The 144,179-nt window shown below is 41.4% G+C and overlaps 3 protein-coding genes and 1 long non-coding RNA gene across 4 annotated transcripts; 3 read left to right on the top strand and 1 right to left on the bottom strand.

Moving 5' to 3' along the window:
• The first annotated feature begins 29,538 nt into the window (after positions 1-29,538).
• serpine1 (serpin peptidase inhibitor, clade E (nexin, plasminogen activator inhibitor type 1), member 1) lies at positions 29,539-35,977 on the top strand. The gene is made up of 9 exons (XM_084344237.1): positions 29,539-29,622; positions 30,551-30,788; positions 32,540-32,764; positions 32,907-33,101; positions 33,214-33,412; positions 33,922-34,022; positions 34,256-34,342; positions 35,246-35,329; positions 35,434-35,977. Exons 2-9 carry the CDS (start codon positions 30,551-30,553, stop codon positions 35,478-35,480), a joined length of 1,176 nt encoding a protein of 391 aa, XP_084200363.1. The 5' UTR covers positions 29,539-29,622; the 3' UTR covers positions 35,481-35,977.
• A 1,027-nt stretch (positions 35,978-37,004) lies between these two features.
• Positions 37,005-74,957, top strand: ap1s1 (adaptor related protein complex 1 subunit sigma 1). The gene is made up of 5 exons (XM_084344679.1): positions 37,005-37,172; positions 50,349-50,527; positions 68,659-68,767; positions 69,771-69,908; positions 72,064-74,957. The coding sequence occupies exons 1-5, from the start codon at positions 37,170-37,172 to the stop codon at positions 72,109-72,111; spliced, it is 477 nt and encodes a 158-aa protein (XP_084200805.1). The 5' UTR covers positions 37,005-37,169; the 3' UTR covers positions 72,112-74,957.
• A 36,704-nt stretch (positions 74,958-111,661) lies between these two features.
• LOC311252058 lies at positions 111,662-112,515 on the bottom strand. The gene is made up of 4 exons (XR_014621482.1): positions 112,423-112,515; positions 112,272-112,342; positions 112,129-112,201; positions 111,662-112,046 (listed from the first exon to the last, which is right to left on the bottom strand). It is a non-coding gene; the product is annotated as an uncharacterized lncRNA (long non-coding RNA).
• Positions 112,516-116,568: 4,053 nt separating this feature from the next.
• Positions 116,569-125,769, top strand: vgf (VGF nerve growth factor inducible). The gene is made up of 2 exons (XM_084344291.1): positions 116,569-116,812; positions 119,998-125,769. Exon 2 carries the CDS (start codon positions 120,048-120,050, stop codon positions 122,250-122,252), a length of 2,205 nt encoding a protein of 734 aa, XP_084200417.1. The 5' UTR covers positions 116,569-116,812; positions 119,998-120,047; the 3' UTR covers positions 122,253-125,769.
• The last annotated feature ends 18,410 nt before the right edge of the window (positions 125,770-144,179 follow it).

Genomic DNA, 144,179 nt, shown 5'->3' with positions numbered 1-144,179 from the left:
ACAGTGTTTTAACATAGTTTTTGAAAAGCTTTGAAAATCTGACTAATTATGATTATTATGATTATTATTATTATTATTATTGGTCCGTGCATGAAGTATAATTCATTTGCACTTGTTCATGTTGTATTATGGAAAATGCAAGTTTAGGGTGTATTTCCTAATTTCACTGTCACTGTATTCACTGTATTTGTTCTCATGCAAATGTATGTTGCCACGCGTGAGCTCATTCTTTGATAGCGGATGCTGCGCAAACACTGTTAATGCTTTTTCCGTTTTCCAACTTGTACAATGAATATTGAACAAAGACATATATATATATACAAGACATATTTTTGTTGGACCTATTTTAGACTTAATGTAGTGACATTTTTCAGCCACTAGAGAGGGCAATGCCCGTCCTACCTCCACATATGGTAGTGGTGGCGGTGGTACTTAGAGAGTCTAATGCTTTCTGAAGTGGTACAGGGTGGAGAACACTTTTTCTGGACACACCTCTTTGGAATTCATGTATTGCATCCATCAAGGGCAAACATTTCTTGCTAAATTTAGTCACATCAACACTTCATCCAAACATTGAAATATTACCAACCTATAGCATAATAACAGTGTAAACGTGAAAAAAAAAAAGTTATCCAAATCTGTCTTGGCTGTCATAATGCCAAAACATTAATCCGTATTTAACTTTCTCTTATAGTTGTAGGTGATTGTGGTGATTGTTATATAAGTGGAGTAAGTTAAAAGCCTTAAGATGAACAGCATTCACCCTAAAACTATTCCCTTGTTTGGGGCAATCTGAGCCTTTTTATTTGTCATCACTGACTCCTTTTCTCCCCAGACTGTCTGATCTCCATCTAGGAGCACAGCAGCAGCTGTAGCTCCAGATGACTGTTCATTACAGTGTTACATAAATGGACATGATTAGACAACAGACTCAGCAATTGCAGAAGCCAGCCAGACTGACATAATGCAAGCCAGGCTTTGACAGGCCCAAGCTGTCGGACAGGGCTATAGCTGCAATTGAGGCTATAGGAGTGATGTTGTCTTTATTTTTCTGGGAATTCAGGTGCAGTTTGCATTTCATAATTTAAAGAAACCATTTTTTTTAACGTTTCTAACCTAACTAAGCCTAACTTTAATTTGAATTTTACCTGAACTTGATCTAGGTGTCTTTGTGTGTCTTTTAAATCTTAAAATTATAAGAGCAAAGACTCACACACTCCTCCCTTAAGTGATTCACTACTCATAGCACCATGACAAACATCCCCCTTCAACCTCAGTCAACTTTTGTCTGCTGTATTTCCCATCTTCCTCTGTGTACTGATGGAGCTTCAATCCCTCACCGCTGTCAGTACAAGTCAAGGCTTGACCCTGAGCACATTCTTCCATTTGCTCAATTCACAGTTTGTCTCAGTCAACACAACACACTTCCCGTAAGTGTAAAAACGTAAAAGAGAGCTTTATGACGGTAACAGAGAGCAAACAGAGTTCTTTTAATAAATGGAGCAAATATTCTGTTTACATATCCTGCTGGTTGTAGGGTATGTGTTAACCCTACTCAGTCCAGACCAACATCACTCAACTTGTGCATGCTTGTGGCATGACATGGAAATACTGTGTATATTAAACATCAGAGAGTTCCGTTCATTTATAGAATTTAAGTAATTTTCCCTATGCAGTGCTATTCCTGAGGACACACCACTGGCTTTCTCACCATTTCCTGCTCCCTTCTCAGTTCATATGAGCGACACACAGCAGAAAAGGAAAATGAGAAGATGTGAAAAAATATGTAAGGTACTAAAAACCAGTCCCAGATGTGTTGCAGTTACGGCCAACGCCTCTTACAGGCAACAAAAGTAAGAAGCAGCAGGGAAGGGAGGGAGGCCCTGAGGCCACCAGAAAGTTTCTACAGATGTTTTTTTTTTTTCTTTCTTAAATGAGTCATCACATTTGGTAAGAAAACATGCATCATTATAAAACTTATGATATTTATATAACTGAGTATTATTCATGTTGTAAGCTGTCTGTATATCTGTAATATTTGTAGGCTACTGACTATATATATACAGTATATATCCTCTAGCTGATAGAAGTTGTCATCAACACTCATTTATTCTGTTAACAGAATGAAACTTCATAATACAAAACTAGACAATAAAATAAAAAGTGTTACAAAAAATTATGTTGATGATCCAATATCTGAAACAATCAGCACTAAGATTGGGAGAGACAGGCATTTCAGACCATTCTTAATCCCAGGGAGTCACACAGAGAATCTCCCAAGTCATCAGCATCAGGCGGCGCTGCAGTCTAAATAATGGGTCAGCCCTGCTGGTGTTTTTAGCTTCCAGTTAACAATACTTCTCCATGAATATCACCACAAGAACCGGTTCTAAAGAAAAACCTTAACCACCGCTCATTAGAGACGGAATATACTAGCCTCAGTCTTACTGCGTTGCAACGTTGCAACTTTTTGACGGTCTTTTAATTTTGATAGTGAAACAAGTCATTGCAAAGGTTGCAAACAGTTTCCCAGAAGTTTCTTGGGAGAGTGTTAAAGCATCTATCTTTTCACCCATCTATTTTCTTCCTCCACCATTTCCCCTAAGGAGCTCAGCAGTATTCATGCTAAAGGAAAAGACAAAGTCCAGGTCCAAATGACAATTCAAAATACAACTGGATATAATGCTGTAAGATTCTAAGGCATCCTGTATTGTTTTCAGCATCTACGAATTATTGGATAAACCCTGGCAAAATGGCTATACAGGCCCTAAAATGTCCTTATTGACTTTGAGTCTTTGCTCTGGTTTCAGCCCAGTGCGTTGAAAGGCACCAAATTTCAGACTGCCCTCTTGTATCTATTTGTTTTGTCTTCTTGCTCAGACACAAATTTGTGTCTTTTCCAAGAAAGTGTTATCAAGGTTGTGGGAGACACATTCACAAACAATGACTCATGGGCCCATGCAGGTGGTGAAAATGGTCAAAAGAAACAGTGAGTCACTCTACTTTTTCAAGTAGGGAGGAAGGGGTAAGGTGGAGGTTAGTCAGAACTTGATATGCAAATAAAAGCTACAACAACTAAGGCCCAACATTCCCCCCACAACATTTAAATTTGATGTCATACATGTTGGTAAAACTCGCTGCTAGGGCTGCTCCTTAGGGGGTGCTGGCAGGTCGTTTTGCCCCACCCATGGGCAAACCCATAATACCCATACTATTTCACCAAAAATGATGCGCAAACTTGTGTCCGAGTTTTCGAGCACCTTTAGCCCCTCAAAAAAGTGTTTCAGTTCAGGGAAAGAGAGAAAGAAGAATTCCTTGCATTTCAAGACAGTCCTCACACTGTTTATGCTCTGACCCTAATTAAAAGTGCATGCAGTGATTAGTGGGCCCTTGTATCATATCAGTAGGTGGAGCAAAGACTATACCTCCTAATTGGCATGTAGAAGTGATTTGGGTAGGACTAACTTAAATTTTTGGAAAGATTTGACCATTGACACAGAAGTTCTAACAACTTCCTGTTTAATGGCGAATAATTCCTTGCTGCTGCATCAGCGAATTAAAACCGTATACCATCATCAAGGCTTTGTGGATTTTCTGACCAAATTTGAGGTGGAATTGGTCAACCTGTTTGCAGAAGTAGTTAAAAAACATGTTATCTCCTGTTGTCCCTAGGTGCCGCTACAATTATGTTTTCAGGCCGGGACTCTTATCAAACATGTGAACTTTGGGGCAGATACGACCATGTATAGTGGAGTTACATGAACTTCCTGTTTCAAGATGAATCACTGATATTTTTCTGCACTGCCACAGCGTTCAACAGAAAGTCAAGCTTTTAATAACTTTTCATCACAAAAGTGTTAAGATTGGCTAGTGAAGTTCATCAAAATACAACACTTGCAAATTACCAAAAATGCGCTGGAGAATTCTAAATGGCTGACTTCCTGTTGGGTTGAGGTAGTTGGACCAAATCTCAAACTGAATTTCATGCATGTATGTCAAACTAGTCGCAGGGGGTGCTGTAAAAATGGAATTTCCTGTTGCCTCTAGATGGTGTTATGATTGTAACAGAATATTGGCATGTCAATGTCCTCAGGCTGGGACTTATGTCCAGAGGTGTCAAAAGTATTCACATTCAAGTATAGATACTAGGGTTTAAAAATACTTCTGTAGAAGTATCAACTCAAGCTTTTTACTCAAGTAAAAGTGTAAAAGTACTGGTTTCAAAACTACTTAAAGTATAAAAGTAAAAGTAATGTAAGGGAAAAAAATGCCATTAAGGACAAAAGCTTAGGCCGTGCCACAGGGGCCTATAGTGCACTACCCCACCTCCCCAAAAAAACATTTTTCTAAAGGCCATAATGACTATAATGTTATATTAAAATGTTAATGTTGAAAAATTTGGGATGCACTAGGCTACCTGTTTCAGCCTCATATTTGCCCATTGTAAATGAACGCATTTTAGTACAATGCAAATACATTAAAGAACCATATATGTGTACTACTGAGCATTAACATCTGTGACATTTTGCTCGACTTTCTTGAGTCTCTGCCACGGACATCTTCATACTAGGCTACATATATAAAGTCTGCTATGTCCTTGCTGGAGTTTGACGTGATTTGTGTCATGTGCAGGGGTGATGGATCGCGTACAAACCAATAGGGTGTCGGACAGGGTTGGAATATCGTCATTTTAGGGGCAAGGCCATTTGGCCCTCACTTTTTTTTTTTTAGGGGCACCAAGGCCACATGACAGGGCACAAAGGCCATTGAGTGGAATTTGATGGTTTTACCTTTCAGATTGATACCATAACATCCTAATTTATAATAAGACATGGATTATGTACCTATTAAAACATTTTTTAATACCAATATCAAGTTAATGTTACATTAGAAAACAGTTTTTTTTAAAGTACATCCAAAAAAGAGTGTAAAAGAGTGTAATTCACACAAAGAGCCGGCACTGCAGCTCCAAAAGAGGCGTGACGGTACACATCATGATGATGACGTGTGTGTTTTTTTCAAAGTGTTTCCCCCTGGTGTCCTCCTGTTCATGTAAACATGTACCTGCTGACTGTTTATAATCATATGGATGCTGTTATAATGTGTTGTGATTGGAATCCTGACCCACCAAAAAAATGACAAAGTTGCATTTTTCTCTTAATTACATAATCACCATCAGTAAACAGGACACTGTCTGACTCTATCACTTGCAGGGAGGGAGGCTGTTTATGGTGGAAAGTTCACTGAAGTCTTCACCGTGACAAACAGTTGGTGAGTTAAAGTTTTTTGCCGGGGACAAACGCTGTTTTTCGGGCAGAAATGTGACGAAGAGTCGGTCGGACAGACACTTCTCCACGAATAACTGCGGTATTTTATATAAGTTGCCAAAGACACGACCAGTTACTACGTTACTGTTGTATGGTCATGTAACGTTGCTTTGTGGGACATTTAGCTATATTTTGTTGAGTGAAGGATCTGTACAGTTATCAGACAGTGAACACCAGACCGACATGCCCCCGCTCCGCGCTGTTCACACTGGTTCGGTTCGCCTCTCTGGAGGCACATCAGAGGCGCAGCGAAATTTCACGAGTAACGAGGCTATTTTTAAAATGCAAGGAGTAGAAAGTACAGATAATTGCGTGAAAATGTAAGGAGAAGAAGTAAAAAGTCGGCTGAAAAATAATTACTCCAGTACAGTATAGATACCCAAAATTTCTGCTTATGTCAAACATTTGAAGTTTGGGTCAGGTTCGACTCAAACCCCCAGGAAGAGCGCCGGGCTTTGAAGCCAACTTTCGCACTTCCAACTTAACGTGATGCACTCAGCCTCAAAAACACTTTTTCCCATGAGCTTATACTGTACTGTGAAAGAAGTGGCTGTAAAACCATGGAAACATTTTTTTGAGCGTCACAACCCCCACAAAATGACTCGTTTGACTATCTTAAGTTAAGCTATTCGGTCCAATAAAATTAAATAATAATAAAAACTAACAGCATCATCACGGTCTTAAGTGTTATCACGAGTACTGCCAGAGTGCTGCCAGTAAGGGGCACTATGACTGTAACAGAGTATAGGTATGAAAATGTGTTCAGGCCCAGACTCTTACCAAATATGTGCAATTTGGGGCAGATTTGACCGTGCACACTGAATTTACAGCAACTTCCTGCAAATTACTGGCGTTTCCTGGCTAAACATAGATATTTCCCGCCCCTCAACAGCCAATGCCTTTAATGAAAACTCAAACTTTTAATAACTTTTAATCACAAACTTGTTAAGATTCCCCTGGCAAATTTGAAGTTGATGAGGTTAAAGCTGTAGGGCGAGTTTGTTAAGTGTTGGGTGCAAATCGGCAAAAATGAGCACTGAATTAAAAAAAGGGCCAACTTCTTGTTGGGTTTAGGTCATGGCCACAAGAGACTATTTTTGTAGATCTAAAACTTCCATGAGCAGTGCTTGGGCCCTAATGATGATGATGATGATGGTAATAATAAAAGGAGTCAAGCAGGAACAGAGCAGCAGGGCCAACCACAACCCATGGGAACCTGCGAGATGAGAAGGCAAAGAGACTCCGAGGAAGAAACCAAGTTAGTAACATGCATTAGCGAGACATGAATCTGTACAGATAGAGAGGAAGAAAGAGAAGCTCAGTGCATCACAGGGAGTCCCCAGGCAGTAAAAGCCTATGCCAGCATAGCTGAGGGCCCGTGCCAGCCCTACGATAAGATTTAACAGAAGCGTGTAATTTGTAAAAGATCTGGAAGACACTGAAAAATGACTGTCCTGGTGACAAGGGCACCAGATAAGAAAATCCTAAATTGGACCTTGTGGGGATTTTTCCAGTTTCTTTGTCAAGCTACAGAATAGTTCAGAGGCTGAGAAACTATGATACCCCAAGAACTATAACTACCTAACCCAAAAAAATAAAACTTCCTTTAACGTATTTATGTTTGCATAACATCATCTAAAGAACCCTGAAGACACAGTCCAGAGTTCAGGAAAGGTTCCTGAAAGTGTTTGTGTGGTCTGAAATAGATCAAGTTTACAGAAATGTTGTCAATTAAACTTTTAAAAGCATGGTGTTCTTTTAAATGTGCTTTCTTCAATGCGCATAGCTAATTCTAATTTCCAGTTATTCTACTTTCCTGTGATGTTGTCCTGTGAATACATCACTCCTTGGCCATCCAAGGAAACACTAGTGGAGCAGGCAAGATACAGGGCAAGTCTAGTCTGGTGCCAAGAGGCCAAGTATCCAGTGTGTGTGTTATCTGTGAAATAGTTGCGGTGCTTATCTGGATTCATGCTTGTTTCAGTGTTGGAAAACAGTTATGTGAAGTTTTCCTGAGACTTTATGTGTGTTGTCTTTTTATGGTGGGTCAGCAGAAACTTGTCAAGTTATGTAACTGTGCATGTCTAGGTGTTTTGCCCATGCAAGTGTATACATGAATGCAGCGTACCGATCTTCTGTCTGTACATTTGGTCTGGTTTCCATAGCCCCACCCACTTAGTCATTAAAAGCACATGCAGGTAAACACAGGCCAAACAGTGGAGTTTTCCGCTCACTCCCTTCGTACTCCTCCTTTATAGGTTTATCATCACAGAGACACTGTACACATGGCCATAGCCAGGATTTTAGAAATACCGGAAATGTGTTGAGGTATATGGTGTAAATGTATGCATTTGAGTTTAGAGTTAAAATCACTTAAGAAATAATGAGTGCCAACACATAAAGGAAAATTGAACTAGAATTCAACATTAGATAAATGACAAACATGGACTTTTTCAATTCAGTTTACTGTCAAACAAGTTGAGTACAGGAGCACAACTGCAGTGGCTGTTCTTTTTGTAGCCAGGCAGGGGGGAACCAGCCTAATTAATTTTAAATGTAGTAGTTGTGCAGTGAAGAAAGAGGATGGTTTGATTTAAACGTATTTCTTTTTTAAAAAAGTACTTCATGTGCCATAGATTTCATGTTGTTGTTAACAACAATTGTTAAAAAAATACAAACGCTTTATGTGTATTTGAATTAAGTCTTTACCAATAAAATGGCCCTTTAAATAAGAAGATGCTACTTAATATTATTCTTATTTGCAATAAAATATAAAGAAGAAGTATTTCTCATTAGTGATCAATGAAGTCGCTGTAACATTTCGGTAATAATCACTGGATGCACAGCTCTCTATCTGTGCCTCATTTCCTGTCTGCAGAGATTCTTAGGCATGAAGGCACAGAATTAAAAAGAAATTTGAAAATCTTTAGCAGCACAATGACTGACTTGTGTCTCATATATATATATATATATATATATATATATATATATATATATATATATATATATATACAGTATATATATATATATATACTGTATATGCAAACATATTTACTGCCTTGATGTGATCTGCAGAAACTCCTAACAGACTGTCCTCAGTTATACTCCCAACTGACTCCAAAAGTTTGGACATGTCACGTTTTGAATTAATATAGATTGATATTTGTGAGCTCAGAACTTGAGCGCAGTTGGTGGTTTTAGCATTGGCCATTTTATTAGAACATTTTGGGAAATGTTCAAATAAAGACATGACCTCAGTGTCCTCAATGGTAGCTATAGGCCTGACTATGCATCCTGTTTCTTACACACAGTACTCTCTCGGCATGATTTTGCTCAGAGCATAGAAAGATTATACAACTAACAAAAGCAGTTTAGGTTGTTATTGGAGGCCTGTAATTTAATATATTTAATATTTAATCTGCCACGTTCAGTGAATAAACATGTACTCTCTTTAGCTACGCTTTTGCCAGTGTTTTTCCTAAGCCTGGACATCGTTTCGTGCTTTGTGTTTTTCCTACTCCTTGTGTGCAGATCCTCCAATGTCTCTCTGCTCAGCCCGCATTCTCATCTGTGCTTTTGGAGCCTCTCCTCGCTGCCACCAAACCACTCTATCCAGCCTGCCTGCCTTCTTCGCTCGCTGCCTCTTAGTACTGTTGTAAATAAACACTTTTTGGACTGACCACTGTCCCAATCTCACATTTGGGTCTGACAAAAGTACTCATAACCAAACGTAACAGAAAAATCTGGCCACATGGACCCAGCAGAGACCGAGCACTTGCACCCTCTCTTCTCAAGGATTCATGGTAGGACAACATGAAGAAACCCTCTGTTAAGCAATGGATGTTCTCCGACAACTCACTTCAAGCGTTTCTCAGCTCGGAGGGCGCATGGACCAAGTGGTAACTCAGCTGTCTTCCATCTCACCTGATTCCAGCACTACTTCCAATATCTCACGTAAGCCATACATCCACCTACCTGCCAGATTCTCAGGAGAACTACGTAACTGGGGGTGGTTTTTCAGTTTTTGATCTGCAATGTAGTACTTACGCTTCTGATAAAGCTAAAATTACCTTCATCATGAGTTTGTTAGGTGATAAGGCCAATCAGTGGGCAGTTGCCATCTCTAAATTGAATTCACCATCTATTGTTCTCAGCAGAAATGCTAAAAATATTTGATCATCCTCTGCAGGGTAAGGAGGTAGTTGTCTTTTCTCTCTCAGTCAAGGGTCTAGTTCAGTTGCTAATTTGATTTTAGGATATTGACTGCTGAGAGTGGGTTTGATGATTCAAGGTAATTCCGGGGTTAACTGATAATATTAAGGATGAGCTAGCTGCCAAGGATGAGACTGATTCTCATGAGAGTCTCATAAGTTTAGCATTCCACCTCGGCAACAGGTTACAAGAGAGATGTAGGGAAAAGGCTAGTCGGAGTGCCCCTTCATATTTTCCACTTCAACCCAAACAGTCCCCTCTAACTCCGCCTGTTGATGCCTTTGTCAAAATGACCACTCTCCCCTTCATGGATTCATCAGCTGCTCCCTCTTTTGGGAGCCCAGCACATCTGCAAGTGGTTCTCAGTCGTTGGTCCAAACGACTAAAGCTCCTGTTCCTCAGTTGGTGTTCTGGCCAACATCCCCCAGTAATTCTCCGGCCGATATCCCCCAGAGGATTTCCGCCTTTGCTTCCAGCCTCCTGCTCGGCCTCCAGAGGGCTTCCGCCCTAACCCTAACCCTAACCCTAGCCCATCTTTTCAAGCATAAAGAAGGGTCCGGTTGTTACGCTTTAGATACCGGAGATAGTGATAGCCTTTTCCCTGACACTATTGAAGATTGGAATAGTGACAGCAGTAGCGATGTCCCTGACACAACTGAAGGTGCATATGGTAAATGTGCTTGATATGTGCAAAAGCACAATTTGCCGTTTGGATCTGACACAGATTGCAGTCACGACAACATGGAATGGTTGCATGAAATACAATAGAAAAGACTCCTTTCACTGAAAAGGCGTGTATTAAATACAGTATGTCTGTTGGTGCAGCTCCTGCTGCTGCTGATGCTACTGTTGCTGATGATAGGACAGTTGAATGTGTCAATCAGATTGGGGATAGTGCGGGGTCTGCTGCCACTCACAATGGAGATGCAGGAAGTATCATTCAGATTTGGCTCCACATCAGTAGATCAGGGAATAGAACAGCACCACCATGAAGGGAAGGTGGCTATAAACCAGCTATTGGGTGGTGGTTGTGATGTAGATAGGGGACTAGAACAGTATAGAGAGGTGGGATCTATGGGTGGGTCCAATTCATCCTCTACTGATAAACGTGGGAGTAGGGCAGATAAAAGTCAGGGATATACCTGCTTTTAATGCCTCTAAACTGTGCAAGAGTCTTGATTTTAGATATAGATATAGATATAGATATAGACATAAGTCTCAATAATCCGGAGCTGGTGCCCTATGAGGGTCAGAGGGGGAACAAAACCCAGTAGTGTTTTAAATGTGGTATTGAGAGGTCCCTCCCTGACCAACGACATACAGACTGTTTTGAATGAATGAATGAATGAATGAATTTTATTTCGAACATGTATATATAGAAATAAATGTATGTAACTATTTGTACATACAAAAGAAAGAAAGAAAAAAGAAATTAAAAAAGTAAAATAAAATAAAGAGCTAAGACATAACAAAACACCGCACATTGTTCGAAAAAGGAGTGGGAAGAAGTACAATACTTTTTTTTAATTTCCCACCCCTTTTTAACTACTCTTCAGTTTGTAACTACACAGATAACCTAACTACATAATACACCTATATAAATATATACCATATATACCCTTCATGAATATCCATATAAATATATAATCACAAAAATAAATATATACTACATACCTATCCTTGTAAATATAAATATATATATATATATATATATATATATACACATACATATATACACACACATACATACATACATATACTAAGTTAGTTATAATATAACAATCAACCCTATTCTATTTATATATTTAACCCTCATCATCCTCCATTAACATACTTCCTCTTCCATGTACTTGTTTAAAAGTATTTTTTTGTATCTTTTTTTAAACAGATTTATATTTGCACTTTGTTTTATTTCTGTCTCCAAACTGTTCCACAAAGTCACCCCACAGCTCGATACGCACATGTTTTTCATATTTGTTCGAACCTTTGGTTTTTTAAAATTTAGGTCTCCCCTTAGATTATATCCCCCCTCCCTTTCACTAAACATTACTTGTATATTTTTTGGCAATAGATTATGTCTCACTTTGTACATTATTTGCGCCGTTCTGAATTTGACCAGATCCATAAATTTTAACATGTGTGATTTTATGAATAGTGGGTTTGTGTGATCTCTGTATCCTGTTTTGTTTATTGTCCTTATTGCTCTTTTCTGCATTGTGCATATCGGCTGCAGAGTGGTTTTGTAGGTGTTTCCCCAGACTTCGACACAGTAAGTCAGATATGGCAGAAATAATGCGTAATATAGAGTGTGCAATGATTTATAATCCAGGATATGTTTTGTTTTCCACAGAATTGCCGAGCACTTTGCCAGTTTTGCTCGTATGTATGTTATATGAGGTTTCCAGCAGACTTTATTATCCAAAATCACACCAAGAAATTTAATTTCCTGTACCCTTTCTATTTTAGTATTGTCTATTATCAATTCTACATTACAGTCTATTTTGTGTCTCCCAAACAACATGATCTTTGTTTTGCTTAGATTTAATGATAATTTATTTTTGTCAAACCATAGTTTTAGTTTATTTATTTCAGTTGTGATTGTCTCCAAAGTCTGCTGCAAATTCTCACCGGAACAAAAAATATTGGTGTCGTCTGCAAACAAAACAAATTTCAGTACTTGCGAAACTCTACATATGTCATTAATATATAATATGAATAATTTCGGCCCTAATATTGACCCCTGTGGTACCCCGCATGTAATGTTCCTGAGAACAGATTTATGGTCACCTATCTGCACAAACTGTTGCCTGTTTCTTAGATAGCTCGACAGCCAGCTCCACCCAACTCCCCTAACACCACACTTTTCTAGTTTACTTAATAATATGCTGTGATCAATGGTATCGAATGCTTTTTTTAGGTCCACAAATACTCCAATTGCTATTTTTTTATTGTCTATACAGTTTGTGATTTCTTCTATTAGTTCCATTAGTGCCAGCGATGTTGATCTGTCCGTTCTAAATCCATACTGACTGTCTGTCAGGAGGTTGTGTTTTTCAATGAATTTGTCCAGTCTATCTGAAAAAAGTTTTTCAAGTATTTTGGAGAATTGGGGCAGTGAAGAAACAGGCCTGTAGTTTGTGAAATGGTGTCTATCTCCGGTTTTAAACAATGGTATCACTTTTGCAATTTTCATTTTGTCTGGAAATGTACCTGATTGAAAAGATAAATTGCAGATGTGGGTGAGTGGTTTCACAATTCCTTCAATAACTTTCTTTACTGTTGACATGTCTATATCATTCCAGTCCGCAGAGGTTTTGTTTTTACATTTTCTTACAATTTGCATAATTTCTTCATCATCAACTGCACTTAGAAAAATTGTACTTGGATTTCTGTCCCCCATATCTTCTATGTCCCCACATTGTGTTGTCTCAGGTTCCTTTATTTTTGCTGCTAAATCTGGTCCCACATTTACAAAGAACTGGTTAAAACCATTCACCACATCCTCCACTAATTTATTATAATATTCTTTCTTACATATCCTCATAACATTAGTTAATTTATTTTTATATTTTTTATATTTTTCCTCTGCCTCTATAGTCCGATGCTTTAAAAATTGTCTGTATAATGTATTTTTCTTTTTGCAGGCATTTTGTAGCCCCTTGGTGACCCACGGACTATTTGTATGTTTATGTATATTACTGTATTTCTTTATAGGACAATTTTTATTATATAATTAATTGAATATTATTAGAAATTCCTCATATGCTTTATCAACATCTTTTTCTTTATAAACTGTATTCCAGTCCTTTATCATTAAGTAATTTTTTAGTGCAATCATGGTTTCTTCTGTTTTCACTCTTATATATTTATAGTTTTTGGTATCCTTTTTCTTGCTATAATTACAGTAATATACATTAAAAATAGGCAGGTGGTCACTGATGTCTGTAAATAGTAGTCCACTCTCTGTGTTATTTTCCAGGATATTAGTGAATATATTATCTATTAAAGTGGCGCTGTGAGAAGTGATCCTGCTTGGTCTGGCAATAGTTGGATACAATCCCATACTGAACATTGAATTAATAAACTCTTCTGTCATTTTATGTTTCTTATGATTTAAGAGGTCGATGTTAAAATCCCCACAGATGTACATGACCTTCTGTGTTGATTTTAAGAACATACTTTCCATCCAATCTCTAAAAACTTCTATACTTGATCCAGGAGATCTGTATATACAGCTCACCGTTATATTTTTCATTTTTGCACAACATATTTCTACTGTAATACACTCAATCAAATCATCAACAGCTACCGTCATTTTTTTGTTAATTTTATATTCTAAACTATTATCAACATATATTGCCACTCCCCCTCCGCTTTTGTTCTTTCTGTTGATATAATTAAATTCATACCCGTTTAGCTCAAAATCTACTCCTTTCTCATCATTGATCCAAGTTTCTGATATGGCTATTATATTGAATGGAGTATTGAACTGACTGAGATATTCCTTCATTTTATGGAAATTGGCATACAGACTTCTGGTGTTAAAGTGAATAATTGATATCTTATTTTCTTCTCTGATCGTTGCATTGTATTGATTTTCAGTGTAATACCGGCAGCTGATATTGATGTTGCTGAAAAAATTATTCTCCGGATCAATATTATTTTCCATATCTTGTGTTTTATGCTCATTATAAAGGAAAGTGTCCAGTTCTTGTGTCCAGTGTCCAGTGTCCAGTCCTTGTGTCATGATTTTAATTTTTTTTTGTTTTTTTGCCCCTGAGTTTGATCATTTCCTTGCTTTGATTGGCTCCCTCAGAATTTGTCCAGTTCCCCAATATCTCGGATGACTAAGACCTTGGCCTCTTCTGGAGATCCCTTCAGCTTTATGAATATTTTGTGCAATTTTGTGTCCAAGTGTTTTGGATTTTCCCCTGTTTCCTCAGGAGTCTCGCCTTTCTTGCAATGTCTGCATTTTTTTTGGTTAAGTGCTCATTTAGATAGACGTCCGAGCCTTTCAGTTTCCTCCCTTGCTTTAACAGTTGCATTTTATACTTTCTGTTGGCAAATCTTATTATTACAGCCGGTTTGTCTGTGTTGCTTCTCCGGGGGAGAGGGTGACATGCTTCGATGTTTATGTTTTTTACCTCAATCCCTTTGGAGTGCAGGAATGCTGTCACCTGTTGCTCTACGGAGTTAGCATCCTACTCGTTCTGCTCCTCTCGGTCTCCTCTCGTCACTGCTCCAGCATATGACCGGGGTTTAATCTGTAGTCCGGTCACAATTATGTTATTGATCCGGGTGTATTGCTCCAGATCCTCCACTCGGTTCTCGAGAAAGGCGATCCTCTTTGCCTTCTCCGTGTTCTGCAGCCGCAGTACTTTGACCTCCTCCACCAGGTCCAGGATGTTCTTCTGCTGCATCCTGACAGCAGAGATTTCCTCACCCAAAAACTCAAGGGATTTTTTGATGTCATCAATCTCCTCGAGCGTAGGAGCTTTCTTCGGGGCATTGCGTTAGTTGTTGTTGTTGTTACGCAGCCCACAGGTAGCCTAGCCGGCTAGTTAGCACGCTAGCTCAACTTGCAAAACAATATAGCAGCCGGTAGCCAGCAGCAATCCCAAGCAGATTGTGAGCCGTGGTTTCCCCGTTTTCCCCGTTTTAAATGCTGACAACCAATACAATGTAGATTTGTTTATGTAAGAAATGTCACAAGTTTTGCAGAGTAATAACACATATACTACTGATGACGAATGTTAATGTATTGTTATGGTAGTACAGAATAGACACAGCAGAGCTTGTCTTAGTACCTTTCCTCAAATACCTTATGATGAGATTTTATCAAAGACCCTGTACAACCCTAAAAAAGTGGAAACAATAATTTGGGTTTCTGTCTCTGTCTTGCACAGTTTAAACATGCCGAAATGCCTGAGTCTGAAAAATTGGAGTATGCAGAAAATCTGCACAGCGCAGTAGGATTTGATCACATGCACAGGGTATCATTCTCTGATGTCACCAAATGCATAGAAGCAAAAGTTATAGTCTTCCACCACACATCTGACCGTAGACTCCTGCAGTGTTACCAAACACATAATGCGGGGGGCATCATGTGTTTGGTAACACTGCAGGAGTCTACTACAGGAGTCATCGTGTAGGTATGGGACCCACAGACTGTCTGGTTATACCTACACAATGAACACTTTTAGTTGACTGAAAGTTTGGGGGTGTTTCATATGTATGTCATTATTGTTATAATAGGTATGAAATACGCCATCCAAACAAAAGCATAAAATGCAGTGAGGTAAACACATTTGCAAATCTCAATATTATTGTGAGCAACACAAACTAAATGAGACACAACATGATTTGATACCCTGTGACACACTTTAGTACAGTTATGTGGAGGACTCTACAAAAAAAGGAAAAAGCCTTATAAGTGTCCACCTGTTGTGTGTGAGAAAATACATATTGTTTGATTTTGAGACACGGTATCATTACGATAAGCATGAGGCAAATTTTGTGTGTGCAATGGACATTGATGGAAACAAGTTTTGTTTCAACACCTCAAAATGTGCAAGTGCATTGTGCAACCCTACTGACTCGTGACGTGTGATTTATCGAGAAACATTTCTCAAGTGCACACAGCTTGAGCCATTTGCTTTCACTTCTCTGGCATTCAGTTGTATGGGAGTATTCAAAACACTGTCCCTGCCCAAAGACACACTCGTTCTCATTCTGACTCTGGCAGTGATATGGGAGTGTGACTGGCGTGAGGTAACAATGTCTGACCCTAATGTCCCATTTCACAGGGTTACAAAAAAACAGATACAACACACAACACACTCTATGAATGCGACACCCGGGCATTGGAGGTTTAATAGCACTGTTTGTTTGAGGGTTTTCCATTTCAGTGGGTAAAACCAGTGTTTCACCAGGCTGTAGGTATGCCACTGGCAAACTATCATCAAACACAACATGTTCTACATCACTGGACTGTGAATAGTTGATCACACAAGCTGCAGAAGGGATATTCTTATCACAGTTTGTTGCATTCAGCCTCACAAGCACTGCCTCATACGTTTCTTTTTGGAGCTTCAAGAACTTGCATCATTTCATTCTCCTTCTCCTCTCTAGGGAGTGCAGATGATGGCTTCTGGGGAGGGTCTGCTCGATGTAACACACCGTTCACAGTCCTAAGGGAATGAAGTCAGGAAAAACACCCTATTAATACATGGACAGCAGTAAATTCAACCAGACTACAAAACAATCAGTACATACTCTCAGGCCTTTTCTGCTTTAACAAACGCTCAGCCCTAAGGAATTGGAGAGAAAGTGAGATGATTGTTAAACAGGGATAGAATACCCACCATTTGAGAGGCAATTTAGTTGTTGCATAACCTCTCTATTCTGATGATGTGTTTCTACACCAGTGGTAGACAGAACTGATAGTTCCAGAGACCAACCGATACTTTTACAGTGGTCAAACAAGAACACAGAGGAGTCAAAATGGTTAAACACAACTTTGTTATATCTTATATATACTCTCACAGTTAAACACACCCAAAAGGCAGGGCATGAGTGACGTCACAAAAATCCGTGTCTCCTCCTTTAGATTGAGAAAAAGAAACGTGAAATAAAGAGTCTGAAAAACACCAACTAATAATAACCCTTCACTCTATAAGCCTCCAGTCACATATTCTATGCAGGACAATTAAGAGAAAATAGAAAAAAGTTCCTAAAAACCACCAAAAGTATTGGATTAATCTTTGTAAAGGTAACAATCACCCATAATGCAACATGTACTAACATATATCATGCATTGGATATGGCTGGGGGTGTGGGAGTTCTGGATTTGGATGGGCCAGAGGAAGGAAACTCAGAGATCGTTCTAACACAATACCGACACTATATAACCAACAGTAACATGTCCTATGCAGGATAAATCAGAGAAAATAATATTTAAAGGTGACATATTATGCTCATTTCTGCTTGTTGACATGGGTCCTTGATGTCTAAATGGAATGATAGTAACATGCTTTGGTCGAAAAAAACCGAAGGATTGAGCACAGCAGGGTTGTTCACACACCAGTTTCACAGCCCTGCTCTCAGCGGCCGGATTCAGTGACTTTTTTTCATTATGCTAATGAGCTACTGCGTGCGCCGCCCACTTCTTCCTGCCGACCGGAAGACGTGTGGACGGCATCGCGTGACCATGGCAACGAGCGATACACAGCAACTTTCAATAAAGTTGAGAAAAAAAACAAAACAACGAGCAATACACAGCGCGGCGCAGCTTTTCAGTGTCCGTGCCTGCAAATAACTGATAGTAGCACAGCAGACATGTAGCAGGTAGCCCCTGTCTCCGGCTCCAAAACAAAGTAGTGATTGCTTTACTGCAGATAACGTTTTGGTACTCTCAGGTCTCATGCCAGCAGCTAACGCTACAGGCTGTAGCATCAGCTGTACCGTTAGCTGTAGCCTACAGCTAACGCTACGGCTAACGCTACACACGTATTACATGTATACCAACACACAGAAAAACGGTCAGAGGACAGTCTCCCAGAGCCATGACATCTGCCAAACTACAGCAGCTCCTCGGGCTGTCGCACAGTCAGCAGTGCATTCAGACAAGACACGCTTCTAGAAGTTTGCTTACACACTGTCCTTTAGCACAACATGCTAATGAATTAACGTAGCTCACTGGCTGTGAATAACAGACCAGTTCATACCGTTTCCTCTGCGTGTTCACAGCGGAACAGCAGCTAAACGTCCACGAACAACTGACACACACAACTGAGACAATGTCACACCGTCTCCTCTGTTTGTTCACCGCCGAGCAGCAGCTCACTGTCCGCGAACAACTGAGACATTTCACCCCGTCTCCTCCCCATGTTCACGGCCGAGCAGTGGTTCACCGGCCGGTTAGAAGCGATAAAATCTCAACATCCTAATTCATTTTCTCAATTCACCTTCATGTTTTAAAAGAGTGCTGATATGACACATTAACTTTTTGTATCATTAACATTATCGTGAATCCTACGGCCAGTAAGCCCAACGTTGACAACTTCACATGTAATGTTAGTTCAGCCTATTTACACCCATGGTTAGCGTTAGCTCATGTGCTAAACGGCCAAAGTAACACAAACTATACTGTTTTTTAAATACTTACAGTTCCATCATTGACAGTGGGTATGGATCCATCTTTTAAGGGACAATCTCGTTGCCAGTCCAGCGTTATACTGACCCTGGTTGCTGAAACAGTCCGGCGTGAAGTGACCATAACGCTTCTGCTCACTGAAGCTGGGACCCTGATAAATAAAAAGTAGCCACTTCGCTCTGATATCCTCTTTGGTAGGGAGGCGATGTAGCGAAACATGAGGATCCGTGCATCCGACGACAGAGCAGCAGTGCTTGGCTTTCGGGTTGTACATGGTAGCGGTCAGGCTGTCACGTACAAGTTAGCTAGGGAAAAAAAATGGCGGATCCTCGTTCAGGTAGCTGGCGTAATGTGGGAGGAGATACGCAAAGAGTATGCAAATCACCCGGACTGTTACGTAACAATCCGGGTGAAATCCAAACGGCTCGTTTAGAGACTCAATTCCTGACTCTGCCAGGTACAAAATATTGACTTAGTTATCAAAACTCATGCTTAGGGGGTGGGGAGGCACTCCGGATACGCAAATATACATACTAAAGCAAGGAAAAAGTCAGTTTTGCATAATATGTCCCCTTTAATTAAAACAAGTCTGTAACCCATCAGTAACATATCATATGCAGGACAATTTAAAAAAATAGTAAAAAAAAAGTCCCTCAAAACCACCAAAAGTATCACATTAATCTTTTTCACAGGTAACAGTCTCTCACCAGACATACTGAAACATGTAACTGCAGTGGAGCAGTGGGAGGGACAAAGCCTTGGATGCGCATCGTCAAGATTGTGAATAAATTGCTCAGTTTGCAGAGTGCGGCCACTGCTTGAACATATCTGCTTGCAAAATGTTCAAACATTAAAAGCTAAGAGAGCATGTTGAATGTAGAAATGTAGTCACAGTTAGCCAGCTAGAGCTACAGGGCAGTCTGTGTAGTCAGGCAGTGCACGTTTATGTGTTTAGGAGGACTGGCTCCAAAGGAACGCTTGAAGAGAGGAGGTGGGACTTTTTTGGTTAGATTCTTTCAAAATGTAGTTCACTTTTGCTGATTTCTACAGTCTTACCAACCCCAGCTTTAATTGACTCTACTGTTGACCCATTTCGTGATCTGGCTCTATGAAAGGCAATATAATAAAGCGGAAATAGACAACTTTTCAAATTTCCCTCTCTAGTGTTTCCTTGTGGTATTACTGTTAGAGCCACTATCGCAAACACAGTGTCAGCAATATGGCTACCACTAGGAGCCTGGCTACTGTCCAAAGCAAAACCACAACCATAAGAAAACCAATTTGACCTAAGAATATGATCTCATATATGATCTCAATGAAAAGGGTAAAAGAGTAAAACACCCAGTTGTATTAATAAGTAGGCAGGTTTTATTACTTAAGGATTTTGTAGAAAGAATGCTTGCTGGTTTTGAATGTCTTGAGTCCTGCTTGTAAAGGGAAACACATATCAGTAGGGTAACAAACTTTGACACAACACCAGAGCACTCTACATTGAGTGAATGCCCATCCTTTCACTCTTGTTTTACCTCAGTTTCTAGCACTCTCCCTCTTCACCTTCTTAGCCACCTCCATCAGAGGGGTTCTTTTTTTTTTTTGCAGTGTAGAGTTTCAACAGTTATTCCTGTGTTACCTGGTCCAGTCTAGTGTTACTGTAACCTGGGGATAGTGACCTGGGAAGATGATGCCTCTTCCTTTTTTGGTTAGGTGATGGCAGACACACTTCCTATTGTGCTCTCATGCTGCATTCAGTTTTGCAGGAAAACCCCATCGCAGTGGGCAGACTGAATAGCAGTTAAAGCAAGGTTTATATGCAGGGGTGTAGGGCTATTTAAATACCGAAGAGCACATGAGTGTCCTAGTGTGTTTCATAGCCTTTAAATTCATTTTGGATGCTGTAAGTTGAGTTGGGGTTAAAATTAGTTTTGTTACATTTTTGAGAAAAGAAGATTTTATTTTGATTTAATTTCAGCTGCTTTTATTGGAAAATCTTGCCACATCAAGGGCTGTTGAGGTTTACTCAGTAGCATGAATAATGCTACAGTGGGCTCAGGTCATGGTCTTGGTCATGGAAATCTTCTGTTGCTTATCAGGAATGAGTGTGTCATTTTGATGAATTCTTTTAGTGTAAGATGACACATTTACCAGTTGCAGGCATTTCCCTTCATGTCTGAGTTGTCATCAACAACACAGCCCCCACTTTTACTTCCCTTCCTCCCTTAGGAACACTTTCCATGATGACTGTGTTCTTTTGGAGATACATGTATATATAAGGTAAATTTGGTGTTAGCTGAACCACAGTTACAAACTTCTGCTGTGTTGAGATCAGTCTTATCCTTACCTAGTGTGGTATGACAGGTGAGTAGATGCTTCCAGATGTAAATCTTGAATTAAATGTAATGTAATGTAGGACATCATGAATATGATGTGCTTTTACTCCCTGAAGTAACACACAGATTTCTAAACAAATATATAAAGTTTTAAAAAGAAATAGATTTTAAAAATGAACACATTTTCTTAAAGGAATAGTTCACTCTAAACCGAAATTCAGTCATTATCGACTCACCCTCATGCTGATGAGAAATCTGTTGTAGTTTTTTATTCCTCAAAGTGCAGATGGAGACCCGCGGGGGTACCCTCCAGCAGTAAAAATCCATATAACAGGCATCAATGGTGCCCGAGACGAAAAGGTCTCTAAGACTACACAAAAACTTTGTAATATTCCTCCATACTGCTCGTCCGCTGCAATCCAAGTGTCCTGAAGTGGCGACATCCAGAGTTGAACGTGAATACAATAGAAGGGAGAGATGGAATGCCACATTTAGTGGCTGAATGTTATCAATAACACTTTTAAATCTAATTTATTTATTTTTTTTCTTCTCATTAACAAGTCATTAAACAATGTGAATAGGCTATGGCTCTGCCTTTCTTGAAGATCCTGTGAGCTACTAAGCAATTATGTTAAAATAAAGGCAAGTGAATGGTAGTATGAAACAAGGAAAGCAGCCAAATACATCTGTCAGAACATGCACATGATGATATAATGATGGACTGGAGCTCCCTTAACATTTACAATAAATACCACATTGCTACAATTCTATAAAATCTCTTTTAAAATGTCTTTCCCAACATACCATAGTTCAAAAAATGCTCAAGACAAATAAGATCACCTTTATCTATGTCTCTGTTGGAGAGTCAGGAAGTATGACTATCTCTGCCCCTTGATTCACTTCCTCTTTTCATTCCCATAAGCCATCTGCTGTCGTAGGATGTGACACGACAAAACCTGCTGGTGAAGCCTTGAGGGTTTGGCCAATTGTCCAGTACTCAAGTCTAACAGCAGGGTTGAAAATTAACTTTTTTGTCCACCTGCCGCTGTGGCTGTTGGATTACTAAATCTACTAATTTTTACAACAATATCTACAGTAGTCAAGCATTAAGCTATTTTATTGAATTAGGTAAATATTTTAACACTTGAGCAAACTACTGACATGCTCTTTTCCTGTCTCTCTCATACAAACACACACACACGCACGCATGCACACACAAACAAACACAACCACACGTGTGCTCACACACATATACAAACACACAAAGTAATGGGGCTTCTTGAGGCTGCAGGTCCTATTTCGCAGCTGTATCCTCCAGGGATACCAAACATACATTCTTTTTTCTTTTTAAAAAAAAATGTATCTATTCATTGAGAGTTCACTGAGAGCAGTGCTCTCTTTTTCAGGAATGCAAAACAATGAACAAAATTTAATTAATTAAATTTTCCCTGCCAGAGTTTATATTGGTCTACTGTAAATGGTTAAGCTGTATTTTCAGATATACACTTTGAATTTAGATTTCTGGCATTAATAATGAGTTGCCTGTCCAACATATGCTTTGTATTATTTGTTTGGTCACACACACAAAAAAGAAGATGTACATTTTTAGCATAAGGTGGTACTCCAACTTTCTTAAAGGTTGGCAGCTCTGATATATTTTAACATGTATGTAATATTTGTATACATGTATGTAATATTTGTATATGTATATGTGTATATTTGTTTTCTGATTGAGCATGTGTGTATATGTATGTATGTATGTGTGTATATGTGTGTGTGTATATGTATGTATGTGTATGTATATATATGTATATATATATATATATATATATAAAATTTTGACAGCATTATCATTACAGTTTGTCAATGCACAAAAACCACTTGGTGAGGAAAAGATCATATTTGGGTATAAAACACACCTCCATGGTCATGGTTAAGAGAAACAGCACCATAAACAAGAATTTCTCTTGGTAAGGAATCCCATAAACAATGGCAAATAAGTCAAAGTCACAGGAATTCAGACGGCCTCCACTCCGACCATACCAAGTTCTGCAGCAATTAAACACTACTTTCACTTTTGCTTCTGACCTTACACAAGCCATTGTCAGTTGCATGGTATAATAGTAGCTTTTTTGTGTTCCTGCCAAAATCATATATCTGCTATTAGAAAAAGGCTGCGGTCTATGTCAAAACAACCTACATCAGAGTTCATTGAAACACGATTGTGATTGTCCAGTTGTTTAATCAGCATTTGAATTCGATGAGGAGCGTCCACACTAACCTAAACTACATGAGCTCAATGGGCATACAAATTCAGAGGAAAGGATCACGTTTGAGGTTTAGTGGATATTCTGGACAGACTTTAATACAAGACATTTTATGGTTAGGGCCAAAAAATGGGCTGACAATTCAGATATTCTTTCAAGACCACTATTGAAGGTGTTGTGAAGACCTTTTATAAGCATCTTAGGCTATTGAGCTACAGTATTAAGCTATATTGAGTGGGTGCCATGATGTTAGTGGCCTTACCATTTCATCAAATTTTAATTTTTTATTTAACCTTTATTTAACCAGGAAAAGGTTAGATCATTGAGATTAAAAATCTCTTTTACAAGAGTGTCCTGGCCAATACAGGCAGCAGCATAGTCATGCATACACACCAACACAAGGTGGACACAAACATTAAAAACACTTAGCATCCAAAACAGCATACATTTCAAGGTCAGCTAAAATAATAAAAGCCTCAGGCAAAACATCTACAACTAGAGTGTTCAGCCTCCATGTCATCCAATTTCCCCTTAAAAGTGTTCAATGAGACCAACTCATTTTGTTTCAAACTTTTCTGTAACATGTTCCAGGCAGAGGGAGCAGCATACCTAAACGCTGTCTTTCCCAGCTCAGTTCTGACTTTTGGGACAGACAGCAAGAACAAATCCTGAGACCGAAGATTGTAAGTCCCAGCATTACTTCAGTTAATGTAGGACAAAAGGTAAGAAGGAAGTAAACCTAAGATTGCCTTGTAAGTGAGAATATACATATGTCTCAGTTTACACATTGATAAGGAGGACCATCCAACCCATTCATACAGTGTACAGTGATGAGTAAGCGCTTTAAAACCAGTGATGAACCTCAGAGCTCCATGATACACAGTGTCAAGAGCATGTAAGCTTTGAGACGAGGCTAGCATATATAGAACATCACCGTAGTCCAGAACAGACATAAAAGTGGCAGCAACCAGTCTCTTTTTTGATTTAAAAGAAAGGCAGGATATAATCCTAAAATAAAAACCCAGTTTCAGTTTCAATCTTTTTACCAGGTGCTGGATATGATTTGCGAAAGAGAGGGATTCATCAATTAATATCCCAAGATATCTGTAATTGGAAACACACTCAATTTGCAAGCCCTGAGAAGAGAGGATTGAGGGCAGATTTTATGGTTTTGACTTTGTATTAGAGAACAGCATGACTTTAGTTTTGTCAGCATTTAAAACAAGTTTTAAATCATACAAATGTTCTTGAACCGTGTTAAAGCAAGTTATAACTGGGAGAGGACTCCTTCTGGGGTGGGTGCTGAACTGTAGAGTACAGTATCATCAGCATAAAAATGAGATTTCACATTTGACACATTTTGATCAATGTCATTGATGTACAAAATGAATAGGAGTGGCCCCAGGACTGACCCCTGGGGTACACCTTTACTTACAATGAGAGAGCTAGAGGTGCAGCCCTCTGCCTGCGCACACTGTGTCCTGTCTGTAAGATAATTAACAAACCAACTAACAGTTTTTTGAGACAGTGCAGCTTTAGATAGTCTATGCTTAAGCACAAAGTGATCCACTGTGTCAAATGCCTTAGAAAGATCAATAAAGAGGGCTGCGCAATGCTGCTTGTTATCCATAGATTCATTAAAATCATTTAAACCTTTAAGAGCTGCTGTTGTTGTGCTATGCATTTTTCTAAAGCTAGATTGAAAGTCAGATAAAACATTATTACTTTTTAAAAAATCCTTTAGTTGATCACTAAAAAAGGATTCCAAAACCTTTGCCAGGACAGACAGTTTTAAGATGGGCCTTTTGTTATTTAAAATAGTGGGGTCACCCCCTTTAAGCAGGGGAACAACAAAGGCTGACTTCCAGATACAAGGAATTACATTTGTGATCAAGCACAGATTAAAAATGTGTGTTAAAGGAGTGGCAATAAAATTTGCTGCTAACTTTAAAAAGTATGGGTCCAGTTTATCAGGGCCTGCAGCTTCAGTTGTGACCAAAAGCTTGAGGGCTTTATGTTTCTCAGAAACTGTAACAGGACTGAAGGTAAAAGTCTGATTTGATAGATCCTGGCCAACAGACTCTTCTGTAGTCATGCTGAGGACAGGAGGACTCAAATAAAAACCCAGAGGCTATAAAATGTTCATTATTCAAATGCAAATATTCTAGATCATTTTTCATACATTACTAAATTAAGCCCCACAAAGTGAAGTTCTACATTTGACCCAAATACTCATTAACAACCATAGTGTTGTGTTGGTTTAATTCCCAAACAATAACTCACCAAACCTCCTTATTCTATTTTAATTTTACTTCACTAGACCTTATACCCACTTTATCGATTTAACTTATTTTACTTAGCGTTTTTCTTAGCAAATTCTTCACGTTACTATGTAATTAAAAGCCTGAAAATTAAGGTTATACCAAATATCTGTACATGGCAACAATTCTTAACAATATTAAGTTGACCTTATTTGCCTATTTCGTTGCTTCTTTTTTAAAAATGTTTTAATTTTTTTTTTTTTTATTTATTTATTCATATATTTCAAAAAATAAAGCTGGACTGAGAAACCATGTCAACCACTCAACTCACTGAGTTTATGCAGCAGAAAATACCTGCTGTCTGGGGAGTGGGTGGCTGTAAATAGCATAATATGCTTAGGTTTACAGGAAGCCTCATTTATATCATTAGTGTCTGTCCTACCTGAGACAAATACAGTCAGATATCAAGACAAACACCATTTGTATTCCTCTGCCTTTTTATCATATGTTCTCTGAAACTAGAAAAACTGCAAAAGACAAGACTGTGTCATGTGGTCTATTAGAGTAACCTGGAGTTTCCATGTTTTAACTAACATCTAATAGCTAACAAGAAGATGTTTTCAGTGTTTTTTTCAACTGTATGCTTATGGTTGGTTGTTGTGTGTGTGCGTGTATGTGTATGCGTGTGTGTGCGTGTGTGTGTGTGTGTGTGTGTGTGTGTGTGTGTGTGTGTGCGTGTGTGTGTGTGTGTGTGTGTGTGTGTGTGTGTGTGCGTGTGCATGTGCGTGTGTGTGTGTGTGATGTTGTTTGTTGTCTTGGCAACAGTTGATTCCCATGTTCCCGAAGCCCCCGCAGAGAACTGGGTGGGCGGTACAAGCCAGATTTCCATTGACAGTCTCATGTGGAATGTACCAAATCCTCAGGGGTTGTGGGGGATACACCAAGATACAGCAGAAAGATGTCTTGATGCATCTGTTTATTTAAGGCAACATTGTGGAAAAAAGCAGGATGACGTGGTGAAAGAAAAGCCTCTGTAAATAACTCATGAGGTCACTGACCCATCAGTCACGGCTGTTATTCTGTGGTTTTGTTTGTTCACGCACTCACATCTCCAAGTTATTAGTGGTAAATGCAGCTTCTTAAGCTTGATAATAAAATTGTTGTAATATGTCATTTAACAATGCAATTAAAGTGCAACTAGACTCAAACATAGCCACCAAGGCACAGAGCTAAACCATTAGTTTAAGGAACAAGGCAAGTACAAAGTACAAGACAGTGTAAACCGGCCTATAAATATGCCCCAGAGACACAGTTGTCTTGACATGAAGAAACATAAAAGGCAGAGGACAATGAGATCAGGACAGTCTAGTTCCTATATCTTGTCATCTCTGTTTATTGCCTTGGTTTGTCCTTTTCATTGATTTTTGGTCTTTATAAGACAGCAGGTGTGTTACTGAACATAGGACCCAGGAAAAAACAAACCTCTTTTTCTTCACTGCAGCTTTTAACACAGTAGAATATGTCATTTAAATTGACTATCTCAAAACCTAGATTGGCATCAATTATATGTTCTTTTCATTGCTACACAGACATCACACAGATCTCTTGAAACAACATGTTCTCACTTAGACGTTTAGACATGTCACATTGACAAAAAGCTTGCTAACCAACAGTTCACATATTATGAAATTTTATGACTTGTGGACTGTTATTAACGTTGTCACGTTTTGGTAAAGTTTAGGCACCAAAAACTTGCAAGGTTTGGAAAAAGATCACACTTAAATACTAAAATAATCATGTTACGTAAGTGACAAAGTTACGTCTTTTGCATATGTTAACTCACTTTCATAACATAACTTTATAACAAATCTTTCCTGATTCCTGGTCACAAACTGGACATTTATCCTGGTCTCTTGAGGGAAAGTCAACTGTATGATCCATCCAACTACCCCAACCACCCTCCAACTCAGATAGTTGGACTGTTGTATGAAGGCTGTAAGAAGCAGAACTTATACAGTAGTGGCAATAGACAAGGAGGCACTGACAGGTCCCGGTCAGATGCTCCACATGACAGTGATGTAGCTCAAGGGGCACAAGCTGTTTCTGAAGACCCCTGACATACTATAACCTCCTTACATCTAAATGCTTTTATGCTGTTACATGTATATATATATATTTTTTTTTTTTCTTAGAACAATCAACCGAGGAAAAGAAGAGCAAAAATAAGAAACCAATGGTGAATCTTAGAAATCAAAATAAGAACAATTTGTGGATAAAAACAAAAACATGAGGAAATTTCTATGTATATCGCGGCCTGCATGAGGCACATTACCTTCTGAGTATGTAGCTTTTGCTTTGTCTGTCAAAGCACTTTGTAAACCCAGTTTTATCTATCGTTCCAGACAGACTTGGAAAAAAGTGTGTTAATTTCCCCTCTCTGTCCATACCACATGCTTGGTGAGTAGTGGAATAAGGAATGCTGGAAGGCATGACCAAATTTGGCATTTTGATGTGTAAGCCCTCCAAGTGAGCGTCATTAGAATGACTGTACAGTGTGTAAACTTACATTTTTAGTTTGAGGGTGGCACTGGCAGAGTGTAAATATGGAGTTGAGTAGATCTCCTGGGAAAAAGGCCATTAGATTCAGTAGTTTCTAGTGACACTGAACTCAGGAGTCATTCACTGAAGATTGTGGATATCCTCAGAAACATTTATATCTTGGCATGACTCAAAGTGCTTGTCAAGGTATTTTGGCCAATTTGTGGCATCTGGTGATTTTGAATGTCCACAGCAAATATAATGGCAGGTGCCAATACTATAGCAGCCCAAAATGTTCAGCTATAAAATATGATTTAACGCTCTGGGAAAAAGGGACCTTTAGGTGGGTTTGCTTTATTAAGTAGTATTTCCAAGGTCAAGATTGACCTTAAAAAAATCACTTTATAGTTTATTTACAGTAGGACACATGTTCTGTGACATATTGTTTATATACTGTTATGTTATGCATGTTATGATGGAGAATAATGTGTAAGTAGAGCAACACACAATTTTCTAAGGGTAATAGATATTCCCTAAATATAACAATTTAAGACACGTCCTAAGTATGTACATATAATCTTTATTATTGTTATGCAAAATAAGATTTTTCTACATTTGTATTGGTAAATGAGAGAGCGTACTTTAAAGTGCACGAAATGTGCAAAATCTGTATTTCTTAAAATATTATATGATGGTCTTCTTTTCGTTGCTAATGATTTGGAAACAGTATATCCCTTATTCTAAGACAGGTTTGTTGTCCTAATATGGTTGCTTATACAGTGGCAGGAGTATGGTACATTTTCACTTCAAGTATAAGCTATTTTCTTTTTTTATTTCACTGTCACTACTCATACATTGTTGTATTGTATCTGGCCTGTAGTTAAAAAATCTTTCTCTGACTCGAAAGAAAACACTGTAGTACATTTTTAACCAATTATCACAAGGGTTTGGCTCATGTCAAGATCACAAAATACTTATGACAGAACTTTCCTTCCTGCACATGCCAGAGTGATGAGTGTGTGTGTGTGTGTGTGTGTGTGTGTGTGTGTGTGTGTGTGTGTGTGTCTGATTGAATGAGACAGGGAAAACACAACAGTTAACTGACTTTCCATATGCTCTGTCATGCTTTTGGGCAAAGAGACAGAGAAGAGGGTGAGTGATTGTGGATGTGTGTTCAAAAAAAGGAAGCCTGTCCAGACAGTGTCAGATGACATCATCGTCTCAAATGACTTCTGTATGTGTGTGTGTGTGTGTGTGTGTGTGTGTGAGAGAGAGAGAGAGAGAGAGAGAGAGAGAGAGAGAGAGTATGTGTGTGTGTGTGTGTGTGTGTGTGTGTGTGTGTGTGTGTGTGTGTGTGTGTGTGTGTGTGTGGGTGGGGGGCGGGCTTTAGACCATGCAGCTCTACACTATAAAAAGAAAGAAACTCATTTAGTCCTTCAGACTCAAGCAGCAGCAACCGCGGCAGTAGCAGCAAAGGAGACTGAGGCTGAAACGAGACCTACTGTACGCCTAGATCTGACACATTTCTACCAAAAGGTAAGAAACATCAATTGGACAAAAAAGCTTTAGAAATTAGAATTGTAAATATAATTATGTAAAAATAGAGGCAGATTTTATAACATGATCATGTAAAACCACAGGGAGTGGAATCGTTGCCAGTTTTTAATTTAGAGCAACAAAGTCAAGACAAAAATGTCACAATGTCATTAATGTGATTAATCTGTTATAGTAAAGTACTGTTATAGTAATGTGATTTGTCAGAAACATAATACTAAGATTACCAGGGTTAACTAAACATGCAAATAACAGTTGTAAGACATTAGTACATACGATTTTTTAATTATGGATTACAACATTAAGAGTGTTTATGTGTGTCAAATAGGAACAGAGGTAGCCTTAGTCAATGGCTGTAGCCAGGATTTAAGATACATTCTAGTTATATTTCCCTGGTTTGCTCAAAAAGCTCAGATGCCCCTAAAAGGTACTCAAGACATGACCTCAGTGCAGTTCACATTCACAATACTGGCGTGTAATCATTTCCTGTATCACTGAGTCCTTGAGCATTTTCGATTGTTTACTTTTTACTAGTTTTCTGAAAGCTAAAAAAAGAAAAGAAAAAAAACCCTTGCCTTCTTTCCTTTCACAAAGTTTGATTGAAAACATCTGAGAGCTGTCTAGAGTTCCTCCCAATATCTTAATAAGAGACAGAACATTGCACAACATCAAGAACATATTTGGCAACCTTTTTTTCCTGATAGGATCCATCCAACATATTTTGCTCTGCTTTGGGATAAGGTGCCATGAATGCTAGTGTGCATTCAGTAAATAGGTTTTTTTTCCCTCAATAAAATATTTAGAGCAGGTTTTACATTTAGGTGTTACATTTCAAGTTTACCTGTTGCACACTGAATCAAGCCACCATGAGACTTACACCCTGTTACCCCTATTTTCTCTCTTTCCCAAGATGCTTTGCGTGTATGTTTTCTTGTTCCTTATCCTGAATGGCGTGGGACTGGGCTCTCTGCAGGATAAACTAAATGACTTTGGCCTGAAGGTCTTCACGCAGCTGGCCCAGAGCTCTGGGGACAAGAACGTGGCCTTGTCCCCATACGGCGTGTCCACCATCCTGGCCATGGCTCAGCTTGGTGCTGCTGGAAACACCCGCAGGGCCTTATCAACTGCTATGGGCTTTTCTCTGCAAGGTGAGTGATACATTGATCAAAAGAAGATGATTTGAGGATTCTGTTAGTTAATGTGTCTAATGCAGAGCCAAACAATAACAGTATACAGGGCAAAAGAAAAAAGAAAAGAAAATGTAATAATAAACTGGAGTCCCTCCCCTTCCACTGGACCAACACTGGACCTTATTTCAGAAAAAAATATGAATGGTAGCGATGGCAAGAGACAAATAACTTTTTGATCTTGTTTGCATTGTGCCATAAATCACACATTATAGACACGATGTTTGTCAGTTTAAGAGATGATTCTTTGTTTGCCATAAAATCAAATCAAATCAAATCAAATTTTATTTGTATAGCCCAAATTCACAAATCACAGTTTGCCTCAGAGGGCTTTACAATCTGTACAGAGACGACACCCTCTGTCCTTCGACCCTCGATTCGAGTGAGGAAAAACTTGCCCCAAAAAAAAGCCCTTTTAACAGGGAAAAAAAATGTGGAAGAAACCTCAGGAAGAGCCACAGAGGAGGGATCCCTCTCCCAGGACGGACAGACATGCAATAGATGTCGCATGTACAGAGCAGATCAACTGCGGACTCACCAAAACTTTGAAGAGCCGGTCATGTAAATGAGCTTACTGAAGAACTGGCTCTCTCTTACCACTTTTCCATCAAAATTAGGGTACACCTGCTAAAAATGGCGTATTGACCCAATTCCCACTTCCCGCAGGCAAAGCAGCCTGTCTCTGATTTTTATCTGAAGTGTTACATTGTACGTCACTGACTGTTCACGTCACGAATGCAGCAGAAACAATTGTAACAGAAAACAACAATAGACTCATTGTGAAAGAAGCATCTGTAAAACAGTGGATCAATTCTTTCAAGTGTCACAACTCCCGCAAAATGACTCGCTTCAGTATCATAATTTGAGCCATTCAGTCCAATAACATTTGCAAAATCAAGAAGAGCCGCACAATTAAATTATTTTATCCCCATTCAAGTTAGCCGGGCGCTAAACAGGAAGTTAGCCGGCTTGGTCTGTGATCCAGGTATTTCATAGCCAGGACGTTGAGCTTTTTGGCTTCAAAACTCCACTGAGCAGCTTTCATAGGACTGAACGGGTCTCTGTCTCCAACACTGAGTCCAGTAATAAACCGGATGTTGATAACGGGTCATTACTTCTCATTACTTCTTACTTCTCAATTTTGCGCGTTCACCTGGGTCTTACATTTCAAAGCCAAGCCGAGCAGAGGTGATAAAAACCTGTGTCTACTGCAGAGTCAATTGACCCGGGTGGTTTACACATTCCCGTTGCACACAAAAGCCCGATCTTAGTGGGTTAAAGTGGGATTTCTGACCAATGGAAAAGGGGTATCTGTCTCTTGCCAAGAGACAAATAATTTTTTTCTGAAGTAAGGTCCCATGGGGCATACCAGAAGGGGCGGGGCATTGCCTCACTATAAGCTTGGAAATAAGCACATTAGTACATTATATTAATGAGGTTATACACATACTGCCACTTTAATCTATTTCCTAATATTATAATAATAACTTTCTTCTAAGCATAATAGCGAATTAAAAGTCATTTGTAAAAATAATTTACTGGACATCTAAGATTTCCTGCCTGCAAGGAAGGTTGCAAGTGAGCTGACAGTACAGAGGTGTGACGTGATTTATGGACAAATATATTTGTGGATTCAGTAGACTGGAGCATGGGGGGAAAGCATATTGATGTATTATTGGTGTAACCACACAATCTTCTCACCTCTACTGCAGAGCGAGGGATGTCTCGGCAACAGCGTCTCCTGCATCGGGACATGTCCAGTGAGGAGGGGGTGGAGACAGCCTGTGGGGTTATGGTGGAGAGGAAGATGAGTCTGGAGAAGGGTTTCCGCCGGGCCCTGGCCAAGGCCTTCCAGACCCACCCTCACCAGGTGGACTTCACCAATCCAGACCAGGCAGTTAGCATCATCAACTCGTGGGTCTCAGACCACACTGCAGGTACCCACACCGACCCTCTTACAGCATGTCATCTGTTGGATTCTCCAAAGAGCTTCTCTTCCACCACCATCAACTTTTGCACTGCTTTCTTTGCTTCTATCTCTTAAATCCTTTGTGACCTCTGTTGTATCTTCTTCAATAGCTGCCATCCCTGAGTTCTTGGTACCTGGATCTCTGACTGATGAGACCCGCCTGGTCCTTCTCAACGCTCTCCATTTTCAGGGCCTCTGGAAGGTTCCCTTTGACCCCAAAATGACACAGGAGAGGATGTTCCACTGTGCCAATGGAAGCTCTGTGCCCGTGCACATGATGAGACTCACCAACCGCTTCAACTATGGTAGCTTCAGCACACTGACCCAATGCATATATTTTGTTATATACCAGATTTCAAAGATGACAGATAATCTGTGTGTTACTGAGAAAAATACATACATCTCCTTAATCCTCAGGTGAGTTTGTGACGGCTGATGGTATTGACTATGATGTCATTGAGGTCCCATACGAGGGTAACTCACTGAGCATGCTCCTTGTATCACCTATTGAGCCTGAAGTTCCACTGAGCATGCTCAGCGCAGATTTAAGCAACCAGAGAATTCAACAGTGGAGAGCTGAGTTGAGGAACGTCAAGAGACAGCTGGCCATGCCCAGGTGAGAAAGAAAGGCTCAGACACTAGCTATTATTGGCTGATATTGGCCTATGACAGCTATATCAGTATCAATATGTTTTCCTATATGCGCCGTTATTACTTTTTCTTCTTTTTTAGAGAGATTATAATGCAGAAAAAGGGTGCATGGGGTAATTTATAATTATCAAATTCCCAGTGAAGATTAATGTTTTAGTGCACTGATGTCATTTCAAACAGTACATTTTATTGTTAAACTGTAAAAGATCCTGCTTGTGAAAAATCTTTGTCATAAGTGTTTGATAACCATGTTTGAGGGATCATTGAAAAAAAAATGTGTGCATATCGGTGGATATATCTATATCCAGATTTTTACTTCCTACGATTGGTAATGGCATTGGCCCAAAAGTCAGGCTCTAAATTTCTCATAGACCAAGTGTAGTTTTAAGGTTGTTTGTGTCATATTGATTTAAACGTGGCTACTTACCTTAAGCAACTAGTATGGAAATTGAGGACTTATGTATGTTTTTGCAGGTTTACTCTGAACTCTGAGGTGAATTTAAAAGCTACTCTGCTTAACATGGGTCTGGGAGACATGTTCAACCTGGCTACTGCTGACTTCACACGCATCACCAGTAAGTTACCCTCTGTAGGATAAGAGTTAGTTAGAGCCTCTCTGGGGGTAAAAGTTCAAAGTACAAATACAAAGGTTGGGGAGAATCACCTTAAATCTGAACAGATTAGTTTTTATATGTAATTAAAATTACATTAATATTTTCCACAATAACTTCAATAATCTAAAACTACAATAACTTTGGTGCACTGAGATGACCTATGTAACTAATTTGTGCATGTTTCTGCCCTCCAGCTGATGAGAGGCTGTGTGTGTCGAAAGTCCTGCAGAGAGTGAAGATTGAGGTGAATGAGCAAGGAACCAAGGGAGCAGCAGCAACAGGTAGGCTCAGTACTGAGTCACACACACAGAAAGTCATCAGTCATGGCTGTCAGTGGAAAGTTTAGAATTCCCTGAGGGATTGGAAATTCTCTCTTTAAACAATTAACTAATTCTCTTATTGATGGATTATCCCATTTTTAAATTTTTATTTTTTTGGTCTTGAGTATCATTTCTGTTAGAAATAATGACATTGCACTTACCAGGTGATTTGCTGACTCACAACAAGCACACAAAATGATGGCCAGAACCACACAAAAAAGAAAGAACAAAATTGTAATAAACTGGAATTATCCTTTAAGCAAAGCTGTAGTCAAAGCCAGAAACTCCTGATAATTAGTACTCCTTAACGAAGGAACCATATTTGTTTTAACTCATCCTCGACACTCAAATGTAAAATTGTGTTTAAGAGTTTATTATCAATCCATCCATATAATTTTTTATTTTTTTTTTGGTAGATGGATAAAGGGACTTCAAGCTACAATTCATCATATAACCTTGTGTTGTAAAGCCATAATAATTAAATCTATATCATGTACTAACATTTTAGGTTCATGGTTAATATTAGTCATTTTACAAGCCAGGTTGCAAAATGAAATTTAGTTTAAGTGCATTTATGCTACATAGGACAATCAATATGAAACAAAACAAAACAATAATTCGGAGGAGTGTGGAAGGATGAATTATGGAGTCTCACGACCTGGGGACAGAAGTTGCTCCATAGGCAGTGATAATTACTACATTGGTAACCCTTTGTTGTAAAGCAAATATAGACTTTTATTATTTTAGATAATATTATGCATATATGGCACATAATGTAGTTTGTGTTAAATCAAATTACAGCTAAGCCCACAGCTACATTTTGCACTGACACTGACCTGCTTTTTCATTTCTCCCCTCTTTTAGCTGCTGTGATGTTTTCTCGTATGGCAGTGGAAGAGATTACTCTGGACCGACCCTTCCTCTTCCTCATCCAGCAAAAACGCACAGGTAACACTCTTGTTACATTTAATTTGAAATCCCATTTTCACATTCAACGGAGAACTCCAGGTAAAGTGGTTTGGTGTGTCTAATGTTTACCTTCCTGTGTTCAGGTGCTGTTCTGTTCATGGGTCAGTTCAACCAGCCTCAACAACATTAAGCCACACTGAAGACATGCCTTCATTCCACTGTGTCTGACTACTGCTGCTCATATGGCACATGATGACCATACACCAGACATACAAAGTTCATATGACTTCTTCTGATTCTACAGACTTGACTCACTAAAAAGTTTATTTATATGTTTGATAAAACAAGACAGAAGAAGTGACGCAGGTTTAACAGTATAGAATCATGATTGACTGAGATATTTTGCATGGTTATGTTTATGCTGTTGATTTATTTCTCTGAATATTTGTGGTTGACAAGACATGATTATGAAATATGAAGGAAAGTACTTAAGTTGTGTACTGTTGTCTGACACAACAAGCACCAATGCACTTCACAAAGAGAGATGTTTCTACAGACACACTGGTGGCTGCATATGTTTAAAAAATGTATTTTTTATCTATTTTTACAATGGTAATGTTTATTTTTGTTATCGTCATACATTTGTATTTTGCAGTATTTATATTTATTAAAATACTATGTTTTTAAGCTATTGTCTCTGTGATGTTGAGATTTGTGGTATACACTGACCTCTTGTGTCCAAACAGCCAAAAGTCATGCCTTCCCTAATTTAAAATAATATGATGTATTGAAGAGCTGGCAATCATATACACACACACTGAAAAAAGGCCTGATTAAATATCATGTTATAAACTTGCAGCACTATCTATATTTTCATCAGATTATTTATAGGTAATGAAGGTAAAATCTGTAATTTTCCCCAGGAAATAATAGGATTATAAACAAACAATGACAAACTGACACTATCAAGTCCCACTCAACACAAAAATGTGTTTTGCATATTATTACCCTTAGATATTTGACTTTCACAGTGCAGAATGATGTATTTGCGGAGTAAGACACTTGAAGGCTGTTTCAAATTAATTTGCTGAAGGAGGAAAATGTCCCATCTTTTGCTCATCTTCCATCATCCAGAAGTTGATCTTACAAGAATTAGATGGATATCAGTCAATTGTGGTGGGCTACGCAAATTGCGCTGTATCAGACACAAAAATATTACTCGAAGCTGATTTTGTGTCTTAAAACATGTCTGGGGGGATATTTAAATTCAGTTTAAAATAGACTGCGGTCCGCACCACAGAGTGCTTTCAGGCCTATAGAGTAACTCTTTTACAAGTGTTGGTATTTTAACAATATAATAATAATATATAATAATATAATAAGTACAATTCTGATATTCAAATTCCATTCTTGTTCATGTTCAAGTTTAGTAACATGGCTTTTTTACATAAAGACAAAACAAAAGCCCTTTGAATAATCATTGACGTCATGACCCTGTGGAACTTCACCTTCCTCCAAAACTCGACTTCATATGCATTGTAAAAATGAGCCAATGTCATTAAGGTTGAGTGATCGCATTGCGTTCTCCTTTTTTTAACAGTTAATGCATAGGAAAAGGCGCAAGCCTGTGCATGGTTTTTGTGCACATCGTACCTGATAGGCAAAATTCAGGGCAAAAAATTTAAAGTTTGCGCATGCTCACCAGAGGCGGAACTGCTCACTGTGACAGAGGCTTGGCTCAGTTTAGGTTCAGGGGTACAGTATCTGATACAGACATGGACTGTAAACGTTAGCTCCGGTGTATTCGTTTACGGTGGACTGGACAGCTTAGACAGAGAGTTCGTTTTTCACGTCGCAGTAGCTTATACTATCCGACGAAATGGTAAGTTACTGCTTCTCTTTCGCTTTAGAAGAGGCAGGAGCTAGGTGCTAAGCTAACGCTAGCAAGGTGTATGATTTCAGGAAGTGTCCACCTGCGCTACCTTCACCTGGCTTCTGTCAGCATAGCTTGCAAGCTAACAGGCCAAATAACTGCATAAGGCGTGAAACAGTGCTGTGTATCTGTCACAATCTAGGTATTTCAAACGGGTTGTACCAAGTAAGCTGTATCGAAATGACATTTAGTAATGTTAAAATTGAACATGTCAGAGACAAAACTTTAAATTTGAATAATTGCTTCATCGTCGTAGGAAATGAGTTTAGCCGCAGGTTGTATTCTGTTTAAACAATGGAGGTGACAGTTAGCAAGATGACTGTTATTCAGCTGCCTTTTTCTAATTACTTCCCCATCCTACAGCTTTAATATGAAGTAAGGACTTAATTATAATTCATCTTATTTTATCTTTAACCACTGTTTGAATTTATGGGTACACTACACAAAAGCATGTGTCCATATAGTATATGTAAATAACAATAATGCTCTTTATTTTAACCGACTATAATGACATCTGTGGCTGGCAAATAACCTTAGATGTGGCTAATTAACGGTAATTTTCTAAGTTGGTGAAACTACACCTCTTGGCTGTTTTCAATTTAAAGAAGCTACGAGAAACTGTCATTATTCTGTGATCCTGGCAGCCCCTGTGGATCGATGTTGGCACCACCACCTTCTGTTATAAAGATCTTGATCTAGCAATTGCGTGGATTTGTGCAGAAGTGTATTGCATTCACCTTGGCATGTAACAAATAATACTACCCGTTTCAGGTAGATGCTTCTCGTAAGGAATCAGTCTCCTTGATTACTAATAATCGGTATTAGTATCAGCCCTGAAATTTTTTTCTTCGGTCGACCCCTAATGTAATGTATCTCATAGAGCTTTTTGCAGTCCACATTCAAAACAGTAGGACAAACTGTTGAACAGTTACTTTAGTCAGTCAGTTACAACACACTGAACTTCTTTGCTCTTAACAAATAGACTGAAAAAGCTCCTCAGATTAATGTTCCTTCCAAGTATCCTGCTGCTGTAAAACAAACAGGAACCACACCTCCCTCATTTTCTCTTTGTCATAGAGAACATAGACAGTGCAAGACTGGTTTTAGGCAGATGTAAGTAAAGAAAACTAGTTGATACAGTTGTGTTACAATTGAGTGAGTTTAGAGTTTTATTAAAGCTGTAATCATCCCAGAGTCAATGCAGTATGTGTAGATTTTCATGGTTGCCTCAAGTTTTTACCTATGAATAAATTGCTCCTGTACAGTAAGCTATAAACAATTTATGTAGGTTTACTGTGTTTGTTGTTTCCTGCAGTACAAGTTTGTGCATGTGTGGAGAGAACATCACAACAAACCGTATGTAGTGACTAGAATTGACAAAAACCAAAAAACCTACCGGGACTTGCCTAATTGATGCGTCGTCTTTGTACAGTAGAGCAGGTCGGTTGAATTCAAAATCGCCATACTCAAGCATGTTTATTTGTGCATCATCAGGTCCATTCGCCATGTAGCCTGCATCGATCTACATGCACTTAAATCTGTAATAACTTACATGCTAACAAACAAAGGCTGAATGGTCGGCCAGACTACCCCTGACGATGACGGTCAAAATACTTTGTGCTTCCACTGGTAAGCAACACACCTGTTCAGTGATTACCACTTCCCCATACTCCAACAGGGTTCCCACGTGTCTTTGAAAACCTTGAAAACAGTTGACAAATATTTCAGTCATGGAAAACACATGGAAAATGAGAGAAAAGCAAAATATCCTGGAAAATCTTGTGTTGTCCTGGAAAATTTTAACATTTTCCTAGGGCTGGGTGATAAAACAGTAATGATAATTATCGCAAAATAACTTTTTCGATAGAAATATAAGACATGGTCGATAACGTCCATAGAACTCATTCCATCCATATTTTGACAGACAACACAAAAAGCCAATGATAATGAGAATAGCACCATGCTGAATGCTATTGTGTGGCTGGAATAGAGTTACAGCCATGTCAGGTTAGATTGACGCTAGGGCTTTGACATCGAACTTCGGTATTCGAATATAATTCGAATATTAAAAAAAAAAAGATATTCGAACGAATATCGGGCAGCTTCTAAATATTCGAACCTATAATAAGCATTATTTTTGGTAAATGTGTTTACCTGAAAACGTAGTTTTCAATCCAGATTCGAGGCTTTTTTCAGCCTGTTTTGTGAAACGCGAGCTCATGAGCATTGATCACCTGGGGCTTCTGTACGTTATCACGTCATTAGCGCCTGACGCCTGTTTACACTCTTTCACAGAAAAACAATGGCGGAGCAAAAGGCTGCGAGTGCGGAAGGAGAACTATACACGCCGGAAAATTTAAGGAGTAATGTGTGGCGCTTCTTTGGTTTCCTGAAACAAGGAAAAATAATGAGAAAGGACAAAGTTATTTGTAAAATATGTAAGACTAAACTTATCGACCACTCCACGACCAGCAACTTGAGCCCACCTGTCAACACTTTTCTGTCTATTGATTGATACACTGCCCTCTGGTGGACAGAACATAGAACAACAGAAAAACGACTTTCTTTTGATACTAATATAGGTCTTACTGGAGGCATTTAATGATCAAAATATTATCAATAAATATTCGAATGTATTCGAATATTAATATTAATAAACAAACGAAGTTCGAATATGATTTTTTGGGCAAATGTCAAAGCCCTAATTGACGCACACAGCACAGTGTGTGGGAGAAACAGCCGGCAGCACCACAGGTGTTAATGTCTGTGCTACTGCAGTCGTGAACATCAGTACGTCAGGAGAGGGAGCGAGATAAAAGAAAAAATGACAACAGAAAATGTTAACTCATTAACTAAAAAAGAGGACCCAACGGAAATTGTTGAAAAGATGGGTTTCCAACACGAAACAGAGTAGTGTGCGCTGCAAACTGTGTCGAAAGCGTGTTCCCACAAAAATCAGGTAATACCACTAATCTTATTACCAGTCCCAGACTCAAGCAAATGCTGGTGGTCCCCCTAAAACAAACAGTGTGATATAGGGCTGGGCGATATGGCCAAAACTGTTATCACAATATGTTTTTTTATATTGATCGAAGTCGATAATTATGACGATATACAGTATATTTAACAATAATAATGTTGAATTGACAGTTTTAAGTATTTTCCTTCATTTGGTTGGCTGGTTCCCAACAGAACCAGCCAAACAAATGGCTTTATGTTAACACTGGATAAAATGATGATTATGTACAACAAATTGCTTGTTTCAAATGTGTCTCAAACATTTTAGAGGTACTATACTGAACTGAACATTGATTAAAGAAAATAAAATAAAAAGGTTGAGGATGACATGCTACTGTATTCTTTGAATATTGCACATTCTTGAGCTTGCAGGTAGTTGTTCAGTTCAGCTGTAATGCCTCCTGTTCTGTAAGACCTGATGTGGTTCAGACGTGCGACCAGACCACATATCAGCAGTGACATCTCTGAGCTGCTCCTCCAACTTTACCCTTCACTCTGCGTAGAGCTGATTTTTCAACCGTGCTTATAGGCATCATATCTTTAGCGATACTGTACGTAATTGCGCTGGTTATGTCTTTGTGTCGCTTTGGTTTCTTCTCATATGGGGTGATGGCTGAAAAAGCAGCGGAACCTGTTGGTTGTCAAACTGAAGTTTGACTAGTAGAAGCAGTGGGGCTGGGCTGTTTGGCTACTTGCGGGGAGGCTGACACTAGCATGATAGCGCTAACTCATGCTTTTGGAGATGATGGAAGAGGCTGGTGGTGTTTCCAGTTCTGCTGAGGACTGGTCACCGATACATTTTGCACCTGATGGTGGTCTGTCCTTTGTCAGACTTCAGGTAACTATTTTCAAATAACCAAAGTGGTATGACCTTTCTTCGGTACAATTTCTTCATCTTTGTCAGTTTCCTCGCACTCTGTTTTGCTAGTCGGACCGCTTCTTTTCTTGTGTCGGCTAGACACACAGGTGGTCACCGTCATTCTGAGTTGTTGTGACTGGGAGGGGCCGGAAACATGCATCAACCACATACATTTGTTTCTCTGCTGTGCGATTGGCTGTTGATGTAGTGTTGTCTAGGTAAAGGAAAACAGACTCAAAAATAACTAGCGAAATTTATCATGAAAATGATGAAGATCGTTTTATCGCCCAGCCCTAGTGTGATACCTACGCAACAGCAACAGACCAGTTCTCCAGAGCCATGCCATACGACAAAAAAAATAAAAAATGAAGAGACACGGTGAAATCACAAATGCAATAGCCTATTAGTCTTTATTATAAAATCAGAATTAAGATTTTAGTTTATTATATATACCCATTTTATTTATCTGAAATAAAATTGGGTAATGTTCTACAATACATTTGTCATGTGGGGTCGTTTTGTAAGCTCAAGCAAATTTTAACTGAACACATAGCCTTAGCCTATAATAAATTAAACGTTGATCTTACCTGCCAAACAGTTGGTGAGGTACATCCAGGGAAAGTGGTATAGCTGCTAGCTTGAAAAAGTTACAATAGAGGTTGATTCATGTAGAACTTTTAACCTGGTTATATGAGATAATGGTTGATAAAGTGCTAGGGCCTGTGAAAAGCTAAGACAGGCCGGTGTAAGCCAAAGCATCTGACCAGCTCAAAAACGCAGTGGCTCACTGGGATTTGTTCCGGTTTTCCAGATGGCCAGTCCACCACTGCACCTGTTAAAATATCAGGACACCTGACACCTGAAAGCTCTTCGGATTTGAGGACATTTCTTCGAGGAAAATTTAAGTTTATTTTCTTCCTCTGCTTCCATTCTGGGATGCAGACACAGTCAGGCACTGCGATAGCGCCGTGATGGACAACTGCGGCCCTTGCATGTTTAAAAACTGTGATGAAGATGTGGAATGTTTGTTTTGTGTTAGTTTTTGCTGACATTGTCTATTTTAAGTGGTGGCGATATGGAAATCGCCATCAGTAAACAGGACGCTGTCTGACTCTCTCACTCGTGGGGAGGGATGCTGTTTTCTGGGGGAAAGTTCACTGAAGTCTGACCGTCGCAGGGATTTTATTCAAGACAGTAACTACTAGGGATGCAACGGTACTCGGTAAAATACCGAGCCGTTCGGTACGACCTGCACGGGACAATACGCTTTTATGTCCCGCGGGATTTATGTTCTAATAATTTTGCATTGGGCTTTACTGTTACACAGGCGTGTGTGTGTGAGCGTGTGTGCCTTTAAGGCAGCAGGCCCGCCCCCGCAAGTCAATGTCCAATCGCCTCCGCTCACAAACAGTGACCAACCTATCACACTTTGGCCGGTTGGCTGCAGCTCATAGAAGCAGGAAATGAAAGAAAACAAGCAGGCATAGCTAGTGGTAGCGGAGAAGTTGAGAGAGAACAGTTTGAAGAAGCACCAGGTTTATTCTAATTGTCGGTGTGGGCGCATTTTGGTTTTGCTGTTGAATACACCGACGAGGGAGTGAAAACAGTTAACAAACTCCACAGTCTGTAAATGCTGCTTGAGACATGTCCTGTACTCAAACGGAAACACAAGCAATATTGGCAAGCATCTCCAGCGTAACCATCCTGATATTACGCTTTCTGAACACAGGACAGTCGAGCGCCCCGGAAAGGTAACGGCAACAAAACAACAACTGTCCATAGAGAATGCTTTTCGACAGACCTACCATGCCACCTCGGACAAATACAAGAAAATAACCCGAGTAGTGGGAGTGTTTATAGCCAAAGATTTGCAGCCCTTTTCTGTGGTCGAAGATGAGGGGTTTCGCCACTTTGTGAAAACGCTCGACCCGCGTTATGTTGTGCCCAGCCGTACACATTTCAGCGACGTCATAATTCCCGACCTCTATGACAAAGCGCGCAAAGGCATTGAAAAAGATTTGGCTCAAACACAAAGCCTAGCACTGACTACAGATAGTTGGACCTCGAGAGCAACAGAAAGTAACTTGACTGTGCACTAGAAGTAAAGTCTAAAATGCACTTTAACAGTGTTTTTTGTTTACATTTTTGTGTGTTTTAATTTTTTATACATATTTTATGCTATGGTGTAATAGTAGTAGGCAAGGAAACAAAGGCAAGTCTACAGTACTATTTGAGTTTATTGAAGTGTTGTGCTTGGTAACTAACTGTTTACTTGAAGTATTATGTTATTCAGCACTGGAATTGTTTGGAACTTGTTCTGAGAAGCAAAATAAATAAATCATTTGAGAGAAATGAAATGTCTCTTTATGCACAAAACTAGGGCCCGACCGATTTATCGGCGAGCCGATTAAATCGGCCAATTATAGCCCATTTGAGACTAATCGGTAATCGGCCAAAACTCGCCGATTGTCGCCGATATTTTCAGAAATAAAATGCAGGGAATAAGATTTGGTTTTACTTTGAAAATGTTCCCCCATTTGAAAAGATCCCCGACATTAGGCTATTTATCCTGTAGAGGGCGCACCGACCTCATGACAAACTCCATCCACTGTCCACTAACCACCTCACACCACAGCAGAGTGACTGACCTGGAGCAGGCAGCGGCAGGGACGCACGGAGGAGAGTGGTCCGCCTCAACGGTAAATAAACAAGTTTGTGAAATAAACAATAAGTCAACAAGTTTCAATTCAACCCACTTCACGATGTTCCCCGCTGTGTTAGTAGTTGAAAACGCTTTTCTGGTCCGAGTTGATAAATGATCATGATAAATAATAAATCCGTGGTATATTACTGAGATGATCAGTTGGTCTTCCTGTCGGCGTGAAGAGCAGTAGCTAATGGTGCCTTGTTGTAGGCCTAATGTTGGATGGTTGTCATGTTAATATGCTGCTTGACTCAGCAATAAAAAGGATTTGAAATTATTTTTCTGCCTTTAATTCTTTGTAGAAGTGTCTGAAAGGCTCAAAAGCAGCCATTTGTTAAAAAAAAAAACGAGTAAATATGTAGATATATTACTTAAATTAATAAAATGTTAAAACTTTATATAAAAAAAAAAATCGGCCGATTAATCGGTTATCGGATTTTTTTCCCCCTAATTATCGGTATCGGCATCGGCCCCAAAAAATCGATATCGGTCGGGCCCTACACAAAACACATATCGAAACCGCACCGAACCCGTACCGAAATCGTGACACAAAAACTGAGGTACGGACCGTAACGTGAGCCACCTGTACCGTTGCACCCCTAGTAACTACAACAACACAATAGTGAAGGAGACAAACACTTGGTGAGTTAAAGTTTTTTGCCGGGGACAGACACAGTTTTTCGGGCAGAAATGTGACTAAAAGTTGGTAGGACAGACAGGATGACAGACAGGAGGACAGACACTTTTCCACATATACCTGCGGTATATCTTTTCCTCATATAAGTTGCCAAAGACACTACTAGTTACTACGTTACTGTTCTTTGGTCCTGTAACATTGCTTTGTGGGTAGGGGTGCTAAATGGGACGATTCTGAATTGATGCAGTAACGTCACATAATCCATTTTTAAATTCAAAATAAAAAAGTTCAAGTTGCATTGTGGGTGAAGGACGAACACGCGCGCGAGCATAGTAAACCCTAACCTAATCTAACGTGGCGGAGGAGAGCTGTAGGGGTAGTCGATGCACGATAAAAAATCCACACAACTTAAAAGCGGATATCTGGGAACAATTCGGATTTTATGAAGTTCCTGGGATGCGATGACAACTGGACAAGACCCATGCTATTTATAAAACTTGCCACGCTAAAATCAAATACTTTGGTAACACCACTAATATGACGAACCACATTAGCCAATGGCACGCTGAGCTAATGTTAGCCTCTGGTCACAATGGAAAGAAAACTACTGACCCAGCCCAGCCAAAGATCGACGAGAGAGAGCCCAGAGGATAACTCGGTGCGTAGGAGCTTTCATAGCAAAGGACTTAAGGCCTGATAACGTTGTCAAGAACGCCGGGTTTCGCCAGCTGGTTAAGACCCTGGAACCACGGTACAAGATCCCATCTCAGCAAACAATTGCAGACACGGCTGTGCCGCGTTGCACAGAGAAACAAAAGCTCAGGTGATGAATTCAATGAGGGAAGCTTGCCGAGTAGCAGTCACATGTGATTCATGGACTTCTGTGGCGGCCGATTGACTTTTGTCTGCTGTGTCTGAGTTCAGACTCCAAGAGTCTGTATGTTTGCCATATTCAGGAAGTTCCTGTATAGCTACTATTTGTAGAGATTTTGGATTGTAAGCCGCCTTGTTGTCTACTGTGTTCATGCTCGGACTCCGAAAGTCATGTTGGGGATGTTTGCTAGATTCAGAGGAGAGTAGATGAGGAGGAGGAGATGTGAAAAGAAGGGAAGTGCAGAGCATCACTCAAGTGTTGCAACCGATGCGTCTGCGGCGGCCTCTCTTAGCGATATGGCAGTGTGATCATGTGTAAATAGTATGGATGTAAACTGTATGAAAGAACGATGTGTGTATGAGCGACAGTTTCTCATGGAAGTCCGTAACAGTCTCTTGTTGCGACAAACACCTGGTGAGCGTGTTGGGCGAGCTCGGACTACTGCAACGAGCAAGATCCGTGGTCGCACGGGCAGTAACGCCGGTGATGACATGCCGCAAGCGGTGTGACAGTACGCGGAAGTGGGGCAAGCGCGGAGGAGTGCACGCTAGACTAATCGCTAATCCACACAAGCCGGCAGTGCCCACACTTCTGCTGGCTAATGTGTGTTCTACTGACAATAACGCAACGTGAGGAACTGCTGTGTGTCAGTTTTCACGGAGACATTGCTGAACGAAAACATGGCGGACGCAGGGGTCCAGCTGGAGGGTTTAACACTGCACCGGGCGGACCGAGTAACCTTGCTAACCGGCAAACAGAGAGGAGGCGGCCTGGCAGTTTACATCAACAAATCGTGGTGCCAGGATTCAGTGGTGGTTTCTATTCACTGCTCATCAAACATAGAGTTCATGACTGTAAAATGCCGACCATTCTACACGCTGCGGGAGCTGACAGCAGTCATCATAACGGCTGTCTATTTACCACCGAGCGCAAACGGCAAGGAGGCTATGGCAGAGCTCTATACTGACATCAGCGAGACACAGACAGATTACCCTGACTCCTTTTTCATCATAGCCGGAGATTTCAATCAGGCAAGTCTCAAATCTGTCATGCCCAAATTCTACCAACATGTGAAGATTGCAACAAGGAGGGAAAACACATTAGACCTGGTGTACACAAACATCAAAGACTCTTACAGAGCCGCCCCCCTTCCTCATGTTGGTAGCTCTGATCACCTGGCTGTCATGCTAACACCAGCATACAAACCGAGGGTGAAGCAGGACAGGCCAGTGGTCAGAGAGATCAGAACGTGGCCACAGGAAGCCACAGCAGCACTGCAAGACTGTTTGGAAAGCACACAGTGGTACATTTTCAGAGAAGCTGCAACACATGACAGTGTCATTGATGATGTCACAGTGGTCAAAACAATAAAGAGGCGTGCCAACCAGAAACCATGGCTAACCGGGGAGGTCTGCTCATTGTTGAGAGCCCGAAATGCAGCTTTTAAAGCGGGTGATATGGCAGCATATAGTGTGGCAAGGAAGAACCTGTCCTGGGGGATCAGAGAAGCAAAGAGGCTGTATGCACAAAAACTTAACAGCCACTTCATGAGTGACAAAGACCCACGTCTTTGTGGCAAGGGTTCCAGAACCTTACCGACTACAAGACACCAGACACAGTACCAACCACATCATCAAGTACGCTGACGACTCAACAGTGGTGGGGCTCGTCAGTGACAATGATGAGTCTGTGTACAGGAGGGAGGTGGAGCTGCTCACTGCATGGTGTGAATCCCACAACCTTGTCCTCAATGTGGACAAAATGAAGGAGATTGTGATTGATTTCCGGAGGGGTGGCAGACAACATGCACCAATAAACATCCATGGTGCTGCTGTGGAGAGGGTCAGGAATGTCAAGTTCCTGGGTGTCCATCTAGCTGATGACCTGACCTTCTCCACAATCACCTCAGCGGTCATCAAAAAAGCCCAGAGGCGCCTCTACCCCCTCCGGAGGCTCAGGCCCACTTCTCACCTCACCACCTTTTACAGGGGCACCATTGAAAGCATTCTCACATACAGTTTCACTTCCTGGTTTGGGAGCTGCAAGGCATACGAACAACAGCAGCTCAACCGGAGAGTGAAAACAGCCAGCAGAATCATTGGGGCCCCTCTGCCCTTCCTGAAGGAGATCTACAAGCAGCGCTGCATCCACAGAGCTGCCGCCATCATTAGGGACCCTCATCACCCCTCTCATGGACTGTTTTCCCTCCTGCCGTCCGGGAAGAGGTACAGGCGCATCTGCTGCAGATCCACCAGGATGCTTTCAGCCTATGTATGAACATACATTTGTAAGAAATGACAATAAAGTGTCTTGAAGTCTTGAAGTCTTGTTCAGACTCCGAGAGTCATGTTTGCCACGTTCAGGGAGTGCGCTTGGAGCTGCTGTATTGTGGAAAAATTAATTTTTTTGCACTTTAATTTACAGAACACTTCATTTTTGAGGAATTAAAATTTTCACACGTTGTTGGTAGGCTTGGCCTATAATTTTATTTTTCTTTACAACTTAATGTAACAAAACATGTGACATTTGTTTACATCTGAATTTTAAAGCAGCTTTCTAAATAAAGAGTTCATATTTATCTGACTGTTTGTATTAATTGATGAAAAAGCCATGTGTGGTAATTAGAAAATTGAGGATGTAATGCATCGAGATGCATCAAGAAGATGCATCGTATAATCGAATCGAATCGCATCGTAGACTGGTGAATCGTAATCGAATCGTGGGGGCAGTGAAGATGCACACCTCTATTTGTGGGTCATTTCTCTTGTATTTGATGAGTGAAGGATCTGTTTAGCTGTCAGACTGCGAACACCATCAGATCGACACGTCCCCGCTCCACAAGGCCTGCATATCCATTCGCATGGCCAACGGTTCGAACTTTCACCCCTCACTGCATCTGAAACTTTCACACAGAGGAAGATGCGGAGAATTGGCGCAGGATCCCCGCACTCAAAGGGCAGTGTGAATGGGGCTAGTGAGTCCTCAGGAACCACAGGTTGTCATTTGAGTGGGTCCCAGGGAACATGACAGAGCTTGAGAGGATAAGCAGAGAAGAATGGAAGAAAATCCCCAAATCCAGGTGTGCAAAGAGTGTCGCGTCATACCCATAGACGTCGGAACTAGGGGTGCGGGGGGTGCGGCCGCACCCCCTCCCATCCGCCCCCCCGCACCCCATCAGCCTCCCTACACACTGCATTACGCTTTAAAAAAATAAAGAACCTGAATTTAAACTCAATTTGTCTGACTTACATTTATCTCTTTCATATAATTAATGCATAGATCTAAGCTTTTGATGTGCAGCCTGCCTGACTACATACAGTAGCCTAGGCATCTGGCATAGGCTACTGTATGGAGTCAGGCTGCATATGGACCTGGTGCGCTCCGAAGTGGAGCGCAATTTGATCAGGAGGGACTCCGCATAGCTGCAGGGCGAGAGCAGGCAGTTCTTGAGGCGGCTCAGGGGAAACGAGTGGATGTGGGTTCCCCGGAACTGACCCCCTTTCCACGAGAGCGGCTAAGCCTTGAGCTGGACATACTGAGGGATGTGTGTAGGGGACAAGAAGCTAGCACCATCCAGGATGTTGTGTCTGGCCCTGCCAATATCTGTTGCGGCATCCGAGCGCTCTTTCTCAGCCTTGTGCAAGCTGAAAACCTGGCTGCGCAACACCATGACGCAGGAGAGACTAACACATTTGACCGTTATGAACGCTCACAATGACCTTATGGATGAAAACGATGTCTCGACCCTCCTTAAAATCTTCATCCGTAGGTCAACTGACTTGTTTGAAGAAGGTCCACTTTTGGAAATGCATGAAAGCCCTGAGTCAGGAGCGCAGACTTTTTTTCATTCAAGGGTACAAATAATGCTGTTATGTTCCTTAAATGGCTTGATTTAGTTATCAAAGTTTCATTTTCTTAACAATAAAGATGCCGTGTTCATCCATCTAGATCTCTTATAACTGCATGCTTATATAAAATAACTTCACATCAAATCCGTAATCATTGCTAAGTGTGCGTGCTTCCCCCGCCCCTCCCAACAAAAATCCCACCCCCCCTCTCAAAATATAGTTCCGACGTCCATGGTCATACCCAAGAAGACTCAATGCTGTAATAGCTTCCAAAGGTGCTTTAATTAAGTACTGAGTGAAGGGTCTGAATACCTATGTCAAAGTGATATTTCAGTTTTTCCTTTTTAATGCATTTGCAAAAAATTCTAAAATTCTGTTCATTATGGTGTATTGAGTGTAAATTGATGAAAAAAAATTGCTTTCTGTTTTCTCTTCACCACTCTGCTGAAGAGTGGTGAAGAGTATGTTATCTGTTTTCTTCGTCAACAGTGCATTTTATCAAGTCCACCAAAAAACACAGTTGTGTCACTCACTTAGGATTTTTTCACCTGCTATTCCGTTGTCCAAACAGCAGTTGAACCATGTGTGGAGGAAGCTTGGTGTTAATTATAAAGCAGATCAAAACTGATGTGCACCAAATTATATTGCAGAAACCAGGTGCACTTATGAGTTTGTACAAAACAATGGCATAAGTAGGCCTACATTAAATAGAAGAGATTGCATCACAACCAGTGCATTTACAGGAGGGATGTTACACCAGAGAGCGTCTCTTTTTCTGCAGAGCATGTGTGATTGACAGTAGATGGCAGGGGAAGAGTGAGGGCTGGTTGTCACCTCGTTAATTGATTGCAGATGGCGTCATTCTCGGAGACTGGTAATAAAAAAATTAAGTAGCCTATAAAATGCTTAAGTGGGTTGCCAAATATACTTGAGCGGCTATTAATATACATGGACGGAAGCTGTATGTGAAGCACCGTTATTAATATTCACAACTGCCATGCGATGAATGATGAAAGAGATCAGTTGTAGTCATTATTTTATTTGCCCAATAATTCTCCCTCATGTATTCTTAATTATTGGCACATTCATCAACAAGGAATATTTGTTAAATCCCCTGTCAGTAAAGCTTTCCTGTCTCTATTCTTTTCCATGATTTGAATTGTTTCTGTCCCTGTCTGTGTGTAGATGCATTTCATGCTGCTGTTCAGCCGGCAGGGGAAGCTGCGGCTTCAGAAGTGGTACACAGCCACAGCTGAGCGCGACAAAAAGAAGATGGTCAGGGAGCTGATGCAGATAGTGCTCGCCCGCAAACCAAAGATGTGCAGCTTCCTTGAATGGAGGGACCTCAAGATTGTCTATAAAAGGTAAAAACACAAAATCATTAAACTGCCATAGTGCTACAGTCATTTCTGCTGGGCAGCTGGAAGTGTCCTTGTGTCTGTCATTAATGAGGCACATTATTTAATGTACTTCTCTGTTTACACCATTTTCTTTTTCTTTTTCTTATCATTGCAGGATTGTAAATATTAGACACCAGCTTAGACCACATTAACCAAACAACAGCCAAGCGTTCCATTCTCATATTTTGCCAAATTAATGTTAATGAGCTGTGACTGCTCAATCCCTCACTTTGAGTGTTCTAAACACATTTTTTCATAATGTAAGAATGATTTTATTCACCATTATGCACCAAAAACCAAATATATAGAATTCCTGACGTAGTAATCCAGCTTCTTGAACTAGTTATTTTGTATTTAATTAGGACACACACATCAGATTCACACAGTCTCCTCTTAACAGTTGTTCTAGAGATGTGTCTGCTGTAGGGCTGCCACAAACGATTATTTTGATAGTCGACTAATCACCGACTATTTTTTCGATTACTCGACTAATCGGATCATACGTAAATTGAATGTATAACATACAGTTTATCGCACCAGCATGCAGCTGCTCTTATATAACAATCATTAGCTTTCAGCTTGAAGTGTTTAAGGTATATGCTAACTACTAGTGACATAGGCCTTAATAAACTCTCCCATGACATTCTTATGCACCTGTACATCAGAAACAGGTACAGTAGGATATGCAATAATTAACTACTGCATACATCTTGACAGCTCTACTTTACACTGTTGATTTGTATAATCCCAACAGACATGTCCAGTGATTTTCAGCTCTCTGTGTTTACATTTGTCTGTTTTGATGATACAAGTCAGCGGTCCAGAAATGTGTGTTTCTCTTCTATAAAACACATTCTACATTGCGGAGGCAACGTCTTTCCACTTAGGGCTTCCTTCACCTTTGAAGCGGGGCAGAGCTCCGTGGGAAACACCTGCCTGACACAGCAACGTAGGGAACCGTGCACGTCCGCGGCGCACAGCTCCACGGACATGCACGGGGGGAAAAAACGTTGTCGCTGTCGCACCGAATGCACGCGGCTACACGCCGCTTTGGGTTGTGAGCGCGCATGTTGCGCGTCTACATTGGAAACTAATAGGTAGGCTATTATCAGTATAATCAGAGGCAACCATGAATGAGTTCCCCTCAGTTTCACGTGATTGTCACTGTCAGCCTGTTAATTTTACTGACCCGAGCTGAGACGCCCCCCCCCCCAAACAAAAAGTCTTCGGATCTGAACGATTCACACAAGTCTCCTAATTGGCCACGAAAAAAGCGAGTTGCGCTTTTCGGCGCGCTGTTTGCATCCCTGAATATAACAACAGTGCATTTTGTGCTCAGTGCTCACAACGAACTGTATTCAACTTTACTACACTCTGACTCTATATAATCCCAAACTGCACAAGGCTCTTGTTCTTAAGGCTAATGAATCAAATCGTCATCGCTAATGTTAACGTTTACAGCTATCAACATGAGTAAGTAGTAAGTTAGCTCTCTGTTTACGCTAATGTTAGCAGCTAACTAGCCAGTTAGCTTAACGAGACGACGGTCCCTCTTCATCATCGTTGTCAGCAACAACGTGCTTCCTTTTCAGGAGCTCGTGCATCACACTTGTGCTGCCGTGAAAGGCGAGTTCTGTCTTGCAGATATTGCATCGCACACTTTTTTCTTTTGTTTTCTTAAAATGCTCCCACACTTTTGAGCTCCGTTGCCGCCGGGTAGCCATGATACCAGAGAGCCTGTCTGGTATAACTTCAGGTGACAACCACGGCTGACCCAGATTAGTTGTCGACGTAATCGTGACTAGTCGACTAATCGTGGCAGCCCTAGTCTGCTGCTAGAACTCTGTGTGGCATTGACCTCGTCTCTAATCTGAGCTGCTGTTAACCTGCGATTTCTGAGGCTGGTGACTCGGATGAACTTATCCTCCGCAGCAGAGGTGACTCTTGGTCTTCCTTTCCTGGGGTGGTCCTCATGTGAGCCAGTTTCTTTGTAGCGCTTGATGGTTTTTGCGACTGCACTTGGGGACACTTTCAAAGTTTTCCCAATTTTTTGGACTGACTGACCTTCATTTCTTAAAGTAATGATGGCCACTCGTTTTTCTTTACTTAGCTGCTTTTTTCTTGCCATAATACAAATTCTAACAGTCTATTCAGTAGGACTATCAGCTGTGTATCCACCTGACTTCTGCACAACACAACTGATGGTCCCAACCCCATTTATAAGGCAAGAAATCCCACTTACTAAACCTGACAGGGCACACCTGTGAAGTGAAAACCAATTCAGGTGACTACCTCTTGAAGCTCATCAAGAGAATGCAGAGTGTGTGCAAAGCAGTAATCAGAGCAAAAGGTGGCTACTTTGAAGAAACTAGAATATAAGGCGTATTTTCAGTTGTTTTACACTTTTTTGTTAAGTACATATTTCCACATGTGTTAATTCATAGTTTTGATGCCTTCAGTGTGAATCTACAATGTCAATAGTCATGAAAAGAAAGGAAACTCATTGAATGAGAAGGTGTGTCCAAACTTTTGGTCTGTACTGTATACATGTGTTTGTTAGGGTATAGAGCAACTGCAAAAAAGTCAGAATGTCATGGTATCTGCCGGCAGGTCTGTATTCAGCTTGACTTGGCACGTCTGCTCTGCTGGCAGGGATTTGCATTTCCATTACAACAGGGCTACCCGCTTGAAGTTGTGTCTTTTCCTAATGACGTGCTTGTCTAATGTAGTGGCCAACAGAGCAGCTGTAAAAAAAGGCCTTCTCCAAGCACTACTTTCAAAGAATAGCAGCTAACAAAGCTCCAGCAATTTGGAGGCAAACGTGTTTTATTTCCTGTAAATTCTTAACAATAAAAGCCCTCTGTTATGTAGTCATTTAAAAGCTTTTATTGTGAAGTAGTACAATCAGGATATGTTGGGTTTTAAAAGGCGAAAACTTAACACAACATCTGAAATCAGTCGAAAGTGAACGTGATGGAAAAAGAAAAATATAGCAGATATTTGAGAACATGAACAGGGACACTGGAGAGAAACTTAAAACTTAAAATTGTATATTACAAGAGTAGCGTGACTCCTTTTAAGAATTAGGCAGCGCTTTGGTCTGTGTGTGTATGATGTGAGTGGTAGAGCAAGAGCAATACTCATGGATTGGCCACAGGCACACACTTACTTATCAATTGCCAGTGCAAAAATGCCACTGGACTTTGATATTAACACTGCAGCTTTTTAGTTTCAAAACACTTGAATTGACACTTGCATAGTGCAAGCAATTTGAAGTCATTTTGTGTTTTTGTATGTTTTGAGTCTATATCCAGCATGGGTATCCTAGTCCAGGTATTCATCCTCCTGTCAGCTGACACTCTACACAACCTAAAATCAAAACAGGAAAGGTGGGGGAAAAAATGGTAGCCATGGTAACCATGGCAACATGTTGAAGACAGGAAGGGGCCCTAGTAAACACGGGTACACCTCACTATCTGCGTACTGAGCTCCACTGGACTTTCTATAATTGATTATGCCATTTTCCAGAGAATTGATTGTTCAGAAGATGGCTTTTATATGTGTTGATCTGTTATCTGAAACATAACCAGCTGTGGAGCAGGTTAGGTGTGCAACATAGGTTGCCATGGCAATGTACCCCGGTTAGCACTGAACCTTTGTCGAAAACACTGAACACCCAGGGTTGACCCCTGAAATTACATCACTAACTGCAAGTCCTTCTTTGTTGTAGAGGCACAAAGAACAGAAATGAGTTGTGCTGTCATGCATCAAGAATTGAAGACGAGACTAGCCTGACATGTTTATCTTGTGTTGCTTTGTTTACAAAAAGAAAAAAAAAACTGCAGTAGCCCTTTTTAGATGGAGATTACTCAATAGTGCAAAAATGTGTTTGTTCACACTGAACCAAGCAGCGCCGGCATAAAGCTGCTCAAGCGTGTTATTTCATACAGCAGTCCGGCGTTTCAGAACCAGAAGGAATGTTGAGATATGGGTTTGTTTTGTTTTAGCGTGTTTCCACACGGTTCCATCTAAAAATGTCTCAACAAACTATTCATAATGATATGGATGCTGTCATAATGTGCTGCGATTGAGATCAAGACCCACCATGCATTGTGGAAAGCGACAAAGTTAAGTTTTATACATCACATAATCACCATCAGTATAGCCATCACCACCCTGTCTTGCTCTCACTCACAGAGAGGGATGATGTTTTCCAGGCGGAGGTTAACCGAAGACTCAGCAGGGAGGGCAGACCGGGTTACAGTGACTTTTCCAAATTAAATCACCACCAGTAAACAACGGGAGCTGCCTGGCTCTCGCTGCCGGGGACAGACATTGTATATATGAAGAGGAGCCTTTTCTGTGCTTTACAATGTTCTCAGTGATGGTAATTCCAAGGAAGCTATAATTCACCTACTCCACCTCAGCTCAACTGATGTAGAGGGATTTGTGTCTTTGGTGATTTTAGAAAAAAGGAAGCAATCAGCTCCTTGATTTTGCTGACATTGAGCAGTAGCTTGTTCTCTGTGCACCACTCGGCAAAATTGTTGCTTTCCTCCTGATATGAACTGTCATCATTCTTTATAATACAGCCGATGATGGTCATGTTGTCTGCACACTTCACAGTAGACTTCTCCTGATGTCTTGGATTGCAATCATGGGTGTACAGTGTGAACAGGAGGGGGCTGAGCACATAGTCCTGGGGGGCTCCGCTGTTGTAGAGGAGGTGTGACTGCCAATCGAAAACTATCTGGGGTACAGACCCAACAAACAGCTTTGAGGAAGTCCAACATCCAGTTCTAGTTGTTGTACTCAAGCCCAGAGTGTCGGGTGTTGAAGTCAACAAACAGCATCCTGATGTAGCCATTCTTATTTTCCAGGTGTGTGAAGACTGAGTGAACAGCAGTAGATATGGCATCCTCTGTGGATCTGTTGGTTCTGATAGCATACTGGTGAGGGTCCCGGCTGATAGGGATGTTGGCTTTGATGTGCTGGAGAACCAGTTTCTTGAAGCACTTCATCAGGATGGGGTGAGAGTCACAGGGCGGTAGTCATTAAGACTAGACACAGCAGACTTTTTAGGTACAGGAACGATGATGGCTGTCTTGAGGAAGGAGGGAACAGTCTCTTATGAGAGTGAGATGTTTAAAATCTGAGTAATAACATCAACTAGCTGATCGGCACGTGTATTTAGTAAACTGCCAGGTACATTATCAGGACCAGGAGCCTTAATTATATGAACTGAGGATTTTTCTCACATCCACTGTGGTTACTGACAGTGGCCGGTCTTCTGGAGGCAGAGTAGACTTCACATGACTGTGGTGGACAACTTTGTCACATGGTGTGAGCTGAACCACCTGCAGCTCAACACAACAAAGACCAAAGAGCTGGTGGTGGATCTGAGGAGAACCAGGACACCAGTGACCCCAGCTTCCATCCTGGGGCATAATGTGGACATCGTTGAACACTACAAATATCTGTGGGTGTTCATCGACAGTAAACTGGACTGGACTAAGAATACTGAAGTCCTTTACAAGAAGGGACAGAGCCGCCTTTATTGTCTGAGGAGGCTCCGCTCCTTTAACATCTGCCGGACTATGCTGAGGATGTTCTATGAGTCTGTGGATGCCAGTGCTATTCTGTTTGCTGTTGTGTGCTGGGGCAGCAGGCTGAGAGTAGCTGATGCCAACAGACTTAACAAGCTGATCAGGAAGGCTAGTGACATTGTGGGGATGGAGCTGGACACTTTGACAACAGTGTCAGACAGGAGGATGCTGTCGAAGTTGCGGGCGATACTGCAGTATGGCTCTCACCCTCTCCACAACGCTCTGGTCAAACAGAGGAGCACCTTCAGCGAGAGACTAATTGCTCCCAAATGCATCACTGAGCGCCACAGGAAGTCATTCCTACCTGTGGCCATTAAACTTTACAACTCCTCCCTCTGATGATCGGACTCAAATGGCTATATATATTTATATATTTATATATGTGTTTATATATGTTTATCTACGTATATTTCCTATATACCATAATTTTATTGCACTGTATATATGTACATACTTGGAGTGGTCATTGTACACTTTATTATTTTATTTTGTTGTCTACTTTACTTTGTATTTATATCTTTATCTTTATCTCATGTTTCCATTCATGCTATATTTCTATCTCTACTTTGCATGGAGCATCTGGAACAAAAATTATTCCCCCCCGGGGATTAATAAAGTATTCTGATTCTGACATCTGAGTCTTTGAGGAGATCATAGCAAGCATAAAATGTGTTCAGCTAATCGGGCAGCGTGGCCTCACACAGGATGAGGGAGCTCCTACTTTTGTCGTCTGTGACATTTTGAATTGCCTGCCACATATCTTTAGTGCTGTTGGTGTTGATGTGGCTCTTCAGTCTCTGCTGATGTCTCCTCTTTGCCTCCTTGATGCCAGCTTTGAGTCTTGCTCTGGCAGTGATGTATGCTTCCTTGTCACCTGACTGAAAGGCAGCTTTTTTGGCTCTGAAAAGAGCCCTCACCTCTCCATTCATCCAGGCCTTCTGGTTGGGGAACGATTTTACTGTATTTGTGTTCACCACATCATTAACACAGTTGCTGATATATGATATGACTGAAGTTTGTATATTCTTCAAGACTGATGTTGTTATCCTGAGTAGCGACATCTCTGAACATTTGCCAGTCTATGCACTCAAAAGAGTCATTTGTCCAGAAAGGAGCAGAGAAATATGATCTGACTGGCCAAAGTGAGGACATGTGAGGGCTTTGTAGCTGGCAGGTATATTTGTATACACATGGTCGAGGATATTTCTTCATCTTGAGGGGAACTGAACATGCTGGTGGAATTTAGGTAAAACAGTTCTGAGGTATGTTACATTAACCCATTTAGACCGGGAGAGCATGTGTGCATTTCTACCTTTGAAGCCGGGGGCGCTGTTGCGCATTTCTACCTTTGAGGCCGGGAAAGCGGATACGTCATTTTGTAGTTCTCAGTACATTTCATCTAAGGATTTCATCTCATAATAAGGAGGGTGATTCTTACATGTGCTTCAGGCAGATTGTAAACAATGGCGGAGACAGAGAGCTTTACCGGAGGAGAAAAAGATGTCAGCGAGGGCAGTGATATTGCCGGTGGCAGCGGCGATGATGGCATTGCCGACCCAGATTTTGAAATTCCTGGGCCAATTGAGAAAGATGTATGGATGAGGGCGATGTTCTTAGAAGATGACGAAGATGAAGAAGAAGATTTTGAAGGCTTCGCGTCTGAGTGGAAGACGGACAACTATCACCGTGTCACTGCACCACTGTTTACCCCGACACCAGGCGTGAAGATAAACATACCTGCAAACGCAACTCCATTGCAGGTATTTGAAAAGATTTTTACAGAGGAGCTCTGGTCACGTCTTGTGACACAGACCAACACATACTCTGAGCAGATGAGAAATGAAACCCCACCCAGGGCCAAGTCGGCAAAGTGGGATCCGGTGACTCTCACTGAGATGAAAAGTTTCATCGGACTTTGCGTAGCGATGGGGCTAATGGTGCTGTCTGTTAGACGAGACTACTGGAGGAGAAATAAGGAACTGTTCAAGACCAGCCTCTCTAAACACATGTCCCGGGACAGATTCGTGGCAATCTGGAGGTAATAAAAATAATCATAATCATAATCATAATAATTGAAATAATAATGTTTTTTCTGACTGCACTTTGAAACTGGTAAAATGTAAAGTGCAATATATGTTTTATTACTATGATCTATGATAATTATAGGAAATTTTGATGATGACAGTATACTTATTCTACATCCTAGGTGTAAATGTAACTTTTTTCTATTTTTTTATTTGTTGTTTCACACTTTGCATCTGTTTGACTTGGAAAGTGCTTTGTAAATAAAAAGTTTATTGATAAGAAATAATAACTAGAGAGATTTGTTATTTATTTTATTGGTTTTATTGTATTTTCAACTTTGTAATAGTTTGTGCAATGTTTTAAATATTTTGATAAAGATTTGCACAAATAAAACATTGGTCTTGTTAAAGCCACAGGTGTAAGCTCTCAAATACATTTTGAATTTTGTTTCTATCTCCTACAGAGGCTGAGATATCAGCTTTTTAGTAGACGTTGACACCTGGGTGCTGTTTTCCAGAAAACCTCAGGTTTTAGGGGTTCTTTCCAAAATCGCCCATGGGGGGGGGGGGGGGCTCTTGGTAGACAGCATTTTGCATTAGGTGCATCTGCGCAATATCATAGCTCATGTTTTCCGAAAATATACTATGTCAACTAGTGATATCAGCACAAGAACTGTTGAGGAATATTTAGACAACTGTTTTTGTCATGCTATAATAATTGACAGACACTATCATTTCGCTCTGTGCGTGTCCTCGACACAGACTGAACACAGGAGCTCAGCTTCGTGGCTGAGACACGAACTAGGGGATGCTGCCGTTGCGGGCGGGTGCACCTGCCCGCAACGATTATTAGACTAAAACATTGAAATATGCCAATTCTGATATGTTCATATACTTAAAACGGACCGAGCAACCTAACGCAGACAAGTCAGCTTACCGTTTTTAGGTGATATGCCATGTTTGTAGTCGAGCTGTGATATACAAACTGCTGTTTGCAAACTTTGCATTCGACTTTTTTTCCATTTTCTATTTTTATAATACGCTGCCACACTGCTGATGTCTTTGACATGGTAGAATAGGAATGACTGTAAATGAAACACTTGAAAATAAATAAATGTTTAACAAACCACCGAAACTGGGCCCTCTAGTACGTTCTTCAATCTGTTTGTCTGTAGTGGGTTGGGCTAATCCAAAATAGTGAAAACAAGGGGGGTGTTCTGAAGACACAGTTACCTGTGAAACAGGGGTGCTCTGAAAACACCCCCATTAGCACTTGGTACTTTCCTCCTGATGAAATCAAATATGCCATTTGCAGGACACACAGCATTGGGATGGAGAGGACCCGCTGCGTGTTTACGCACTGCCATAGCAGCATGTAATTAACACGCCAAAAATCGACCAATCAGAATTTTGGTCGACCCAGCACGTATCGACCGATAAACCGACCAGTCGACTAGGAGATTACAGCCCTACCTGTAACCCCAAGAACACCATACCTACTGTCAAGTATGGTGGTGGTAGTATTATGCTGTGGGGCTGTTTTCCTGGAAGTGGATCTGATGACCTGAAGAAAGTAAATGGAATAATGAAGAAGGAGGATTATCTCGAAATTCTTAGGAAAACCAAAATTCATCAGCCAAAAGATTGGGTCTTGGGTGCAGCTCGGTGTTCCAACAGAACAATGATCCCAAACACACATCAAAAGTGGTATAGGAATGGCTAAATCAGGCTAGAATTTAAAGCAACACTAGGTAGTTTGGACTCATTACTACCCCCGGCTGGGTGAGAAGCGCAATTATCTGTTACTAGCGTCGTAAATACTGTCACTGTATGAGCATCCCTGGGGAAAATGAATACACGTGAATTTGTTGACGGAGCCGGCGAATCACAAAGCCTCGTTTGGAAACGTCAAAAACATGAAACCTCAATCGAGTGCCAACAACAAGCTAGATTCAGAGATAGCAGTTGGTAGTTTGTTAGCATAAAGGCTGCACAGCACATTAGCATGCTTGAGTTATTCTCATACCGAGTTGGTTATAGTGATTGCACCGACTAAGTTACTTCCAAAACACGACGCTTGGGCGTGAATGTGTTTAGTAACGTCTGAAAATATAACTATGTTTTCGGGAGTTACTAAGTACAATCGCAAGTTGACGTTGTGTTTGGTGTAATAACTACAACCAACTCGGTACTCGGCATTAAGTAGCATGCTAACGTTACCTACCAATCACACTGTTTAACAATTACGTTGATTATCTGCATGAACTAAGGAATCTGCAACTTTTCAAGACAAGACATTCATAGTGTTTTAGTAAGTTACTCAGTGTTTACAGTCACTACATGAAAACGTGCAAGCTGACGTGTTTGGTGTAATGACTACAACCAACTCGGTACGACAACAGTAGCTAAGTAGCATGCTAACGTTACCGATAACAACAATAGCTGTAGGAGCCATGTTTTATTTATAAACACCTATAACGCCAAACCGCTAGGCGGCAGTATTTCCTTTGTGTTGCTGACCTGAACCGGATGTTGGCGGGGGTCAGGCAGGTTACTTTAGGTTACTCAGTGGTGTTGCCCAGGTGTTGTTGACGAATGGAGAAGCAAACAGTTTTTGAGTGTGCTTGAGCAATTTTTCTGTCTATTTTTTATGTGAATAATTGATAAGTATGTGGCTTCATTAAGAAATTAAATGACGATTATTATTTCAAATGCAAAGGAAGTTTTTGTTGGTTTATTGCTCGAGTACATGTCAAAACAAAACAATCAGCATCCAGTAGTGAACAAAGGAAAGGACTAGTCACTACAATAGCCTAACGTTACCTCCCGACCACACTGTTCAACAATTACATTGATTATCTGGCTGAACTAAGGAATCTGCAACTTTTCAAGACAAGACATTCATAGTGTTTTAATGAGTTAGTCATTGTTTACAGTCACTACATGAAAACGTACAAGCTATCGAAACGGACAGCATTAGATTATCTCCCGGCTTAACTACGGTTATAAATTGTGGACAAATAGAGCCCCAATGAACACCAGGTAACAACGAATCAACTCAAAGTAAAAGTCGGTGAGATAATAAATACGTATATATGTAATATGTGACTTACAAATCCAGTAGCATCAAGGCTAGGTCGCCATCAGTCTTGAAACCCATTTCTTCTCTCAGCTCACGCCACTGAGTGTAAGCTAAGCTGGTCTAATATTTTTCCGTGTCTGGGCTCATGTTATATCAAATCAAATCAAGTCAAATCAAATTTTATTTGTATAGCCCAAATTCACAAATCACAGTTTGCCTCAGAGGGCTTTACAATCTGTACAGAGACGACACCCTCTGTCCTTCGACCCTCGATTCGAGTGAGGAAAAACTTGCCCCAAAAAATACCCTTTTAACAGGGGAAAAAAAATGCGGAAGAAACCTCAGGAAGAGCCACAGAGAAGGATCCCTCTCCCAGGACGGACAGACGTGCAATAGATGTCGCATGTACAGAGCAGATCAACGAGATCACAATGTATACAATTATAATAGATGGTTGACAGGAATGAAAGTACATAAAGATGTATTACAGCAATAATAATGAAATGCACATGGAAATGTGACTACTAGTAATAACAGTAGTAGTGGTTAACAGTAAGGATAGTATGTAGTAATGCATTACAATAATAGTAGTGAAACGTATGTTACAGAGATATGACTAATATTAGCAACAGTAGTGGTGGGTGTCAGGCAGGGCCATGGCAGTAGGCGCATCCACGATCCACGACCCGGGTGCGGCCAGGATCCATGAGAGCCTGTAGGACTAGAAAGCACAAGGACTCTGGGGAAGAAGTGAAGTCAGTGACATGCAGAGATGGGGCATGTATACAGGCATAATGTATACAGATGGAGAGAGGAGGAGAGAGAAGCTCAGTGTGTCATTGTCCCCCGGACTGGGCCTATAGCAGCATAACTAAGCTGGTCCAAGACAGGCCTGGGCCAGCCCTAACTATAAGCTATATCAAAAAGGAAGGTCTTAAGTCTACTCTTAAAGGTAGAGAGGGTGTCCGCCTCCCGGATATCACTTTCTCTTTTTCTTTTCTTCCCCTCCTCAGACAATACCTTCTTGGCTTTTTAAGCTGGCTCGGCCATGGCGTTGGTTTACGAGAAATCCAAGTAGCTGGGGCTAAATCCACCGATGAATAAACGTGTTGTAAAGCAGGTCGCACTAGACGCCTTTACGTCAGATAGTTACCTACCCGCTCTGAGAAGTTACACAGTGCGGTTTCTGCCGGCGAGACCCCCCTCAGGCTGCAGAGGTGTCACCATTCATCCTATTAACCGTTTTTCTACCACTTAACTGAGTTTAGAAAAATTATTTTAAGATCGAAAAACTACCTAGTGTTGCTTTAAGTTTTGTAATGCCTTCCCCCATCGAGAACATGTGGACTGTGCTGAAGAAACAAGTCTGTGCCAGGAAGCCAACAAATTTAGTTGAACTTCAGTGATTCTGTCAAGAGGAGTAGCAACCAGAGGACTACCAGAATTGTGGATGGCTACCAAAAGCACCAAATTGAGGTGAAAATAGCCAAGGAACATTTAACCACTGATACAATTATACAGAGGGATTTCCTGCGGAGGAGATGGACTGAGGGAATACTGCACTTGTAAAGTAAAGAGGCTCCACAGTTCATCAGAAACCTCCTTTTAAACCCTTGTTTTTGGATTTTTTTAAATTTAATATGGCAAATTTGAACTCTGGCTTCCACTGTTCTAGTAAGTATAAACATCAGTTCTCTTAAGGTTATAAGATAAGAGTTGAGAGTAGAGCTGCAACATTTACTCTTCGGCTCCATTGAACAGGTAACGTATGTGTGGACCGTTCATGGAGTGGCCACTGCAACACTAGGCTTGCACTATAACCAATGAAACTGGCTACACCAGACATGAGCCCAGCACGTCGGTGGTGTGTATGCACCATGGGGATCAAATCTAGTAATGTTTTAATTAAACCACTGGTATACAGGAAGTGACTGTTGTTTTTCCCCTCCACCCTTGCTTACTTTACCCAACCAGAGGAAAAAGGAAAACACTACAAAGACGATTGCTTATCCTTACCTGCATCCACAAAGAAAATCAACTGACTGGTATCATACGTATCTCTGCTAGTGTCGGAGATTTTGAGTTTATTTTCTTTTTCAGAGATCTGTTATTGATATCTCTGGGAAAATTATTTATTAGGGACGGGACAGATTTTAATGACTTTGTAAAAAAATAAAATATATATATCCTTTCTTGTTTATTTTTTAATCCCTGATGGGAGGTTTTTTTGCCCAGCTCAGGAAATGTATTTTTGGTGTTTGATGTTATATGGTTATAATCATGGTTATATTCATGCATGTTGAAAATGTATCCGAAAATTAAACAAAAAAACAAAACAAAGGAAATCTCTATTCTGAAGATAAAACATTAAGTTGATGAGCCTGTCAGTTTGACACTGATTTTGTCAACATGATAAAACATGGAAGCTTCAAAAATGCACAGGGATAACATCTCAATGAGGATTTATATATATGAAGGGAACCATAAATATATCCTATTCTGGCCAAGGGCACCAAAATGTGTAACGCCAGCCCTGCTCTGACAGCGCTGTGAAGAGCCTGACAGGACAGATGCTCCGCGTTGTACTGGGATTTATAACTGAACTATGAGCAGGATGCACATTTTTTGCTTTCTCTGACTGTGTGGAAATCTGATGTTTTCACATTACATATGAGGAAAAAAGGCTCTAAATGAAAGTCTGAGGCTGCAGGTAAAACATATTGATGTAGACTGATGAAAATGTAGTGTTGCACTAAACTGAAAACAAGACCAATAGTTGAATCCTTTTACTGAACAACAAAATTCAATTCGACTGATGAAATCCTGATTACAGCCCTATCACACCATCATGATACACTTATCTACAAAATTCAAGTAAACTAAATAGCGGTTTATTTCTATGGTTTCAACACTGTGCCTCTCCTGAAAGGTACAGCAACTTCCATCATCATTGTCTCCAGAGACTACAGAATCGATTAGAGCTGAGTATTCTTGACAGTGGCCCAGTTAGTTTATTCACCAATAACACCAATGTTGTGCTTTGATTGTTTGTTTAAATCTATGTGTCAAGGATTGGACCTGACAAAGAGTGCCGATGGTTGGAAACAGTGACCACTAGATGTTTCCCTTTCCAGTGGATGTTTCCCCTTCATAAGTATTTCAATGCAGATTTGTTGTTCACAATGTAGTGTTATCAGGGACAAAATATTGTGCATCCCTGGGACGTATGGACGGTGAGTTCACTGCATCCTTTTTAATGCGTTAGAGATGCAAGATGTGTACCTATCAACATCACTGAACTTGTCTAACCCTTACCTGCAAAAAGCCACCAGGATAAAGTAAAACTTGAAATGCTAATGACAGTTTTCAGGCATAGCTGTCTGTGTTTATATCATAAACTGAGTTTTATCAAGACCTTTAAATCAAAAGAAAGAGAAATGTGACACCCCTAGTATTTGGGGGTGTGATAGGATATAGCATTTTGGATATCGCCTTACCGGAGATGTACAGCAAAGTTTGTGACCATGATAAGAGCCAAAGACATTTGACATTTTTAGTTACTTTTTTGGAGAGCAGTGGCTTTCTCCTTGCAACCCTGCCATGCACACCATTGTTGTTCAGTGTTCTCCTGACAGTGGACTCATGAACATTAATATAGCCAATGTGAGAGAGACCTTTAGTTGCTTAGAAGTTACCCTGGAGTCCTTTGTGACCTCGCCGACGATTATACGTCTTGCTCTTGGAGTGATCTTTGTTGGTCGACCACTCTTGGGGAGGGTAGCAATGGTCTTGAATTTCCTCCATTTGTACACAATCTGTCTGACTGTGGATTGGTGAAGTCCAAACTCTTTAGAGATGGTTTTGAATAGATCAAATAGAACAGGGCGCCCATGATTGTCTGATTATCATCCCATTGATTCTAATTTCACCTTCAAAGTAACTGCCAATCCTAGAGGTTCACATACTTTTGCCACTCACAGATATGTAATATTGGATCATTTTCCTAAATACATAAACGGCCAAGTATAATATTTTTTTCTCATTTGTTTAATTGGGTTCTCTTTATCTACTTTTAGGACTTGTGTGAAAATCTGATGACATTTTAGGTTATATTTATGTAGAAATATAGAAAATTCTAAAGGGTTAACAAGCACCACTGTATGGTGGACCTCCCTGCAGACTGTCTGTCTGTCTGTCTGCTCTCTCTAGTCCAGTGACACAGCTGTGAGTCAGTGTGTTTAAAGGAGAAAGTCAGCTGGCATTCCACTCACAACCCCCAGCAACGCGGACATACTAGCTCACATGAATAAATGCTCAGTACTGTGTAGGCCACTTGTGCAATTTATAGCATCGGCTCTGTGTAGATTCTGCATGCAACCATAAATGAGCCTTTATTCTAACACCTGAAGTCAAACTTGGTTGATGACATAAAAGTCCCAGATTCTACTGTAGTCCATTCCATTTTAGCCACAGCTTTATATTTTTTTTTAGTTTAAGCACAAAATGGTCTAAAGTCAAAGGCGCAGTCTGTTTCCTGCTATTTAATGGACGCATTATTCAGATGTGCCTCCACAGGCGGGTTCAAAACGCAGGATGATACTTTTTATTAGGGCTGGGCGATATGGCCAAAACTGTTATCACAATATGTTTTTTTATATTGATCGATGTCGCATCAAAACAAACCAGAAGGTTAATTATGGTTTATAAAACACAATTATTTATTGTCAGAATGAATAGGTGACAAACATTCAACAGAACCGGCCAACCAAATGGCTTTATGTTAACACTGGATAAATAAAATGATGAATATGTATGACAAATTGCTTGTTTCAGACGTGTCTCAAACATTTTAGAGGTAGTATACTGAACTGAACATTGATTAAAGAAAATAAAATAAAAAGGTAAATGAGGATAAATAAATTGCGGATGATTATGCTACTGTATTCTTTGAATATTGCACATTCTTGAGCTTGCAGGTAGTTGTTCAGTTCAGCTGTAATGCCTCCTGTTCTGTAAGACCTGATGTGGTTCGGACGTGCGACCAGACCACATATCAGCGGTGACATCTCTGAGCTGCTCCTCCAACTTTACCCTTCACTCTGTGTAGAGCTGATTTTTCAACCATGCTTATAGGCATCATATCTTTAGTGATACAGTACATAATTGCGCTGGTTATGTCTTTGTGTCACTTCGGTTTCTTCTCATATGGGGTAATGTCTGAAAAAGCAGTGGCACCTGTTGGTTGTCGAACTGAAGTTTGACTAGTAGAAGCAGTGGGGCTGGGCTGTTTGGCTACTTGCAGGGAGGCTGACGCTAGCATGATAGCGCTAACTCATGCTTGGGATGGTACCTTTTGAGATGATGGAAGAGGTTGGTGGTGTTTCCAGTTCTCCTGAGGACTGGTCGCCGACACATTTTGCACCTAATGGTGGTCTGTCCTTTGGAAGTTATGACCTAGCCATAACTTCCTAAAATAAATGAAAAGTCAGAATTTAATGGAATAACCATGTTTAATTTGGTGAAGTTTTACAAAATGGTTGTAAAAATGAAATCAAATTATGGTGTTAGTCACGGGGGGTCACATTCATGTTGGGATACATAGGCCTGTTTGACGAGGAAATACAGGAGAAATCATGTATATTATAAATTAAGAGGTTAAAATGAAACATTAAAGTGTGATCCTAAATTATATTCAAAGCTCCATTTAGGGATGATTTTGATGTTTTTGTCAACACTATCATACTATGAGTTGACGTCTGACGGTGGTGACAAAAACACACTTTTTTCAAGAAACTCATGTATACTCATTGTATACAGGAGCCATCTCGCTTTCTTTACATTGCTTGCTGCCTCTGGCTTCTTCTTAAAATACATTTATTTATTTATATTTATATCTTATATCTTAATTTTTATCTTAATTTAAAATTATCCTATCTATACTAATCTTACCTTTATTCCACGATACCTCAGCATTTTATTTTATGTACCTCAGTATTTTATTTTATTTTATTTTATATTTAAATATTCTACCAAAGTTATAGCAGCTTTATTGACCTTGTTACATTTAGCAAACACTGAAGGTGGAAAGGGATTCCTCAGGAATATAGTTGACCATCTGGGGGGGTGCCTGATTTTAGTGCTTTGGTGTTGACAAAAACGTGAGTCACATTTTGACTAATCACAAAATGAGAATAAATATTGCTGAAAACTCGATGCTTTTAGTTTTAAAAATGTTTTTAAAATTCTACTCTTTCATGTGGAATCAATATTATACATTTTGCATGATTTTTTCACAGTTTTATATCAAATTGAAATGTTGTTTTGCAACATCTGGTTTTGTAGGTACTGGGCTGACATATAATCACAGAAATTATAAAATTATAAACAAACATATTTAAAAATGTTCCACTTGTGCAGAAGACCCACAGATGATCAACCATCATTATTTTCAACAAGAAAATGTTATTCTTCTTCTGCAGAATTAGCACTTTTCTTAGTGGGACATGTTTTTGCCGAAGTCTCAAGAATCAGTGTAACTCAATCCGCTGCTGTAACAATGAGCCGCTACAACAAGCTCAAGGGGTCAAAAAGCAAACTCAAAATTCCCAGTTGGTTTAAAATACAGCCACCACTAGGGGAGACGTTGTTTGCCATGAGAGGGCAGCACATATAAAAATTGTTGTTTGCTCACATTTATAATCACATTTATCCTTACAGCACGAGGTTGATGAGCAGTTATAGCTAAATGTATAAATGTCTACTTCAAATAGTATTTTCTTAACCAGATTGCTAATTGATGCTACTGAAATTAAACTTAGAAAGACTGACTGACATGTGACGTGCATTGTTACTGGAATATGGACTATGATATATTGTCTCTAGAATCTATCAAATTCCAGGTATCGGTATCAGAACTGGTATTAGTACAACTGTGAACGGTACCCAACCCTAAGTATTTCAGAGGAGTGTTTATGTTTATGTTAGAGGTGTATATTTGGTCAATGCACTCTTCTCCAAACAGTGTGTCAATAAAGACAGACTCAGAGTTTCATGATGCAATCTGGGTAATGTAGTAATTGTTTCTTCGAGAGATTAAAGCTTCTAAACAGTTCAACACAAGAATTTATAAATGTAACCTAGCAGCATCCAACAGTAAAATCCATAAGCTGCTGTTTCCTGAATCTAGTGGTAAATGAAGGAACTGTAGCTTTAAACTCTGGTGTCCCACACTGGTTGTTACTTCACATGTCTACATGCATGTTTTTACTTTGTTTTGCATTGTATTCTACTCTGTCACAGAGAATATTTTATAATGCGAGGTGTTATTATATTAATATGTTGTGTTTGTGTTTTGTGTGTGTGGTCATGTGTCTGTTCATGCAGGTATGCCAGCCTGTATTTCTGTTGTGCAATTGAAGAGCAGGACAATGAGCTGATCACATTGGAAGTCATCCACCGCTTTGTAGAGTTGCTGGATAAGTACTTTGGCAGTGTAAGTCATAGATTTCTTGGTCTTTTTGTCATGTTACCCCCTGAGATTGTTACAAATAGGGCTGTCAAACTTAATTTTTTTGACGCATGACCCTTGGCCCTCCTCCCCCTCCCCAAAGGCAGTCTACGCTGGATAGTTTGCAACGGAGACGCCTGAACAACTCTACATGCAACAAATTTTCAACAGCGATAGCAAAATGGGTGGCTGCAGCTTGCAGGCTGATTAACATTGTTTAGTTAACCTTTACAAGTGTAAGGTTGGACACTACATTGTGTTAGTATTACTACGGAATGTTACATTTTTGCTTGTTTGGCTTGAGTTTGCCATTTTATGCTTTCATTATATTTTTTGAGCATGCAGTACCTTTGAGGTTATTCTGGAGACTAATCTTGACATTATTTGTCATTGTTTTTGATTGTTTCAATAATATTAAACATACATTTGTATAAAGAAAGCATATTTGTCCACTCCCATGTTGATAAGAGTATTAGAAACTGAAAAATATTCTTTTAAGGTACATTTAGAACAGGTAAAAAATGTGAGTTCACAATCATGTGATTAATCACGATTAAATTTTTTAATGGATTGACAGCCCGAGTTACAAGACAACCACACTTGTTGTGCTTTTAACCAGCTAGTCAAGCAACTTGGCAAGGGCTGAGTAGAGTAACTGACAATAATGCTCAATTCACAATTTAATAAGACAAATTAGGAGACAGATATAAGTTCAACTCACATGAGACTCGCAAAAATGTATAGCATGGCCGTGGTAGATAATATGGTTGGTGTTTGCAGTGTTCTGTTTATTTGAAGGTAGCACAAGTGAATTTTGTTCAGGCACCAAAGACCAGAATTGAAATTAAAATGTCTTCATGATTCCTCTTCTTATTTGGAACCAGTTCTCCATGCCCCATACAGAGTTAGGTGAGATGTTCTACCATCCAGAGCATGTGAAGACTTTCTTTGCTTTAGAAAGCAATTCATTTTTTGTTTGTTTGTGCAGGTGTGTGAGCTTGACATCATCTTTAACTTTGAGAAGGCCTACTTCATTCTAGACGAGTTCCTGATGGGAGGAGAGATCCAGGACACGTCTAAGAAGAGCGTCCTCAAGGCCATTGAACAAGCAGACCTACTGCAGGAGGTAACCTGGGCTTCACCCACCACTGTCAGTGGTGTTTTCTCAGTGTGACCGATTTTCAGCTTCAACTTTCTGTCACTGTTAAGGGGTGGAAAGGAGGGGCTTGAGGTGACGTGCAAAGAGAGTGTGTTTTACATATCTGCACACTAATGAGAAAACAACACTCCTTTGCACCTGGTCTGATCTGAAGCTTCTGACATACAGGTGCATCTCAATAAATTAGAATATCGTGGGAAAGTTTATTTATTTCAGTAATTCAATTTAAAAAGTGAAACTCAGATATTATATAGATTCATTTCACACAAAGTGAAATATTTCAACCTTTATTTGTTTTAATCTTGATGATTACGGCTTACAGCTTATGAAAACCCAAAATTCAGTATCTCAGAAAATTAGAATATTGTGAAAAAGTTCAATATTGTAGGCTCAAAGTGTCACTCTAATCAGCTAATTAACTCAAAACACCTGCAAAGGTTTCCTGAGCCTTTAAATGGTCTCTCAGTCTGGTTCAGTAGGCTTCACAATCATGGGGAAGACTGCTGACTTGACAGTTGTGCAGAAGACAGTTATTGACTTACCTCCACAAGGAGGGTAAGCTTCAAAAGGTCATTGCTAAAGAAGCTGGCTGTTCACAGAGTGCTGTATCCAAGCATATTCATAGAAAGTTGAGTAGATGGAAAAAGTGTGGTAGGGAAAGGCTGCACAAGCAGCAGGCATAACCGCAGCCTGGAGAGGATTGTCAAGCAAAGGCCATTCAAAAATGTGGGGGAGCTTCACAAGGAGTGGACTGAGGCAGGAGTCAGTGCATCAAGAGCCACCACGCACAGACGTATCCAGGACATGGGCGCTACAACTGTCACATTCCTCGTGTCAAGCCACTCCTGTGCCACAGACGATGTCCAAAGCGTCTTACCTGGGCTAAGGAGAAAAAGAACTGGTCTGTCGCTTAGTGGTCCAAAGTCATCTTTTCAGATGCAAGTACATTTTGCATTTCATTTGGAAATCAAGGTCCCAGAGTCTGGAGGAAGAGTTGAGAGGCACGGAATTCATTCATTTGACTTGGCACCTGCCCACACTGCCAAAAGTATCAATACCTGGTTTAATGACCATGGGATTACTGTGCTTGATTGGCCAGCAAACTCGCCTTACCTGAACTCCATAGAAATGTATGGGGTATTGTCAAGAGGAAGATGACAGGCACGAGACCCAACAATGCAGATGAGCTGAAGGCTGCTATCGAAGCAACCTGGGCTTCCATAACACCTCAGCAGTGCCACCGGCTGATTGACTCCATGCCACGCCGCATTGATGCAGTAATTCATGCAAAAGGAGCCCCAACCAAGTACTGAGTACATATACAAGAACATACTTTTCAGAATGCCGACATTTCTGTATTAACAATCCTTTTTTTTACTGGTCTTATGTAATATTCTAATTTTCTGAGATACTGAATTTTGGGTTTTCATGAGCTGTAAGCCGTAATCATCAAGATTAAAACAAATAAAGGCTTGAATTATTTCACTTGGTGTGTAATCCACGATATTCTAATTTATTGAGATGCACCTGTAGTCACACACCTAGCACACAGCAAAAGCATCCAAGAGTTCACCAGAAACTGCAACTGCAATGAAGGAGCAATTTGTCAGATATGGCCAGAATTTTCAATAGAGTGTAAATAAACAACAGTGTTGAACTTATGCTTACAGCAGGGAAAATAACACGTCAACATTTTTCTCAGTAAATATATTTCTGATGGGGCTATTGACATGAAATTGTCACCAGATGTCGGTAACAACCCGAGTAAACCACACATATAAATAAATCAAACATATATTTCCATAAATTAAGTCATGAGTGAAATGACAAAGGGAATAAGTATTGAACACATGAAGAAAAGGAGGTGCAAAAAGGCATGGAAAGCTGTGATCTGCCATAGACTGGATTATGTTTATTTTTCTTTCCACATTTCTTAATGTTTCAGGGATTCATTATGCCATAATGTAACGTGATATAAATGGTCCAGCTGACTGTAGTGATTCATGTCTGTACTTCTTAGAGCTGACAGCCCCATGAAATTTGTCATTTTTTTTTACATAGTTTTTTTTTAAAAAGTGTAAGTGACTCTTCCATTCTAACGTCTCTGTGTTTTCCTTTACAGGAGGATGAGTCGCCTAGGAGTGTGTTGGAGGAGATGGGCTTGGCGTAGTACACAGCAGCGTTATGAGAGACTATAGATCCTAAGGCAGAGGGCTGGATGAGAGGGGGCGGGACAGAAGCTGGGATTGAACATGCTTGGACTGACAGAGATGGTGCTGTTTATCTGTGGCTTTGGGGACTGATGTACAGTGTTACACTGGAAAAAGACAGTCAGTTAAGAATGGAAGATCCTTGCATTGACAGGCCCTTTAGCTTTGTGTGTGTGTGTGTGTGTGTGTGTGTGTGTGTGTGTGTGTGTGTGTGTGTGTGTGTGTGTGTGTGTGTGTGTGTGTGTGTGTGTGTGTGTGTGTGTGTGTGTGTGCGTGTGTGTTCTGAGCGTGGGGAAGAGGAAATGGGATACATTTTAAACGTGTGTGGCTGTGTTCAGATTTTTAAAGGAGTGAGTCCAGCTTTGCTTATCAGAGTGCTAAGAGCCCACACTGAATACAGACAGAGTTGAGGTGGGGTGACAGTTTGACTGGTGCTTTGATGCAAAGAGCTGGTTGAACAGGTCATGCCTTGTTTTGAAGTTTTTTCAGATACTGACTGTTGACCAGGACTTGAATAGGGATTAGGGTAATTAGAAAAAATTGCTGGGCCTCACTTTAATAATAAGTCTGTTATTCTATAATTTTTTGTATTTTCAAAATTCTCACAATTTACATGAAAAGGCCGAAGCTAACCATATGTTAGTCTCCTAATACATTGTGACTTCCCTACTGTCTGTGGCTCTCAGCCCTAAGTGCAATGTTTCCTACTGAAGACATAAATATTTTAAAATGGGTCACATATACAGTAGGGTCCAAATGTTGAGTCCACTAGTCAAAGTACTTGTATGTTGCACTTGTTTGAATCTCTGAAAATTGTTCATGATGTCCTCGAGCTGGCATGGACTCTATAAGTTTGTGCAAAACCTGATGACTCATGTTATCCTAGCATGATTTAACAGTTTCACAAAGCTTCTTTTAATGTCACAAAATGTGCCCCATAAATGTTGAATGGGGTTGAGGTCAGGTGATTCTGGAGGAAAGTCCATGACAGTCAGGACTCCTTGGTCTTCTGTGGTATTCAAATACTGCTGGCAAATTTTTGCAATGTGGAACACTGTCAAATCCTGCTGGGAGATTCAATCTTTTTGATTGAAAAGATTCAACTTTTCAATCAATTTGTAAGCATATGTTATCATTCCTAATGAACATTCAAAACAAATGCAAAATAGAAGAATTATGAGTCAGACATTTGTTCCCTCCCAAAAATAGTTTAATTTTTAAAAACAGCTCATAATCCATTTAAACAGCTGGACATTGTATTTTTAGCAAACTTACTCAAACAGGAAGAAATAATGCATTTGCTGGGGACAATTTTCACCGACGGATTAAGTTCTGTAGTGAGTATTTCAGGTAGCAGGATTGTGTATGTGGGATTGAGTCAAATAAATTGAAGTGTGTGTGTTCATGGTAATGAAGAAACAATCACTGCAACAGTGTGGCTTATTTATGTGTTTTAATGGACAAATATGGAGCTCTATGACACAGTGGAATACAATACTATATCAGGCTTTGGATACACAAACAATACTTGTTATGAGGATACATTCATTGTTTGTTTGGCTCTGCACATGAGATTTGGTGACAATCAAAAAAATATAGAATATTTGTAGAATGTTACTTTTATTCTGTGTTTATAGAAACCTGTATTGATAGCATTTACCATTAGTCCTATTGGTTGTGTTCTTTATAACATCACAAGGGAAATAACATGCAATGTGCAATGTGAAAAACGCAGTCCTCCACTGAAGTGCTGTTATTTTCAATATCTGGACACATGCGAGTACTATTCTCACACATTTCAGGTCATGACAGCAAAAGCTGTGTTCAGTCTGTTATTCTCTTGTATAAAGGGTTATTCAATTTAATTACAACTTATTTTTGTAGTGTTGTCCCTTGTTCTCACCACTTATAATAGCATTGTTTAAACTGGGCAATCAAACCAGGGCCCCAATTTACAACCCAGTCGCTAGAATAAATGTTGGCAAAGTATATCTCTGCGCTTGACACAATCATGTGCTTATGAAGGTGAAGGCACCAAAACCAATGGGTTGGTATTAGGACACATGCTCACTTACAAATGTTGAAATGCTGTGTGTCAAATATATTCAGTGGTTTCATACTTACAAATGCTGAAATGCAGACTCTAACCACAGTCACTGGTTTGGTCGCCTTGTTGCCTCAAAGTCTACCACCATCACCTCCACCTCCTGACATAACAGTCAGGTAATAAACATGTAACATGATATGACATGTAGCCTATGACGTACAAATATGAACATACCTGTCGTTTGCAGAAACATGAACTGCTAACATTTTATCCTGGTGACTGGGCTGTAGTTTAACAATATTTATATGATCTGCCACTTCAGAAGGAAAAAAACATACAACCACAACTACTGTCCAGTTGAAACAGGGAGCAGTTCAGAAAGATGAAGTGGATATTTATAGCAAACAATATTGGTAATAACTTAAACCTTCACCTTTATTCTCTTTTGCAATAACGTTTAAATATTGTGGTGTCTCTAATGGCTTGTTTTGTTGCCTCATGCATTAAAGCCATGTCGAGGCATTGATTCCCCAGTTCTCTGAAATAAAAGTAAATTGTTATCTTTAACGAATAGGGTTGAGGGCCATCACTATGATGTAAGGTTGTAACACTTTTTCATTTGTTTTCAGGCTCCACTCTCTACGCGTGCTTGTACTTACTAATCCTGAGGTGCTGTCAAAAACACCTGTCAGTATATTTGATCACTTGTTTGAATTAGACTCGCTGTTTTAAGAAATTCTATTAAATTTTCTCATGAAGGCAGAGTTGTATTGTTTGGAATTCAGTCCTAAATCTGTGATTGGCTCATTTACCTAACATAACAGGCACAGTGTGATAAACCGCATTGTGGATTGTAAATAATGAACCAAAGACATTTGACATTTGCATTACGACATTAAATATTTTGTTTACATATGAGCCATTCATGTGTACTGTTAGTGGACTGATGTACCTGACAAGGTGGAAATGTCAAGTCTGTATTATGCAATTTAACAAAGTGCAACTGAGAATTACACCTCACACACTGTTCCTCCAGACAGCAGCACGCAAACACTTAGATGGAACGAAAATAAGCAGAGTTTGGTGTCCGAGAGGGAACTTGACATTGTTCTCTTGGTACTACAAGCTGGTACTTCAAGCTGGTACTTCATGTTAAAACTGGGTTGAAATTTCAAGTCAATTAGAATAAACAGAATTTTAGACAAGTATATATTATTGTCTCATACATGTTTTTACAGTGATTTTTCTTATTTTTTAATGTGTGGTTTTTACTGATGTTGGTGATCTGTCTCCAATGCCATCTTGGAATTAGGAATTGTACAAGCTAGATAATCTGTCTTTTATTTTCAACACAGTGCATTTCTTTAACAGTAGTACATCTGCTTTAATTTTTTAATGCATTCTTCAGGGGTGTAACAATTTACCAGGGTCACATTGAGTCCATACCTCAGGTTTTACGTCAGGGTTGGTTAACTCCATACTTTTTAAAAAAGGCAAACTTTTTTCAATTTGGTTTCCTAAGTGAAGTGAAGATTTTCTTTCTATCTCAACTGGCCTTCAGTTTGACTTGGTTTGGATCAACTTGTAATCAGACAAATAATTTAATGTCAATGAGTCGGCAGGCGTAATGAAGGTTTCTGTCAAATGTATGCGGGTTCTACAAACGCTTACTTCTATGCTAATGCAAAGGGTTAGGTTTTATTCAATTTGAGTCCAAATCGTTTATCAGTTTTCACCAAAGTTAAAACTAATCAAAACCCAAACAAATGTAGTCTAAGTGTTATTTATTGATTTATTTTTTAAAGATTTTTTTCCCAGATATTGGAAATTCTGATCCAAAACTATTAAGTTAATAAATTGAAACAGTTGATAAAATATGAATGAAATTGAAAGGGCAATTTTACACATTAAAGTGAGTTAACAGGTCCTGGGGAGCACTACTGCATAAGTGGAAACAGTATAACGCCTTTTGTGGCTCCGGAAAAGCTGTATGTACTCTGATAAATTGCCTCAAGTGATGTCATATAGTGGCTAAGTTGCATTGTGGGTAGTGGGGGCGACAGGTTTTGAAAAACCAGTCCACTGGTCTAGTATTGCACTCATAAAACTGTTGTACTCATTACAGACAGCTTAAAATTGCTACATCAGGACGCTGTTTGTTGACTTCAGCTCAGCATTCAACACATATTCACCTATGAAGCTGACTGGAAAACTCTGGGCTCGAGTACAACACTCTGCAACTGGATACTGGACTTCCTCAGAAGCAGACTCCAGAGAGTACAGATTGGCAGTCACTATATGGTAGTGCTCAAACCAGAGCCCCCCTGGGCTGTGTGCTCAGCCCCCTCCTGTTCACACTGTACACCCACGATTGCACTCCCAGACATCAAGAGAACTCTACTGTGAAGTATGCAGATGACGTGAACATCATCAGCCGCATTACAAACAACAATGAGAGTTCATATCAGGAGGAAAAAAAAAAGCACAGAAAAGGTTCTACTTCCTAAGGAAACTTGGGAGGCTAAATTCTGAAGCCAGATTCTGGTAAACTTTTACAGAGGACCAATAGAAAGCATCCTGACTGGAAACATCACAAACTGGCATGGTTCATACACAGCACAGAACAGGAAAGCTCTACAGCGGGTGATTAAAATTGCGTGTATTGTCTGCACAGAGCCTAAAGTATATTTAAGGACAACACGCACTCCAGCCACAGTCTGTTCACCCTGCTGCCATCTGGCAAAAGATACAGAAGTATCTGTGCCATACCACCAGACTACAGAGCAGCTTCACTCCCCAGGCCCCGAGACTCCTCAATTGATTATCAACACTCCATTTTATAGATGTAGTACAAAGACTCAAACATATAGTTTTATTTTTTAAACCCTTGAATCTTAAAAAATTATAATCCATTTACTTTGTAACCTTTCGAAACCTGCCATCTGCATTACCCACAATGCAACTTAGAAAGAGTGACATCACTGAAGGCAATTTATCAGATTGCATGTAGCTTCCTCTGGAGCAACAAAAGGCTTATACCTTTTTTTCACATATGCAGTAGTACACCCCAAGACCTGTCAATACACTTTACTGTGAAAAATTGGTCGAGTTACCCTTTGACAGAGAGATTGCTTCACCAGGTAAGGCTTACCACTCTGGTCCTGTGTTACTACAAAAAATGTCATACTCAGAATATTCTGGAGCTAGATCCAATGTTAAGTCACAAAAAGCTTTGGCTGGGATGAATATGTCAGCTATACTATAAATGCCTTTGCAATGACATGTAGGATATAATAAAGCTCATAAGTGATCAGTCATGATATAGAACAAACCAGATTTTCCCCTGGCAAAATTTCAGCAAAATTTCACTTTCTCTAAATTGATATGTCTGGAAGTATAGTTGTTATAAAACCCTAACTGATTATTTCTTACTAAGTTATGCAGTGGTTTCCTATTTACTGCCCATAGACTGTTGATTAAAGCTAGGCTATATCAACTAAATCCTTTTGACATGGCATCAGTATCGGTCTGGGTGCCCTATCTCATAATGCTTGGAAGGAGGCCCTCGACCTTGGTGTTATCTTTGTCTTGAATTTGTCCATTGATACCCAGGTGACAAAAGTGGTACAGTCCTGCTTTGAACAACTGAGACAGCTGACCAAGATCAAGTCATCCCTTTCCTACATAGACTTTGAAAAGGTCGTCCATGCCTTTATCTCTTACAAAATGCTGCTGCCAGGCTTTCAACACGTACAAAGAGGAGCGACCACATTCTACCAATCCTTGATGCCCTTCACTGGTTACCTGTGAGTTTTAGGATTGATTTTAAGATTTAACGGCTTGTTTTTAAAGCCTTGGTCTGACTCCTGCATACAGTATATCTGTGATTTGCTGACTCCTTATGAGCCTGATTGCTGTCTGTGATTCTGTGCAGGGTCCTACTAATGGTTCCAAAATACTGTCTTGCGACCAAATGTTTCCAGGCTTTTTGCTGTCCAAGCACCCTAGCTGTAGAACTCCTTGCCTGAGGATCTCAGGCAGGCAAACTCAGTGTCTTCTTTTAAATCTCCTCTTAGAGCTTTCATCAATTGCTTTTGTTAATTGATGCTGTTATAATTATTTTTATTTATGTATTTTATCTTGTCCATATTTTAACTTCTGGGATTTACTGCATTACCATTGTTTTGTTAACTTTGTTTTTGAAAGGTGCTATACAAATAAAGTTTATTATTATTATCATTATTATTATTGTAGTATTACATACTGTGACAATGTAAGGTATTGCTGTCAGTGCTTTCATAAAAATCTTTCATCCAAAATAGGACCAGATGAGATATCTCAGGGAAAATGTATGTATTTTTCATTTCACGCAGCAGAAAAAGACATCTTTGGAAAACATTTTCTTTTAGCAATCTCACATTCTTAAAGGATTAGTTCACTCTAAAACAAAATTCAGTCATTATCGACTCACCCACATGCTGATGATAAGTCCAGTGTAGTTTCTTATTCCTCAAAGTGCAGCTGGAGACCCGCGGGGCTACCCTCCAGCAACAATAATCCATATAACGAGCGTAAGTGGTGCCTGAGACGAAAAGGTCCATAAAACTACACAAAAACTTTTAAATATTGCTCCATACTGCTCGTCCGCTGCAATACAAGTGTCCTGAAGTGGCGACATCCAGAGTTTACTCGAAATGACGTCATTTAGTACATTTTTACAGCCTAAACAGTCACTATGCTATATTTGCCTGGAGGCACGCTCCGCGTTCTCCGTTTGAGCGACCGAGCGACACACAAACACAAGAGGGATCTGCCTGCACTAGTGATTTGAAACTTTGACACTCACAGTAAGATGTAAATACCAGTGTGTATCTATCGCAAGTCTCGTTCATGGCTGTGCTGAACGTGCGCTTTCTTTCAAACAAATCTTTTATCATAAATGATGTAATTTTAGATAATAACCTGGACAGCATTCTCCTTACAGAGACATGGCTCGGCACTGATGCACCTGTTGTTCTCACTGAGGCTTCCCCACCAAATTTTAACTTTTTATTTTCAACTAGGGGGTGCAAAAGAGGAGGTGGTACTGCGTCAATCACAAAGAACACCATGCACTCTAACAAAGTCTGTTTTAACAGCTACTCATCATTTGAGTACCATGCCTTTGTTTTTAGCAGCCCACCTATCCTCTGTATAACAGTCTACCGACCACCCCAGTACTCCACTTCTTTTATTAATGAGTTTTCAGAACTTTTATCAATTATTCATTACACTTTTAACAGAATTTGAATAACCAGTGATTTTAATCTACATGTGGACATCTCCTCAGATGCAATATCCAGAGAATTTTTAAACCTTTTACACTGCCTTGATTTTAAGCAGCATGTCACGCACCCAACCCACAGCAGGGGGCGCACCTTAGACCTGGTTATATCCTATGGCCTGTCCATTGGTGCGCCCTCTGTTGTGGACCTGGCTGTATCTGACCACTTTTGTGTGTTTTTTACAATCACCAGTTTTAACCAGCGGGAGGCCCCTGTGAGAACAGTGAGGAAACGCTACCTAAATTCTGAAGTGGCTGCAAATTTTATCCGGATTTTACAGAGCACTCCTGCCGAAATTTTACCAGCACCCTGTGACTTAATCACTGACAACTTCAACAATAAATTAAAGTCAACACTGGACTCAGTGGCTCCACTTTTAATTAAAACAATCAAAAAAAGACCTACACCCCCGTGGAGAACTGAGGAAATTAAAAAACTCAAAAGGGAATGCAGGAGTGCTGAAAGGAGATGGAGGAAATCAAAGCTAACAGTTCACTATGAAATACTACGTGAACACCTCAAAACTTACAATAACACAGTCAAACAGGCAAGAATCTCCCACTTTCAAAATCTAATCCATGATCATAAAAAAAATCCCAAATTCTTATTCTCCACAATCGATCTTTTAACAAACAAAAATTTTAAAAGATCCTCCAAGACACCAGACAACGCCCTTTGCGAGGACTTTGCAGACCACTTCAGAAGAAAAATCAATGACATCAGATCCGGTCTGTTATCCCAACAGTTTTTAAGTGTCGACGCAACTGGATCATTGATGTCATTGATTTCACCTATGGAAAGTTTTGCCCTGGTTGATGCGAGGACACTTGGTAGAGTTTTCTCCCAGGTAAAGCCCACAACCTGCCTTTAAGATCCAATTCCCACACCGTTTTTTAAAACACTCTATGGATTCTTTGAGGAACAACTGTTATATATGGTGAACTGCTCTCTTCAGACAGGTGTCTTCCCCACCTCCTTTAAAACGGCGGTGGTGAAGCCCCCTCTGAAGAAGAGCGATTTAGACCCCAATGTTGTAAATAATTATTGGCCTGTATCCAACTTACCATTTTTAAGTAAAATTTTAGAAAAACTTGTTTTTAATCAATTAAATGATCTTTTAAACTCAAAACATATTTTAGAGAGCCATCAATCTGGTTTTAGGATGAACCACAGTACAGAGACAGCCCTTTTAAAGATTTTAAATGACATCAGGAGCAATTTAGATAATCATAAACTCACAGTGTTGGTTCTACTGGATCTAACCACCGCCTTCGATACGGTAGACCATCACATTTTATTAAACAGACTGAGGAACCTGGTCGGCCTCTCTGGTACTTTTCTTAACTGGTTCACGTCCTACCTTACTGATTGACGCTTCTTTGTAGGTATGGATACATGTTCCTCTAGAATCCACGAGACAAAGTGTGGAGTTCCCCAAGGGTCAATTTTAGGTCCAACTCTTTTTAATCTTTACATGCTTCCCCTTGGGGACGTCATCAGGAGGCACGGCATCAGCTTTCATAGCTACGCTGACGATACGCAGCTGTACATCGCTGTGTCTCCTGATGACACAGGGCCAATTGATGCCCTTTTTAACTGCATTTTAGATATAAAGTCATGGATGGCAGCAAACTTCCTACAGCTCAACCAGGACAAAACAGAGGTCTTAGTCATTGGTCCTGAAGGCCAGAGAGAGAAACTTTTACCAAAGTTACAGGATTTTAAACCATCACAATCTGTAAAAAATCTGGGCGTGATTTTTGACTCTGAGCTCACTTTTATTCCACACATCAAAAACATAACAAAGATTTTTACCATCTTAAGAATATAGCCAGAGTCCGCCCGTTAGAAAATAAATAGAAAGAAATAGAAAATAAATAAATAAAATGAAATAAAAAAAAAGATATACAATAAACAAATAGGATAATCACGGCTACAACAAACACATTATGATTAAATTAATTGTAGTAGGTTGACCACTTGGCCCATCTTTTCTCATATAATTTGAGGTTGCCCCTCATTTTATATGTTATATACTCCATTGATGTACCTGTCGAATGGTGTCACTCCATTTTTCCATTGTGGGCGGGGTTTTCTGGAGCCAGTGTCTGGTGATTTGTTTTAGAGCAGTTATACGCAGCACCCTAAGTAAATAGTTATCGTTTTCCTCTGTGGTCCTTCCTAGCAGCACATAGTCTGTATTTAATTGAACAGCACATCTTAGAATATATGTTGAACATTAGCGTATGATTCGCCACATTCCCTCCAGCAATTTGATGATATTTTATTATTATATTTAGCTTGCTGCACCGGTGTTATAAAGTATCGTGATTGTATTTTCCATGCATATTCTCTCCAATACGGCGATACAGTAGTTGTATGAACGTTCTGATTCATTTCCTTCCAGCTCTCCTCTGATATGCCTATATTCAATTCTTCTTCCCATTTCAGTTTTGCCTATATATCTTGATGTTTACTATTATTTTCCAAAATGGTGTATACAGCCGAGATTTGATATGGGACTTTAGTTTTATCATAATTCTTTATCAAAAATTGCACCAGTGGATGTAAGTCTATGCTGGTCTTGTTTGTTATTTCGCTATTTTGGATATAACTTCTTATTTGTAAATATCAGAAGAAGTGGGAATGCGGCAAATTATACTCTTTGCTTAAAGATTCAAATGGTATTATTCCCTTCTCATTTAAACACTGTCCAAAAGTGGTCAATCCCTTTTGTGCCCAAATGTCAAAGGCTTCATCAATTTTATTGGGCATGAATTCGGGGTCTTCTTTTATCTCTCTCAGAGCCAATAAGTCTTTCTTTATGTCAACAACGTTTTTGATTCTAGCCCAAGTCTCTAGAGTACTTCTAAGTGATATATTATCTTTTACTGGTACTTTTCGTTGGTATTCTGTACAAAAAGGAATCGTTTTTATTGGACCATGACACATAAACATCTCTATTGTTCTCCACTTTGCTTCTGAGTTATGATTTAACCAAGTACGTATGTGCTGCATTTGTGCTGCCATGTAATAGTGCTTCAAGTTTGGGAGAGCAAGTCCCCCCTTCTCTTTGGCCACTTTCGAGGTCTTCATTTTAACTCTGGGTTTCTTATCATCCCATATAAATTTACCAATCATTGTATCCCAAGTTTTGAAAGTGTTTGCACATATATATAGTGGTATTGTCTGGAATAAAAATAAGAAATGGGGGAGTACATTCATTCTAATTGCATCTATTCTTCTACCCAAGGACCATATGGCTAATTTCCACCTATTCATATCCTGTCTAACATGTGCTTCCAGGCCTTTGTAATTCAACTGGTACAGTAATTTGTTATTCTCTGGTAGCACAGTTCCCAGGTATTTAATTCTATCCCTGTCCCACTGCCATAGGTAGTTACTCTTCACCTCTCTGCTTACTGGGGCTCCTAGAGCCATTGCTTCACCCTTCTGTATATTTAGTTTATATCGTGACACATTACTATAGTTATCAATAACCTGCATAAGGGCTGGTAGTGATTTTTCTAGGTTTGTAAGATATAAAACCACGTCGTCAGCATATAAAGCCAGTTTATGAGATTGCTCTGCTACTTTCACACCCTCAATTTCATTGGTTGCTCTAATACATACTGCCAGGGGTTCAATGCAAATTGCAAAGATAAGAGGGGATAGGGGATCTCCCTGTCTTGTTCCCCGTTGTAATTCGAAACTGTCAGAGAGAGTGCCACTTACTCTGATCTGTGCTTTTGAACTACTATACATAGCCTGAAGCCATTTGATAAAGGTGTCGTGGAAACCAAATTTACTACAGGTTTCAAATATAAAAGGCCATGACACCCTGTCGAAGGCCTTTTCGGCATCTAGGGTAAGAATCAACGTTTGAATGTTCATTTTCTTTGAGAAGTCTATTATATTCAATGTTCGTCTTACGTTATCTGATAAATAATATATATTTTTAAGATATTTTTTCAATGTCTGTTGCTTACAATGGTTTTGTTACATCTTCCAATTCAATGTAATCCTATGGAGGAAAATCCTCCTTGTGATGCCTCAAAGAGTTGTGGACAGATACCACCCTTTCATTTCAAATAGGTAATTCATTTGTACACTCATCACATTCCTCAATCACAACCTTTGTAATCTATGAAAGACAGTGATGTGGTTGTTGGAAAATAGTGGATGATAGTAGATGTGGCTGAGTAAGTTAAGATTCAAAGTTGGATGCCAGTGTCTACAGGAAGAGTGTAGTTGTACCTTGACTGTTCTCTTATTCAGGCCTTGCTGTCTTGCTTAAGGAGCTTCAGTTCAAGCATAGCAGGATAAACACTGTCAAAGAAAGATATGATCTATTTATCTCTTCAAGTGAAAATTGTTTAGGATGTAGAGATTATGCTTCAAGCTTTCACACTGTGTGAGTAGCTAGGTTGAGGGGTCCCTTTTCAAACTTACCAAACTTATTCTATGCAGTGCTCTTCACCTGCATCATTTTGAATTGATAAATTATTATTTTCACTGTAGTAATTCTGTCCATTGTGCTAGTGACACATTTGAATCTATCTATGTGCACATGATGGCTACCCAAGTCCTCAGAAGGGTTAAATAAAGAGGGTTATTAGAGCAAATTTCTATGGCTCTTCCCACCAAGGGCCCACTTTCAATATAGTACATGTACTACACACGTTACTGGAGGATACCACTAGATGGCACAAGTTAACCTGTCTTTGAAACTTCCCCCATTGTTGTCCCTGCTGGTGATGTGTTTACCGACCCCTGACATTAACACATCCCCATACTGACCCTATATTACTGATGCTCCAAACAGACGCAGGATACACTAGGCAGCCATCATGTGTAGGGATTGTTTAAAGCAAGTATATCTCCTGCTCTGGGTGTCAAAGGAACAAAGGTCTAGGACATGAAGAGAGAGATAACACGGCAAAGCAGGAAGGGTCAAGGCATTCTGACACTCAGGCATTGGGGCCTGACATTCAAGGTAAGACAGTTGTGGCAGCTGGTGAAAAATATTCTAGGTGGGGCTGTATGTGCCAGAAGCTTTCGGTAACTATCCCAATAAAAGAACCCAAACCAAAAGACACCATTGTTTTAGGGATAAACAATAATTATTTAATTGCCCTCTAGAAATCAACAGTTTGACAGATAATGACAATGATATGAGATGTATATTAGTGAATACTCTTAATACAAAATTAAAGTTCTTGAGAGACATTTACAGGTGGATGATGATTAAAAATAACTAAGAAAACTGTCATAGGAACATAAAATGTAGCAATTGGATTAAATATATTAGTGAATACTCTTTATAAAAAATTACAATATTATTGCATATTATTGTAATATTTACAGGTGGGTGATGATTAAAGTTCACTATACACAGAAAAACTGGTATAGGAACACAAAATGTACCAACTGTAGTGTGCAAATACTGACTTGTATATGTGTGTGTTTTTTTGTGTGATTGAGTGAGTGAGTGAGTGAGTGTGTTGGTGAGTGAGTGAGCGAGTGTGTGTGAGTGTGTTGGTGTGTGTGTGTTTGTGAGTGAGTGAGTGAGTGAGTGAGTGAGTCGACCTTGGTGGTGTGGGATGTTGCCTGCTGCATTATCAGATTCAGCTGATGAGCATAACAGTGTACGTAGTGGGCACTCCCGTAAACGTCTTGAACCTTGCTCTGCACGCCACCTGTGGCTCCTCTCATCACAGCAGCTCCGTCATAGACCTGGGCGATTAGTTTTCCCCGCTGTCCATCAGGAAGAAAAGTCTTCAGCCTTTCCAACACCGCAGTGGCGACTGTCAGCGGTCGCGTTTGGAAGCTGGATGAACTCGTTAATCAGGCTGTCAGTGTAACGTAGCACAAGCACCAGTTGACAATGAGTGGCAGTGTCTGTTGTTTCATCTGCCTGGATAGTGAGATAATCTGCCCTTTTTACATCCTCGGGAATGCAGTCTCGAAGAACCGACAGCATGTAGTCCAAAAGTTCGTTTTGAACTGTCTTTGAGGTACCTTGAGGTAAACAGTGACGGTCTTCGGGTGCTCCTCTACACCGTCCAGCGACGCCGCAAGATCGACTAATCCCCGAAAAATGCCGGGGTTGTCGGAGGATGTTGTCTCACCGCAGCCTCGCAATGCCAGCTCACAAGCTCCACTGAATTTCACACAATCAATGATCTTCGATAAAATATGTCTGTTCATGTCCACCTCTTCATTGTGTTTTCTCACCGCAATCCTGTGTCCTTCATCCAGCTACGCAGCTATGCTAGTCCTGCCTAGCATGGCTAGCTTGACAGCGTTGTTCATGTGTACCTTCGAGCATTCATGTTTTTTAATCTACCTAAAGTTGTCCTTTCGAAAGGGTTTAACAAGAGAGATTTTACAGAGTTTATGGGTAGCTGAAGCCCTGTGTGTTCTTGTTCTTGTCGCTGCCATCTCGATTTCAGACACTTGTTTCTCGTTGCTAGGATACTTAAACGATAAGCTTGGGGCGATATTTTCAGTGCCCCAAGCTCATCAAATTTGACGACGCTAATTGGCTAAATTACCCGTTGCTGTGTTTTTTTGTCTCAGCAACAGTCTACCATTGGCTGAGCTGCTGCAGTCCTGGGGCGACTTTTCTAGAGCCCCTTGAGAGAGTGGAAATGACCATGGATGCAAATGACACATATATATAGCTCGTTCTTGATAATTAAAAAGACATTTATTTGTAGAATGAGCAGTAATTATTTATTTTATAAACACTATTTTGGAAAAAAAAAAATTAAAAAAAAATTAAAAAAACAATTTCCATCAGGGAGGGCGGCGCCCTAGTGCCCCCTATTGGCCAGCCGCCACTGGTTAGGATAGTAGTCAAGCTGGAATGAAAGCTAGAACTAGAAAGAGAGTCCAAGATTCAAGACGGAGATAGTTGATAGTCAAAACATATCAGGGTAGGATTAAAATGAAGAAGGTTAGGGTTAGGGTACATGTCTGCAAGATCCAATTATGGCTATCACCTGTGGGGGCAGTATGTCAGGATGTGAAGCAGTGTCAGCAGCAGACTGAACAAAATATAAAAAGAGAAGCTAATAGAGTTTGTCGCTATTGCTGCAGCAGTTGCATTTATTTTTTTTGTTTTGTTTTGCAGTGTTTTAAACATGTACATTCTCAACTGTAGCCATGTTCAGTCCTGTTAACTGCATCAAGCTGTATAAGCTATATAACTCTGATGAAGTCACTGTCATGATGAAGCTCTTTAATGAAAGACAGATTCTGAAAAGTGATTCAAGCTGGCTTCTCATCTAGTTTAGAATTAAGCCTACAACTCAGTTGCCAGAATAAATGTCGGCAATTTACATTCCTGTAAACCACTGATATGTTGAAACTTAAAGTGCGTGTAAAGCAGCAAAAAAATTGTGTTATGAGTTTGTCACACCACAGTAACATGTATCATTGACCACTGAGCCAAATTTGAAAGATTAAAAAAATTGCTAAGTATATAAAATTAGGTCTCAAAATCATGGAAAAACAAGCACTTCTCTCTGCTGTGAAACGCTGGGGGCGTGTCAGTTAGAGGCGCTGGAACCACGCCCACGCGCGGGAGGGGAGCCCTCTGTGTACTGCACAAGGACGTAGCCTAGCAACAATGGAAGCTAGTGCTAGCAGCATCTCTGAAGGACCCAGCACTACCTGTTTGAGTCCGACACTGATAGTGCTCAGCAGCACCATCAGAATGGTAATTTATTTCCCAGTAATTTAAACCCCAGTCTACATATAATTCCTTGTCATAGCTATATTGGTGCACATAAAATATTACCTGTGGATTATCATTGTGCTGTCAGATGGACTCGCTCAGGGAATCAGGCCAAATCATGTCATGATTAAATACAATAACATTTGCTAACATTACATGGGCACGATGTAAAATCACTTCCAGGATTTGCACCTTCAGCAAAATGCATTTAATTAAACAAATACAATATTTATAACATAAGCACACACTTACACTGGCGGGCACGTAATGCCGGTGGCGGAGATGAGAGCACCTACTGTCGGCGGGACAGAGAGGATCGGTGGCGGGCATCACTATGTGCCCGCCATCGATCTTCTCCGTCCCCGGCTTGCATCCTCCCGTCCTGCCGACAGCGGCTGCTACCATCACGGCCACCAGCATTATGTGCCCGCCACCGGAGATGAGAGCACCTGCCGTCGGTGGCGGGCACGTAATGCCGGTGGCCGTGATGGTAGCAGCCGCTGTCGGCAGGACGGGAGGATGCAAGCCGGGGACGGAGAAGATCGTGGCGGGCACGTAGTGCCGGTGGCCGTGATGGTAGCAGCCGCTGTCGGCAGGACGGGAGGATGCAAGCCGGGGACGGAGAAGATCGTGGCGGGCACGTAATGCCGGTGGCGGAGATGAGAGCACCTGCTGTCAGCGGGACAGAGAGGATCGGTGGCGGGCACACCCTCTCCGTCCGCCGACAGCGGCTGCTACCATCACGGCCACCGGCATTACGTGCCCGCCACCGACAGCAGGTGCTCTCATCTCCGGTGGCGGGCACATAATGCTGGTGGCCGTGATGGTAGCAGCCGCTGTCGGCAGGACGGGAGGATGCAAGCCGGGGACGGAGAAGATCGATGGCGGGCACATAGTGATGCCCGCCACCGATCCTCTCTGTCCCGCCGACAGATCGCGATAGATACACACCAGTATTTACATTCTGCTGTGAGTGTCAAAGTTTCAAATCACTTGTGTAGGCAGATCCCTCTTGTGTTTGTGTGTCGCTCAAAGCAGGAAGTAAATACTGGTGTGTATCTATCGTGAGTCTCGTTGATCTTGTCCGGCGCGGCTTCCGTAGTGCAAACGCTGTGAGGGAGACTCGCGTGTACGCAGTTGCAGTAGGATCAGTTTGCGTAAAAAATTAAGAATTAAAACTAACATGCAGAAAGGGTATGGAGTAAGGTCCCTGGACCACACAGGTGGCCTCCTGCGCCGTTCTTCGCTCGTCTCCTGCAATGTCTGTCGTCCCACCTGCCTCTCTCCTTCCCTGGCAACCTGGCTGGAAGTCTCTATGTTCTGCACCCCTGCTGGTTGCTGGATTCTCCCTGCTGGTTCTCCCGTCTGCCTCTCTCCTTCCGTCACCACCTGGCTGGTCGCTGATGCGCTCCCTGGCCCTGGATGTACTGGCCGTTGGGTCTCTCCCTCTCCAGACCTCACCGCCACACCTGGGGCTCGCCAACGGACCCAGCCAGTGCTGCTGCTCGCTCCTGGACGTGGAGGTGTGGCCTGTCGCCTCCGTGTACCCTCCTGGTTGCTCGTCTCTGGTACAGGGGAGAGAAAAGGTTTGAGCCTATTGTAATGTAATATCACCTCATTCCCTCCCTCAACTAACACTAAACGATATAAGACATCTGTGATTCTCTCTATGACCCTATAAGTGCCGCTATATCTCCTTTGCAACTTAGGACAGACACCCCTTTTCCTAGCCTTAGAGCAGACCCATACCAACTCCCCCTCTGAGTAGTACTGCCACTTGACCCTAACATCAAAGGCTTCCTTCTGTCTACCAGAGGCCCTTGCCTGATGGCCCCTTACTGCACTAACCACTGTGGACAACGTGTCACCCAACCTGGACACGTACTCCGTCGCTGCAGAGAACCTCTCCCCTATCAAGATCCAACATAACATCCACTGGGAGCACTATCTCCTGCCCAAACACCACCTTATAGGGCGTAAACCCTGTGCTTGAATGCACACTACTTCGATATGCCAACATCACATAAGGCAACAATGCATCCCAATTGGCCTGGCTCTCCTCCACAAACAGGGACAACATGGACAATAATGTCCTGTTAAACCTTTCCACCATCCCATCAGACTGTGGGTGGTAAGGCGACGTGCGGGTCTTATGGATGTTTAGCAGCTGGCACACTTCTTTAAACAAAAATTTCGCCCTTGATCGGTGTGAATAGTGCGGGGGACCCCCAGTCGGCAGACCCACTGCTCTACCAACACTTTGGCCACTGTCTGAGCTTCCTGGTTGGGGAGGGGAAAAGCCTCTGTCCACTTTGAAAAGTAATCCCCAATAACTAAGATGTACTTGTTTCACTCAGGGGTTTCAGGCAATGGCCCTAAGATGTCTAAGGCTACCCGCTCATATGGCCTTGAGGTGACTGTGGGCTGAAGAGGGGCACACAACAGCTGTCCAGTTGTCTTTCGGGAACCACAATCAGGAGTGTGTATCCTGACACCAACATCCCCAAACCACCCCAGCCAGTAGAATCGGTCCTTCACCTTGGCTTGCAACTTCTGTACCCCCAAGTGGCCTGCAGTAACTGAATTGTGCATCTGTTTTAACACTTTTGGCACCAGGGATTTGGGGAGAACAACCTGCACTTGTTTAGCTGCATCAGAATTTACCGGAGGTAACCTCACCAACCTAGCACCCTGTACCTGCAACTGAGGCCAGACTGGTGCAAACCTCTGCAATTCACTAGGAGGCTGTAGACACTCATTCCCACTCCCCTTAAGAGCAATGACTTGTTGCAACTCAGCATCCTCTCTTTGAGCCTTCGCCAACTCGTCTTCCACCTCTTGACCCGGGGGCACCACAGAACCTATATGCTGTATTGCACATATAGCCTGCCTGAGCTACTGGGCCTTCCACTACCTCGCCTTCTGTCAAAGTGGGCAAGGCAGCTGGCAGGAATGCCGGCAACCTGGAGAGGGCATCTGCATTAGCATGTACTCGCCCTGGACGATGCACAATCTTGTACTGAAAACTAGCCAACTGCTCCAACCAACTGGCTAGCTGCCCCTCTAGTCCCTGGAAATTATGCAGCCACCTCAAAGAGTTACGGTCCATCCTCAGCACAAACTCTTTGCCCAACAAGTAGGGCTTGAAATGTTTCGTAAAAGTGACCATGCTCAGCAACTCCGTCTTGGTGGTAGCATATTTCCTTTCCTGTTTAGTCAGAGCCCTACTAGCATAGGCTACAACATGCTCCTGCCCTCCCTCTTCCTGTGACAAGACCGCCCCAATGCCTGCGTCACTAGCATCTGTGTCTAGAATAAAAGTTTTGTGAGGACAAGGATATGCAAGAATGGGGGCTGACATCAAACTAAGCTTAAGCTGTTCAAAGGATGACGGACAGTCCTCTATCCATTTAAACCATCTACCCTTCTCTGTAAGTTGATGAAGGGGGCGTGCAATCTCTGCAAAGCCTTTCACAAACCTCCTATAATAGGAGGCCAGCCCAACAAAACTCTTTACTTCTGTCTGGTTTTTTGGTGCCGGCCACTGTCTTACTGCTTCTACCTTTGCGGGGTCAGCTTCCACACCCCTCGCTGAGATTATGTGGCCCAAATACTTCACCTGGGCAGAAGACAAGTTACATTTAGATGGTTTTACTTTGAGATTAGCCTGGCGTAATTTGATTAACACCTCATCCAAACGTGACAAATGCTCAAAAAAAGTCCGGCCAAACACGATGATATCATCCAAGTACACTAAACATGTTGTCCACTGCAGATCTGCCAACATCAGATCCATCAATCTCTGAAAAGTACTGGGGCTATTACATAGGCCAAAACTCAGCACATTGAACTCAAAGAGGCCCTGACGCGTAATGAATGCAGTTTTAGGTTTATCTTTAGGATCCACCTCGACCTGACAATAACCGCTGGCTAAGTCGAGAGTGGAGAACCAGCACGCGTTACTCAAGCTGTCGAGAGCGTCATCAATACGAGGCAGAGGGTATGTATCTTTTCGAGTCAAATCATTCAGTTTACGATAATCAACACAAAAGCGGAGACTTCCATCTCGCTTGCGGACCAAAACCACCGGCGCCTCCCAGGGGCTGTGAGAGGGCTGACCAATGTCATTCTCAAGCATCTGTTTTAGATGCTCTGATACCTCATGCTGCAAATGGAGAGGGACACGACGGGGAGGTAACTTCACTGGCCTTGCTCCCCCTGTGCCAATCTGGTGCAAGGTAAGGTGAGTTCTCCCCAAATCATTATCCCCCGAACTGTTCCAGTACAGCATATCCCGGATGGCTGCCAATTCAGAAGTCTCCAAAGCTTTCTGGTGTAACCCAGGATGTACCAACAGCGTATCTGCTGTCCAGGGTAAAGGTGCGTTCACACCCGACCTTTTATTTTTGTCGCTGGTGACAAGTTTACACATTAAGTCAATGCAAACGAGCGAGTGAGCGGTTAATCGCTCAGGCGAAATGTCACTGGGGCTAGAGCATCAGCGTCCGAGCGACGGAGTGAAAAAACGCTCAATCGCTCTGTCGCTCGAGATGAGAAACCCCAAGTCTCTGGCCGTCAGACGCTTGTCGCTCAGCGCTGATTGGCTGCCGTAATCTACATGTAACCATGGAAACGTACTACAACTCCACCGGTCCAGAAGAGCAAAGCCGGCTTTACGTGCTGACTTGTGGATAAAGACTGGATAGAGACATGACAGTGGACGTGGACAGGCTCATTGTCCTTGTGTTGTCCCACAGAATCCTGTGGGACCACACAATCAATGACTTCAAAAAAACTCACACACAGGAACTTGTGTGGAGGGAGATCAGCTTGCAGATGGGGGTTAATGGTAAGTTTTTTTTTTTAACGTTAGTTAACGTTAGCGCCAGTTAATGTTGAGTAACGTCAGTTAATGATAACGTTAGACATTCAAAAGAAACACACAATAAGCAAAGATAGTAATTTAAATAAGAATTTACACCACACAATCAATGACTACAAAAAAACGCACACACAGGAACTTGTGTGGAGGGAGATCAGCTTACAGATGGGGGTTAATGGTAATTTTTTTTTAACGTTAGTGTCATGCATTGGTTTGTGTTGATCACGTGTGAGGAGTGACGCACACGCGCAGGGGAAGTGTTACGAAGGTGTTACGGAAGCCATGCTGTTGTTCATGTACGGTCGGAACAATAAAGCGAGTAAAAGAGACACTTCGAGTAATGATTCAATTCAGGATGCATTCTAATTAAGTAATAAGATATGCACACAACAATGGCGACGAGGACGTCGGACTTCTGAAGAAAAGTGCAGCTAAGTAATAGCGGGAGACAGCTAGCATGGACAAGTCGGGACTTCAGCCGTTTGCATGCTACACAGAGCCAGCTACGCTCGGGCCAAGATGGACTCGGTGGCTGACATCGTTTGAGTTATATGCGGATGGACAAGGACTCATACTCACAGAGGATGCATCGGAGGTGAGGCAACAGAGGAGACGGGCTTTACTTTTGCACCTCGCGGGACCGGATGTGCAGGATATATTTTCTACGCTGCCGAACACCTGAGCAGCAACGGACTACACGGCCGCGGTGGACGCGCTGAATACGTACTTTGTTCCCCAAGTGAACACAGCTTTTGCCCGACAGACGTTTCACAAGTTGTGTCAGAAACAAGGTGAGACTGTGCAACAATTTTCTACACGTCTGAGACAAACGGCGAGAGACTGCGCTTTTGGAGTAGAGACAGATAATCAGATAAGAGATGCAATTCTGAGTAAATGCACATCAGATTATGTCCGCCGAAAGTTGCTGGAGGAGGGATGTGGGCTGACGCTCGCCCGCACGTTGGAACTGGCTTCACAGTGTGAAAGAATTGAGGAACAGATGGCAGCCATGTCGCTGAGTGAGGGAAAAAGAGAGACGGAGACTGTTCATCACGTCACACATAAAGGAGGGAAGTACGCAAAAACAAGAGGGAAATCAATGAATAAAGAGGAGGGCAAATCTGAAAGAAAATGTTACAGATGTGGTTACAGTGATCATATGGGGAAGGATCCCAAATGCCCTGCTCGTGGACAAACATGTCACAAATGTAATGGGAAGGATCATTTCTCAAAAATGTGCCGCACAAAGGGATCAAAGAAACAAAATGTGAATAATGTTGAAACAGAACAAAAAGAGTTTGCATTTATTGTAAAAGATGATGACATGTCAGAGAGACTTACCTTTTGTGTGGGGGGAGTAGAACTAAAAATGTTAGTAGACTCTGGTGCTACAAGTAACATAATGGGAGAAAATGTGTGGGACAAATTGAAGGCAGAAAAGATTAAGTGTCATTCATATGTACCAAAAGAACAGAGAAAGTTGTACTCATACTCATCCAGTCAAGCACTACCTGTTAAAGGGGCTTTTAATTGTGAAATCACAATTGGCAACAAAACTGAACAGGCTGAATTTATTGTGATTAAAGGAAACGGGGAACCACTCCTGGGGAAAAAGACAGCCATTAAGTTGGGGGTGTTGAAAATAGGTGAAAATGTCACAGCTGTCACAGACATTAAAGACTCTCTCCAACTGCAATACCCAGATGTGGTCAAGGGAGTGGGAAAATTAAAGACCAAACAGCTCAGCCTGTACATTGACCCAAAAGTGAGACCCGTGGCTCAACCACTTCGACGCATACCATTCAACCTCAGGAAAGCTGTTGAGAAAAAAATAAAAGAACTGATGGACATAGACATTATAGAACGTGTTGAAGGCCCCACTCCATGGGTAAATCCAGTGGTTGTGCTTCCAAAGGCTGATGGGGATATTCGGGTGTGCCTAGACATGAGAAGAGCTAATGAGGCAATCGTAAGAGAACGATACCCTATCCCTACTGTGGATGAAATACTCCAAAGCATGAATGGTTCTGCTGTATTTAGCAAACTGGACCTGAAATGGGGCTATCATCAATTAGAACTGACCCCAGAATCACGTGAAATAACAACGTTTGCAGTACACAATGGAGTGTACAGGTATAAGAGACTGATATTTGGTGTATCATCAGCCAGTGAGCAGTATCAGCAAGAGATAGCCGCTGCATTGGCTGGCATTGAAGGTGTCGAGAACATTTCAGATGACGTGATTGTGCACGCGCCAGACCAGGAGACACATGACAAACGCCTGCACGCCGTCATGAGGAGACTCTTGGAATGCGGATTAACGCTGAATCCCCAAAAATGCCAATTCGGCATGGACAAATTAGTATTCATGGGGATACTGTTGTCGCAGAAAGGCATTGGACCAACAGAAGAGAGAGTGAGAGCGGTGATGGAGGCTAGAGAACCAGAGAACGCCACTGAGGTGAGAAGCTTCCTAGGACTGGTAGGTTACAGCAGTAGATTCATATCACAGTTTGCAACACTATCAGAACCACTGCGACGCCTGACCCGAAAAGACACACCATTTAACTTTGGACTGGAACAGAAAAAAGCATTTCAAGCTTTAAAGGATGAACTAGCTAGAGCTGGTACCTTAGCCTATTTTGATAAAGAAGCACCGACAAAAGTAATAGCAGATGCTAGTCCTGTAGGCTTAGGGGCAGTACTAGTACAGGACCAGCAAGGAGAGAGGGTACCTGTCTGCTATGTAAGCCGCAGCTTGACAGACTGTGAGAGACGATATTCTCAGACAGAGCGAGAAGCATTAGCGCTTGTGTGGGCTTGTGAAAGACTTCATCCTTATGTGTACGGCAGAAAGTTTGACTTAATCACAGACCACAAGCCGTTAGAAGTCATATACAGTCAGCGTTCGAAACCATGTGCACGCATTGAGCGCTGGGTCCTCAGATTACGGCCATATGACTTCAGAGTGGTGCACGTACCAGGAAAACAGAACATAGCTGACCCCTTGTCACGACTGCTGGGGGACACGGCTAAGAAAGAGGTACACAGACATGAGTCAGAGGAGTACGTGAGATTTGTTGCAGTGAGTGCCACACCCAAAGCACTTACAACCAGAGAGGTAGAGGAAGCCTCTGCTACTGACCCAGAACTAGAGGAGGTGCGCAAAGCAATTACAAATAGACATTTTGAGAACTGTAAGCCATATGCACCAATTGCAAATGAACTATGTGTAATGGGATACTTAGTCCTCCGTGGAAATCGCATTGTGCTTCCACAAAGTTTGCAAGCCAGAGCACTTAGCCTGGCACATGAAGGACATTTAGGAATTGTGGGAACGAAACAACACCTCAGAACCAAACTGTGGTGGCCAGGCATGGACAAAGCCGCTGAGAAATACTGCAAGGCATGTCATGGGTGTCAGATTGTGGCCAGACCCAATCCACCTGAACCACTGAGAACCACTCCCCTACCAGACGGTCCGTGGCAGGATGTGGCCATAGATCTGTTAGGACCACTGCCAAGTAATCATTCCATACTTGTAGTAGTGGATTACTACAGTCGCTATTATGAGTATGACGTGCTGACATCGACAACCACAGAGAAAATCATTGACAGTCTGGAGTCAATCTTCAGCAGACACGGATTACCTGTCACCTGCAAATCAGATAACGGACCTCAGTTCAGATCTGACTTGAGAACAACACCAAAATGGGCTCAAGCAAATGGAGAAGTCGAGCGCCAGAACTCATCACTGATGAAAAGAATCAAAATTGCTCAAGCAGAAGGGCTGGATTTGAAATACGAACTGAGAAAATATGTGACTGTTTACAGGAGCATAGCACATGCTATTACAGGAAAGAGCCCTGCTGAACTCCTCTTTAACCGAAAAATAAGGGGGAAGTTACCAGACGTCTGTGAATCACACACGGCAGCACTGGAGGTGCGTGATAAAGATGCAGAAGAGAAAGGAAAGGCAAAATTATATGCTGATGAAAGAAGAAAGGCTCAGTATTCAAAAGTTGACATTGGAGATACTGTACTCATTCAGCAGGACAAAGTTGATAAGTTTTCCACACCATTCAACCCAACACCACATAAGATTGTGAGCAAAACAGGAAATCGAGTTGTGGTTGAATCTCCAACAGGAGCACGTTACCAAAGGAACACCACACATGTGAAAAGATACGAGACAACGGAGCATAAGGAAATGCACAGTACACAAGAAGAAACCTCAGGAGAGGAGAACAGTGTGCTGGGTGCGGACGCACCTGCAGAGACTAATATCATTCAAACACCACACCAGGACACTCACATATCAGACCTGACTAGAATCAGACCTCAAAGGGTTAAAGGGGCACCTGAAAGATATGGTGATTTTGTATTGAAGTGAACAGTATACTAAATATGTGAGTGTATTGTGAAAAGTTGTTCTAAAATGTTATTGTTGAAAAACATACACTGTATGTATACAGTTGGTGGGTTGTATCCAGCTAAGAAAAAGAGCTGAGAGGGGAAGTTGAAAGTCAGTTATGTTTAATATTTGACAGACTTTGTTTAAGAGATTAATCATTATTTCCAAGAAAAGGAGGGATGTCATGTATTGGTTTGTGTTGATCACGTGTGAGGAGTGACGCACACGCGCAGGGGAAGTGTTACGAAGGTGTTACGGAAGCCATGCTGTTGTTCATGTACGGTCGGAACAATAAAGCGAGTAAAAGAGACACTTCGAGTAATGATTCAATTCAGGATGCATTCTAATTAAGTAATAAGATATGCACACAACAGTTAGTAACCGTTAGCACCAGTTAATGTTGAGTAACGTCAGTTAATGATAATGTTAGACATTCAAAAGAAACACACAATAAGCAAAAGTAGTAATTTAAATAAGAATATACAAGCAAACAATATACACCATTCATACATAAGATATTGTGCAACAATAGCAATCTAAATATTTTTTTACGAGTATGAAATATGTGCTTTTTTTTTCTTGACAGTCAAAATACTTCAAGCAAAATGGAAGAACCTAAAAGACATGTACAGGAGGTTGGTCAAGGAGTACCAGGAGGAGGGGAAGAGTGGCTCAGGGCAGAGAAAGTTAAATCCATGGAGACATTTCTCGGTCCTGTATTTCCTGAGACCCCTTTACTACCCCCGACAGACCTCAGGGAACATGGGGCTGGAGATTGAGAAAGACAGGGCTGAGGAATCTGTCGGGAGTCCAGAGGCAGCAGCAGCAACCAACGAAGTTGACACTGGTTGGTTGAACACAATGGAAAAGTTTTGTGTTGGGACAGTGGTTGTTTATGTGTTCACAATGTGTATTATAATGTGGTCTCATCCAAAGCAGAGCTTTTATAGCAAGCACGGTATCCAATATTGCAGCAACAGTGAAATGATCAATTACCAATAGATGGAAAAAAAATAATAAGCTAAAATAAAATAAAGATATATGATTTTTTTTTTGCTGTTCTTTTCAGAAATGCTAGAACTGTCTGAGAGCAGGGGCGATGTTGCTGCTGCTGCCTCATTTCACAACCCGTCTCCAACTCCAAGGTACATAAATGCTTAATTAGTGTGTGCACAGATGTGTGTACATACAGTACATATACTGTGTAGGCCTTATATATGGCTGTAGTGTCACAAAAACACTGTGCCCATTTCATACAGCATCATGGAAACAACTAGAAATCTCTTCTCCGGCTCTTTTTCGCTGGTGCATGGAGAGATGCCACCCCCAGCCACGCTTCCATCCTCAAGGTACGTACATGCATCATTTGTGTTTGTGCATAGATATGTGTATGTACGTACTGTATATATATGGCTTCCCATACATGTGTCACAAAAGTACTGTGCTCATTTCAAACAGCATGGCTGACAGTGGGAGCCAGTACTCCAGCTCTCTCGCTGCTTTTTACCCGCCTCAGCCCACCCCTCCACCCTCAAGGTATGTGCCTGCTTAATTTGTGTGTATATACATGTGTGTTAACATGTTTGTATGTAGCTAAAGTTTAACAAAATTGCTGTCAATTTCACACAGTGATACCTGTAGCGACGGCAGTGGGCGAAGCACCCCAAGTCCCACAGTGAGACCCCCCACATCCAATCCTCCTGGTGCGTATACATATTTTGTGTGTGTGTACGTGTAGTATGCAACAATCACACACACACACACACACACACACACACACACAGATGTTGAATCTTGAAAATAAGCTATTACTGTACATACAGTACATACAGTAGCTATCATGTTCCAGTATTCCTATGATGTTCCAGCAATAGCTATAACATAGCGACGGCCAAAACATACTGTATGTGTCTAGGGGTGTCACAATTTTCCAATCCTCAGTTCATTTTGATGTGATCTCCGATATTTGATTTTTATGTACCACAATAAGCACAAATTGTCAAATTCAAATTATTTATTTTTAAGGTAAACCATAGGTAAAACAATAACTTGCTTTACCAGTCCACTGAGGTGCCTGCCATCTAGTGACTGTCTTTGGTAACAGCATGCACACTACTCATGCAATAAAAGAGAAATAACAACACAAAGAAACAAAGCAAAATAAATACACACGCACAGCATAGCTTACAAACTGTGGTCTTCTTGTCAACAATGCAAACATTGTCAACCTAACTCACCGGGTATAAATATGGTGTTTACTTTACATACAGGGAGAAAGAGACTGATGAAGTGCAACAACGCAGTGGAAGTTGAAAGTACTTCAACAGGCAGACCACTTCACCCTCCCGGTATGCACACTGGGCTACAGCAATTTATAGAAAACAAATTAATGTGGAACAAACTGGACAACTACAAGATGTTTAAATATTGTTGTAGTTTCACTATCATATGGTGTTTTCAATTCATACAGGTAGGAAGAAGAGAAAGGCCACTGATGACAATGATGCCATGATTCAGCAGCTACTGCTGGATCTGCTGAAGAGGCAGGCCAGTGCAGCGCCATCTCCACCTCCACAGCCAACAGAGATTCAGATCTTCCTGCAATCCCTCGAACCTCTCCTGCAGAGAGTACCACCTGAACATATTGAACATTTTAAATTTGACTTGTTCAGCTTTGTCTTTCATAAAGTAAACTCTTACCAAAATTTGTAAGAATAGGCAGTACTCTCTGCAGGAGATGATGCAGGGTAGGGGTGTGCAGAGCAGCCGATATTTGTATCTGTATTTGTATTTGTTGAGGGGGGAAAATTATTTCTATTTGTATTCGAGTAAAATTCAAAATAGGCGTAAATTTTTTTTTTTTTTAGTTACACTTCTAATTTTCGTTATAGTGTAAGTATTCTTTAATTATCCATTATAATAATTATGGATATGCAATATTGGTTGATGTTTTTCCATAAATCCAGCAATGAACATGTAACAAGGAATGTCATTGAAAATAAAATAACATAACAGCCATTACCTCATCCATGGTTAAACCAACAACTAATAAAATATCATTGTGAACATTATGAACCCCACCACCACCCGTCCTTGTTGGAGGACGTTGAACAGACAGAATAAAAACAAATAATACTTAAAAGAACCGTGCTTTCTAGTCACAAGTCACAATTTATTTATAAAGCACATTTAAAACAACCTCAGTTGACCAAAGTGCTGTACAATTGCAAAAGCACAACAAAGTTAATCACAAAAACAATAAACAACAATAATACAATAAACAATTAAAAACAACACAAGGGATAGTAGTCAATTTAAAACAAATTTAGATTAAAAAGAGAATAAAAAGAGAGTAAAAAGAGAGAGAGAGGGAAAAGAAAAAGAGAGAGCCAAGATTGTTTGCTTAGCTGGGAGTGAACGCCAAGGAAAAAAGATACGTTTTTAGGAGTGTTTTAAAATGTTCAACGGACTGTGCAGCTCTAACATGGAGCGGTAGGCTGTTCCACAGCTTAGGAGCCGCGACTGAGAAGGCTCTGTCTCCACGAGTGGAGAGTCTGGACCTGGGTACTGCCAGGAGCAGCTGGTTAGATGACCTGAGTGCCCTAGCAGTGGTGTGCAACTGTAAAAGCTCAGATAAATAAGGTGGTGCCAGACCATTCATACATTTAAAAGCAATTAATAACATTTTAAACTGAATCCTAAAATTAATAGGCAGCCAGTGCAAAGATGCAAGGACAGGAGTTATGTGCTCGCGTTTTTTCTTTCCAGTCAGCAGGCGGGCAGCCGCATTTTGAACAACCTGCAAGCGGCGCAGTGCTTTCTGGTCAAGGCCAACAAACAAGGAATTACAATAATCTAAACGAGATGTAATAAAGGTGTGAATTAATCTCTCAAATACATGTCTTGGGAGATAAACCTTTGCTTTTGCCAACAGCCTTAGTTGGAAGAAGCTTGCTTTCTAATGCACAGAGCTCCAAGAACTAAACTTGATCTGTAAATAATATGACATAGTAGCCTATAGCTAACTGTCATTATGCTTCTGGCCTCTACCTGGTCTTTTTACTAAACTTTTCTCCCCCGGTCTGCTGTCAGCAGGGTCGCCGGCTGCAGCAGCCTCGCGCCCGTGAAGTGGGCTCAAGCCGCGTTCAGCCGCGCTCGAGCGGAGCAGGGGAGAGAAACAATGCGTATTTCTTTTACTCTGTGGAAGATCTCCCAACGGAGTGAGGGACAAAGCAAGTGGGACAGATCTGCCCAGTCCCTGAGCAGCGCGCTTTTCACAGACAAGCCACAACGCAGAGTGTAAACAACGTCACCTGGTTCAGCAGCACCATGGACAGCTGCGGGGGCGGGGGGGGTTGGAACAGCGGTGTTTTGACGCCCCCACCCCCGACTCCTGAACGTCACTCACTCACTCATCCGGGCATGTACTGCGGTCTCATGAGGAAACGTAGCTTTTTGATATGATGTTTTTCTTGTTCCCGAATACAAATATTTTTTAAAGTATTTGTTCGAAATAAGTATTTGTAAAAAACACGTTATTTGTGCCTTTCCGAATACTGTATTCGGGTTCGGCTCCACCCCAATGCAGGGATTGCAGGAAGATCTAGAGTTCTGTCAACTACAGATCTTTAATCTTTGTAAATAGCACTGTAAATAAAAAAAATATTAAAGGTTAAACAAAGAAGACCAACTTTGTGTGTACATCAGTAATCAGTAGTGAAATGAGGGTGCTGGATGCTCAGGGTATGTGTGTGTGAAGTCAGAAAGGGACCAAAACAAACAAACAAACACAACCAAAACCAAACAAAGCCATGGGAGATGGCTGAACAGCACTAGCCATCCAGGAGGGAGAGAGCGCCATTTTTGAACCACCAAGCTAGGTGGGCTGCAGGTGAAGAGAATCCCCCAACGAGGTGGAAGGAACCAATCAGTAGCACCTGCAAGGGAGGAGCACAGGCAGGGCAAGCAGCAGTAGAGTAAAGCCTGAGGGCCATCACAACTGAAAGAGACAGAAAAAAGAAAAAAGTTAATTAATGTATTGTATTTATTATGTATGGATTTTATTGTGTGTATGTATTGTGTTAATTAATATATTGATTTTATTGCTGCATGATAGTATTATTGCTGGAGTTATAGCCTACTAAATATAAAGATGGAGTTACTTGTAAAAGAGCCATCTTGATATACATTTGCACTGCACACAATATTGTAGGAATTATACTCGTTAGGTTTGTGTGGGTGGCTCTTAAAAGAGCCGTTTAGAGGGTGTGCACATATTCTACACTGTGTGTTGCCAGGGGACTTTTCCTTCTTCAGAGAAGTAGGCTGTGAAGGCCTCCCTGACCCTGGCATCCATCCCAGCGTTGTTGGCACCAACTCTTCTCAAATCTGGCAGGGGGTCCACCTCTCCAAGCATGATGCTCCCAGCCTGGGTTGGGGTTGTGCTCTGTATGTAATTGTGGAGGAGACAAGTAGCCTTCACACAGATGTCAGCAACCTCTGGACGAATCTCAATGACACGCCTGTAGATTCTCCATTGAGAAGAGAGGATGCCAAATGCATTCTCCACAACCAGCCGAGCCCGAGACAAACGGTAGTTGAAAGTCCGGCGCTCAGCTGTGGTCAGGCTTTCCCTGGAGAATGGCCTCATCAGGTGTCGCTGCAGTGGAAAGGCCTCGTCTGCGACAAACACATGAGGCTGGGGTCCTCGGTGGTCTGCTCCTGGTAGTAGCTGGTCAGCGGGCAGTTGGAGGGTGCCAGTTGACTAGGATTCCCATCCCCCCACCATTTGCAGCAGAAAAGTCCCCCCCCCCCCCTTGGTAATGGCTAACCAAACCCCTTTTGGAATGACAGACAATGTTGCCCCACTATCCACTAACAGGATGGAGTCTAGGGATGGGCGTATCGATCCTGTGGTATCGATATATCGATACTCACACGCTACTCATTTGGCATCGATTTCCTTAAAAATATATCGATATAAACTAAAAAATAACAATTGGGGGTGTATGCATCACTTTAAGCTGTTTTAGATTCCTTTCTTAAATTACTATGTGCCGAGACACCCCTGTACCTGGCGGCATATTGAGCTGGCCCATGTCACGTGACAGGAGACAAGCGAATGAGCGTCAACGCGCGACACAGCCGTCAGCGACTGAGCGACACAGCCAGGCCAGGATGCGGAAGCCAGAGGAAAAACCAGAGAAGCGTAAGATATGGCAGACAGAAAACGAAGTGTGGTGTGGCGTTATTTTTCACCAGTCGATAAAGTCACGGCAAGGTGCCAAGTGTGTGATAAAAAAGTTTCACACAGCAGCAACACAATTTATTTAAACATCTGAAGACGACACATCCCGAGAGCTTGAAAAAAGACAGGCTGCTGTGAAAGTCCAGTCTCCTGAGCCACCTGCAGTCCGGCAGAAGACCCTGCACAAGAGTCTGCAAAAAAGCCAAGTTTATCCAGGTACAGACAGTTACCTTTGACAGTGTAGTGATAAAGTCTATAAATATTCCGATCACAATCTAATTTTAACAGACACTTCAGGTGAAGGGGATAATTATATCGAGTATTGTCCAGTTGTTGATTAGCCTACTTAAAAGTCTTAAATGTAATAATATTTTGACTGACAAAAATTGCCAATAACAAATGAACGGTATCGGTATCGATATCGATGAAAATGCAAGAAAAAGTATTGGTAACGTATCGAATCATAAAAGCGTGGTATCACCCATCCCTAATGGAGTCTAACCCGCCTACCTTAGCTGCAATATACCCTGAATCCCCATGATTACTTGCAGAGGCCACAGTTGTAACAGTGTGCTCGGGGGCAGGCAGTTGGCCTACTGTACCTGACCCCTCTAGTTTCCTGCAAGTACGGGCAATCACGTCTGAGGTGCCTGCTACACCCACATTCCCAACAGCCCCCTCCTGCTCCTCTAAAATCACGATTGGTTGCCCAGCTAGGTGTTACACTACCCCTGAGGCCCCCATCTGGGTTTTCAGTGGGCCTGGGAGGATTTTGTCCCTTTGGAGCTGCTTGCATGGTTTTAACCGTGGATTGAAGAGACCGCACCTCCTCTCTCAACTCCTCAACCATCCCCACCAACAATCCCATCTGCTCCTCACTGCTAGACTTGGCCACTGACACCCCCATCACTTTGGCCTCCGAAGTCACCTGAGTCTGCTCCAAGTTTCTAAGCAACTCCATTTCAGAGGAAATCTCAATGGCCTCCTCAAGCGTTTTGGGTTTAGCACCCCGCAAGCTGACCCGAAAATCACCTGTAGCAAAGTGTAAGATAAACTGATCCCTTGCCAACATATCACGGGTGCACTCATCAGCTGAGGGGTATGCTCTAGTGGCCAACCTCCTCAAAGCATTCCCAAACTCCCTAGCAGCCTCATTGGGCCGCCGGCGACGGGCAGTAAAGCTAGCCCTGCTCCAGTCGTTGCTATCACACGGCTCAAAACATCGTGTCATGGCTGATTTCAATAATGCATAGTTGTTCTTAGCCTCCCTGGGCAACCCACTGTACATGTCCCTAGCCCGACCCGCTAGTAAAAGAGACATGAACTTAAGTTAAAGTGCCTCATCCCAATCATTTACCTCAGCGGCCAAATCAAACTGTTCCGACCAATCTGACCACTCACGACCCACTCCCGTAAATGTATCTGGCATGAAGACTGGACAGGGCGTCGGGCCAACAACTGAATGCATAGAATGGGTCACATGGTGACCGACGCTAGTAGATAGACCATCCTCAGTATTGTTCCCATTACTCCACACCTGCGGCAACTGATTACCTTCTGTCTCCGACATCTTAAAGGGCTACGCTCTACCAAGTTTTAATTTTGGGAGATACAAGATCGCACCGCTGCCACCAGTGTAATAAACCTTGTTTCTAATGTGAGAAATGTAGAGAGCCCATACACAGAATATTTCTACTGTGCACACACAAGAAGGAGGAAACTCAAAAGGTACAGATAGTTATATTCTTTATTAACACAAGTTTCTTAAATTACAGCAAGAAGCTCAGCACAGAAGGATGGGACACAGTGAGAGTCATTAGCCTGCTCCTCTCGGTGCCACTCACGGGCCAGAAACAGGTGTAAGGCTACTATTAAGCCTAGTTTATGCTTCTGCGTCGCGGCGACGGTGTAGCTACGTCGTCGACCCTACGCCATCATTGAGCATTCGAAGTTCTGCGTCGAGGGAACGCGTTGTTCTGCAATTCACCGCCAAGCCGCTAGGGGTGTGGCTGTGTCTTTGTTTGGTTTCGGGGGGTTCATATCGGATTCCTTGGTTTTCTTCCGGTCAGACAGTAAACAATGGCAACTGAGATGGAGCGGGTGTTTTTGGAGATGGAGCTCATGGATATTGAACAACAAATGCTGTTGTTACAAATGTTGAAGCACAGGCGATGCAGAAGACATTTGCGGAGGTGGTCTGTCCGACCACAGAACCAGTCGAGGCTGAGAACGGGTGAATTTGCCACACTGGTTCGCCCACTGAGGAACCTGGATGAAGAAATGCACTTTCGGTAGTTTCGAATGTCCACGGGCAGATTTGACGATCTTCTTCGCCGTATACAGCCTTTAATATCGCACCAGACAACGCACAGCATGCCTGTTGATGTCGCCCAGAGACTGGCAGTGACGCTGAGGATTTTAGCCTCGGTTGGAAGCCAGCAAGCTGTGGCAGCTAGCTACAAACTGGCGTCGAGCACTGTGTCCAGCGCTTTGTCCGAGGTCTGCAAAGCATTGTGGACAGCCCTTCAGCCCGAGTTTTTGCCGTGTCCTTCAACCAGCCAGTGGGAAGCCATGGCAGCAGATTACTGGCGGCTGTGGAACTTCCCAAACTGCGTTGGAAGCCTCGATGGTAAACATGTTACCGTAAAAGCACCGCCACATGCAGGAAGCGACTACTTCAACTACAAAGGGAGTCACTCCATTGTGCTGATGGCAACATGCGATGCCAGGTAACCGAGCTAAATAATTTAAAACTTGTTCGTTTGATCTGAGTCCATGTTATACCTGTGTACAAATCCACAGTAACCACACTAACAACATGCTCTGAATTTATGTGTTTTACAGATACCGTTTCACAATGGTGGACGTGGGAGGATATGGAAGAGAGAGCGATGGTGGCATTTTCAAAGAGAGCGAGTTTGGGTCAATGCTGCTCGACCATTAACTCAATCTGCCCCCACCAGCTAAACTTCCAGGGACCGCAGTCCAGATCCCTCATGTCATTGTTGCTGATGCTGCCTTTCCCCTGCACTGCAACATGATGCGTCCCTTTCCTGGTATGTAGCTGTATATAGTATATAGTGTAGTGTGTGTATATGTATATATATATGTGTGTGTGTGTGTATATATATATATATATATATATATATATATATATATATACAGTACAGACCAAAAGTTTGGACACACCTTCTCATTCAAAGAGTTTTCTTTATTTTCATGACTATGAAAATTGTAGATTCACACTGAAGGCATCAAAACTATAAATTAACACATGTGGAATTATATACTTAACAAAAAAGTGTGAAACAACTGAAAATATGTCTTATATTCTAGGTTCTTCAAAGTAGCCACCTTTTGCTTTGATTACTGCTTCGCACACTCTTGGCATTCTCTTGATGAGCTTTAAGAGGTAGTCACCTGAAATGGTCTTCCAACAGTCTTGAAGGAGTTCCCAGAGATGCTTAGCACTTGTTGGCCCTTTTGCGTTCACTCTGCGGTCCAGCTCACCCCAAACCATCTCGATTGGGTTCAGGTCCGGTGACTGTGGAGGCCAGGTCATCTGGCGCAGCACCCCATCACTCTCCTTCTTGGTCAAATAGCCCTTACACAGCCTGGAGGTGTGTTTGGGGTCATTGTCCTGTTGAAAAATAAATGATGGTCCAACTAAACGCAAACCGGATGGAATAGCATGCCGCTGCAAGATGCTGTGGTAGCCATGCTGGTTCAGTATGCCTTCAATTTTGAATAAATCCCCAACAGTGTCACCAGCAAAGCACCCCCACACCATCACACCTCCTCCTCCATGCCTCACGGTGGGAACCAGGCATGTAGAGTCCATCTGTTCACCTTTTCTGCGTCGCACAAAGACACGGTGGTTGGAACCAAAGATCTCAAATTTGGACTCATCAGACCAAAGCACAGATTTCCACTGGTCTAATGTCAATTCCTTGTGTTCTTTAGCCCAAACAAGTCTCTTTTGCTTGTTGCCTGTCCTTAGCAGTGGTTTCCTAGCAGCTATTCTACCATGAAGGCCTGATTCTCAGTCTCCTCTTAACAGATGTTCTAGAGATGTGTCTGCTGCTAGAACTCTGTGTGGCATTGACCTGGTCCCTAATCTGAGCTGCTGTTAACCTGCGATTTCTGAGGCTGGTGACTCGGATGAACTTATCCTCCGCAGCAGAGGTGACTCTTGGTCTTCCTTTCCTGGGGCGGTCCTCATGTGAGCCAGTTTCTTTGTAGCGCTTGATGGTTTTTGCGACTGCACTTGGGGACACTTTCAAAGTTTTCCCAATTTTTCGGACTGACTGACCTTCATTTCTTAAAGTAATGATGGCCACTCGTTTTTCTTTACTTAGCTTTTTTCTTGCCATAATACAAATTCTAACAGTCTATTCAGTAGGACTATCAGCTGTGTATCCACCTGACTTCTGCACAACACAACTGATGGTCCCAACCCCATTTATAAGGCAAGAAATCCCACTTATTAAACCTGACAGGGCACACCTGTGAAGTGAAAACCATTTCAGGTGACTACCTCTTGAAGCTCATCAAGAGAATGCAGAGTGTGTGCAAAGCAGTAATCAGAGCAAAAGGTGGCTACTTTGAAGAAACTAGAATATAAGGCGTATTTTCAGTTGTTTTACACTTTTTTGTTAAGTACATATTTCCACATGTGTTAATTCATAGTTTTGATGCCTTCAGTGTGAATCTACAATGTCAATAGTCATGAAAAGAAAGGAAACTCATTGAATGAGAAGGTGTGTCCAAACTTTTGGTCTGTACTGTATATATATATATATATATATATGTGTGTATATATATATATATATATATATATATATATATATATATATATATATATGTATATATGTATATGTGTGTATATATATATGTGTGTGTACATATATATATATATATATATATATACACATATATTCATATATGTATAATATATATAGTTATTATTGTATAATAATTTATTGTGCTTTCCTATACAGGACTAGGCATGAGCATGGACAAGCAGGTCTACAACTACCGCCACTCCAGGGCCAGGCGGGTAATTGAAAACACATTCGGCATCATGACTGCGCGGTGGAGAATTCTTGGGAGACCAATAGAGTTCCTTCCAGAAAAAGCTGTGGATGTTGTCAAAGCCTGTGTAGTCCTACACAACTACCTCACCTACACCGATGAAGTGAGCACCCCAGACAGCAGATACATCCCGCCGAATTTTGTGGACAGTGACAGTTCTGGATCGGTGCAGCCTGGTGAGCGGAGAAAAGTGGTGGCCAATGACTCCAACCTCATCGAACCTGTGGATCCCACACAGATGTCCAGGGCCCGTTCCACCAGAGCTGCCTTGGCTGTTCGAAATGACCTGATGGCTTTCTGCGATGACGGAGCTACGCCGTCGCCGCGACGCAGAAGCATAAATCAGGCTTTAACATAGACCACACCACATGGAATTACACCCCCTTAGGGCACTGCAAGTACTGCACGGCAAAACCAAACCCCACAGGGCACACCACACCACACCGCACTGCAAACAACTCACTCTCCACTACACACACGTGGTAAGGACCCACATGCTGTGACACCTCTGAGACTTGTCTACCTTCCCCCAACTGCCCTTCTCACCCCGTTACTATGACTACACTGTTTTATTAAAATTCAGGACATTTAGGATAAAGCACACACAGACAGAATAACTCAAAATTGATCAATCCCAATTAAAACCACTTAACTGTCCCGTGGTCAGAGACTCTCCCCCGGGGTCTGAGCTTTACCGCGGCCCGGCTTCAGGAGGAGATATTGAGTGCACAGCAAATGCTCAGCTGGGCTGATACCCCGTAATGCTCACCGAGCTCCACTCCCCAGAGACGCCAGCACCCCCTCGCTCTCTCCCTTTTCACTTCTCCTATTCTCTCGAAAACACTCCCCTCCACAGGTGCGGTCACTCTGCAATTATCCCCGTGCAAACAATCACCCAATCTCCCCGGCCCACAGGGTCATTCACTACAATATGCAAGTGAGACTTTTTTTTTCTGGTGATCCATTTTCTACGTACGAAAAGAAAAAGTTAATGCGTGGAACTTTTTCAAGAGGATGTAAGTGTTTGCTTTTGTAATACTCATGTTGACCACAAGAGGCTGGAGAAACTGGAGACACAGTAAAGTAAAGCCTAATTGTAGAATTTGAACATGGGAGGCATTATTTTACACATAATGATGCATCTCATATTTAATTTCACTTTATATCAAACGTTAATTCTAGATCCACGTTGTCATAAACATTCAAACAAGCAGTGTCACTACACGTACTTGCACTTGCAGTTAAGTGTAATAATTATTCCATTAACACCTTTCAGTTGTAAAATTATCAGCCAACTCAAATCTTAAATCAGTATTTCCTCAGTCAGCGCTGGCTGACCGTCACATACCCTCCCCGAAGCTCAGCAGAGAGGGCCGGACTCTTTGGTAACTAACTGATGAAATTATCATAATTGATGGTAGAAATCCAAGATTAAATCAAATAGCATTAAAGAATGAATAATGTGCATATTTCACCAAGAACGATTCTAGTTTTCATATAGTTGTGTCAAACTGCTGCAGTGGACACAACTGTGCTGTCAGGCGCACACCGCGCACTCTGCATTCTCCAGTCAGCTCATCTGGTACATCCTTATGTTACACCCTGAAAAGGGGAAATATCAATAGAGATGCTCGGACACAATGCTTCCTGTTACAACCCAGCTCGTTAGGGGAAGGAAGCAACATAAAACCAGATATTAAAGTTGGAATTTAAATAATTTATTCGCCACAATTTATCATAGGAGAAACGATACAAAACTGAGGATGCTGGAAGGGGGAAAAAGGCAGGTGGATGCTGCTCAAATCAACAAATAAATATAACCAAAAGACACTCTGATTCCAGAGTTATGCCAGTTTTAAACAGACAAACAATGAAAATAAAACCCACCCCTACCTCGTCTGGTAATGGCGATAAAACAGAAAATACAAAGTGAACAGCACCCCTAATTCTAATGAAATCTAATACAGTAACCATCTAACGTGCGTGTGGTCTTGATAGCGAAAATCTAGCGCTGGCCCAGTACCCCGACACATTCCACAGAACACAACCGTTTCAAACAAAGTGAGGCGAACTGGCCACCGGGATCAGTCGCCACAACTGACAAGCCGACGGACAATTTGAAAACTCCAGTCCCTGATTGTCGAACTCAGATTGGCGCTCCTGCACGAGATAGAGCCGCACCAATCAGGACCTGCCACTTCTGGCACAGGAGACGAGGGAGGAGCCTGATCCGGGGCCGGAGAGCGACTGAGCAAGAGAGGGAGACCGAAAAGGGAGACAAGGCACATACACACACATGCGCACACGTGCAGGGCCATAACACTTATTCTATGGCAGCTTCATTGAGAATCAAATTATTACAATATACAAAAATACATATTTTCTGCAAGTCTATGTTATGTTAAAATATATTTGCATTTTTCACTTTCTTTTTAGCAGGTCAAACCAAATACAACCGGTAGGTAGACACCAAATGGTCTATGGATAAACAAATTCAAATTATCCTACTCAGTTGTAATGGAATAACAAAATGTCAAACACTCTTGTCTCTATATTTGTTATATTCCTTGTTTCTTATCTTAATGTTTCTTGAACAGCTGCTTTAGACATGAACTCACAAACACATTAGTAATTAACTAGCCTACACACAAACACATACATATTGAACAATTATTTTTGAAACTGTCAGCCAGAGGTATTCCAAAGTACACACTTAGAATACTTGTATTCTGGTATGCCAACCAAACAATGAGGGTTAAATGGGGTAATGTTGTGTCGGCCCCGTTTCATGTAAATAATGGTGTTCGCCAAGGTGGCATTCTGTCTCCTGTTTTGTTTAATGTCTATATGGATGACCTGTCAAGACAGCTGAACACATGTAACACAGGCTGTCTTGTTGGAAATACTGTTGTAAATCATTTAATGTATGCCGATGACCTGGTTATTTTTAGTCCATACAGTGCTGGTCTACAAAGTTTGCTAAGGGTATGTTCACAGTATGGAAATGACTATGACATTAAATATGATAAGAAGAGTAACGTAATGATAGTCAGGAGCAAAGAGGACAAGAAATTATTGTTTCCTCAGTTTTCTCTAGATGATAATCCGCTCATGACATGTCAGGAGACAAAGTATCTTGGGCATTTTCTTACTAATGATTGGTGCGACGATAGAGATATTTATAGGCAGTGTTCTAAGCTATATGCGCAAGCTAATATGCTCCTTTGTAGGTTTAGTATGTGCTCAGTTGATGTTAAATGTTCCCTATTTAGATCTTTCTGTACACCTATGTATACAGCTCACCTTTGGTGTAGCTATAGGAAAAGCAGTATGCGGCGGCTCATAGTGGCCTACAACGATGGACTGAGGTTGTTGCTTCAGGTGCCCAGGTGGCAGCCAAGTCTTTGTTTCTTCAAATGTACTTGTGGCGTGATGTACAGGGGAGCTACGAGGTTGCGACAACGCCACCTGGGGTAATTTCAACCCCAGGAAATTGTAACACTAAATTTTAATGGAGGTTACAGGTTCGATGATACCACGGGGCAAGAGACCACACACCCACACACCCCCACACACACCCCCACACCCCCACACCCACACCCACAGTGTTTACAAGGCGGCAGGGACAAATCAAAAATAGTAAAGTCAATAACTTAAAACACCTGTGACACTACACTCACGCACACACTGCACACTCGTGAAGGGGACCACCATGGATTAAGCTGCCGCCTTGGACCCACAGCACCTAACCCAAAACACAGAAAAACAAGTTAAAAACATGCTATAGGGTGCTACACATAACAGGGTGACAAAACAATGAAAACGAAATACAAAACACTAAATAACAAAATAGCAACTACTAATCCCCCAGACTGAACCCAGTGAAATGCTCCTTTGATGGCTCAACAGTGGACAGCCAGATGAGTGACCACGCGCTGCAAAGCCCGGCAGCGCAAGCCAAAAGCGGCTCGACCGACCATACACCCAGGCAGGACACATTCATGAGGAAGCCGCAAAGGCAGAGTATAATTGGGCAGCGTCGTCACAGAGAGCCAAAGACGTCCAATATTTTAAATGGAGCCAAAACAGCCGCGTGGATCCCGGGAAAGACTGTTAATATCGGCTGACCAGTTATCCTGGTGTCTACAAAAAAAAGACAAACTATAATTTAATATACAACTAAATATTAAAATCAACATTTATGGAAGAAGCAACTCATACGCACCACTCTGCCAAGCCACGGTGAAGGCCAAGAGAGGCGGCGGAACAACAGCCTGCGCCACAGGTCAATCACCCAGCTACAAACAGAAATAATCAGCTGGGAACTGAGTGGCAGAGCCGCGAGACGGCAAACAATTTCGGACTTACTGACAGGGGCAGGCAAGCGTATCCAGGAAGGGCTTCTGGCGGAGCGATGCGTCTCCCCACAGCCGATTGTTCTACAAAGAGCGGAGATCGCATCACCAAAGTGCCCGTGTTACGCACACATGAACAATGGAAGACTAGCAGGGGGCATTACCTGAATGAAGAGGATTGCAACCTCGCAACGGCCACGCCAAACCACCGCGCCAGACCAGCCACAGGAGCGGAGGAAAAGAGCGAGACAGGTGTGTCCGCACCTCTATATGTAAAGGCGCATTGCGCCGCCCCTCAATCAGGGTGCCCAAATAGTTGGCACAGTGCCATATAGTGGCAGGGAGGGAGACGACCTGTCACATACTCAACTGTGAAGCACTTTAAAGAAATGTAATGTATCGTTTTATGTGCCGCCTGGATGACTCGGGGAACAGCATTATTGGGGCTTTGACAAGCCCTAATAGGAGCTGCTATAGATATTCATCCAGGCTTAGAAAACACTGGTGGGATAGCCTGCTTATGAATCATGTGGAGAGTTGATTCTCTATCTTTCTGTCTGTCTCTTTCTCTCTCTTTTACTAATCTGTTTTATCATGTTTGTTGTTGATGATATGGACCGCTTTTTGTGTCTGCAATAAAGATTAATAATAATAATAATAATACACACAAACACATTAGTAATTAACTACACACAAACACATTTGCAGCATTATACTCTGTATGTGTTCCTTATTACTAACTATAATCAAAAAGCATATAATATGGGTCATACTTGTGCTTACACAACATATGCTCCTTGCCGCCCGCAGAGAGGAGGGAGTAAAGCTGGCTGCTTACCAGCATACCAGTTAGGAATCAAAACATCATAAAAAAAAATATTCTAAACCACCCAAAATTTGTTTAGTATGTTAATAAAATACACACAAAACTATTTAGCACACATATTTCGAATTTCAAGAACATAAATAATCATTTTGTGCATGAAAAGGGGAAATATCAATAGAGATGCTCGGACACAATGCTTCCTCTCTGGCAGCTTCATTGAGAATGAAGCATCGTGGCCGACAGAACCCCCTTCCGGCCTCTGCAGGTGTGACTAATCAATCACAAGTCATCTCTCATAAATTGAAATTATAACTTATGAAAGCAGTTTTTACATTTTTAGCTGACCTATTTATTAATGACTTCTCTCATCACTGTAACTGTTTTTAACGACTGATTTTATTGACTGTTTTTAAGCTGATTTTAGTGACCTTTTACTGACCTGAATATACCTGACCTGACCTGAATATATGGATTGTATGATTTATCAAAGCCTGTAAATAAAGTCAGTGACAGCTCTCACAGAATCGTTGCACTCCGTATCCACATTGTGATTCCTGAGTCGCCTAGTTCACCGTAACTACACTTCAATAAATAAATAGCGTTCACATATCAAACTTCCATTTTCAAATGATATCCCAGGCTGAGGAATACCACTGATTGTCGTGCATAATTTGGACACTGTGGTGGCATACGTGCGTAATGCTGATAGATGCATGAATTTTCACTGTCCTCGCACTGCTAAAGGACAGCATGAATGGAAGAATTAATAACAAGTGTTTTCCAACTTCCATCTCAGACTGTTCTCTCTGTTGTGGCCGTGATTCACTATTCACTGTAAAAAACCATTGATGAGAAGGCTGATAATACATGTTCCCCCTACGACATTAATGGCAGATTAGTGCCAAGTATGACACATTCCTTGTCAAAAGATAGACATGACACTCATGTTACATAACCTGCTAACACATATTAGAAGCATATTGTGTTTGGAGTGCAAAGAAAACATTTTTAGAACTTAAAAAATGGATCTTACTTGCCCCTCAGGGCTTCTGTATAGCCTACCACAAAAAAAGGAAATTTGTGGAATTGTTTAGAAGAGTTTCCAGCTCCTCTCCACTGTAGCGAAATTGGCCAAAACGTAAACTGTGATTTTGTGAAGTGCTTGCAATGAAAATGCCAATTTAGGCCAATAAAGTCCCAAGTTTGGTGACCCATTTAAACTTTGAATCACTTCTCTACGTTGAGGTATGGCAAAGCAAAAGGCCCCAAAGAGTGGAGGGTTTGAACTCATTTAACCATGATTTCCAATTATTTCTTATGGCTAAATTTTAGGCATGTGTTGCAGGACTAGATCCACAACGAGAAGAACATAAAGAAGAAGAATAAAAAGAAGTATGGTGAATCACTGTGCATATGTGCTTTGCATATAGGCAGAAATACATGACTGTAGCAACCAGGTAGCCAAATGATGACAGCACATGTCAAACTGCAGATGGATTTTGAACAGGGAGCTGTGCCCTTCACAACCTGGACATGGGATATCTCAAAACCTGTACACATCAGCCTTATAACTCTACATCCTGTTCTCAATTGCCTCTCAGTGAGGTGGGGTGGCAGTTCCTTCTGGATATCTACCAGTGTGGTACTCTTTAATTCAACCTTTCATCCTGGCCTGCTTGTTTGAACACCTTAATTTTACTGTGATCTATTTTTCTGTCCTCCACCGGTTCTCTATCCACACCCTCCTTTAAGAAAAAGTATAGTGTCTTGACACTAAAGCTGTATCTAATGAGTGGGTAGACACCCAGCACTCACACCAACATGCAGCAGTGCAGCAATTACTGAACATTAGGTGACTCACTGCACTTGATTCCTTATTCAGAGTAAAGGTCATGACCAGCAGGTGGTGCTGCAGCTGCACTCTATTCTCCTTTAGCCCCTCTTCGAATATTCAAGTATTCAAAACTATTTATTTTAACTTTGGTGCACACTGTATGTAAGCATTCATACATTCATTAGGTGCTTCTAATTCGATTTCTATTAATCACATTTAATGAAAGCATTATTAGTAAACAGTCTCGGTTGTGAAACAAAATGTGGCCAATTACAGTGAAATGTGTGTGACTTGTATGGACCTTTAGTCAGGTGATAAAAGATGGTTGTTTATGCTGGGAGATAGAAAGCTGTGTCTCTGTTCAAAGATGGTCTCTGGTAACAGATGTGAATGTCCTCCTTGATCAGTCTATACACTGATGGTATTGTTTTCTACAGCCATGTGCATCAGTGTTTACTTCAGAGAGAGAAGTTAGAGCAAAATGTTGTCTTTTTCACACCACATATCGTTCAGCTCCTGCAATACAGTCACCCACATTGCATCCACTGCACATAAACTGTATATCATTGTTATGGGACGCATTAAAGATTTGTAACAGGTGGCTCACTTCTGATAAAATAATCAATTATATCTCTAATACATGTCCTACATGTTACTGTAATTGGGTGGATACATAATCAGCCGTAGTGGCCCAACATAAATGAAGACAATGAATTACTCTAGGATTATTTGTATCTTTGTTTATTCTTCAAAAACATAATTTATCTAATTTACATCAATCAGTCTCTTCAACTTGTAAATTTACCTTTGCCAAGGAGGTTATGTTTTCACCCATGTGGGTTTTTGTTTGTTTGTTGGTTGGTTTGTCAGCAGGATTACCCAGAAATGTTACTGACAGGATTTCCACAAAACTCGGATGGAGGATGGGTCTCGGCCCAGAATAAACCCCATTAACTTTTGGGTCTGATCCGGATAAAGATATGGATCCTGGATTTTTTTCTGTCTTTGTTCAACTTTGCAAGATAGGGCATTTTCAACATTTTTGTTTGTTTGTCGGGGAATACATTTTGATATGTTTTATTTGATATTGGATTAAGCTTGATTGAATTGAAGGGGACTGTTGGGACTTGGTGGACGTATGTGCTCAACTCAGTGCCATTCTAGTTATTATTGTGAATGTGTAGCCAGTCATATTATCATGTGATATGTTGTGGTTCTCATGTTTACTTTTCAGGACCATTATGTCAATCCACAGCATCCCATAATCTTTGTACACCTGCTCGTCTGCTCACATGTTACCTGTGTCAGTTCTTGACTGAAGGCCTACAGAAATGAGTCCATGATGAAGCCCACTTTCTTTACATTCTGATACATGCACCTACTCCTCATGGGCCCCAGAAAGGCTGGGTGCGGCCCTGAGAAATGGCACGCTAAATTGTGAATTCATTCACCAGCTTCTGTTCATTCAGCAGCTCCACCAGCACTGCAGCTAATTGGTTTGATCAAAGGGGAGGGGGGATCCGAGGGTGGGGGTTGCAGAAAAATCTTATGAATGAATCCCAGCCTGCTGACGTCAATGGGGACCGCTTGACGCATAAATCACGTGACCCGGGAGGGCGGAGGTATAAGACAGCCTCAGCCTCCCAAAAACAGACGAGCCAAGGAGCGGAATCCCGGGAGAGGATCGCGGGAGGAGACCGCAACTCAGTAACAAATAACAACAACAACATCCATGACGACACTTAACATTTGACAACACAACTTACACGCAACAACAACCCAGCAGTGCATGCAGTGGGCTCTGTGCATGTCAGCAGGACTTCGAACGCTCTGAGTGTGACGTGACGAGGAGGGGAGACTGGAATCCCCCCCCGCTGCTCCCACTGAACTGCAAGTAAGTGTCAACTTATCTGACATTAGACTTACTCTACCTTCTCCTCTGGAGAGAAAATCTGTGGACTGGCCGATAATATCAGTTTACTGAGAAATATTTTCTTAAATTTTAAAGACCACTCTACAGACTTGAATGCAAATCAAAGCTCTTTTTTGGAGCAGCCAATAAAACAAAATACAAGAGCAAAAGAAAAAGAGTGGAGCCTGATTTCTTGTGTTCGGGTTGAGGCAGGTTTGATAGTTGAATCAGAAAACTTCCCTTAAATATCCTTTAGACATGTGAACAATGACATATAATATTTTAATGATCATTCATCTTTTACAGTCAATCATTCTAGACATATAATCGTTTTTTCAATGAAACTGCATTATGTTGTGGTGAACTGCGGACCCTGTTGAAGCTGATGTATACTTGAACTACCATATTTCTTTGTTTATGGTGTAAACAAAGGTGGCCTTATTGTCCTCCTCTTCTTCCTCCTCCCCATCATCATCATCATCATCATCATCATCATCTCACAATTATCGTCATTTCCAGTCATCATCACAATGATTCGTTTTGCCAGATTGAAAAATGAAGTAGGAGAAGCTGTCTCAAACTGCACCCTTTATGTGCATTCAGGTGCGGTCACGTACACAGTAAAAATGTTATGATACTACAGTGACAATGACAGTCCTTTGTCGTGTCTAAACTGTCTGCCCAACACTGACGTTCATGCTGTTGGAGGTTTTGTGTGTAGGCTGCGGAGAGGTTACTCATGTTGACAGAAGTCTGGAGGTGGATTTATGCTGAAAGATTTTTCTTGATTCTTGTGTCTCAGACACGGATTATTAATCCGCTTTGCTGGTAGAAACCGTAGATTTACCTGTTCGGGCCAGAGAACCAACCCTCTGCTGGAGAGAATAAGACAGATAGAACCAGGCTGATTTGTTTGGTTTTTATATGGAGAGTCAGATCAGCCGTATTAGATCTTGCTTATCTTAATCATCCGCTGCGTGTTTGCACATCACGCATCACACATCCCCTGCAATCCAGCGCCTCTGCCTCCACTGCAGAATATGCCCGACTCAACCATTTGGTCTGTTTCTGGCTCTTTAAATTTCAACACGTTTCCTTAACAAATGAACCTGTTTCAGAGATGGTCATGGAACAAAATGTGCGTGTCTTGAAACATATCTGCACTAGTATAACAAATGATCTCTAAAAATCATAGCGACCATATTACTATGTTAAATCAAGTGAGATATGGCAGATTTTTTTTACTTGTCTCGATGAAACAAGGTTATGGCGTTTAAGTAGACATAATTACTGCAGATATTTGTTTGCAGTGGTGGCAAACACAGTGGCGTGGTGCCATATAGCACGGCGGTGGTTCATAATAAGAAGAGCTTGTTATTATGGCGATCTCCAAAATCTTAAACTGGAGAGTAGACAGATACGTGCTGCCTCTTAAAAAGAAGGAATGCAATAACATATATGTTATGTTTTGTCTGGCTGTTGTGCTATTTTAGACTAACCAGTAAATCTCAGTGTACTTGTTGCGCTTCAGAATGCGTTGTTGAATATTTCAGCACCAAGGACAGCAGCGGGTCCCTCCCCCGCCAGGGCCAGCTGCATCAGAAGCTTCCTTTGGTGCTTAGCTGAAAAGCCTAATATGCCCGTTGCTATGTTATAGTGTTGCTGACTCCTGCTCCCGGAGAGCCAAGCCATTTCATCTCTACACACTCTACCAGCAGCTCATTAGATAAAGTAAGGTTTCATTTGATCAAGATTTGGTGCCTTCAAGCTCTTCCTTGGCTGAAGACACATGATCAAGCTTATTGGGTGTTGGTAAAAGCACATGTGAAGTTCATGTTCTGGCTTTTTGTCAGAATTCTGAGAAAAAAAGTCAGAACTCAAACATTTTTTTCACAGTGGACCCAATCTTCTGTAGACATATGACACTTGACACGTTACACAGGAGGCTACACATGTGCCTTTCTAGCTAATTTGACTTTTTTTGTTGTTGTTGAAAAAAATTCAACAGTGGTTGACAAATGAAAGTTTTTTAACTGTTTTTTTAAAGACAATAATTAGCTATTTGTTCACATTTAGACTGTATTTCGCCAGAAAACTGAGAAATTTGAATGAGGTTTCTTAGTCAGGCTCCAGAATGATGATATGCTCTCATTTGCACATTAAAGAGAATGAAAAGTGTCTTCGTAGCATATCCTAAAAATTGTTGAGAAACACAGAATATTCTGTTCTCCTTGCAAAAATGTAACTGATGTCAACTTTTGTCACACCTGTGACTCTCTTTAGTCTTGTTTGTGTTAATCATGTTGTTGTATTTTATAGCTTTCAGATGGCATTGTTTTACCCATCTTTTTACAATATCCATTACCTTATCTATTGTCATTTCATTATTCTATTTAATTATAACAGTTCACTGCAAATTCAAATTCAGTCATTATCTAATCACCTCCATGATGATATAAAGTCAGGTGAAGTCTCGTAGTCCACAAAACATTTCTGGAGCTTCACAGTAAAACAGCGCTGCAACATTCTGCTAAACAACTGAAGTAGCTGGAGACTTGATTTAAAACGTAAACAAACAACAGAAAATAAAGATAAAATGGCTCCATACAGCTCATCTGGCATCCAATCCAATTCCAAATTGACTATAAAAGGTGTTTTACCTTTTTTCAAGCTGAAATCTTTGTTGTTGCTGCTGAGCTAAAATCATAAGTGTGCACCCATCTGAAGTGGGTGCATGAGCTCAATTTTCCATTGAGGATATAACATCTTTTCAGTAACATTTGGGATCTAACTCTTCTTTTCTTGGACTACTTCAGTTTTTTAATGTGAATGCTGCAAAGCTGTTTTGCTGTGAAGCTTCAAAAATGTTTTGTGGACAACAAAATTTCTCTAGACTTTCCACTGATTGTTGGACTGACTGGTTACTAGATAATGACTTAATTTTCATTTTTGGGTGAACTGTTTCTTTAACTGAATTTGAGCATCTACTTTTCAGCTTCCTTAATTTCACACAGGTTCAATTGTGCTCATCCTGACCTCCTATTTCCTGCAGAATAATCCAATAAGGACAACATTTCTATGATATTGTGCTGTTATTTTGTGCTACCGAAGTCTGATATATTTTTTTTAAATAATGATGTTTGACTGTGTTTTTCTATCTCTTCCAGGTATTTCTGATCTCTTTCGCTGCTCACAGCAGGTCCTGTTCTGAGTGGCCATGATTGGGTACCATGATGCCTCAAGTGCCCTTACCCTCCTGGTCCTCCTGACTGGGGCTTCCTTCCTCCATCTATCCACCCCCAACCTGATCAATACCCCTGGAGATGTAAATTACCCACACAGAGATACTCTCCCTGGGCTGTCAGTGTCGGGGGATGAGCAAAGACAGGATGAGGAGAGACGATCAATACAAAAAGAAGAGGCAGAGGATGAAGAAGAGCTCTTTAAAGATGTGGATCCCAAAACACTAGCATCAGTTTTACTTGAGGCACTGAATCGCTCACAAGTAGAGAGAAGAAGGGAGGGAGAGGAGCATGATGGCATGGAAGAAGATGTGAAGGCTGAGACAGGAAAAGTAGAAGGGGCATACAGAGAAGTGAGAACGATGGAGGGAGCAGACCGAGACAGAGATGCACGACATGAGTTAGAACTGCTGATGGCTGCACATGGGAGGAAGCAGGAGAGAGAGGAGGAAGAAGAGCGCAAGAACGCTCAGGAAGAAGAGGAGAAGATTACAGAGAAGGTGACCAGTCATACCACAAGCCAGACAATCCAGGTCCACACAGAGCAGCAGCCTGCTGGTCCAGATGGAAGAGGGGAGATTGGGCAGGTTACTGCACCCCAGCAGGGACCAAACAGCCCTGAACAAGGCAGCAATGATGAGGAGGAGCAGCTCAGCCCTGAAGAGCTAAAGAGCCTTGAGACCATGATGAAGGAGTTTCCTCGTTTGAACACTGCCAATAAGAGGGAGAGAGATTCTGAGCAAAACCAGAGAGAGAACAGAGGTTACAGCAGTTACAATGACATCATACCCGTCAACAAAGGTAGTGACTTAGCAATGTCTAAGAAGAAACTGAAATGGCAAGAGGAGACGCAGAAAGCTCTGAACTTCCCAACATTCAGAGGGAATTTTATGGATGACTTTGAAGACAGTAATTATGCTGCCAGTAATGCAGCACAGTCCCAGCTTCCGATAGAGCAGGAGGTGATGGAAGATGATGAACCGGAGGGGGAGGAGGAAGATGAGGAGGTGTTGAGTCCTGAGGAGGAGGAGGTGAGGGCAAAAGCAGAGCAGGAAGAGATGAGGAGGCAGGCGGCTGAGGCACAGAGAGCCAAGATGGAGGAGGAGAAATTGGCTGACATCGCCTCAGACATGCTACTGCGCTACATGGTCAAACAGAATAACGGGAATAAGAAGTACAGCTCATCTCTTTCCAATGCTGTAGAGGACAAGAGGTCCGATGAGGAACAGGAAGTCACAGAGGAGGACGATATCGATCCCCAGACCATTGACAAGCTGATTGAGATCTCGAGCAAGCTCCACCTTCCTGCCAACGACGTGGTGGATATCATCAGTGATGTGGAGAAGAAGAAGAAGAAAGACGTGCCACCTGAGATGATGTCTCGCTGGCGGCGACCTCTAACTCCATTGTCTTCTTCATTCTCATCTGCAAATGGTTTCCTTCCATCGCAGATTTCGACGAATCAAAATGGCTTCCCCATCACTAAGCACCCTCCTCCATCGGTCAATCTCCTCAAATCATGGTTCCAGGAGAAATCACCGACAAAATCGCAGAATCCCTGGAGCAAACTTGCAAAGCCGCTGCCAGCCAATCAAAATCTTTGGCCCATACCTCAGAAACCTCTGTCAATGAAACAGGAACTTTTGCTCAAATCACCCAAGTCTGTTTGGACTGGCTACAATTTTTACCCCTACACATACCCATCTTACTACCAGAGGAAGCCCTACCCAGACTATCACCCCATCTATTTTCCTCTTTACCCCAGACCCAAAGCTCGTCATTACATCCCCAAACCTGCTCACAAGTTCAACAACTTCCTGGGAAATTTTGCAGATGACGTTGAGCCTTTCCCTTCCAAAAGCCATTACCGCAGCTGGGTGCAGCCTCGGCTGAGAAAGCCCCCTGCCAGCCTCCAGCAGAAGCCTTACTACACTAGTTACCCTCTCCCTCTGTACCCCTGGACATTTCATCAAGTACCCCTCCCCAAACCACTTTCTCCTCCCCGAATGCCTGTGATCCCTGCTCAACAGAGGCAGGTTTATTACTCAGCCCTGGTACCTCCAGTGACGAGAAATGAAGATTATTATGTGGATGGAAAGCAGCAAGACAGTAGTAACCGTGACGATCTGGAGAACTACATACAACAGATACTCAAGAAGAGACCGCAAATATTGGACTGAAAGGTGGGAGGGAGGAGAGAATAGAGAAAAAGGAAAATAGGAGAGATGAGCAGAACAGAGTGTATTTTTTTATGATTTTGTTTTGTTGGTATTTGGTTTTATTTTACATTATTATGTAACAAGTTTCTTTCTCCTGTTTGATTGGTTTTGATTTGGACAAAGACATTGCTGTGGGCCTTTTTCTCAGAGGTAGTCTGGATTGAATGGAACTGTGGAGGAAAGATACACATTTGCACTCCTCTGTGAAGGATGGGAAACAGGTCTGTTGGAAAACGGGAAGCCAAGATTTGAATCATGCTAGAACTTTTTATCCAAAATCTCGACACGACAGCATTCTCCATTTGGACATTTTACAATGCCAACAAAGGAGGATGCCTGAATATGTTGCTACCTGCGTATTTAAAAAAATATTTTTTAGATTCAGAAAGTGAGATTTGGGTAAACCATAGGCAGTGATGGATGCTGGAAAGTGTTTGATGGCTGATGGACTTTCACTATCTAAGACAAGAAGAACATTTGTTTAATTATCTCAGGCAGGAAAATTGGAAAAATATTTCATAAGCAGAATAAATTACACAACATGGTCAGAAGCATGTGGATCCCCAACTTTCAGGCACATGTGACAGTTGAAAATGTGATTCCTAAACCATTATTACAGCAACATGAATGTGCTGTTAAACATCTGCTCTTCTGATTGCAAGCTTTCCACCAAATATTGAAACATGGCTGGTGGGATTTTCTTCCATTGAGCCACAAGAGCATTACTGACGTTTAACATTGATGGTGGGTCACAGTCAGCGTTAAAGGTCATCCCAAAGGTGTTGGATGAGGTTGAGGTCAGTATACAGGCCAGTCGAGTTCTTCCACATCAAACTGGGAAAACTATTTCTTTAAAGGTCTCACTTTTTACATGGGGACATTGTCGTGTTGAAACAGGAAAGGGACAAATAAAAAAACTCACACAAAGTTGGAGTCTCACTATTATCTAAAATATCACTGGAGCTTTAAAATTTCCCTTCAAGATCAAGATCATACCTAATGTGGGAAAAGCCTCATGCCAAAGCCATTCTCTATATGTATCTAATCTTTTAAAGAGTACATTTTTCTGCAAATGTATCATGTCATTGCATAAAAATACAGCACACATTTTCAGAATACCTTTTCATTATGTACTCACACATACCCAGCTTTACAATGAAATATAGTGCACCAAAAGGCATATTTCATAACAGAGCTGTTGAAGCCACACTAACACCACTATAATGGATGACTCACCCTTTTGCATAACTTCAATTACCTTGTTGCTATGGTGCCAAACCCTTGCCAAACTCTAAATTGCATTCTTTTAGAGTTGATGACTTCAGAGGATGATGCACTGGTGGAGGCACACTGTTCCTTTACTGAACACATGGAGTTTAAAGGACAAGGCTGGTGTTAGTCTATATTTTACTTATTGTCAACTAGTCCCATGAAAAGACCAAACCAAATGGGTTAGGGTTGTCTCTCATTACTCTCTGACTTCCCTACCCTGTCTGTAGCACTCAGCTACAAGCCTGCTTGTTTACAGCTTGTTTACTGTTTGCATGTAAAAATCTGAAAACATATATAGTTTAATTAACAAGATCCTTTCATCCATCAGTACTTGCTTGGAAAATAGTGTTTGTCCCACTTTCTACCACATCACAAGACTCCCTAGAGGCTTTTTGGCAGAAACCTTCTCATCTAAACAACCAAACTTCTTACAGGGCAGACTGTCACTTTCCATGTGCATAGATGTGAGGTCAAATACACAAATTATTGAAAAATAACATCCACTCAGAGCACAGGCTGAATCACAGAGCTCGCTGCTGCTACGGCCTGCAAAACCATGCCCATCAGGGTGCAATACCAAGCTTTTAGTGAGACCCTTGCTCTAAGACAGTTATGGTGTTGCACTCAGTTGTGTTTGAATGGAAAAAGAGCGCTTAAGAGAAAAGTTAAACCCTGGATAATTTCACATCCCTACTTGTACATTGTACAATGGTGCATTTGTTGCAGACTATTTTCAGTGGAGGGTTTATTATTCTAGTTAGTAAGTAAGTAGCAGGACGGTATATGTGGGACCAAGTCAATGTTCATGGTAATGAAGGAACATGTCACCCAGGGCAACAGTGTGCCGCATTGATATGTTGTCATAGTTTTTGGACAGCATTGGAGCTCCATGGCACAGAGGAAGAATATACAATTTGAGTACATGCACAATATTTGTTAGTATACTACATTCGTTTTTGGTTTTGCTCCACACATGGTGTATGTATATTTGTGGAACTGAAGATCACCAACACTATATTTATAATACAGAAAATCGCAAATCCTATCCTTGGAAAAATCCCTTCCATGGTTTTGTTATTGCACTACAAAGTGCCCTAAATCCCAAAACTCAACTAAGATGTTGATGATGTTAGTTTTCAACATGTGTTTTGTTTTTTCAATATCAACGTAGAGTGTATTTTGAAAGCTTTTCCACAACCAGCAGAAATTGGCTGCCATGCATGTTACTGTGACATCCCTACCATTCCACTTTTTTTTCCTTTGTACCATTTGATATTATCAATTAGATCAAGTCTATAATATCTTCTTTAATGGAACAAATGGGTGAATGAAAATGATTCTCTGGAACAGATTCCAGTGGAAATGGGAACAGTTTGCTCATATTTAGTAAGCTTGATTCACATTTTTAGGATTAGGGTTAGGGTTATAATGATAAAGGCATTTCCACTGATTGAATTGGATGCCAGTGCTATAAAAAATGATTGAAAAGAAGTTTTATATCTTAAAAAAAGATTGCAGTGCTGAGATTCCCTTTCCTTAAATGGCTACTGATAATCAGTTATCAATAAACACTTCCTTTCTCCCCTTTTCCTCTTTTTCAAATATGTCACTGCGAAAAATTGCAGATGTTGCTCTTTGGTCTGTCTGTATTGTTGACCTTTGTTGCCATCTGTTGCTAAGGGATGAACAAATCTGAGCATCTTTGTTGCCAAGCCGGACAATCTCATAATAAAATAAATAAATGTCAACATGAGGACAAAAACGACAGTAAACTGAATGGATACTTTTTGTAATTTATTTATTTATTTATTTATCTATTTTATGAGACTAAAAGGGAAGATGCACATTTAAAAAAAGAATGGGAGAAAGAGACTGAGATATGATTCGACAGACCAGACGTGAGGGTACACTGTCTGCACGTTTATGTATACTTGCATCAAAAAATGCTTCTTTGAAGACATACAAGCATCAATTTAAAAAGTATAAAAAAAATTTAAAGATGACCGAAACAATGACGTTGGTGTACCTTAAAATCATTGTTTAAGTCATGTATGCGGCGATTGTTGTCTATGGTCTTTCTAGATGTACCTTGTTGTAACCATCGTTAATAAACATGCGTTTGCTGGATGTAAATATGCGCATGTCAATGACTACTTTTGCTACACATAATGAAACAAATAAAGTCAAATATTTTATTACAAAAATGCTTCATTGTGGACAGAGAGACTTTTTATGTGAGTGTGAGAGAAGACAGCAAAGATCTTGGGTAGCTTCTTTCAAGCAACTGTTAAGGTTAAGAAAAGTCAGGAAGTCTTGAAATAACAACAAAAAAAAGAATAATTCTTGAATCTTCCATTAAAATTAATACAAACAATGTGTAATCAAAGATGGTGCAGAGTTTCTCTCTCTCTCTCTCACTGAATGGAGTGGATCTCAGCATTATTGTGCTTGTCATCAAGATAAATGACAACAAAATTAGTAATTAAAATGATAGTGTCATATTGCTTGTAGCCATCAGTGGGATCACTGAGCATTCATATTTTTATCATATTTTATCATATTATATCGTTCTGGACTGAATTTTCATGAACACCTGAGAAAGGACTGTAACATGTATTATAATGGTCCTGGACAAGGTAGTTGGCATAGATTGATTTAATTGAACTAAATGGAAAGACAGAAAGATGGACACTGGCCATCATGAAGATGCATTTAATTAGTTGTGGTTGAGCGCTCTGTTGACTTTAGCACTGTGCAAATAAATGCAACCTTATATTTACTTCAGCCAGATCACTGTGTTGGCACACCAGAGGAGCCCATACAAAAGGCTCTGGTCAACAAAGGCAGGGTTGTCGAACAAATTGCAACCTTATCTGCCAATCATATTTATAGTAAATCAAACATGCAGAAGTTCTCATTTTCCTGTAGACTTCTTTGCAAGGTGAACAACAGTCAAAACACGTCAAGATGGAAAGTCATTGAGAAATCAGGTGAGACAAGTATATGAAATGAAAAGGAATGTTTATTACAGCAGATGATATGTGATGATTGAGTCTTGACAGAAAGTCTTTGGCTCTTAGTCTCTACAGGCAGATTTTGTAATCAAGGGGCATTTGCACTGAGGAGCAGCAAGTAAAATTCCCCATTGAATACAGACACTGATACTGGTCACGGCGGACGATTCTGCTGAGACTGATGAAATGATGAACCTGCCTCATTAATCCAGCTTGTTTCATTGGCTTGGATGCATGGCTCTGGCCACTGTAGCGTCCTTCTAGCGGGCCGATGGTGGTTGTTTCATGGCGTTCTCCCAATGGGAGAAGGGAGTTTTGAACCTGGAGAGACTTCCTGGATTGCTGGGTTTAGCGCCCTTTTCCTTTTGTTTTCAGGTTTTGTTAATGCGTGGACGCCGCATTTTAGGCTTTTGTTTACATGCAGGCCTCTCTGGTTACGAGCGTGTGATGAGGTCCTAACAGTAATAACTGTCAAAGTGTGGACAGATGAAGCTACAGCAGCCTTACAGGACTCTTTTGAGTGCACAGACCGGCAAATGCTCAAAGATGCAGCCACTCAACATGATCAATCTTGAGGAATAAACATCTTCAGTTGTTGGGAATAAGAACAGTTTCATCAGAATGCTGGTGTTGATTTCGGGTCAGCATTCAAAACAATCTCACCTTTTCAAACTTAACATTCTGGGCTTGAGTACAACACTGCAATTGGACTGCCTCACAAACAGACCCCAGACAGTTAGGGTACATTCAGATGAAATCCGGTGGTGCAGCGGTGTGGGGGTGTCACTCTGTGGTCTGTGGTTGTGACATGTTGGGGACCTGCGCTGATCAGTTTGCTTGTTATACTTACAGCATGTGGGTCCTACTAGTAATTGTTTGTCATCATCAATGGATTTAAAATAACAGTTAACAACTAGGACGCGAGGCAGATCAGTAGGTTAAGCATGCTGGTCCAACAGTGATCATTGGCATCCACGGATGTGTTTTAGACTGATGTACAAAGCCAAACTGAGTGAATATACATGACACACTACGTTACAATCCACTGTGGTTTCATTCAGTCATTCATGCTACGAATCTGATCATCAGCTGCGGCCAGCATTGCCACAGCCAAAACGGACTACCCTCATTAAAATGAATAGGAAAACCTGTGTTTACGCTACAGCGCCTGATTTGATGTGAATCCAGCCTTCTATATGTTAGTGCTCAACACTGGAGCCCCCCAGGGCTGTTTGCCCAGCCCCCTCCTGTTCACACTGTACAACTATGACAGCTCTCCCATACATCAAGAGACCTACATGGACAACACCGCCATCATCAGCCACATTATAAACAATGATGAGTTTTTATCGGGAGGAAAGCAACAATCTACTGCTCAGTGTCAGCAAAACTAAGGAGCTGATTCTAGATTTTTTTTTAAAAAGGAGGCACCCAGCTATCCTCTCTAAACTATCAAAAAGGGAAAGAATAAAGTAATCTAACCCTAAATGAACCAAAGAAAACCCGAAAAACTGGACTACCGGTGATCTCCAACCCCAAACTAAAACAAACTAACAAAACAAAACCCCAGCACTGAAAAACCTGTGGGGGGAAAAGGACAACAAAGAGAAGAAGGGAAGAATATCCCCCTTCTGATGTGAGTTGGGCAGTGGCTCGAGAGAGAGTGAGCTTTCCACTCAATCCTCCTCAAATGCTGTCATCAGGTAATTGCAACACACCTGGGCAGGTGTGTCATCCTGGAAGATGAAAACACAGACAAAGGAAGGGAGGGCGCCAGAGAGCAACAGAGGGAGAGAGCTAGAGAAAAAGCCACAGGGAGAGAGAAAACAACCAGCCGGGCGCAACAGCGCCCCTACAGGCCCACACGTAACAGACACACACTCCTGTCTACATCGGTAGAGCTGAGGTAGAGCAGATGACCAGTTTTAGGTTCCTGGAAATCAACATCACAGAAAACCTATTATGGTCATTTCACATCACCACCCTGGTTAAAAAAAGTACAACAAAGGCTCGACTTCCTATGGACACTGTAGATTGGCTCTACAGATGGTCATCAGAGGGCACTAGGGTGCCAAAGTCTTCTTCACATGAAGAAGAATCTCATATACCTTCATGGAGTAAGACTTACTTACTTAGTTATTAGTTAATGATACACATTTTTAAATGAACAGAGTAAATATCATAATGTTAGTGAGTAAAATATATTTTATCTTTATAATTATTTTTATAAAAACAGAGATTACTTATTGAATATGCGCAGTAGAGTTCCCCCTGATGCCCCCGCCTGCCATTTCCGCTCAGCCCATAGACCTTACACTGTGAAGACGTCCCATTTTATTGTTGATGAGGGTTCTCAGTCATCCAGGTCATGGTAATTCTAGGTGCTGTATCGTAGGCGACTGGACTTGTTTCAGTTTCTTGAAGACCTCACCTCTCATCCAAGAGGCTTCTTCAGTTCTAACTACTGGAGAGGAGTTCCAGGCTTTTAAACTCTGTGTGGAGTGTTCTTACAGAGTAGTTTAGGACACGTGTGCGCTCTGAGTTTCAGAGTCGTTAGGGCCACTTGTGGTTGTTGAACCAACCGGCCTTCATGGGGGTTACTAAGGCTAGGTGAGCCCAGGTGTGAATGGTTGTTAAGCTGTCTTCTTCTATCTATCTATCTGTCTGGGGAGGGAACTCAGTACTGCACTGTAGGTGGGTGATAAGTAATGTTGTAGGCCATCTCCTCTGTTCAAAGACGGTCGTTTCAGTTTGACATAGATGGATTCTTTTACTCCTCTTTTAAACCATCTGTCTTCTCTGGCCAAGATGTTTACATTGTTGTCCTCAAAGGAATGATTTGTCTCCTTCAGATGTAAGTGGACAGCAGAGTCTTGACCTGAGGTGTTGGCCCTCCTGTGTTGTGCCATTAATTTATGGAGAGGTTGTTTTGTCTCCCCAATGTACAAATCTGTGCAATCCTGGCAGCACAAAACCACATAAACTACATGCATTAACAGAGTAATGTAGTCCATGCTGTGCAATGCAGCTCACGTGTCCTTAACTACTCTGTAAGAACACTCCCACACAGAGTTTAAAAACCTGCAGCTCTCCTCCAGTTAGTTAGAACTGAAGAAGCCTCTTGGATGAGAGGTGAAACGTCTTAAAGAAACTGAAACGAGTCCAGTTGCCTACGATACAGCACCTAAAAGTCCCATTTTATTCAATCGCTTTTCTCGGTTTTACAGTAATTAAACTTTCATGGACTAAAAATTCATAATAGAAAGAGTCAGAATTTACCTTGTATGCAGTTGGAGGTGACCTGTCAATAGTTTTACAGACATCTATTTTATAATGGTGGTCTATAGAAGGGATAGGAGCTTGCAGGGCGCAGCCATTTAGCTGAGTTATACACCAGATGGCAGCAGAGAGAGAGGGTGGCTCATTGTGGTGGCTTGGACAGGATGAGCTGGACATCAAGTCAGAGGAAAACTACACGCGCTGTCTTTGTCTTAGATAAATGTTATGTAATTTGCTGTCCCTGCCTCCTTTTCCAACAATTAGGATCAGACCCAACATGGATTCAGACAGGTATGATTGATTTAAAGCATTTCTCATAAAATTTGACTTGTTTTCAAACTTGGTCCAATATTCAATTTACAGAATTAGAATAAATGTTGCCAATTCACATTTCTTCATACCACGGATATGTTGAAACTTTGACTTTCTTTAGTTTGCAACTTGATGTTTCTTTTGGTTTAAATTTTTCAACTTTATCTTGTGACAATGTTGTGCTTTTGGGCTGATAATGTTTTTACAAAGAACACTTGGTAGAAAGACACCTATGTTTTGGGTTAAAAATGTGGGTGACCACCAGGGCCGCCCCTGGCCAAATTGGGGCCCTAAGCAGAATTTTATTTTGAGGCCCCCCCGCCTTTACAAAATGACTGGATCACGAAATGCCATTTAGGTTTACAACTTTTATTAGTAGGAACAAATCAAATGAACAGCCTCTTTCAACAATGGAACAAGCCTTTTACAGATGCAGGCTGCTTCAGTAGACATGGTACTTGATGGCCCTTGTGAGGTACTGGCCGCTGGCTCCGTGTCACCCTTGGTAACAAACTTCAGCATGGACCCTGTTATGACAAGAAATCCATCATACAAACAGATTATTAAGATTTGTTTTAGTCTTAATGGTAAATTACACAATGAAATTAATGTAAATACTAGCCTCACAAAGATCAAAATGCAATTAATGCAAATACGACTACAACTAATAATAATATTCATTATGATTTGATTTGATGATATTTCTATATTTGAATATTTTTCTATACTTATTTTTACATTTAGTACTTAGGTTCTATATTCACACTGCTGTTTGCTGCTGCAACGCTTTAAATTTCTCCATTGTGGGTCAAATAAAGGATTATCTTAATTTTTCTTATCTAATCTTATATGACTGTTATGAATTAAATTCACCAAGAGATGGCGACATTTTACCTCCAAAAAAATAGCCCAAAACTTCTATTGATAGCATAGATTGATATGCTATAAACCTGAGCCAACATAAGACCACCAACTGGTCAGTTAACCACTCCTGTTTCAACAGAGGTGAATGTAGATGCAGTTAACAGGACATTCAATAAATGATAATCAGGGCTGCTGGAAAATGTAATCTCCAGTCCACATCTAGACAGAATTACCCTCTCTTCTGTCTCATGATTAGCATGCTAGCAGCTGGGCTGTTTATGCCACAAAGTTTTCTTTTTTATTTCAACAACATACCCACTTTCAAGTGAAGCACGAGCCTCCTCTTGTTTTGACTGTTTCTTTCTTTTGCTTGCTCCCGATTCATATTGCCGTTTGGAGGCCATCTCTCCACCTGCATACAACTGCCTGTCGGCGCATCTGACCGCTGATTGGTCAGATGCTGCGTGCTGTCAATCATTGCGGCAACGTGTGCGGTGTCAGATTACTCGTCTCTTTTTTTCTCTCTCTCCTGCCTCGGGCTGACTTGGTGCTCTACGCGCGCCTCACGGCAGCAATGCACATCCTTTGCGCATTTGCAGAGAATGCGTACCCTTGCGCAAAACGGGGCCCCCCACGGATCGTGGGGCCCTACGCACAGTGCGTGTTCTGCGTTTAGGGAGGGGCGGCGCTGTCTGAGTGTGTCCTGTGGTGTCTGGCACCAGGGCATTTTATAGTGGATCCTCTGGGTCCTGTATGTTGGATGCTGTATGCACGTCTTACAGATGCTCAATCAGATTGGGATCTGGGGAATTTGGAGGCCCGGTCAACACCTTGGGCCCTTTTCTTGTGTTCCTCAAGCTGTTCCTGAGCAGTGTTTGCGGTGTGTCAGGGCACATTCTCCTGCTGGGGGGCCACTGCCATCGGGTAGTGTTGTTGTGATGAGAGGGTGTACTTGTTCCACAACAGTGTTTGGATGGGTGGTGCGTGTCAAGTAGCATTCACATGAATGCCAGCACCCAAGGTTTCCCAGCAGAACATTGCATTGTGATGAGATGATCAATGTTATTCACGTCACCTGTCAGTGGTTTTAATGTTGTGGCTGATTGGTGTATATACTGTATGTATATATAAATGTATATGTACACTACCCACATTATGACAAAAACATTTTTTTAAATATCTATATAGCACTCCAAAGTTAAGCTAAATCTTAGTAAGAGAAAATCAGAATACAACTTGTTCTGTTTTTATATTTTCACAGACTGTTGGAAATTAGTCTGGCACTTGGACATGGAACAAATTTCACTCATGCAAGCTTCACAGTGCAAAGGTCATAGCCTGACCATAGAGAGCTTGTTTGTCTTCTTTAACCTGCTGGGTAATGATATTACTGTTCATTCACCAATCAGTGGTATTTATTTTATTATTTTCATGGGAATAAGTTATGGATAAAATGCCAGTTCATGGTGAAGTTAAAATTCACATAAATAATTATTTGATAGTAAGATATTAAAATGTTTAAATAATGTATGTTTAAAATGAGTGACTTTGGAAATATAATTTCATGGGGTGTGAATGCCTTTAAAAAGTAAAAAAGTAATTCTATTACGTCATATTACGGGCGTGAGTTCATGACCTTAGAGAGATGTTTTACACTTCCGGGTAGAGACCTGAGTAAGAGAAGAAGAAGAAGGAGCAACGTGAGTTAATGGCGGAGCAGATAACAGCGGATTGTGTGTGTCATCAGTGTCGTGTTTTATGAGAAACGGACTGTGGACTGTTGTCGGACGACGGGCTGTGAGTGTGGGAGTTGGACTCTCCATCGCAGGCGAAGTGTCGGTGGTTACTGGACACAAAGCAAGTTCGGCTAAGTTAGCTAGCAGGAGCTAGGCTAACGGCGCGGTCATTGTCGAGCGGAGACCAGCGTTGACGGGAGGAGCTGTGCTGGGTCACCACGGAGAGTGGCGCTGATGGAGGGCGCCTTGCTGCTGCAGAGAGAGCCGGATGTTCGTCGCTGCGAGCTGCTGCGGGCAAAAACGTTCGCCACCAGGACGAGGGAGTGATTCTCGATTAGAATTAACGGGAATCTTTCAAACTCTTGACTGGAGGTGGTAGTAGACTCACACGTGACAGCTCTGTTTCCTAGGCAGGAAGCAGGAAGCAAGAGCAGCAAGTGTTCGCTGCTGCACAACAGAGCTCCCTAAGCCTACTTTTTAACCCAGTTTTAAAACGTTTTAACCACTCTGCTTGCTTTTAACGCTGCCTTCAACTGGGTGAAAGATTTTTATTTTTTATTTCTTTTATTTTTTTATTAGTCATCGGACATTTGGATTTTAAGTTTTTAAGTGTTTTACGAAAGGCCCGGTGAGCTGCCATGTCAAAACTGGATGTTGCAGACTCACCTGGAGAGATGGAGCAAACTCTGGATAAGGCGCTCAAAAAGATCGCCGACCTCCTCGAGGACACTGAAAGGATGTCAAACGAGCTGCAGAGGAAGGACTACCTGCTGACCACCCTCAGGTCCCGTTTCCCGGCGTTAACCAGCTGGCTGGAGACCTCACTGGCCGGTGAGTTAGCACCACAAAACACCACCTCTGCACTCGGGCACACAGTCCTCTGAGAGCCGTCCTCCTCCGGTCGGCGGCCCGCCTGCTCCACTCCAAATAGGGAGAGCCCATGGACCGAAGTGGTAGTCCGCGGGCGAAAAAAGGGCTTCGAGCGGGATTCATGGCGGGGCTCCTTCTCTCCCGAGCCTACAACTCTCAAACAAATACGCGGCTCTGTCCGTGAGCGAGAAGCCGGTGGGCCGGGACCCGCATCAGGAGACACCACCTGTTCCTGCGGCCACAGACATCATGCCCCCACTGATGGACACCACAGCTTTCCCTCTACTCACGGCTAGCTGCCCTCCAGCAGGTGGATGTCCGACACGGGGCCGTCCGCCCCCGCCGTCCCGCTCCTCATTCCAGCGCAAGCGGCTCGTCAGGGACGCGGTGCGCTGGCACTCCTCCTGTTCTCCCCACCGGACGCTCCCACAACCCTGGTCATCGGGGACTCAATAGTGAGGCACGTCCGCATGAGGGGGGCGCTCAGCGTGTCGTTCCCCGGAGCCACCGTTTCAGATATAACGGGGAAAATACCGGACATCTTGAGCTCTCATCCACAGGCTAAAAGGATTATCATCCATGCAGGTACGAATGACATCGCCAGGCAACAGTCCGAACTTTTAAAACGAGACTTCTCCCACCTTTTTAACAGCGTCTCACAGTCCCAGGTGGCTGTTTTTATCTCCGGCCCCATCCCCACCTGCGGCAGAGGGATAGGCAGCTTCAGCAGGCTGCTTAGCCTCAACACCTGGCTCTCCTCTGCCTGCAGCTCACACCACGTTGGCTTCATCAATAACTTTGATGTGTTCTGGGAGAGGCGGCATCTTTTTGGGTCAGACTTGAACAGAGCAGGTGCCCGCATGCTGTCCGCGAACCTGGCACACGGTGTACAGCATGCCCATCTCCCCAAACCCGCACCAGCTGCTCTGTCCACCACCGATTGACGTCCCCCAGGTCCTTGCTCCTATTCATTCAGTTCCACCTCTGACCATCATATACACAACACCGGACTTGGACCTCATATTCACACCAACATTTCACCCATTCCCGTAATCATTACACTCCATCAGCACATCAGACACTGCCACACTACCCACTCTGTGAACTTTAACAACCTAAGAATGCTCACAGAACAATCCACCTCCCCAGTCAACAAGCCACCTGTCACCATCAACATGGCACTTTTTAATGTTCGCTCTCTTATAAATAGAACTTTTTTAATGAATGATGTGATTTTAGATAATAAGTTAGACTGTCTTCTTTTAACTGAGACATGGCTTGGCACTGACGCACCTGCTGTTCTCACTGAGGCTTCCCCACCAAATTTTAATTTTTTATTTTCTACTAGAGAGGGTAGAAGAGGAGGCGGGACGGCATCAATCATTAATAACTCCCTAACCTCACATCGAGTGTTTTTTAACAGTTATATGTCTTTTGAGCACCATGCCTTTACTTTTAGCAGCCCTCCGATTCTCTGCATTAGTGTATATCCACCACCCCATCACTCTAGTTCTTTTATCAGTGAATTTTCTGAACTTTTATCAATTATTCACACCTCTTATAGCATGATTTTAATAACTGGTGATTTTAATCTACATGTTGATGTTACCTCGGACCCGATATCCAGAGAGTTTTTAAATCTTTTAAGTTGTCTTGATTTTAAGCAACACGTCACACAGCCAACTCACAACAGAGGACACACCCTGGACCTGGTCATAACCCATGGCCTGTTCATCGGTGTGTCCTCTGTTGTCGACCTGGCTGTGTCTGACCACTACTGTGTATTTTTTAACATCAACAGTTTTAACCAAGAGGAGGCCCCGGTGAGAACAGTGAGGAGGCGCTATCTAACTTCTGAAGTGGCTGCAAATTTTATGGAGATTTTACAGAGCACTCCTGCAGAAATTTTACCTGCACCTTGTGATTTTATCGTTGATAATTTTAACAGTAGACTGAAGTCAACTCTGGACTCAGTAGCTCCACTTTTAACGACAACAATAAAAAGAAAACCTACACCCCCGTGGAGAAAAAACGATGAAATCAGTGAACTGAAAAGAAAATGCAGGAGTGCTGAGAGAAGATGGAGAAAAAGTAAACTGACAGTTCACTGTGAGATTTTACATCAACAACTCAAAACCTACAATAATGCAGTTAAGAAGGCACAAATTTCCCATTTCTCACAACTCATCACCAACAATAAAAACAACCCCCGGTTCCTGTTCTCCACTTTTGATATTTTAACAGGCTCTAATTCTAATACAGTTTTTATGACACCCACAGACGTTCTCTGCGAGAACTTTGCAGACCACTTCAGAACCAAAATCAAGGACATCAGATCATGCCTCTTTTCCCATCAAGTTTTACCTGTTAACACACCTGAACTGTTGTCCTTGCCTGAGGAAACACTGGAGAGTTTTGCCCTGGTTGATGCAAGGACACTTGGTCGAGTTTTCTCCCAAGTAAACCCAACAACCTGCCTTTTAGATCCAATTCCCACATCACTCTTAAAATCGTTTTATGGATTCTTTGAGGAACAGTTTTTAAACATCATGAATTGCTCTCTTCAGACGGGTGTCTTTCCCACTGCCTTCAAAACGGCGGTGGTGAAGCCCCTTCTGAATGTAGCCCGGCAGTCTGAATAGCCATTCTAGTATTAGGATATCTACAGGTCCTTCTCAAAAAATTAGCATATTGTGATAAAGTTCATTCTTTTCCATAATGTAATGATAAAAATTAAACTTTCATATATTTTAGATTCATTGCACACCAACTGAAATATTTCAGGTCTTTTATTGTTTTAATACTGATGATTTTGGCATACAGCTCATGAAAACCCAAAATTCCTATCTCAAAAAATTAGCATATCATGAAAAGGTTCTCTAAACGAGCTATTAACCTAATCATCTGAATCAACGAATTAACTCGAAACACCTGCAAAAGATTCCTGAGGCTTTTAAAAACTCCCAGCCTGGTTCATTACTCAAAACCGCAATCATGGGTAAGACTGCCGACCTGACTGCTGTCCAGAAGGCCATCATTGACACCCTCAAGCAAGAGGGTAAGACACAGAAAGAAATTTCTGAACGAATAGGCTGTTCCCAGAGTGCCGTATCAAGGCACCTCAGTGGGAAGTCTGTGGGAAGGAAAAAGTGTGGCAGAAAACGCTGCACGACGAGAAGAGGTGACCGGACCCTGAGGAAGACCGGGAGAAGGGCCGATTCCAGACCTTGGGGGACCTGCGGAAGCAGTGGACTGAGTCTGGAGTAGAAACATCCAGAGCCACCGTGCACAGGCGTGTGCAGGAAATGGGCTACAGGTGCCGCATTCCCCAGGTCAAGCCACTTTTGAACCAGAAACAGCGGCAGAAGCGCCTGACCTGGGCTACAGAGAAGCAGCACTGGACTGTTGCTCAGTGGTCCAAAGTACTTTTTTCGGATGAAAGCAAATTTTGCATGTCATTCGGAAATCAAGGTGCCAGAGTCTGGAGGAAGACTGGGGAGAAGGAAATGCCAAAATGCCTGAAGTCCAGTGTCAAGTACCCACAGTCAGTGATGGTCTGGGGTGCCATGTCAGCTGCTGGTGTTGGTCCACTGTGTTTTATCAAGGGCAGGGTCAATGCAGCTAGCTATCAGGAGATTTTGGAGCACTTCATGCTTCCATCTGCTGAAAAGCTTTATGGAGATGAAGATTTCATTTTTCAGCACGACCTGGCACCTGCTCACAGTGCCAAAACCACTGGTAAATGGTTTACTGACCATGGTATTACTGTGCTCAATTGGCCTGCCAACTCTCCTGACCTGAACCCCATAGAGAATCTGTGGGATATTGTGAAGAGAAAGTTGAGAGACGCAAGACCCAACACTCTGGATGAGCTTAAGGCCGCTATCGAAGCATCCTGGGCCTCCATAAGACCTCAGCAGTGCCACAGGCTGATTGCCTCCATGCCACGCCGCATTGAAGCAGTCATTTCTGCAAAAGGATTCCCGACCAAGTATTGAGTGCATAACTGAACATAATTATTTGAAGGATGACTTTTTTTGTATTAAAAACACTTTTCTTTTATTGGTCGGATGAAATATGCTAATTTTTTGAGATAGGGATTTTTGGTTTTTCTTGACTTTTTTGCCAAAATCATCAATATTAAAACAATAAAAGGCTTGAACTACTTCAGTTGTGTGTAATGAATCTAAAATATATGAAAGTCTAATGTTTATCAGTACATTACAGAAAATAATGAACTTTATCACAATATGCTAATTTTTTGAGAAGGACCTGTATGTTCTCAGGTTTGGTGGCTCGCCGCTGCCGCCTAGTGGTGTGACTGAGCAATGGGAATTACGGGGAGTCACTGACGGGTGTTTAGAGTCAGAGGAATAAAGAGACGAGCGTGGAGAGTTGAGATTAACAGTGTCAGCAGAAAACTGTATTTGGAAGAGACAACAGTTCATTTCTTGTCTTTAAAATAGAAAGTAGCAAGGCTACGTTAGAAGAGTTTTTGACCGTGGAAAGAGAAGTCGTCCGACGTCGCGGAGTTGTGGACCCGTCTGAACGACGTGGCTATTGAATATCCCGGTGAGTTAGCTGTTAGCAAACACGGTGAATTAGCATTCTGGTTGATAACTTGCATTAGGTTATAACTTCAGACTGTGGATTAATTGTGTTAAAAAACCAGTCGGGATAAGTTCATGGTGATATTATGAACGGTGTGTTTATTTGAAAATGCTAAATAGGCCTATTGGTCGGCTAACTAAGCTAACTTAGCAGACAGTTAATGTTATGTGGTTGATGTGTGAATATATTCTTTGAGTTATTTTATTAAGCATTTGTGAGTGTAATGTTATTATGTGAAGTATGAGGGATTGTGTGATACTGTGTGGAAAAAAAGACTTTTGATAAGGACAATTATTAATTTTACCTGCACATTTTGTGCAGGCTGTTTTTTTTGTTGAGCTGTTCTACAGACTGGATTGAGTTGCTCAAGCTGCCTTCTGGTTTCCACCTCATCATTCCCCTTCATCACTGCTCTTCAGTCATCATCCCCATCATTTCAGTCCTCCCTTCATCACTGCCTTCATCATTTGTGACCAGGATGGACAGTCTTTCTCATAAAGGGTGGTAGGAACTTGAAATCACTCAAAACGAACTGAAATATTCACAAACTCGGGTTGAGTAACCAAAGACTGATTCATACTCACCTTGTTGACACGAGTGTACATTTTTTTTGTTTATTGAGATCTCAATTTTGTTGTTTTTGGTTTTTTTGTTGGGTCCCAACATTTAATTGTGCAATTGGGTCAGATGTGTGTGTTAATTTTGGTCATGCCCAGCTGTGTACCAAGTTAAAGGTCCTTCGTTAAGCGTATTGAAGTGAAATAACTGTTAAATATTGAAACAGAAAACAATACAGTGAATTTAAGCGGTTCAGCTGTTAGTGTGAGTATTTGTGGGAAGAAATAAAAGGGTTTCATTTACTCTACTGCTCTATTCTACTTTGAGTCTCCTCTTAGAGCCTAGATATTGGACATACCTGCAGGGTTGGTGGAACACACGCCAGGTGGGTTACATGAAGAAGAGCAATTTAGACCCCAACATTTTTAATAACTACCGACCTGTATCCAACTTACCGTTTTTAAGCAAAATTTTAGAAAAACTGGTTTTTAACCAAGTTAATGACTTTTTAAACAGAAATAACATCTTTTTAGGAGAAACCACAGTACCGAGACAGCACTTTTAAAGATTTTAAATGACATCAGGTGGAATTTAGATAACAAAAAGCTCACAGTGTTGGTTCTACTGGATCTAAGCGCCGCTTTTGATACAGTAGACCATCACATTTTATTAAACAGACTCAGACATCTGGTCGGCTTCTCTGGTACTGTTTTAAACTGGTTTTGCTCTTATCTCACAGACCGATGCTTTTATGTAAGTATGGATACATGTTCCTCAGGAACCCATGAAAGTGGATGTGGTGTTCCCCAAGGGTCAATTTTAGGTCCACTCCTTTTTAATCTTTACATGCTTCCTCTTGGGGACGTCATCAGGAGACACGGCATCAGCTTCCATAGTTATGCTGATGATACACAACTGTACATTGCCGTGTCTCCTGATGACACAGGGCCAATTGATACCCTTTTTAACTGCATTGTAGACATCAAGTCATGGATGGCAGTGAATTTCCTACAGCTCAACCAGGACAAAACTGAGGTTTTAGTTATAGGTCCTGAAGGCCAGAGAGAGAAACTTTTACCAAAACTACAAGATCTTAAACCAACACAATCCGTAAAAAATCTGGGCGTGATTTTTGATTCTGAGCTGAATTTTATTCCACATATTAAAAATATGACAAAAACAGGTTTTTATCATCTTAAGTCATCACTACTACTGTTATCACTAGTAATCACATTTCCATGTGCATTTCATTATTATTGCTGTAATACATCTTTATGTACTTTCACTCCTGTCAACCATCGCTTATAATTGAATACATTGTGATCTCGTTGATCTGCTCTGTACATGCGACATCTATTGCACGTCTGTCCGTCCTGGGAGAGGGATCCCTCCTCTGTGGCTCTCCCTGAGGTTTCTTCCGCATTTTTTTCCCTGTTAAAAGGGCCTTTTTTTGGGGGCAAGTTTTTCCTCACTCGAATCGAGGGTCGAAGGACAGAGGGTGTCGTCTCTGTACAGATTGTAAAGCCCTCTGAGGCAAACTGTGATTTGTGAATTTGGGCTATACAAATAAAATTTGATTTGATTTGATTTGATAAAGAACATAGCCAGAGTCCGCCCGTTTCTCTCCCAGGCCAGTACGGAGGTGCTAATGCATGCCTTCATTTCCTGTCGCCTAGATTACTGTAATGCCCTGCTCTCTGGTCTTCCCAAAAAGAGTATTTATAATCTCCAATTATTACAAAACTCAGCAGCACGTGTGCTGACGAGGACCAGAGGGCGGGAGCACATTACACCGGTTTTAGAGTCGCTGCATTGGCTCCCCGTCCGCTTCAGGATCGATTTTAAGGTTCTTTTACTGGTTTTTAAATGTCTTAACGGCCTTGCGCCCTCATATTTATCTGACCTGCTTTTACCATATCAACCCTCGCAGACCCTGAGGTCCTCCGGCACCGGCCTTTTATCCATACCAAAACCAAGAACGAAAACCCACGGTGAGGCGGCATTTAGCCACTATGGCCCCCACCTGTGGAACAGCCTGCCGGAGAACCTCAGGTGTGCAGAGACTGTTGATATTTTTAAGGGAAGGTTAAAGACACACCTTTTTAATCAGGCTTTTAACTAATATTTTAAATTCTTCTTATGTGGTTTCATCTCATTTTACGTTGTTTCTTTTATCTTGTTTTTTAATCTTAATATAAAATAATTTTATTTGTTGATTTATCCTTCGGTGCCATTTTATTTATTATCTTACATATTTTAATCTTTTTAACTGTTCACTCTTATATTCATCTCTTGTCAGGCTTTTTATTCTATCTTATGTTTTTAGTTTTTTAGGTTTAACTCCAGTGTTTTCCCCAGGGGGGTCCTCCGCACTGGGAGTTGTGCCTGGGCTGCTGCTGGGGGTGCTGTCCTGGGTTCCTTCGGCCCTGCCAGCTGTTGTCTGTCAGGGTCGGGGGGCCTGGGCACTGGTGCCCTCTGTGGCACAGCCTGTCACTCCTCCCAGTGCAGACGGCCCCGAAGGTGGCGTTTCCTCAATCCTCGGTGCCATGCCATGTCTCCCTATTGTCAGTAGTGAGAGTGTGCAGGTGCGTGTATGTTTGTGTTTGTGTGTGTGTGTGTGTGTGTGTGTGTGTGTGTGTGTATTATGGAGAGTGGGAGGGAGGGGCTTTCTTTAAAATTGTTTTGTCTTTTATGTGTAAAGCACTTTGTGCTGCACAGCGAAGTGTATGAAAAGTGCTATATAAATAAAGTTTTGATTGATTGATTGATTGATTGATTGATTCTTCAGCTGCGGCCTGGTCCTGCTGACTTCACCAACACACAGAGGTACTGTTATCAAAGGTCTCCATCATGAGCTCCAACTAAAGCGCGCCAACAAAAACTAACCTAAGAGTGCACTCAAAAAAATTAGACAGTTTGAGACTCCAGAAAACTATCATTACCCGGGTCCGTTTATTTTATTTCTATTTTTCTCTTTTCATAAAAGTGGTTGAGTGTGTTTTCACTTGTGTATTTGAATACAGTTTCAAAACTTGATTACCTATGTTTGATCATTGAGTTGTGTTCATCATTTAAGTATTTGATTCTGTGCTACATGAGTAGTAGTGTTTGCAGGTCAAGGTGTGTTCCCACTAGTCTTCACCTAGTTATTATTATTGAGAGTGAGAATCATATTTTACCCTAGGCAGTGATTCATTATTTGAAATGTTTCTTTTACCACAAGATATCTAATGAGGGTTAAGGCTTCATCTTAAAGCGTAAGGTGGGTTTTAATACACGAGCCGGTGGTAAAAGGGTTACATGTACTTTTTAAAAAGTATACTAAATTGCAAATACTTATATTAGTAATTTACTGTACTTTAACAAATATGACTATTTTCATGTCCCTTTGTACTTCAGTGTACTTTTAAAAAACATATTGAATTGCAGGTAGGTAAATTAGTTTACTTTTGAAAGGTACAATTTGACTTGATACCAATATAGGACACCAGAATGACTTGTTTTGACACTCAAAATTCAAAAATTAAAACAGTCGCAGGTGACTGGGCTGGTCAGAATAGATAAATGAGGCGAAGACACTGGCATATGTTTAACTGGGTTAGTATTAAGTAATTGATTTATTTGGATTATACAGAAACATGTTTTACTGAGGGGCAGCTGTAGCTCAGTGGGTAGAGCAGGTGACCAGCAGCCAGAAGGTTGCTGGTTCGAACCCCGGCTCCCCTGGGTGGAACTGAGCTACGTGCCGAAGCATCCTTGAGCAAGATGCTGAACCCCTAAACTGCTCCTGATGTGCAGTTCGCACCTTGCAAGTTGCAAGCTGCAAGGCAGCCTCTGCCATCAGAGGGCCCTGGATGAACTGGCGTCTCATCCAGGGGTGTACCCTGGCCTTCGCCCGGTGAGAGCTGGATTTGGCCCCAGTAGCCCCGCAACCCCCCGAAAAGGGGGGATAAAAAAGCGGCAACACCCCGTGACCCCAATAGGGAAATAGCGGAAAGAAAATGAGATGAGATGAGTTGTTTTACTGAAGTTTAGTCAAGTTAGCAAGGTAAACTACTGAAGGTTGTCTGTATACAGAGTTGTTCGGAAAATGCTTAATTTTTGTATTTGTTTGTAACGGCTCTTGTACAAAACACACTTGGGTGCTGATTGGATATGTATTGTGATTCTTAAAGGTACAGTGTGTAATATATGGAGTATTTAGCGGCATCTAGCTGTTGCTCAACCCTCCCTTTCCAGAGAGGTTGGCGAAGCTACGATGGCCCTCATGGACAAGAAACTAATTCTCTAAATATGGTCTCGTTCACAACAGCGTCGAGTATTTCTACTAATTCAAGTGATGAGGTAAAGATGTATGTAGTTATTTAGTCTATAAAACTATAGGTCATAACTAAAAAAAAAAAAATTCATTCACAAAATGTATTAACTCGGTGATGTGCCGACTTGTCACACTAAGTCATTACTTTGACTGTCTTTGGCACACTCCCAGCCCTAGTTAGTTATTGCTCCATGTGTTCAGACAGACAAGGAATACATCTAAATAAATCTTGCCTACGTAACATTACCACCAGCTCTCTGAGAGGCGCAGACTGTGTGTGCTAATATTTAATGATATACGTGCCGGCATTTCTTTTCAGTGAAACTAATGCACTGCTATTAAACATTGTGCATTATGTAGGTTTTATACCATTAGCAGTGGAGGGAAATATATATTACGGTGTGTTGTAATCTTTAACGTTTAACTCTGACCTGTCCAGCAGAAAGCAGTACACATCTGTAAACATTTCTCTATCCTCAGAGATTTCCATCTGGGAAAGGCAGCTCCAATGTTTATTATTGTTAATGCCCTCACTTGCCCTGATCTCTAGAGTCTTGGAGTTTTCGTTTCTTCGAGAATTATTCACGATCCTGTCATTTTTCTTGTACAAACTAGTATGATCATCCATGCTTTATCAGATTGTGATTTCAAACTTCTCACAATACAGATTGTTTAGCAGGAAACAGCAGCCACTCGCTCTTCTTCTTCATCTTCCAACCAGGTCATTTCCAGTGGCTATGTGAAACGTGAAAGGCCCTCACTAGAAACAGGTTTGTCCATTCTGGGCTACTGTAGAAACATGGCGTTGCAACATGACAACCTCTATGGACGGAGACCGGCTCCCTGTTTAGATATAAATGGCTCATTCTAAGGTAATGAATTCACAACAACTCTTATTTTCTGGAGATTATAGACTGAATAAAACATACTTATAAATATCACAATTTATTGCAATTTTTGTTTTCGTTGTTTTTTTAACACTAGACCGTGGGAAAAAGTTGAATCATATACTTCTAAAGACAATATATCATGTCCCATTTCTAATAACAATGCA

Source organism: Pagrus pagrus (assembly GCF_965226575.1).
Source record: "Pagrus pagrus genome assembly, chromosome: 22".
Lineage (NCBI taxonomy): Eukaryota > Metazoa > Chordata > Actinopteri > Spariformes > Sparidae > Pagrus > Pagrus pagrus.
This window is presented reverse-complemented; position numbering and strand designations above follow the sequence as displayed.

Bases quoted from the DNA above. Each gene is read 5' to 3' on its own strand.
- vgf (XM_084344291.1), top strand. From the start codon at position 120,048: ATGATTGGGTACCATGATGCCTCAAGTGCCCTTACCCTCCTGGTCCTC.
- serpine1 (XM_084344237.1), top strand. From the start codon at position 30,551: ATGCTTTGCGTGTATGTTTTCTTGTTCCTTATCCTGAATGGCGTGGGA. The intron at 32,765-32,906 runs GTACCCACACCG...CTTCTTCAATAG, and splicing joins GGTCTCAGACCACACTGCAG to CTGCCATCCCTGAGTTCTTG. The intron at 34,343-35,245 runs GTAGGCTCAGTA...CCCCTCTTTTAG, and splicing joins CAAGGGAGCAGCAGCAACAG to CTGCTGTGATGTTTTCTCGT.
- ap1s1 (XM_084344679.1), top strand. The intron at 68,768-69,770 runs GTAAGTCATAGA...TTGTTTGTGCAG, and splicing joins TGGATAAGTACTTTGGCAGT to GTGTGTGAGCTTGACATCAT. The intron at 69,909-72,063 runs GTAACCTGGGCT...TTTCCTTTACAG, and splicing joins AAGCAGACCTACTGCAGGAG to GAGGATGAGTCGCCTAGGAG.